General features: G+C 34.5%; 7 protein-coding genes and 1 long non-coding RNA gene across 11 annotated transcripts; 4 read left to right on the forward strand and 4 right to left on the reverse strand.

Moving 5' to 3' along the window:
- Window positions 1-4,624: 4,624 nt before the first annotated feature.
- On the reverse strand, window positions 4,625-12,085 carry LOC100377974 (uncharacterized protein CXorf58-like). The gene is made up of 9 exons (XM_002736505.4): window positions 11,604-12,085; window positions 10,110-10,209; window positions 9,531-9,625; window positions 9,124-9,235; window positions 8,732-8,863; window positions 8,304-8,379; window positions 7,968-8,121; window positions 6,929-7,079; window positions 4,625-6,568 (listed from the first exon to the last, which is right to left on the reverse strand). The coding sequence occupies exons 1-9, from the start codon at window positions 11,771-11,773 to the stop codon at window positions 6,386-6,388; spliced, it is 1,173 nt and encodes a 390-aa protein (XP_002736551.1). The 5' UTR covers window positions 11,774-12,085; the 3' UTR covers window positions 4,625-6,385.
- A 656-nt stretch (window positions 12,086-12,741) lies between these two features.
- LOC100373829 (intraflagellar transport protein 80 homolog) lies at window positions 12,742-22,931 on the forward strand. The gene is made up of 16 exons (XM_085500898.1): window positions 12,742-12,962; window positions 13,880-14,059; window positions 14,223-14,332; window positions 14,716-14,943; window positions 16,970-17,094; window positions 17,885-18,058; window positions 18,449-18,523; window positions 18,652-18,700; window positions 19,978-20,157; window positions 20,249-20,384; window positions 20,625-20,772; window positions 20,942-21,113; window positions 21,317-21,406; window positions 21,625-21,797; window positions 21,912-22,035; window positions 22,215-22,931. The coding sequence occupies exons 1-16, from the start codon at window positions 12,812-12,814 to the stop codon at window positions 22,299-22,301; spliced, it is 2,202 nt and encodes a 733-aa protein (XP_085357024.1). The 5' UTR covers window positions 12,742-12,811; the 3' UTR covers window positions 22,302-22,931.
- Window positions 22,932-25,755: 2,824 nt separating this feature from the next.
- LOC146750845 (uncharacterized) lies at window positions 25,756-71,169 on the reverse strand. The gene is made up of 15 exons (XM_085497583.1): window positions 71,141-71,169; window positions 69,803-70,020; window positions 62,559-62,630; window positions 59,818-59,891; window positions 58,956-59,105; window positions 44,718-44,834; window positions 44,109-44,198; window positions 41,900-41,961; window positions 27,142-27,241; window positions 26,744-26,803; window positions 26,454-26,611; window positions 26,334-26,346; window positions 26,213-26,225; window positions 26,092-26,104; window positions 25,756-25,948 (listed from the first exon to the last, which is right to left on the reverse strand). Exons 1-15 carry the CDS (start codon window positions 71,167-71,169, stop codon window positions 25,756-25,758), a joined length of 1,362 nt encoding a protein of 453 aa, XP_085353709.1.
- LOC144355183 (uncharacterized) lies at window positions 45,702-48,634 on the reverse strand. Its single transcript, XR_013421167.1, has 2 exons — window positions 48,563-48,634; window positions 45,702-45,949 (listed from the first exon to the last, which is right to left on the reverse strand). It is a non-coding gene; the product is annotated as an uncharacterized LOC144355183 (long non-coding RNA).
- A 1,484-nt stretch (window positions 71,170-72,653) lies between the features above and the next one.
- On the reverse strand, window positions 72,654-75,058 carry LOC146750846 (uncharacterized). The gene is made up of 3 exons (XM_085497585.1): window positions 74,923-75,058; window positions 73,650-73,781; window positions 72,654-72,753 (listed from the first exon to the last, which is right to left on the reverse strand). Exons 1-3 carry the CDS (start codon window positions 75,033-75,035, stop codon window positions 72,654-72,656), a joined length of 345 nt encoding a protein of 114 aa, XP_085353711.1. The 5' UTR covers window positions 75,036-75,058.
- Window positions 75,059-75,423: 365 nt separating this feature from the next.
- LOC100371923 (uncharacterized) lies at window positions 75,424-94,507 on the forward strand. Of its 4 annotated transcripts, XM_085500899.1 has the most exons (10): window positions 75,424-75,625; window positions 79,544-79,637; window positions 79,865-80,134; window positions 81,139-81,280; window positions 81,552-81,686; window positions 82,667-82,789; window positions 88,111-88,203; window positions 90,596-90,925; window positions 91,284-91,921; window positions 92,997-94,507. In XM_085500899.1, exons 1-10 carry the CDS (start codon window positions 75,465-75,467, stop codon window positions 93,054-93,056), a joined length of 2,046 nt encoding a protein of 681 aa, XP_085357025.1. In that variant the 5' UTR covers window positions 75,424-75,464; the 3' UTR covers window positions 93,057-94,507. The 4 variants fall into 4 exon arrangements, with proteins under 4 accessions (XP_085357025.1, XP_006817970.1, XP_085357026.1 ...); XM_006817907.3 differs by lacking the exon at window positions 88,111-88,203; XM_085500900.1 differs by lacking the exon at window positions 82,667-82,789.
- An 11,264-nt stretch (window positions 94,508-105,771) lies between these two features.
- LOC100371774 (acyl-coenzyme A diphosphatase NUDT19-like) lies at window positions 105,772-107,454 on the forward strand. Its single transcript, XM_006817913.3, has 2 exons — window positions 105,772-106,553; window positions 107,134-107,454. Exons 1-2 carry the CDS (start codon window positions 105,837-105,839, stop codon window positions 107,389-107,391), a joined length of 975 nt encoding a protein of 324 aa, XP_006817976.3. The 5' UTR covers window positions 105,772-105,836; the 3' UTR covers window positions 107,392-107,454.
- A 7,224-nt stretch (window positions 107,455-114,678) lies between these two features.
- Window positions 114,679-118,273, forward strand: LOC100371621 (acyl-coenzyme A diphosphatase NUDT19-like). The gene is made up of 3 exons (XM_002735861.1): window positions 114,679-115,389; window positions 117,591-117,798; window positions 118,065-118,273. Exons 1-3 carry the CDS (start codon window positions 114,679-114,681, stop codon window positions 118,271-118,273), a joined length of 1,128 nt encoding a protein of 375 aa, XP_002735907.1.
- The last annotated feature ends 4,620 nt before the right edge of the window (window positions 118,274-122,893 follow it).

Genomic DNA, 122,893 nt, shown 5'->3' on the forward strand with positions numbered 1-122,893 from the left:
ATTACAGCACCTAGGCGGTATGTGGTTACAGCTTAATGTTCGAGTAATCGCAAGAAATTGACATGACAATAGAAATTCATTAAAGACTGCCACTCCCATGCAATTAACAGCGAGTGAAATTCCTGGGATTGAAACATATATTTTGAAGTCACTGATGTAGGCAACGAATAACTGCAAGTTGACATAAAGACGAGGTAGTTTATTTAATCAGTGGTAAACTAGAGGCTGGAATTATAATTAATTTGTTTATTTCAATTTCTCCTGACGTCAAATAGAATACACTGGTGAAACACGGTAGTAACTGTGGGTGAAAGGATGTTTTGGGGTGTAGTTTACATTGTATATGGAGTGGTAGGGTCGGGTGTAATGTGTTCATTTCCAACTATTATGAAGTCACGTAGAATTTCACTTAATTTATTTTTGCTGACATGTTTTCAAGCATTACATGTGAATCTAATTTTCACTGCGCTGTGTCTCAATATAGTATGAGGGAAATGGCATATTCACTGGAATTTATTTCAGGGGAAAAATGTTTTCAGTGATAATGAAGTATTATGACAGATACCCTCCCCGTGGCTTTCATTGCGTATGGAAGTTATTTTCACGAGTGATGCGGTGTATCCTGCTGCCGTACTTTCACGAGCGAAGCCACGGGGAGGGTGTGGGGTTCTGTTATTATACACATGTCCCATATTTGATTATTTCATATTAAAAAAAGAACGTGCAACAAACCGGGATAGAAATTTAGATCGGGGAACCCAATTGCCCATTAATATGCTCCAAGACAGTGCTGCGACCTAGCAACGCTTGTCAGTGTAGAACGCGTGTCGCTGTACGTGTGAAAATAAAATAATCAGACGTCTAATTTAAGTCATTGTCCGAATAAATAACTCGTGGATGTTTAAGCGCGGTGGTCGTAGCACAACGCGTGTTCGAATTTCATGTAAATAAACAATGCATTTTACACGCGTTGTATACGTCGCTGTGAGTCCCATATCGAACAGGACGCGACACGACGACTGTCGCCCTTTAGTTGGGACCACGACAGAACCAGAACTTAAACTGGGCGACTACGATACACGGTTGATGTTGAAGTTAAAAGTTCCTCCACAGATCTGTGCATTGGCAAACATGCCGTGCAACTGCGGTACTCCACTGACGGAATGACTTTCGTTGAAATCGGTCGTCGCTGACTCGTGAGCTGCACACTAACTTTGTTTGTGATGTTGCTTGCTTGTCGTGGATAGACTGAGTCTTGGTTACCGGTTAAATTTTGCTAATTTGGCGTTGGTAATCTTTATTTGGAACTGAGTAACGCCGCAACGTCGCCAGCAGAAACCTCATGGTATATCGATGTTGATGGTTGCGGCTCCATATTAATCGGAGATTTTACTGCGGGTCCAGGCAGCGGGTGGATCTTCCGAGAGCCCTTCAAGATTTATAAAACTCAGATTCCAGCCTGAGGTGGTCAACAAACATTAAGTTCTCCCAGTCCTAGTATTCTATGTGATGTACATCTAACATGCCAAAAATGCTGGTGAACGATTTGAACCTGACAAAAATACTTGAAATAGATACCAGGAAGGGGAGGGGGGTAAAAGAAAAGTTATATAACATTTTATTATTCAATAATTTATTAAAATACACAAGTTTGTCCAACTCCCTGTGATACAACACCTCAGACATAGCTCATTGTACTCGGCTGGAGTGTGGGCAAAAAGTTACTATTTGAATTTTTGATATCTTTTTTCATTAATGAGAAAGTTGACCCCGAAGTTAGAGTAACTGTTCAGCAGGAATGGCTTTTTAACTCTTCTGTGATTTTTTTTTTGGCTTGGCTGATTTTGTCACGGTTCATACTTGACAGGCAGGTCGTACCATCACTAATTGGAAAAACAATCCTGACCCACCGCTACCATGGCAACAGCCAAAGTCTTGTAATAGCAGTGCCCAAATGATCATGCCTTTTATTTTGGCTACGTTGCGCACTGGTAAGAGATCACCGGCGCCGACATTGTTACCACTGTCAACGGAATCCCAACGCAGCTTTGAACTTTGAATAAAATGTAAATGCTGCTTCCAATCTAGAAAATACTATCGCAAAACGATTGGAAATTATACATTTAACGGCTGAATACGTCCTAACAATAAAATAAAGTGACTTCTAATGACTGCCATGTTATTTTGCAAACCTCGTATAAGGTGCCCGGTTTTAGTTATAAACAGACGTTAGCTTCACGTTCATGTCCCTTCCATGATAACAGCCGAAAACATATTGCTTGTTTTTTACCGGTTTTCATTGGCAACCGAAGTATTTTTATTTTGTAAACAAATTTTCGTCTGCTATTTTTATTCAGTTCAAATCGTTCAGCAACATTTTTGGCATATTAGGTGTACATCACATGGAATACTACGATTGAGAGAACTTGATGTATGTTGACTGATTTTTATCATAGTACGAAGTACCAGGAAGTTACTCAGTTCCAAATAAAGATTACCAACGTCAAATGAGCAACATTTGACTGGTAATCAAGATTCATGTAATCCATGGCTAACAAGCAACATCACAAGCGAAGTTGTAGCATGCAGTAAGTCATCCCGTCAGTGGAGTACCGCAGTAACACGGCATGTTTGCCATCAGCATTGTATTCAAACGAATCACGTGGTGTGCCGTTCTCGATCAAACCGGGATTCGATCAATAGGGGAGTCCCATTAAAAAAACCACATTGCAAATCATGCAAGTTCAACATTTTCAAACCAATATACTAAAACAGAAATGTTCAGAGATGTAAATGAAGGATAGATATTACTTTTCACTATACACATCTCTGTTGATACTATTCCTCACATATTCTACTCCCAATTACTCCTGCGTAAAATGGACTAGCCTCTTCATGTTGACATTCAGACTAAAATCACGTGACAGGCTGTTAAAATTGGCTGTTGCATACTCTTTCGCCGGTCTGGAAAATGTGTTTAATTAACTCACATTCAAGCAACAATGCAGATTTCCCAGTGGGAGTGAGACTATTCAAACTCTGCCACTAAAAAATAGGGGTGTTTTCAGCAAAAAACGAATAACCCTGGAATACACACAATATACTGAATTTCGGAACAAATCGTGCATTACTTACAGCAGCAGAATACCACAGAAATATCAGACGAAACATGAAAACACTATATATTGTATTTCAGCCTGAACCCTCTATATTGCAATTCAAGGAATTAACCCCATATGTGCATCCATTTCCCACCTTGGTATCACCCATCCCTGAAAACAAACTCTTAATACCACGCTGAAGCGTTTGGTAATAAAATATATATTCACTAATTTAATTTTTACAATTTTCCTCATACTATCAAATGATTTGTATTATGTTTGTTTTAAAATCATTGTACCATATATGGTAAACTTTTTTTTTTCTGAAACAACTCTTTTTATAATGTATACACTGAAGACAAACTTTAATAATAAATGAAATAATAGACAGTGGTGCAGGCCACGTCTTGTAAATGAGAACTGCTATTGTATATATTGGCGAGTATGCCAAAAATTCACTATCTACACAAACAAATTAACTACTCCATTCATGGCAGATCCTGCTGATCTTTGTAACCAAGCAACAGAGCAAAGGTCACATACTTTGTATTCTTATGAAATAGACGCCAAATCTCTCCTTAATTTTTAAAATCGAATATCTAATGTAATTAACATTATACGTTCAATAACACGAGACCATGCTCTTTTGAGCCACAGAAAATTAAATTACAACTTACAATTTAAATTGTCACAATAAAATTACTAAAATATTTATCGTTTTTTGTATTAGTTGCTATGGTGAAAGTATTTCATTTTATTAAATCTAGAAACTTTGCTCGTTAGTAAAGTTTTATACTGTCATTGAATTTTTACTTATATATATTTTCCTTCTATTTTCAAGGCATTTTCTTCCATTGTCATACGTACAGTACACAAACAATGTGAAATTGGTTCAAAATCTGTTTCTAGATATTAAAAATTCGGTATTCATTGATCTCCAATTGGCATGATCACTTTGAAGAAAGATTTAACCCAATCACAGAACTCAAAGACTAGTAAACTAATTGTTGTCAATGAAATTATGATTTAACAGTTTGTCACCATCCATAATTTTAAACCAATATAATTTTTTCCAAAATTTTATTAAGAATTGTAGCCAATGGCAAATTTGATTGGGATATTGGGTTATAAATTCCAAATTTAGAATGTCAAATGTCAGTAATTTGATATGAATGTTTTGATGTGTATTACATCATAATAAATGTAGTAAATACTTAGTGATTGCACTTTCAGGGTGTGACCAGAAACAAAGTTGACAAGATCGGAACGTTCCTTTTTTCTTTGAGATTTCACTTATCAGGAAAATTAAGGGACGGCTTAGTTTCTATTACTCTATCCTACCCATTCATTCTTTTAAATCTTGGTGATCCATTCCAGAAGAAATCAGTTGACCCCTCCACCCCACAACAAAAATACCTGGAGTAGAATGTTATTGAGTAATCACAGAAAGAGAGAACTCTTGTGTGCTGAGGATATTGGAGACATTAAGGTAGAAGCCTAGTCAAAATTTTTGACAAAATTGGTTATAAATAGCATGAAATTGTTCATTAGTTTATTATGTACAATCATAAAGCTAATGTCCCATGGTACAATGAAATAGCATTCTTTTGTGTGTTACAGTTAAGTTTTTTTGAGAAACGTGTCCTACTATTTCTTGAAAATTGCTATTTATAGAACTATTCCATAGAACACAATGTTAAAGAAAAATTGCATTTTTTGACACTTTTTAAAACCCAGATTTTTTAAATAAGTCAGAACAAAAAGTACTTCATCATTAACAATAATATGATTTTTTCAGCCTATGTCACCAGGCTAGATTTTGAGATATTGCAAAATATCTCTGCCATAGGAACCTGTGGTAAAAGTGTTATAATACATGTAGTGTCAAAATGGCGACTTCCCACTCAAATACAACCATCAATTTCTCGAAAAAAAGGTTGGTGACCCCAACTTTTTTAGGTCAATATCCTTATATTGCCTTGGAGTACAATTTATTGCAAAATGAATAAATTATGTTTTTTTAATATATAAGCAAGTTTTACTATTTTTTGAATTCAGATACACAATGTAATGTGTTATTATTAACACAATCACAGTGCAAGTCATAGAACTTTATTGTACAAAGCAACCTACTGATTTGAAGAAGTTCAGGACAAGCCAAAAATAAATACCGGTAACCAATATTAGACTAGGAAAATAAGATTATGACAGACCAACATCTCCCACCCAACCCCCATGACATGACGCCATTTTGTACCAACTGCTGAAGCCTCGTCCATTGAAGGAATAACAAAAACATAACATTGACAAAACAAGAATACTGTATAGTTTTCATAACCTCATATTAAGTTTAATTTTGATATATCAATTTTATTATAATATAATATAATAATCAAAATAAGCCACTGCAAATATACTTTAAATACAATTTTTTGTATAAAATACTGAGGTTGTTACCTGATATTCCTTGTTCATAGAGCTGGTTGGTACAAATGACATTGTGGCCACACAAGAATCATCGAGCTCTATGAACAAGTGATATAAGGAGATATACTTTTTATCACGTGACCAATTTGACATGACACATGGGTAATGTAGCTAATCTATGGCATGTTATTAACTTTTTGTTTAATGCAGTTACTATTTATTAAATAGAGATCCATTTTCAAATAAAATGTATCCTATTTCTTAGCAAACTTTAAAAAAAGTATTTATTTCCAAAAAATGTTAATACCATGCACAAAATCAGCCCTGTCATCTGGTCAGGAGAGAATCACACAGGATTACAGGTGCAGCAGTCAGGGAAGAAAATGTGCAATAAAAATGTTGGTTGACAAAATAACTAAATATGAAACAGTAATATTTATCAATGAAGCAACATGGTTATTCTGACATTCTGTATTTACAGTAAAACAGGAGAACTGTTTTTGTTCACTGATTTAGTTAGATCATGATATGTATAAACTGTACTACTCATTGAAAGTAACAACATATTTGATTATTCACATCAGAGAAAACTGCATTAAACCGTTCAAGAGAAAATATTGTGCATGTTCAAATCATAATAAGAGTCATAGAAAAAACATTGTGATTCACTACGTAATAACCATAAATTACAACAATTTCCAGTAGCTATTATGTATGCTCTAATGTAATCTGATTAAATGAGATCTCATTACAACAGTATATCTCATTAGTTCAACTGTATTTATAGATGAGTTCATGTTCTATTTACATAGGTTTAAGCAGTCAGTTCAAAATATTCATCCCTTAGGCATGAGGGATCAAAAAGGTGAAAACATTCCAAGGTCATCAACTGATAATCCCTGAGTCCATGTATATAGTTTATCTGCTTCCTTTTCCCAATCCTCTTCCTCTGCATCTTCCTGAATATCTTCTGTTTTTCCTGGCATGTTCGCTGGTACAGTTTTTTCTCTGCGAAAGGAATTCTCAATGTCACCATCTGCCTAAAAGAATAGAAAATGAATCTCTGTTTAACTACTACATTTGGAAAAATACTAAAATATTCACACACCACTGCAATAATAATATAAAATGGTGATCAATTTATGTGCATAATAATGGTCACTATTGCTTCAGAAAAGAAAATAACTACCCTTTATTTTATTTTCACTGTTATAAGAGGAAAAATAAGAAGAAAAATAATTTTGGTCAATTTGTTTTCCAAAATCGATGAGCACACAATTTGTTATTGTTCTTTTAAAATTGTGCTCTTATTTTGATTTTTTCATTTTCATTAAAAATTAACATTTTCTTGCCCTTAATGATTAAAAATAGAGCAATTGATTATAACAATAAATTAGTACCTGCTTATGATCTAGAGGCATGGTATATACTTGACGCATTTTATATGCACGTTCCTTTGCTTGTCTAGATCTCCTGGCTGAAAGTCCAGGAATACTTTGTCGACTCGCTAGTCCAGATTTTGGTGTGGGTGCTGGTGTAATTGGAATAGATCTGAAAAGTGAGACCAGAGTGGTTTTATGTATATGATAGTTATTATTTCTCAAGGGCCATTATACAATAATATAACATGAATTGCATAAAAGTTTCAAAAATAGTACAGCAATATACCTAATCAAAATTTAAGAAATGCCACAATCAACCTAAGATCCTTAAACAGGGTAATAATATATCCCAGTTTGATTCGATGGATAACAATTGTTAACTTTAAATCGAATCGTCATTTCAATTTTACAAACCGACACTGTGTTTCAGTGACGAATAGATTGTGAGACTGATTGCGTCTACAGTACATTGTATTAACTCCTGGAATTCACAAAATTATAGCCACCCACTATGCTTGACCGAGTATTTTAACAACAACAAAATATCAAAATTTCACTAATTCTACAATAAAGTCAAGCTGTGTAAATAAGTACAAGTTGGAAATACCCTTGATCTGAAAATGCTGTATTTGTGGGACATTGCTCATAATGGAAATCTGTGAAGCTCAAGTGGTTCTGATGTTCAGTGTTCTGATTGAGATTTTAATGTTTATGACATGACTGAAACACATTTTATGAATACATTTTGACAGCATATCAGTATTCTATGTAATGTTCCTCACTATAAAATAAAGAGCAATTTCTTTTCAACATGTGATGTTCATTTCGCCAAGTGTGAACATGTTTCAATGTTTCTGTCCCAGTTATTCTTTATGGTGAATACATAGTTTTGACAAGTTCAAAGTGTGTAGGGCAGATTGAACGTATGATTTTGAAGAGAGTTAGAAAAATGTCAGTATTTAAAAGTAATAAAAGTGTTAATAAAATCAAAATGACCATGACCATAACAATGCCCCTGTGTGACAGACACTATTACAATATATAAGAGGTATTTTACCTCAGCTGTGATATTGTTCTAATGTGCGCTAGCTGTATTTCCTGCGTGATAGGACGTGCCATAAGTAATGGCATTTCTTTTCGAAGTCTATCAGATGGACTACCACATCTCATGTAATCTACTATGTCATACAGTATTGTAGTTCTGGGTAGTGCTATAAAAGATGGAAGACAAAGTGGTTAGCTAACACAGAAATGCAAAAGAATTCACCTTTAGTAATGACATATGAGAATCTTATTAATTCAACATCTAATAATTATTTTATAACTGAATAAATGATTGAAGAAATGTCTCGAATAATGGAAGTAATTCACTATCACAATGCATATGACTTACCAGAGAGATCAAGCTTCCTCCAGTGGTTGTCTTTACCACCTAATGTTGCTGGTAGTTCATCTAAATTACTCAAATACTGGGAACGAAATATTGTTATGTAGTGAATGATATGCCATTACAATGTAAATACATGTATGGTGGAGATGATACCACGATTCAAACCAGGATATTTATCGAAGAGTTGCAGAGGTTCTGGATGTCATATAACCACATTTCAATTGCAACACATGAAAGATATTCTTGAGAACCAGAATACAAAGTAGATAAGTGTATGGGTGGGATAACTACACTCTGCCACTACCGTATATGATGAGTGGGAAACATTCTCAATTTGGTATTGAACACACAGAGATAAAATACAACAACTTGAAGTGTAATAAGGGGGTTAGAACTTTAGAGTTATATGATGAGTCATTATTACAACTAACCTGCATATAGTCTTTCATAGTTGTTACATCTATTTCATCTGTAATTTTACTTTTGTCATGTTGACAAGCATCAGTTATCATCTGATCATAAAAATTCCTATGTCCCATAAGTCGACATGCATCCTCAGCTGCCTGTCAAACAATTTAATAATCACCACTCATTAATAAAGCCATGTGCTTGGAAAGACAGGATGATGTGAACGGTCTAGAATTTTGTTGTTGATTGAAGGTGATTATGCATTTTGTGGGTTTGTGGGAGCAAACAATGTTTAGGTCAACGCTCAAGCTACAGATATTTACAAATTGCTATGAATGTGTCCATAAACTAGGATAATATTAATTATTAATACTAGTACTATAATGAACAGAAAAAATAAAAGTGGGGTTCTTACCTCAGATGCAGGTCTAATACATTTCTTTCCACTGATATATTTAACACCTTGTCCACCCGTATGCATGTAAATTTTAAACAATATAAATGGGGGAAATTCAGTACCACCAAACCTGTTAGAAATAACAAAACAACTCAGTTCCCCCTTTTCGTCACAAATTCACAAAATAGTCCTGTTTATAGTCTGCACTTTCTTTCAGAACATAGGGGTAACATTTTTTGAGTAAAAACTAAAAATTGACTCAATTTTTGTTTGTTGGCTTCAAAATTAGGGTTCATTTCTAGAAACATTTAAGAATAAATGAAAAAAAGTGCGGAAAAATTTGGACGAGAAAGTCTACTGGTGAAAGGACAGAAAATTGTAGTAAATGAATGGTACCAGAATACACATTACTATTGTACACTCACCTAAATCTAACCCTCACTTGAACACTAGAATCTCTTAGAAACTGTGCCTCCGAAGGACAGACCTTTCGTAAAATTTCATGTGATAGTGAATGTTCCTGTAAAATATATAATTTATGAGAGGCATGAATGAACTCTTCTGAAGTAAGTAACAGAATCATTTTCTGGGTGCTATTATTGGACAATTCACTTTTCTCATGCCACAGCAATTGTTGACCAGTTTAGGTTCTAACATATTCCATAAATGTGAGCGCGCCACTTGGAACACAAATAGTCAACAATGGTTGAGGTAAGATAAAAGGAAATTCTTCTGTTTCTTAGTTGAATATACTGAAATTGTAAATTACCAAAACCTGGAATATACTAGTATGTGTCAAGCATATAATACAATTTATAACAGCGATAGCAATGGTTCAAATTTAAATAATAGTTACTCTATTAGAAGTGTATCTATAATGGAAGTGCACTTAAACAAAAAATTGCATTTATTGTATTCTGGTTCATTTAATTATGATTTTAACCACAGACATGTCACAGACATATAAGCAACTAATAAAGCAAATATGGTAACTTTATACTTACAGCAGCACAAACAGCATGTTTCAGGAGACGAAACATTTGCCTGTCTCTATAAGAACACCATGCCCTCTCTAGGATACGAGTGGCAAGAATTCTACTGACACTGCAAAGGAAAAATTACAATAAGAATCACAATATGAAAGTCACATACCAATACTATATGTTTCCCTACTTATTGTGTGGAATAACAATAGAGTATTATACAAACTTGTATACTATGATGTTTCAATATTGAAGTTCTTATTTAATCATGGAATTGTCTATAATCCCTCAGGTGAATTTAGAGAGGCAAGCCTTTAGTTTTCTAGTTTCAAATGATAGGCTTCTAGGCATTTAAATAATGATAATAAGAATAATAATAATGACAAGGCTCAAATAAGTGCAGAGAAATTATTATTATCTTCTGTGGTTGTGGGTCTTTGTTTGCCCTAGCTAGCCCTAGTGTGATCTTAATCTTATTTCATATACATTGCATCAGTCTCTTCATAGACTATATATGAATACACTTATAAAAAACTTAAACAATTCATTCAGGCAGTAATAAAATTACAATGAACAAGCAAAAACAAACAAGCACAATGTTACAGTGACACCTCTCTAAGTCGCGGGTGTAGGGATCGAAGCGAAAACCGTGACTTATTGCGGGTCATCTCTTACCAAGAGCCTCATGAAATGAACCTTTGACTTGATTTCAGCTTTCTTGACATAGTGGATCAATGCAAGTTTTTTATGTACGGACAAAAAGGAGCGACCGAGAAGTACACAAAGTGATAAGGTCATGACTTAACACCCCGTTGACACCTTGAGGCCACGATCGTCCTTTGTATCTCAGTAATTAACAGACAGTAGATGTTAAGTTGTCTCCTCCAGCCCTTTAACGGCTATTTAAATACATGATGCAATGAAAAATTTGTTTTTTTACTTCGAAACTGTTTGCAAAATCCAATAGAATGTTTGGGAGCCATCCAACTACCCGCTAAAATCATGACTTACTGAGGCACGACTTAGTGAGGGGTCACTCATGACTGTATCAAAATCTTCAAAAAACTGTACACTGACAACATTTCATGTTTTTTATAACATAGTTACATCAGGGAGCTGTAAATCTCATTACAGCTCCCTGGTTACATGTAGTAACTGTTAAGTGCTGATAATAGTAATGCATTTATTGTAACACATTTACTGATATCGTTTAGCTATTTGAAGGCAGGAAACTGATCACTGAATCCTGTATACAGTGCTACTCTTTCTGTATTACGAAAATTACTAGATATGATCATGGAGGTAGAAACCTCCATGATATGATGTACCCCGGTATTGAACTTCATCTTCTATTATTGCAGAATTCGTTGGTGTCTGCCCATTCCTATTTTTGATAACACCCTGTTGAAAAGAAAATCCACCTTTGATTCAATAATAAAATATTATATCCTTCACAAACACCTCATCTTGTTCTTGATCAACCAAATTTCTACACTAGTATATTGTAATACTTACTCTCTATCACTAAGTACCCCCTGGCTTTCAGCAGGTTCAGCCGCACCAATTGGATTGGGTACACGGGGCAACTGCTGTAAAGAATGTTCACTGGGAACAGTCACGTTGATTGTAGATCTACTGCCTTGACTAGCATGATGTGACCCAGTTCGTTCCATGGCCATTGCCATTTTGATTACGTATTTCAGTTCATAAAAACATAGCACGTTCAAGTAAAGTGTCGGCGAGCACAGCAAGTTCCCAGCACTTTCAAAATTATAGACAACTTCACACAAACCCAAGTTGCTGTTAATCACCAGGTCTTGTATTTCATTACAGGGAGCACTGGTAGCTTTCAAAGCGAGAACTGACTACAGCTTAATCGATGTATAAACTAAACACAAAATAATATATCGATAGACAACGGAATCAAAACCAGCATTATCAACACCAATATTTCCTGCGATTGTTTTGATTTTGTCAGACAATCTTGTTTCAAAATGGCGACTGTTTTCCCACAATGCCTTGCTGGTGGCTAGGCTACGAATGGAGCGGCTAGGTTGCTTATGATATGTAATCTCGAAATTTCCCACTTCAACATATAGTCACTGAGAATGAAATCATTGAATAATAACACCCTTGCCAATTCGGGAAGTGTGTTAACTATCAGTTTAATGTTTTTCACATCATTATAGTCATGTACCATATTCTATTTCATGTGCAGGTCAAACTCCAGGTCACAGCTACGTATTTCTAAACTACTGCATAGGGAGTTCAACTACTAACGCGAGATGTTGACTTTCGTAACGAGACTCTACAAATTCCTTGAGTTTCGGCACGAAGAGTGTATCCTGTGTTATCCGTCAAACGTGTATTTGCTGTTTCGGAAGGGACACTACGTTTTCTGGGATAGGTAGACAAATCAGTCAAGGCAAGTTCCTTTCGCGACAAAATTGCGCGTCCACCCTGGCAACAAAATGCGTTTGAAGACTACGTTAGCAAAAGAACCAAAACATATCCTTTTTTGTGAATTACATTTTTATTTTGTATATTATTGACTACTATGTACTAGGATTATTATTAGAAACACATTTTAGTGTAAGCATTTTTCTGTAAACTATTTTTCCAAAGTACGTTTTCTTAACTTCTGAGTACATAAAGAATTGGTGAGCTGTGTGGCATGGACCAAAGCAGATGAATTGTATTCCTGTGGAGATGATCATCAAATAATGAAATGGAATCTCATGTCGGATGAAACCACTCAACTAGCAAAGTTGCCAGCAGAAGTATATGCCACAGATATACATTTTTTCCCTAAAGCCACTGGTTCAAAAGGAAAGCAAGTACAAGCAGATGTATTTGTACTAACGTCTACAGATGGTTAGTTCTAACCCTTGACTAAAACTTCTTATTTTTCTTCATTTTCTAACCAAGTGCTTACTTTTCTAACATGTCATTCACCAGTAATATATTTGTTATAAATCAAACTATTTTCTTGTGGATTTATTAATTGTGACTAAGATAAGAATTCACCAATCTGAATGAATTAAGATCCTTGTTAGGTTTCTTTTATATTGCTATAATCGACAAGTAGATTTCAAAAAATTAGTAATCCAAATATTGTCATTTGGACTTGAAGAAACTTTACTAGCAGTCACAGACAAATTACCGTTGTGTTTCTATTATTGGACCAATCAGGCACGTCAAAAGAGACTGTAACGACTTTATGGTGCCCATGGATTATTCTTTTTTAATCTGAAATAATCCTCAATAATAACAATAATAAGGTCCCAACAAAAAACATAACATAGTTTAATTCCTTGGCAAATGGATACACATGGCAATTCAGTAAAATGTGCTTTTAATAGAATTGTATATATTTAAGGGATGAGAACTGGATTTGCATATCAGTGATCAAATTTCCCGTCACTGCTTCTAATTGTAATGCTGATTTTTATTTTTGTCCCTTATCATTCTGTAAACATTGTATATGCACTACACATGTGATAGGCTTTTGAATTAACTGTTACGTAGTTAATTTTTTTCGGTTGTTAACTGTGAAAGCTGTTCGCTTTCGTAATTAATAACAACTTTGTCCTCCAAAAATATTCTAATTATAGTAAAATTAATAAAAAAATAAAATGTAGATAAATTGTGTTAGAAAAAATTACATGATGTATATATTTAAAATAAAACCTAACATAAATTTTATTTTAAGCAGATTAAGATTTCAATAAGTAATGTGGTGTGAATGAATCCAGTCAAATGCATTATGTATTCAAATGTGTGTATTGTAGGCAAATTTCATCTGATCTCAAGATCAGGCAGAGTTGAGAAATCAGTGGAAGCTCACAAGGGAGCAGTGTTGGCAGGAAGGTGGAGTTATGATGGAAATGCCATGGTAACAGCAGGTGAAGATGGCCAAGTAAAAATATGGTCTAGAGGTGGAATGTTGAGATCAACATTGACACAGTCAGGTATGATAGCTTTCTGTTTAATGAAATACCAAATAAGTGAATTCATGAGAGTGTATTTATTATACTTCACTTGCAATTAATACAAAATTGTTAAATAAAATGCCGTGTGTTGAATATGATATTTTCATCCACTCATATCTTTTGCATTGGATTGATCTTTTAGGTACTTCAGTGTACTCAGTGGCATGGGGTCCTGATTCTGACCAAGTTTTGTTTACAAATAGTAAACAACTTATCATTAAATCTTTGCTTGCAAATGCTAAACCCATGCAGGTGAGTAACACATTAGTTTGTAACCTTACATGTATCATTTAAGGAAACATGAATATCTTGAATGAACTAACACAATGCAGTGAATCCTGTTTTAGCTAAAGTTTTTGCTTTTTGACTGTCTGTAATTATGTTTATAATGTCTACCTTTGACAAACTTTGAGCTTATAATAAGTTGTGATTACTAATATCAAAGGTAAATAGAATGATTGCCACCATTGTGTTTCCAAATATTTGGGAAATATTTTATTAAAATCTGTGAGCAATATGTGAAATAATGTCTGTTGGGCTTTAATGAACCCTGTATACATACTAGCGGTATACATTTATTTGAATCTTGTTTATGTTCGTGTTGTAATGTAAAACATGTAATCTGTTGAACTCAGTGGAAGGCTCATGATGGTGTGATACTAAAAGTAGACTGGAACCCAGTGAATAACTTAATACTCTCTGGAGGTGAAGATTGTCGATATAAAGTATGGGACAGTTATGGTCGTCAGTTGTACTGCTCAGGATCACATGACTACCCTATCATGTCAGTTTCCTGGGCACCTGATGGTGAACTCTTTGCAGTAGGATCATTCAACACACTCAGACTGTGCGATAAATCTGGGGTGAGTATCTGTTATAAATTAGAGGTTATAAACAGCCAGCAAGGGTAGCGGATATAGCACTTTGATTTTCAATTTGATTTCTTCTCTGTAGATAAGTGCAATATTATATTACAATAAGATTATTTCCTGAGTTGGGGATTATAAAAGGGATATGGAAGCCTCAAAAGAGATCAGACCTTCCTGTTGAAAAATAGCATATTTGCCCTAATATAAGTGAGGTGATTATTGGCTAGATGTGGTATAGAAGACACACTGGGAATTTCTCACTAAATTTACATTTCAAGCAATTTTTATTATTACTTGTACCATGTTTTTCTGTTTTTTGATCTTCAGTTAGATTTTCACAAGTTTAAATTATCACTCTTCCATTCCTTAATATTTGAAGATAGTCTAATAACAAATCTCCCTTAATCACTCATGCGAGTCGTTTTTAGCTCCCAGGTCATTTTCAAAAGGCATTACCTGCAAAATCTGTTTTGTCTTCACAGATGTAAAACATTCATAAATCTAAATTACTTGTACTGTCAAGGTTTAGATAGTGTTTCTATGTTTAATCGTGCGATTTGTTATTTGTAACTCTTCCACGAACAGATTAGTACAAACCAAGACCTATTTCCTGTAATCTCGCCTGTATATCAGTCTTATTTTAAATACCCCAGACCATTCGTCCCGGTGTTATCGCTATCGCCACACGAGACTCCAGCTTGTCTCCTATACAATTTTCCTTCCGCCCACTTAATTTTAATATTCATATGACCTTTGCACTGACATCGATAGCCAATCGCATTCGACCGCGGACGTCACTCTAAATAAACAACTGAATAAATTAATATACCATATTTGGAAGATAGCGGGTAAATTCAACGTTGTTGGTGTGTTCCTTCGGTTCCGAAGTCGCACGAAACGAGTTCATGTTCCGTTATCTTTCGCAAGTAAAACAGGTCGATATGTATTAAACATGGCATTTGTTTTCTTGTTTTAACCCCCTTATTACGCAAGCTTCCGTCGAAGTGGTGTTTTTTTCGACGATTTGTGGCATGTTGCAAAACGAACGAAACATTGCGGCATTCTTAGCGGTGGATAAGGGATCGACTATGTCGTCACATTTATGTCTCGTTTGAAAGAGAATAAACAACCGCTCAGAAAAATATGTTGCTAATATTTAAGTGCGGTGCCTTGAAATCGCCTGCCCGACGTCCAAATTTCAAAAGGATGTTCGATTTGCAATGACGACCGTTCATATGTACTAGGCGACGTTACTAATTACTACTAGGGTCGGTGTTTGCATTAAGAATTATAGAACAAAAGATCAGCAAAGCGGTGCTTTTGTCGGCGATTTTGTCAAAGGGAATATTGATAAAATGTTGCAAAACAGAATCGCGAGTTGGGTGAAAAATTGCGCCGGCGGCATTCTCAGCGATGGCGACACCCGAGAAACACCGTGTCACGGTGCATTCGTGCATCAGTACACCGAAGAAATACATACATATTGTTGCGGACGACTATTGTAGACTGTGTTCGTGTAGTCTTCGAGTTTGTGGACAGTTAAAGTCGTGTGTGAATTTATTCAAGCCAGGAAAAGCAGGAGGGATAACTTATGGAAATCGTCTTTCCAATTTGATCCAGTGCGACGTTGTGAAAGGAGCGACTCTGTCGTCTCATCTATGTCTAGTTTGTAAGAGAAAGATTGATAGCGCAGAAAAATCCGCCAATAATGTAAAACAGTGGCGTGAAATTGTCAGTCATTCTAATATCTCCCAACCTGTGAACAAAAGGGTTAAGCGTGCTGCCTTGAAATCGCCTGCCAAAACTAAAATGGCGCGTGTCACGTGACTTTGTTTACTAAAGATAGCGTGGGCGTTTGATTGACACTCAACTCATTAGTATTCCACCAATCACAGCTACATCTACTTTCTGGATGTGCGCAGTCAAATTGTATAGGAGACAAGCTGGAGTCTCGTGTGGCGATAGCGATAACACCGGGACGAATGGTCTGGGGTATATTTTAAAATTTGTTTTTTTACAGTGGTCATATGCACTGGAAAAGCCCAGCACAGGTAGTTTGTTTAATTTAGCTTGGAGTAAAGATGGAACACAGGTTGCAGGGGCTTGTGGTAATGGTCATGTTATATTTGCAAATGTCATTGAAAGGTAAACATTCATTTTCTTTTCTTTACTTCTTGTGTGTAGAAGCAGCGTAGGACTTGGCTTTTTCACTGCCCGACTTTTTTGCCCAAATTTGTCTGCATTTTCTTTTTATATTCAATATTTCTGAAAATGAATCCATTTATTTCCACTGGCTGGGAACAAGTTGAACAGGGCCCTCTATGTTTGTGTTTTGTTCTTTCCCATAATATTATACAGGAAGTGGAAGAACATTAATTTTCATGTTATCAAAATACAATCATTATAATATATTTATTAAATAATATGTTAAATATATTAAAAAAATTATTATTTTCAAAAAGTTAAATCTGCTGAAATTTATATTAAAATTACATTGTAATCATTAATATTTAGATTTTTATTGAAATTTACAACATAGAGAATTTTGATCTCATTTACTGTACTGTTGATGTTTGCTGGTGTCGCCATAGTTAATTAGTCTAATTATGAAAATTTTGGTCATACATTTGGAACAGTTGTTTTAGTTGCATTCAGAAGTATGGCAGTGTCAACAGTAACTGAAACGACAGGAAAATGAGGCTAGTCATTATAGATTTTTTCTCCAAAAAGTAAAAATTGAATGGAAAAGAATTCTTTTTCAACATTCTTCAAAAATATCTGATTATTAAAAGCCAACATCATACATCAAGTCTTGTTTGAACATTACACTTGCTGTGCAAATAAATGTTTTTTTTTTCATAAAACGCAATTGCTTACAAGTACACACACGTACATGTATTTCTTCTTTCTACATGTTATATTACTTTCTTTTCAGGCGATTAGAATGGAAGAACTATGAGGTAGTAGTAGCATCGCGCAAAACAATCCATGTCAGAGAAGTTTTGAATGATGCTAAGGAAAAACTAGAGTTCCGAGATAGAATTATTAAAACCTCATTAGCATGGAATCATTTAGTAGTTGCAACGTCTTCACAGTGTTATGTTTACAGGTATGCTTGGATCACAACCTATCAATCAATACTGATGTTTTTAACACATCCTCTGCTAAATTCCAGTATGGATAGCCAAACTAAATGGAATGAAAAAACTGTGAATGCAGACGATGTGTTCTGATACTTGACGATATGATACTTGTCTATAGTTGCTAGAATAGTTAAAATATGCAAATCACATCTATGTGTATACCTAACCTCTCTTACGGTATCTGAGGTTTTAAAGAGCATTTGCAATATAAAGAAATTACTTTGGTAGAGAAATAAATTTAGTGAATTTAATATTGCATGGATATACAAGTTTTAAATTTAAGTTTTTATTTATCAGAAGTAACTTGACTGTCAGATAAGCCTGATTTATAAACCTTATACACTGTATTTCTGTAGCACCAAGAATTGGAATACTCCTATGATATTTGATTTAAAGGAAGGTACAGTTACTCTAATAGTACAAGCTGAAAAGTAAGTGTCTTATTTTTATGTGATACAAAACAAAATGAAAACAACAGTACACATATTCCCAGGTTAATACAATTGTGTAGCATGTTTTAATAGAGGGAAACATTCTGTTTTTCATTTATTACTTTTAGATATTTTGCTATTGTGGATAATGCTGGGGTTCACATTCATACATATGAGGTAAGTGATGTCCTAATAAAACTTGCAGATTTAGTAATAATAATGATTGCTTATTATTAGTCCCCGTTCGGATGCAGTCCGAAAACGGGGACTTATGTTTATGACCTCTGTGCGTGCGTGCGTGTGTGCGTCTGTCTTAAAAATGCCTGGACCAATCACAATCAAACTTCACACATACATCACACATGATATTATACATATGCACGTCAATTTGTTTCACGATCTGATTTAAGATGGCCGAATGGCGGCCATTTTTGTGCTAAAAATCATCAAAATCAAGCATTTCCCAGCTGTTTATAGATGGATTTTGTTCAAACCTTGTATATACGTTGGACATTATAGGACCTTGATGCACAACATGTTGTTTTACGATCTGATTTAAGGTGGCCGAATGGCGTCCATTTTTGTGCTGAAAAATCCTAAAAATCCAGCATTTCTCGGCTGTTTACAGATGGATTTTGTTCAAACTTTGTATTTACATTAGACATTATGGGCCCTTCATGCAAATAATTTTATTTTTCAGATAAGATTCAAAATGGCCGGCTGGAGGCCATTTTGTTTTAATGAATGTGGTTCTCGTGCCATATCTCTGACTTGTTTTGACTGATTATGTTCAAATTTTAAATATTCATTATACATCATGTCATAGATAAACAGATATATTGGTTCGACGATCATATTCAAAATGGCCGAATGGTGGTCATTTTTGTGCTAAAAAATCATCAAATATCAAGCATTTCTGGCATTTCTGGATGGATTTCAGTCAAACTTGGTACATACATTAGACATTACTGGTTCCTGATGCACGTCATTTTATTTGTCAGATTGGATTCAAAATGGCTGACTGGCGGCCATTTTGTTTTAATGATTGGGCTTCTAGAGCCATGTCTCTTAAATGCTTTGACTGATTATGTTCAAATTTTATATATTCGTTATAAATCATGTTATATATATACATGTATTCAAAATGGTTGATTTTGAATGCTGTTCCAGAGCAATATCTCTCAATATGGACAAGTACTTGTTTGACGATCAGATACAAATGTCAATCATTTTAATGTTAAAAAATCATATTTCTGACATGGTTATATTCCAGCTATATTACTATAAACAAAACTATATATCTTAAATTTGATAACTAACGGGGACTGTGCCATGCATGGCTTGTTATATATTATATATACCAGGGTAGTTTCAAATTTCGCAATGGGTCTGAACTCCATTTTCAGGACATAATTTTCATTCTTGATTGTACCTCCATTTCCCATTCTTTACAGGGTCGTCTTGTATCGTCTCCAAAGTTTACTGGCATGAGGACAGATATTTTGAATTATCATTCTTTGGCACTTAGCAATGACACCATCGCAATCCGAGATAAAGTAGATGAAAAATTGGTTCATGTCTTTGATGCATCTACTGGTAAAGCTTTAGGTGATGGCAAACCTATTGCACACAAAGTAAGATTTGTTTCTTTTCATTAACGTGTCAACATTGTTACATATTATCACCAAAAGCAATGATTTCAACTGTTTTAAATTGTTACTATAGTTTGATGTGATGGAGATTGGTTTGGATCAGTATGGACCAGCATCAGAACGAAGACTATCCATAGTGGATAAGAATAGAGACCTTCATCTAACGTCAGTGAGAACTGTTGGCAAAACACAACAGATTATAAAACTAGGTAAAGTCTAATACTTCTTATGTTATGTGGGCATTTTGTTGAGCCAAACAGAATAATTACAAGATTGCGAGAAGTGCTTTATTCCAACCTGAAGCATTAAACTAAACAAGTATCCTATTTTCACATAGTCACACTGTCATCATTGTAATATAATCATAATAATATTTATTGCATCTTTAGAAATATGGTATTTCTATTAGTACAGTAGCTATAAAAGTATAATGCAATTTGTTTTGATAGGTACCATGATAAGCAGTCTTAGTTGGAATGATACAACTAATATACTGTCAGCCCTTCAGGATGGTAAATTGAGTGTTTGGTACTACCCTAATGCTGTTTATGTTGATAAAGAATTGCTGTCTAAAACAATACTTGAAAAAGATACCAGGTATGACAAAGGAGTTATGTACCGTAGTTATAACAATTATCTTGAGTCTGCATGCTGAGTCAGGCAATGGAATATCTTGTGTGAATTACATTAAACAAATATATTACATATAAAAGTTTTCATGCGAGTGTGATATGACATGTTAAAATAAATGAATGTTTTATTACAGTGAATTTGGGAAGAATCCTAATTTGGTTAGTTTCCTTGGTAATCATTTAACTATACGTCGAGCTGATGGTTCTTTAGTCAGTACTGGAATTATTCCCTATCCTGCCATGTTACATGAATTGGTCTATGGCAATAGATGGGAAGACGCAGTAAGACTTTGTAGATTTGTCAAGGTATGTATTTGTGCTTCCTGTAGATTATGAGGCAGTGTGCATCTTTCAAAGATGTATTTTGTAGCTCTCGCTTATTTACTATTTGACTTTGTGCTTTGTGTATTTTTGTTTGTTTTTTGTGGTTCACACAATATTTCTATTTAGTTATAATGTTCATATATATCTGAAATATGCAATTTCATACACTATGTTTTGTTTTACAGGACCCAGCTATGTGGGGATGTCTAGCAGCTATGGCTGCTTATGCCAAGGAATTGAATACTGCTGAAATAGCATATGCAGCCATTGATGAGGTAAGTATTACTATGACTATTTTATTTATATCAAGCTGCATTATATTACATGAATGCAAGTTAAAGATGATTGTACTTCCACCCAATAGCCAGATTATCCACTACTCCTAATGACTTCACATTCTGGTACTTTTTACCTAGGGATTGAGAGAGAGTGCTATCATGAATATGAAATCATATTGCATATTTAATCAGGAATTATATAACCCTTTTTGTAGGCAGACAAAGTTGAGTTTATTATTCATATCAAAGAAATTCCATCTAAGGAGGCCCGTAGTGCTGAGATGGCCTTGTTTTGTGGTAACTCTCAAGATGCGGAAGGTATTCTATTACAAGGAGGACTTATATTCAGAGCAATTATGATGAATATAGAGCTCTATAATTGGGACAGGTATGTCTACATTTAACAACAAGTCTTTCCTGTGGAACACATAAATAATTTACAGCAATTCTTGACTATGTTGGTATTATCAGGATATACATGTCTGATTACTGTGTTTTACAGGGCATTGGAGTTAGCAGTGAAACACAAAACACATGTTGATACAGTGTTAGCATACAGACAGAAATTTTTGGATGACTTTGATAAGAAGGAAACCAACAAGAGATTCTTGCAATATGCTGAAGGGGTAAGTTTGTATTCATGAGTTTTGCATACAACATGCATTAACGTAACCTCAAGTATTGTTGGGCTAATACAAATAATCTATTTGGAAAATCTACTATAAATCTATTTTAATTTCATCTCATCTCGGAAGTAAGATCTCTTGATAGATTTAACACTCAGAAGTGTGTGGTTTATTTACAGGTGGAAGTTAACTGGGAAAAGATTGAAGCTAAGATAGAAAATGAATATCAGAAAGAACGAGATAAGCCTGACAAATACAGGAAGTAGAGTCGCAACACATAAAAAAATTGTGTTTAGATGTACATTATACTTATAATTTAAATGATAAATATGTTCATTACCAGGAATTGAAACTTGTACAAATGTCATGAAGTTGCAGTTTATCTGCTTTCCTAAATACTGCTGTATATACTGTTCTGGATAACTAGTTAAATTGAAATTTTTGGTTGCATATACAATAAACTGTGTTTCATAAAATAATGACCTACACACATGTACAAGCACTTTGAATTATTATGGACAGCAAATGTGTCAACATCATGCAATTATTTTGTATTTCGCAATTTGTACATAGTCTACATTGTTTTGCAGTTTAATTCAATACGAAAAATTATTTCCCAAACCTGTGCATTTCTACCACAATGGAATTAGATTCCTGGCATGCCTGCATAGATGAATTTGGTATGTAAGTAAAAGATTTTCCAGAGCTTTGACTGGTCTGAATGCAACCTATTTTTATGTAAATACACATCATGGACATTCATACATTTTAAAATGAGAACTATATACAAGGACTGTGTATTTTCACTACTTGGTTATTTTATCAATCGCAAAACAAGTTTTGCTCTATTGTTGCAAATTGCTTTAATGTGTAAATAAATTCACAATTTTTCTTAAGATGTAGACTCGTTTGTTAAATTGGTAGAGAACATGAAGGCTGATAGATCCCTGAAACCCTAACATGCTTACCAAATTTAGGGAGATATGTGAAATAGAAGTTGACCAGGTTGATAATAGGTTGTAGAGATACACAGTAATTACAAGAAACCAAAACGGACACTAAAAGTCCTTGTTTTCTAGTACTTTTACCTGTAACATTATGTGCAAGCCAACCTTAGAAGATTATACTACTTTCATAATCAACATGTGTTAAGTCTTGTCATTGAATAAGAATCGTGCATCTTCATGTGGCTTCATGTCTTATTCATTGTGTTTATCACCTGAAAATGATCTCAAATACACACTACTGGCAAAAAAATCAATTTCCTACTCAGCAAGTTAGCATAAATACCAAAATTGTGTAAGAAATTTGTCAGCAAATTAATTTAAAATAAGTAACTTAACTATAGGAAAGTCTTAATTTAATGTACAGGTAGTGAGTATGCTGATGTTTACATAAAACCATGTCTGAAGTGAAAGAGAAATTGCATGTGGCTAAATGTAATTTTTGTTAATAGTCATTGAAAATAAGTCCCTGTTGGTAATTTTTCAAAGTGCTCTCTCATCAGTCATTCAAAAGAAAAGGGTTGATTTTATGTCATGTCAGAAAAAAGCAATGACCTATTAAATGTGTCAAATGAGGCCTGCTACAAACTGAAGCCAGTTTATTTGTGCAATTTTTGTGAATGAAATAGGATTGTGGTCCTGGAACATGTTAATACAAAACGCCCACCAGTCGTCCATTTTGATTCTGATATGGCCAAAATAAATACACATAAATGCTTGTGTAGCGGGGATGTGCTTCCAATATTGTAGTGAATAGAGTTCCTTATTTGTACGTTTAGTTTTACATTAAATTCTGTGTATATTAATTACCTGATTTGCATAATAAGTACTTATCATGGTACATTGTGACGACCATGCGTTGTTTATCTCAAATATTAACTTTCAATATGCCTCCAATACTATCAGCTTTAGTAGATTAACTTTAAATCTCTTGATTGTCAAATGAACACATTTGCATATAATTGGTCTAGGCATGTGCAAGATGCATGTGGAGACTTGTACACAGTCGCACAAGTCTCCGTTTTCAGACTTTGTCTGAACAGGGACTAAAATAACATGATGCACCACCGGTTTATTGGTCTGTTAATCATCCAAAACTACATTCTTGTACAAATTTGTTTTATCATAATACTGGCCATCAGCTTGCTTGGGTGATTGGACATTAAGCTGGGAAGTAAATACTATGCTACCCAATATTATGGCAGTATTGAGGCAGACTAAAACAAAGAAAACACTGCATTTTTCTTTTTAAAAAAATAAGAGTGCAGCCACATTAATATCATTTTCCAATTAGATTGCAAAAATGGTGTGAATGCACTAAAGTCTGGATAACCCTGAAAAGAAAGTAGCGCCTTTTGGCAATTAATTGGTTTTGTAGTCGGACATCATGGATCATGTGATGATTGCCATGCCTCTCCAACCAATCATGAACCAGATCATACAAGAGAACCAAAACTGTATATAACTTTGGACAGAAATAGGAAACTATTGTCCACTCATTATTTTCCATCCTACATGCGACAGGTTTGTTGGACCATAGCAAAGAAAATGAGTTTGATCATGGGCCACACCACATCCATTTACTGTGTCATGTTATATGCAAATTGTCAGCTCATGAATATTAATAGGAACAAGACTCATTCTGTATTTCAACATTTTCCCCTTTTGTTATATGTACGTACGTGTTTCTGAAACTGTGCCAAAAATAGTTGGCTATCCTATATTGGCTTGTTAGTATACTTAAAAATTAGAAAGTTGTCTTCGTTCATTGTTTTTTTCCATTATACATGCATAAGGGATAATTCACTCTTCTGGTGTTTTGTCAATGCAACTGACACTGCTGAAGAATTCTTACCTGTAAATCGTTCAGCCCAAATGCCCTATTACTTTGTAACAGAATGAAATAATATAGCTAGAGCATGTTACTCAATGCAAGATTAACTTGTGCAGTAAAACATGGCAAATATGGTTTCAAATCAATTTATTTATAAAACTAACTACAAAATGTATAAAACAAATGTAAGTTTTTTTTTACTAAACTAAGTATGGCAAGTCAAATACAAATTTGAGCTTCTTCCCCTGCAAGATTAACACATTGTCATTCATGCATGGTTCTGATTGCCGTTGATATAACAGAATAAATGTTTTGTTGCTGCCAATGGTCAAAATATTGAGTCACATTTCAGTGATCCAGCATACAAGAGATGCACTTTTAACAAAGCAGATATAGTTATTCAGCTATACATTCTTTTTCCACAGAATACAAAATATGACAAAATTTACCAAGCATACCTATCAGCAATTAAATGTCCAGAAAACAAAGTCAATGACCTTAAATACTAAAGTGTTCTAGTCGAGTGTTCAAATGTTCTTGTACATCACAAATCGTAAATACTACCCCTTGATACGTTGTTTATTTAAGTTTAAGAGTTAATTTCAGGAAATACGCAATATAATGTATTATAGGCAATCACACGTCACCCGGCACAGTAACTGGTTGGCAAAGACCGGTCATTCTCATCCAAAAGAAAAATAATGGCATTGTCTGCTGTTATTGTTATGAAATATGCATGCATGTGTCTCTAGTAATAAAACAATTTACAAGCAATGTTGTGAATGATGATTACTTGGCGAAATTTGTTACAGACATTCGTATGCTGGGTGGCAAAATGTAAACATATGACGTACACCATATTGTAATGGCCTATAGTGTTGCTTAGTTATAATTATTTTCAGATTTCTCTTCTTGCTTTCTGTAATATGAAGTTTTCCGTATGATGATATATGTGAGAAGGACGAAAATAACAGCTACTGTACATGTAAGAGGTATTGTCACTATTCTTGCCAGTTCATACTCTTCTAATACTCCATGAACACGCACAACAAATGTTGTGCTAAGATGACAGAAACTGAAAGCAAGAATAAATGATTCGATGTTATTGAAATAAAGTAAAATGCTGAAAATACTGGTATGATGAATATCTCAGGTCATTAGTATTGCTCTTAAACTGACTTCATAGTGTGGACATAGTAGTCATTTTCATACACTTACCTGTAATCTGGATCTACAACAGTCAATGTGTAGACATAGTAGTCATTCTCATATTACTTACCTGTAATCTGGATCTACAACAGTCAATGTGTAGACATAGTAGTCATTTTCATACACTTACCTGTAATCTGGATCTACAACAGTCAATGTGTAGACATAGTAGTCATTTTCATACACTTACCTGTAATCTGGATCTACAACAGTCAATGTGTAGATATAGTAGTCATTCTCATATTACTTACCTGTAATCTGGATCTACAACAGTCAATGTGTAGACATAGTTGTTATTTTCATAAACTTACCTGTAATCTGGATCTACAACAGTCAATGTGTGGACATAGTAGTCATTTTCATACACTTACCTGTAATCTGGATCTACAACAGTCAATGTGTAGACATAGTAGTCATTTTCATACCACTTGAGTGAGTTTCCATTACTACTATTCAATATTTGATATTCAAGTGAAGACACAACATTGGATTTAGTCGGTTCCTCAAGGTGGTAGCATTTCTTGTAATTCTGTAATAAAATAGTTGATGGTACAAAATCAAAAACAAAGTCACAGTAGCTGCAAAATTTCAATTCCTTTTGTGTCAATGTCATTAATACTAGGCTCATGGTATACTATTTGATACACAGTAGATAGTTTACCTCTCTTGTCCATGAAGTTTTCATAAGAGACCAATTTTGTGGGACAGTCAAACAACCAGCCTGCAAATAAAGATTAAACATTTACAATGTATACAATATACCAGTGCCCCTGTAAACCATAATTATATTTCACATTTTTTTGGCTATTTTGATTGTGAACACATGTTTATACATGTAAGATACCAGGATACGTTGGGCTAGGCATGCACAATTCAGATCACTATGTGCTGTGGAGATTTTTCCTTTGATTGGAGAGTTACTATGCAATGTAAATAAATGCAGTCTAGTCAAACATACTCTGTGTTTCTATGAAAAAAACACTTATCTTTCAAAGGAATCATTTATATTTGTTTGTTCATGCAGTGTTAATTTTTTAAAAACAGCTACTTTTTACTTACAGTAACAGCATTTAATTTGTAGTCAAAGTTAGTCTTGCCATATACTTCAGACACAACAAAATCAACTTGAACTTCTTCTGCAAATTCATTGTCATGATATCTGTAAAAATTTGTTAAATTATGACTCTTCCATACAAGAAATACTGCCATGTAATATTTAAAATATTTCTATCATATATTCTGACAGTGACTAAATTTTGAAAATTTGACCAAGACTAATCCAAAAAATAGTAAATTACAATCATAGCATGCCATAGCATCACATGTATATATACTGACCTCATCTCTGACCTACACATGTCCACTTTACTACTAACCTACACATACTGCCCACCTTATCACTGACCTACACATAATGTCCACCTTATCTCTGACCTACACATAATGTCCACCTCATCTCTGATCTACACATGTCCACCTCATCTCTGACCTACACATAATGCAAACCTCATCTCTGACCTACACATAATGCCCACCTCATCTCTGATCTACACATAATGCCCACCTCATCTCTGACCTACACATAATGCCCACCTTATCTCTGACCTACACATAATGCCCACCTTATCTCTGACCTACACATAATGCCCACCTTATCACTGACCCACACATAATGCCCACCTCATCACTGACCTACACATAATGCCCACCTCATCACTGACCTACACATAATGCCCACCTCATCACTGACCTACACATAATGTCCACCTTATTTTATCTCTGACCTACACATAATGTCTACCTTATCTCTGACCTACACATAATGCCCACCTCATCTCTGATCTACACAAAATGCCCACCTTATCTCTGATCTACACATAATGTCCACCTCATCTCTGACCTACACATAATGCCCACCTTATCTCTGACCTACACATAATGCCCACCTTATCACTGACCTACACATAATGCAAACCTCATCTCTGACCTACACATAATGCAAACCTCATCTCTGACCTACACATAATGCCCACCTCATCACTGACCTACACATAATGCCCACCTTATCACTGACCTACACATAATGCCCACCTTATCACTGACCTACATATAATGTCCACCTTATTTTATTTCTGACCTACACATAATGTCCACCTTCTCTCTGACTTACACATAATGCCCACCTCATCTCTGACCTACACATAATGTCCACCTTCTCTCTGACCTACACATAATGCCCACCTCATCTCTGATCTACACATAATGTCCACCTTATCTCTGACCTACACATAATGTCCACCTTATCTCTGACCTACACATAATGCCCACCTCATCTCTGATCTACACATAATGCCCACCTCATCTCTGACCTACACATAATGCCCACTTTATCACTGACCTACACATAATGCCCACCTTATAAACTGACTTACATGTACACATAATGTCCACCTTATCTCTGACCTACACATAATGCCCACCTCATCTCTGATCTACACATAATGCCCACCTCATCTCTGACCTACACATAATGCCCACTTTATCACTGACCTACACATAATGCCCACCTTATCTCTGACCTACACATAATGCCCACTTTATCACTGACCTACACATAATGCCCACCTTATCACTGACCTACACATAATGCAAACCTCATCTCTGACCTACACATAATGCCCACCTCATCTCTGATCTACACATAATGCCCACCTTATCTCTGATCTACACATAATGCCCACCTTATCACTGACCTACATATAATGCAAACCTCATCTCTGACCTACACATAATGTCCACCTCATCTCTAACCTACACATAATGCCCACCTCATCTCTAACCTACACATAATGCCCACTTTATCACTGACCTACACATAATGCCCACCTTATCACTGACCTACATATAATGCAAACCTCATCTCTGATCTACACATAATGCCCACCTCATCTCTGATCTACACATAATGCCCACCTTATCTCTGATCTACACATAATGTCCACCTTATCTCTGACCTACACATAATGTCCACCTTATCTCTGACCTACACATAATGCCCACCTTATCACTGACCTACATATAATGCAAACCTCATCTCTGACCTACACATAATGTCCACCTTATCTCTGACCTACACATAATGCCCACCTCATCTCTGATCTACACATAATGCCCACCTCATCTCTGACCTACACATAATGCCCGCCTTATCTCTGACCTACCGGTGCTTATCTACCTGAGAAAACAGTTCACTTCACCTACACATACAGCTTACTCTGACCACATCATACTGCATATCCCATCTCTGACCTACTAATCTACATGAAAACAGTTCACTTCACCTACACATACAGCTTACTCTGACCACATCATACTGCATATCCCATCTCTGACCTACTAATCTACCTGAAAACAGTTCACTTCACCTACACATACTTCGCATCAAAACTATGACCTAAGTATATTTGACTGTATACTTATATTAAATCAAAGATACTCACAGATCTACTGTAGGTAATAATGTGTCTGTATAATAGACTGACACTGGACATCCCCATGCACTGTAATCATATAGCACTACCGTTGTGTTACTGCAATGAATAAATAATTACAACAATTATGTATCCCATTCAGCTGTACATTCAGAGTTTCTAAACAAATAACCAGCTGTATTGATTACTTAAGAGACCACTTGTTGAGAAACAGTTCAATGTATCCAACATAAAAAGCTGCAAGTCACTTGACTACATTAAAATTTACTGAACTCTTGCTGGAATGATAAAATGAAATAAATTACTGTGTAATATTTTCCCCGTACAAAGATCATGTTTTATTGACAAATAGTAGCGTAGCAAATTATGCTACAGGCCTATGTCGTTATTCATTGGTTGTTTACAATATTCATTTCAATGATTGACATAGTTTTAGTTTAAGTGTTTTACTTCCTTGAGTTTAGTAATACCGAGATTTGTTTGCCATTTAATGTCAGTCAAAACCATCAGAGGGAACCATAAACCGTTGTTTTTTTATTTTATTTAAGCATCGTCTGTTGGGCCACATAATTGTACACACCAATACAAGTAGATTGTATCACAGAACTCTATTATTTTATCAACATCTTCTGGGTTTTTGCAACAGCACACCAACCCTTGTATGCACACTGGGCTGCAATAATATCTTTGTATCTAGCTTGCAATTCAAGGCATGCCTGAGAAATTTAGATTTATTTTTCAAAGAAATTGTCACCAGTCTCTTAAATTTTATCGACAAAAATAATTTTAACTATTATGTCTCAACCCTTATGCTGCCAGCCATATGTACTTTTACATTGACCTAATTGACCAGATAAAGGTTGAACCATATCTGTTAGAAGTTTATCTGAGAGACGGGAAGAATAATCATTGTTGTTTTATAAAGACATATCTAGGAAATAAAAATTCACAACAGCAGTGAAAGAGCAATGGCATTAGAGGTTAAGATCATCAGCTAGCAGATGTTCAGCAAAAATATATAGCAAATTTGTTTTTTGCTTACACAAACTGAAATGAGATATGTAAATTAGCTACTTAGTATGCTCAGACAGAGATCAAAAACTAATCTGCACATTACCCTGAGGTAACTATGTACTAAATTTGATCAAAATTCACTCATAAGTTTTTGAAATATTGCTTACACAGACAGACAACCAGACAGACAGACAGACAGCCAGCCAGCCAGCCAGACAGACAGACAGACAGACAGACAGACAGACAGACACACCATACTTCCTACCTCCCTTATATGCTATGTACACACAGGAGATAAAAATTATGTGCATCACTAACTCATCATGAGTGATTCAACTTGTTGGATTTGTTGGTGACTGAATCAAACATTTTTTGCTCTTATTTAATAGGTTGAATGCTCACTAACAATACTTTATAGACTGTCTTACCTAGTATGGAATACCACATTCTCATTGTTATTGCACACTTCAGGTTTGCTACAAATAATAAAATAACTTTATACAAATTTTCAGTCACAGTGATCATAAATAAATGTAATACTAAACATATACCTAAAAAACCATTGATTAATGTCCTATATTCATTCAGATATTCCATGCAAGTTTTATTTCAGTACTATTTTAATTTCAAACTATATATACCTGTAATTGTGCTATATGATTCTAAACTACTGGTATATATACATGTTTTATCTATATTCTATAATTCTGTTGAAATATAATTCCATTCCATGCCATATATAAATAAAGTATATATCTGTTAAATTAAATTTCCAATCCATATACACCAATAGATTTTATCTATATATACTTATATTATGTTAGCTATATATCCCTATAGTGGCAATATAATTTTTAAACTATGTATGATTTACAAAGATTCTTAACTGCAGGTCTTGACCTGTATTCATTTCTAAGAGTGAGACACTTACTTCCTGACCCTAATGCTTCTATTTGGAGGACAACCTACAACTATGTCTGCAACCTATGAAATAAATAATGTACTCTATACTGAATAATAGCTGCCATTTCTTAAATTAATAATTACAATTATAACAACCACCCCATACTGATAAGACCTTTCAACTGACTTGGTGTATACCAGTATACTCACTCTATATATTCTTACACAAAAGAATTAGACAAACTATTTGAATATTCCCAAATTTGGCACTTTTACATTTCACAACAATAAATTCTGACCAAAAATGTGGTACTCGGTAGTTATGTGGCTATTGCAAAGCAGCAGCTAGTTATGTGGCTATTGCAAAGCAGCAGCTAGTTATGTAGATATTGTACGGCAGCAGGTAGTTAATTAAGTGGCTTCTGTATGACAGCAGGTAGTTATGTAGATATTGTACGGCAGCAGGTATTTATGTGGCTTTTGTAAGGCAGCAGGAACGTAGTTATGTAGATATTGTAAGGCAGCAGGTAGTTATGTAGATATTGTTAGGCAGCAGGTAGTTATATGGCTTTTGTAAGGCAGCAGGTAGTTATGTGGCTTTTGTAAGGCAGCAGGTAGTTATGTAGTTATGTAGATATTGTAAGGCAGCAGGTAGTTATGTGGCTTTTGTAAAGCAGGCAGCAGGTAGTTTTGTGGCTATTGTAATGCACTAGGCAGTTATGTAGATATTGTAATGCACTAGGTAGTTATATAGATATTGTAATGCACTAGATAGTTATGTAGATATTGTAATGCACTAAACTCATAGTTGCTGTTGACATAGGAAGTAAAGTAAGCAAATAACACCGAATAAACGGCAATAAATGAGATCTGAAGGCCTTTGCCGCATTCTAACCACGCTGTGTGGCGCGGATCGCGTGGACGGGTTTCATGTTCTCTGCACGTAATAAGCTCGGTTATTAAGCATCCTTTTATTGGGGATGCCCGGTGGCCGAAGGGAAGACGTGTAGTGGCATGAAGCTAGGCGATTAGGTGCCGTACGCGAGCGCCGGTTCGAGTCACGCACGCAGTACGTGTTTACTATAATTAGACAGTCTTTACCTTGCCGTTTATTCGGTGTTATTTGCTTACTTTGTAATGCACTAAATAGTTATGTAGATATTGTAAGGCACTAGATAGTTATGTAGATATTGTAAGGCACTAGATAGTTATGTAGATATTGTAAGGCACTTGATAGTTATGTAGATATTGTAAGGCACTAGATAGTTATGTAGATATTGTAAGGCATTAGATAGTTATGTAGATATTGTAAGGCACTAGAGCGTGTTTATTTTGACTAGCGTAAGCTCCGTTTGGACAAAGAGCTGTTATCACTGTAAACAATGTTAAATTATTCTTCTTATGCTAAGTTCATCTTTGAAAACAACTATTTTTTTATTTTAAAAAAAATCATGCCATTTTCCCATCAAAATCCAAGCCAAAAGAGCGTACTCCAACATCATCAAATCTCTTCCGCGTTGCGTTCAATAACATTAACATATTTAAATGAGCTATGATGATTTGAACGCGTTAGCATCATCCAGCATTTTGATTGGTTAATTAGCGATTTGACCTATTAGCTCAACTCATGCAAGAGAAGCGATCGGAATCATTTGCTTACGATGAAACTAAGTTGAATTTTATTTGAATTTCATAAAAATTAACGAATTTATTTTGTTGTGCGTTATTATAATCACTACTGACTAATAATCAACGTTTGTGAAACGTAGCATGTCTGGATTGAGCATCTGTGATCGCTTGCCGGCATCGCTTAATGCAGTTGTGTTCATTTTTATTAGAAACGTCGTTTAAAATATACTTTTGTTACCAATAAAATAAAAACAAATGTATTTGAAAAATGACACTGGGCGACACTTTAATGACATTTCAGGTGGTCTACTTTTTAATTCAGCAAGAATTATTAATTATTGTTAATTCTGCAATAGTTTCTTTCGTCTTGGGTGGCCCAACTGACGGCGTAGAAAGTCTGTGTAGTTGGATACAATGAAAATGTCCCCCCAAAATATTTGATAATTATTTAGTCCCTGACTGCCCAACCTTATTCTCTGTCTATCGCTTCTTTGACTTAGCCTAGTTTTGACAGTCATTTAAACCCCAAATAAGCACCCATCAGCCGTGAAATCCCCAGGGCGATTTTTCGGATGGGCGAATTTATGGCAGAATCCGGTATTATATAAAGTAAGTATTATTATGGACATCTCGCGCATATTGCCAATGTTTTATACTGTTTGCAGATTGCATATGAAAGTGGTTGTTGATGCCACGCCTATTATTCGACGTCGTTGACAATGTGATAACAATGCCACTCGCACTGTGCACATTTTAGCACTAGATCTAGTGCCATTTTAGCGCTAGATCTAGTGCCGTTTTAGCACTAGATCTAGTACTTTTTCGGATTAGTGCTACTAGCACTAACCACTCGCACTACGCTCATTTCGACACATTTACATACATGAAGGCACTTGATAGTTATGTAGATATTGTAAGGCACTAGATAGTTATGTAGATATTGTAAGGCACTAGATAGTTATGTAGATATTGTAAGGCACTAGATAGTTATGTAGATATTGTAATGCACTAGATAGTTATGTAGATATTGTAAGGCACTTGATAGTTATGTAGATATTGTAAGGCACTAGATAGTTATGTAGATATTGTAATGCACTAAATAGTTATGTAGATATTGTAATGCACTGGATAGTTATGTAGATATTGTAATGCACTAGATAGTTATGTAGATATTGTAATGCACTAGATAGTTATGTAGATATTGTAAGGCACTAGATAGTTATGTAGATATTGTAAGGCACTAGATAGTTATGTAAATATTGTAAGGCACTAGATAGTTATGTAGATATTGTAAGGCACTAGATAGTTATGTAGATATTGTAATGCACTAGATAGTTATGTAGATATTGTAAGGCACTAGATAGTTATGTAAATATTGTAAGGCACTAGATAGTTATGTAGATATTGTAAGGCACTAGATAGTTATGTAGATATTGTAATGCACTAGATAGTTATGTAGATATTGTAAGGCACTAGATAGTTATGTAGATATTGTAAGGCACTAGATAGTTATGTAGATATTGTAAGGCACTAGATAGTTATGTAGATATTGTAATGCACTAGATAGTTATGTAGATATTGTAATGCACTAGATAGTTATGTAGATATTGTAATGCACTAGATAGTTATGTAGATATTGTAAGGCACTAGATAGTTATGTAGATATTGTAAGGCACTAGATAGTTATGTAGATATTGTAATGCACTAGATAGTTATGTAGATATTGTAATGCACTAGATAGTTATGTAGATATTGTAATGCACTAGATAGTTATGTAGATATTGTAATGCACTAGATAGTTATGTAGATATTGTAAGGCACTAGATAGTTATGTAGATATTGTAAGGCACTAGATAGTTATGTAGATATTGTAAGGCACTAGATAGTTATGTAGATATTGTAAGGCACTAGATAGTTATGTAGATATTGTAAGGCACTAGATAGTTATGTAGATATTGTAAGGCACTAGATAGTTATGTAGATATTGTAAGGCACTAGATAGTTATGTAGATATTGTAAGGCACTAGATAGTTATGTAGATATTGTAAGGCACTAGATAGTTATGTAGATATTGTAAGGCACTAGATAGTTATGTAGATATTGTAAGGCACTAGATAGTTATGTAGATATTGTAAGGCACTAGATAGTTATGTAGATATTGTAATGCACTAGATAGTTATGTAGATATTGTAAGGCACTAGATAGTTATGTAGATATTGTAAGGCACTAGATAGTTATGTAGATATTGTAAGGCACTAGATAGTTATGTAGATATTGTAATGCACTAGATAGTTATGTAGATATTGTAATGCACTAGATAGTTATGTAGATATTGTAAGGCACTAGATAGTTATGTAGATATTGTAAGGCACTAGATAGTTATGTAGATATTGTAAGGCACTAGATAGTTATGTAGATATTGTAAGGTACTAGATAGTTATGTAGATATTGTAAGGCACTAGATAGTTATGTAGATATTGTAAGGCACTAGATAGTTATGTAGATATTGTAATGCACTAGATAGTTATGTAGATATTGTAAGGCACTAGATAGTTATGTAGATATTGTAAGGCACTAGATAGTTATGTAGATATTGTAAGGCACCAGGTATGTAATGGCAATCTTGAGCTTCAACCTGAGCTTGCTCAGAGTCAACCTGAGCTCCACCCTGAGCTTCAACTTGAGCTCCACCCTGAGCTTCAACTTGAGCTTCAACCTGAGCTTCCTCAGAGTCAACCTGAGCTCCACCCAACTTGAACCCTGGAAATTGTTTACAACAGAAGCTCTAAATTCAAATCAGTTGTGTTGGAGTCACAGTTGTTTCACACACATGAAACATTTTTCCTTTTTTTATTCTAATCTTTATTTCTGCAGTTACAGTTTTATTTTATTCTGAAAAGGAAAAAATGACTAATTATTTAAATAATAATAATGTTTATTTAATATTATTTTTCTATCAGTCTACAACAATGAAGTAATAAATGGAAGTTGAGTTGGTTAATAATAAGATAAAAGTAATAGTAAACAAAAGTACCTGAAAGTAATTGTTGTAGAGATGACAATCCATGAAGAAATGTAATTTATTTTCAGTTTTATTATGTAATTCATCTTCAGTTTTATTAGCTCCGCTGTCCACTTTGTCGAGCGGAGCTTATCATACGAGTGATTGTCTGTCGTCGTCCGTGTCAATATTTTACAATGCTTTGATACTTGGTGTACATTGTATATGTACCTTGGGTAGACCTCTCTCAGATTTGTTCATTTCAAAACTCAGATTCGAATTTCAGTTAGATCTGAAAATATGTGCGATGCACTAGAATGACATTACGAAAACATGCGATCTTCGGGTAAAGACGTGTCAATTAACTACCAGCAAGATTAGCCATGGCTCACACCTCTCTTACATTCCCCCCAATTCACACATACAATAGGTGTTGCTAGTCTGTTCTATAGTAGTCTGAGGTGTAACATAGGCAGAACAAAACACTTTCATCGTTAACACATAAACAATACACATAAACACTAGGTACAATTCCTTGAGTAAAACTGCAGAACAGAAAAGATTGTTCCGTCGCCCGCTTGTTTTTTTTTCTGCCTATCAAAAACGTCAACTGGAAACAAATTAAAAGTACTGATAAAAACATTGTTTAAATATGTGATATCATAATTTGAAGCTTGGCAGCAGGTAGAGCACTTCCTGTTGTCCAGCCATTTTAACCCTCGTAACAAAAATTAGCATACTTATAAGCACAGGGATATATGTACATATATTGGTATTTGAAGGGGGATTCGAGTAAATTTGATTATCTAACCCGAATTAAAAAACAAAAATTTGCAAAGTTTGATGAGTAAAAACCAGGCTTGACTATGCCCTGGTTTGTTTGATCATGGATGTACTATGGTTTGATTACAAGCTACATTAAGACCAAACCAAGGATGTCCATCTTTCATTTTGTCGGTTCATTCTTGGTCTCTCCAAATTCACACCAAAAATGGCTGTTTATGGTGAGCTAGGAAGGTACCCAATTGACTGTTTTATCAAGAAACAACGACTTAAGTATATATAGATTCAACCGAGTAACAAACTCTGATAACATATTATTAAGAGAAGCCTACTTACCCGGTAGTAAATAAGAATGTAAAAAGTAAATGGTTTACAAGTGTAGAAACCCTCATGCAAGATATTGATGTTATTACCATTGTAAACTCAAGATAAATAAGAAAAAATTTAGACTTTATTCATAAAAAAATCATTTGGATTTTTTACATGCATAATGATAATAGAAAACAAACCTTGGCTAAAACAAACTAAGAACATACAGACTTTTTAAACAAGATTTAAAAATTGAAAATTACTTAATGAATATGCAGAACCATGGTCTTAGGAGGTTAATTGCAAAATTCAGGACAAGCAACCATGACCTTAAAATTGAGAAAGGCAAACATAATAATGTGCCACTGGATAAAAGAACATGTGATTTGTGCAGCCAAAATATAATTGAGGATGAGTAGCATTTTGTAATGAAATGTACAGCCCACCATACTCTAGCACCAGCCTTAGCTGTCTTCCTAAAAAACAGCTATGGAACAAAACAGCAACAACTATCAGTGTATTAGGTTACATTTTGTGTTCATTCTATATTCTGTATTCACCATTGGTTGCAAATTGTCTTTATTGTTTATTCATATTTGTTTTTGATTTTTTTTATATTTTTAGAATAGGTTTTTCTTTTTCTTTTTAGATTATAGTTTTTAAATTTCTTTCTGTAAGACCCTTTTATCCTTTCCTAAGGATTTTATGCGTCTAATGAATATTGTTATTATTATTATAAACAAAGCTAGGTCTAACACCTCTCCACCCCAAAACAGACTTTTGATGTGTTCTTTATAAATGTATTGTATTTGACGTGTACTTTTGATGTGTACTTATTTTACGCTTGTCTCAACGAGATTTTTTGTTTTTACTTTTTTATTATTATGATTTTTTTCTTTATTGTAATTTTATCTATATTTCAACAGAGATTCGATAACAACAAAGTTATTATTATTATTTGTTTTATTCTATATACCACAGCCTTTCTATATAGGATGGAGCTCAATACTGTGAATAGACACAAGCTGCTAATTATTCTGTGTTGTTGCACTTTAATTTGTTATACTGGTACCCTAAGATTCGATGAGTAAATGACAGATAAAGCCGATTATTAGTGATTTGTTACCTTAGATTGTTCAAACATAAACAACCCTGGTCGAAAAGACCATGGAGCTAAAAAAAAGCTCCATGAATAGAAAAAAGATAAAATATATTAGAGACAAAAAATCTTAAAGCACAACAAAACTACAAATACACTGTATCATAGTAATATTTTGACAGAAAGGTGAGATTTATTTTCAACATAATGTTTCAAGAAATTATTTCGCTCTTATTGTGCCATCAGAAAGTCTTGGGCGATGACAGAATTGGAAACATAATATTTAACTTCAACACAGCTGATGTGACCTTGGACGCTCAGGTTGGAGCTCTGTGTAGGCGCCCAAACTTTGTTTGAGCTTCCGTTGTAAACAATATGCCAAGCTCAAGTTAAAGCTCAGTGTGGCGCAGCGCTCAGGTTTTCATGGAAGGTAGTAAGGGGTTCTTTTATGGTTATTGTAATGATCTTCCACTATTAATACTGGGGTAAAATTATTTCCCGTTTTGGCTTCTATGCCCAGGTCGTAATGCTCAGTTTTGTTGCCATATTTGCTGATTTCAATAAAAAAAACTACCATCAATGGGAGACTTCATTTTACAAACCGTGCAATCATTTTCGATGACAAGTTTAAACTATATTTAGAGATATGTGCGTTTTTGCTAGCGAGTGCATTTCTTTCGCTTGCTTTAACGGGTGACTTAAACCAAGCTGATTCGATCTCAGATGCTCAAGTTGGAGCACAGTGTCGTTTTGAGTTTCTGCTGTAAATCCAAGCAACAATACCCAACTATAATCCAACCAATCAATGTCAAAAAGCAATATTACAAATCATCTCTTTTGTCATAAAGTCTGGTAGAAAGATGACCATTGTTGTCAAATTCGAGGTAAATGTCAAGGTATGAGGCCGAGGAAGCTGATTCTGTAGTTTCTTTAATGTCTAGTTCTGTGGGATATATCAATGGGAGCGAATCACAAAAGTTAGGATTGTTGATGGAAAGGACATCATCAATATATCTAAATGTAAAATTAAAAGATTTAGCTTCTTTTAATTGTTTGTTTCTGAAGAAACTCGGTCTCATACAAGAATAAAACCAAGTCGGTCAGCAAGGGAGCACAGTTAAATATATGTCCTCCAAACTTAACAAATATATTATCTATCAAAAATTCAAGCATGAGGACAATGTCTTCTTCACTGTAAAAAGTGGTGGCATTAGTTTCATTCTTGACGAAATAAGTGGAATTGTAGTTTAGAACAATATATTTATATCGGCTAGAACCATTCTTATGAAAAAATGATTGATGAACAATATCTAAAATTGAATGTTTTAATAGACTTTATTTCAGATATAGATCTAGATCAGAGTTTTTCCAAAAATTCTTTAGAATTGTGCAATATCCACATGTGATTTAAACCAAATTAAATCTACCAAATTAATATGCAGTATTAATTTGTATAGATTTTCACCCAAACTAGATATACTATCCTAAACGTATTGGACAAAAAAGATATTTTATTCAAATGATAAATTAAGATAAATTTGCATGAAAAACTAATCAGTATACTAAATAATTTCCCAAGCTCAAGTTGGGTGGAGCTCAGGTTGACTCTGAGGAAGCTCAGGGTGGAGCTCAAGTTGAAGCTCAGGGTGGAGCTCAAGTTGAAGCTCAGGGTGGAGCTCAGGTTGACTCTGAGCAAGCTCAGGTTGAAGCTCAAAATTGCCATTACATACCTCAAGGCACTAGATAGTTATGTAGATATTGTAATGCACTAGATAGTTATGTAGATATTGTAAGGCACTAGATAGTTATGTAGATATTGTAATGCACTAGATAGTTATGTAGATATTGTAAGGCACTAGATAGTTATGTAGATATTGTAAGGCACTAGATAGTTATGTAGATATTGTAATGCACTAGATAGTTATGTAGATATTGTAATGCACTAGATAGTTATGTAGATATTGTAAGGCACTAGATAGTTATGTAGATATTGTAAGGCACTAGATAGTTATGTAGATATTGTAAGGCACTAGATAGTTATGTAGATATTGTAAGGCACTAGATAGTTATGTAGATATTGTAAGGCACTAGATAGTTATGTAGATATTGTAAGGCACTAGATAGTTATGTAGATATTGTAATGCACTAGATAGTTATGTAGATATTGTAAGGCACTAGATAGTTATGTAGATATTGTAAGGCACTAGATAGTTATGTAGATATTGTAAGGCACTAGATAGTTATGTAGATATTGTAATGCACTAGATAGTTATGTAGATATTGTAAGGCACTAGATAGTTATGTAGATATTGTAAGGCACTAGATAATTATGTAGATATTGTAAGGCACTAGATAGTTATGTAGATATTGTAAGGCACTAGATAGTTATGTAGATTTTGTAAGGCAGCAGGTAGTTATGTGGCTTTTGTAAGGCAGCAGGTACACATGTAGATATTGTAAGGCAGCAGGTAGTTATGTAGATATTGTAAGGCAGTAAGTATTGTATATAACAGTAGGTAGTTATAAAGCTATAAAATACACTTACCTTTTGGGGTGTTGGGGAACAACTTAGACTGGAGAAAACAGGATTTGCTCGAATGCTAAAACAAGAAATGAAAGACATTTTAAATATACCCGGTAAGTATTAGAGCATTTTCATTGTTGATACACAAACTAGATTGAAACAGTCAGGACTTGTGTTACATATGTTGATAATTATTGTAAAGTTTTATTCAAAGAAAATTCTAATTTATTTCAAATATTAAATGTGCATACTGTTCATGTAATTATTGGTGTCATTGGTATTTCCACTATCTGAATGCAATGAGCATCCACTGTTGAACCCAGTGTAAGCAGTCTGGTACAGTGAATGTATTTTACTTCTGCTAAGCTATAGTCACCTTTTATATATTTTTTTAGTGATTTGTTTCACCCAATATTTTAACAATCAGTTCAATGTTTAGATGCAGTTCAAATAAGTGCATTGAGTTGATCAGATTATGAACCAGATACATCCCTTCATGTATGACGCATGTTCAAATTCTGTCCCGTCATGTCAGAAACGTGACCTATTGAACAGAAATTCTTAAAACTTAATGGCCGCTATTCAGCCATTTTCAATCAAAATCACAGCACAAAGTGACCACATCAACATTCCCTAACATTCTTTATTTGAATCAATATTTAGAAAATTTCATCTATTCTGGAACTGGTTTTTAATAGTAGAAATGCTCATTTTTGGATCACTTTGGATCTAAAATGGCCGCCAGTCAGCCATTATTTGTAACACAAAATTAAGTGCTGAGCACACAAGATTATGTCTTTGTGCCAAATTTGAAAGAAATCAGTTAAAATGACAGAGTCTATACCTCAAACATTGTCACTATTTTTGTGCCTGCCTCACTTGTAATTATGAACACATATGAATAGAATAAGATGCAAGATTAACCAATCAGTGGCCAGAATTTCAAGTTTATTGAGGAAATATGGAAAAATGTCTGAATAACTTACACATTTTACAAATGAAAAAAAAACTTTGTCATAGAGTTATTTAATTGTTATTTAGGCAATGAACAGTTAATAGCATACCTTACTAAATTAGTATGAAATGAATGAGTTGCCACATCTATCACACTAGATAGTTTCATTGTCTGAAAAAAAATAATAACATTATTACTCCACTGTTGTACAAATATCAGAGTATGGGCAACAAATGTCATAGCAATACTAGTTATAGGTATGGATGTAACAAACAAAGTTTTAGGTACAGTTGGTTGTTAACCAATCAGATGCCTGGGTGGTTCAGGAATAGTGAATGCAACACAACATGAAAGTGATTTATAAGTGTTGCGTTGCAACCTTTCAGTATTGATTTCAGTGAAAAATGGCATAATTTTGTTGAAAGAAACAAATTGGGATTTTCTGGAGATAAACTGATAATTGTCAAAAAGAGTTTATCCACAGTCCCTCTATCCCCGGTCTGGAAACGCTTGGCAGTCTATTGTCCCAGGGCTGGTTGTGGGTGAATAAACCGTTCACACCTCGGACAATTAGCCACGAAGCTGAGCGAATACTAACTTACATTTGTAAGCACTGCAATCACAAACTGCAAACAGGACAGTACATATTACCGTGATTTATCAAAATACGAACATTTGAAAAAAATGCTAAATACATCACCAAAAGGTAAATATACATATCTATGCATATTGAAAAAAATATTATGGGTGAATGCAGTTTTCTTACTATAAAAGGGGCCAACCTGTTGACAACGCGTCGAGCAAGTTCAGTAAATCAAAAACAAAATGGCACCCGTAAATAACTTCTCATCAGGGCAAAAAATGTCTGTCTACTCAATTTCTGGCAGTGCTGAAGAATTGATACTACAAGATGTTATTCTTAGAGACATGTTGTCACCAGCATTGTAAACTACATTCCAAATATATGTTTGGAAACAAAAATAATGACACGAAAAATCGAATGTCAATGAATCGACAAGAGGCCATCTTTATTTTTAACGAAAAAAGTGATGCCTAAATATAATGTGTATACTGTATATAATATTTTAACAAGCACAATGAACCGACCCACCAACTACAACTAGGGTAGTTTTAAGCTATCTGTCGGCTGAGATAGCTCCGCTGTTAGCAATGCACATTTCAATTAAAGAACTGAAGATATCATTAAATAGAAAATGAACAGTATGTATAGTATCAAAGCAATCAAACTTGCTGTTTTCAACAATAATTCAAAAATATCACTTTTTACCAAAAAAAAAGACAAAAATAATCATTAAAATTAAAGAATTGAAGATATCATCACGAAATGAACGAATCTGATAGAGGTCCACATGTAGTACCTATATATGTAATATCAAAGCAATTGCACTTTTGGTTTTCAACAAGAAGTCGAAAATATAACTTTTTACCAAAAATGACAAAAATATTCACAAAAATTAGAGAATTAAAGATATCATGACGAAATGAACAAATCTGAGAGGGGTCCACATGTAGTACCTATATATGCTATATCAAAGCAATAGGACTTGTAGTTTTTAACAAGAAGTCGAAAATACCACTTTTTACCAAAAATGGCAAAAATATTCACCATAAAATTAGAGAATTGATGATATCATCATGAAATTAACAAATCCAAGAGAGATCTATCAAAGGTACATACACACCAAGTATCAAAGCATTCAGACTTGTAGTTTTCAAGAAGAAGTCGAAAAAGTGAAACGTTGATCCCTGACAGAGTACCTCAAATCTAAGTGCGATATTCACGAATAATAATGTCTGTATGCCACTTGCTGGCTAAAGAATTGTGTTGAGCTTCAAAATCCATATAAAGTATAAAAATAAATGGGTTTTTTTCGGTTGTAAAATCTAGAATATGATGGGAACAATGAATCGATCGTTTCAATAGAATGCTCTGTATCAAGAGACTATGCTTTGCAGAACGCCATACCCAGCGCAGTCCGAGCACAGCAGGTAATTCACACCTTAGACAATAGCTGTTTTCAGACCGGGGATAGAGAGACTGTGGTTTATCCATTCATGCTTGTAAATAAATTAACAGCGTTTTTTTGCAACCAAAAGATTGCCCGTCTGACGAAACATCCCCCATTGGCAATGGTTTGGATGGGTGATGTATCAGACATATTTAATTTAGCATATTGGTATTTATTCAGTCGATAGATTGAAACATTAGAATGTAGACTTCAAAGACATCGCCAAATGCAGAAAAGGTCAATTTTGCGATAGAAAACTACTTACTAGTAAAATAGTCAATTACTTACTAGAATCTTAGTGTATGTTCCTGGTGCTATTATCTCATCAGAATAGACATTATGTTGTAATCTCAATAAATCCGGTCTTGTCATAGTAACCTGTAAGACAACACAAAATAATACTATAACACTAAAAGAGGACTCACTTAATATCCATCGTTAAAAATTAAAAACATATCATTTTGTGATATTACAAAGTGCAGGACTTATGTAATGCAGCACAGTACATACACATTCACTATATAAAAAAGTCTTTCACTATATAAATAAGCATGACATTCATTTAACCTTTTCATCACCAGTTCCCACTTTTCATCCCAAATTCACAAAATAGTCTTCCACTTATAGTCTGCACTATCATACAGAAGATTGCAACAAAAATAGCAAAATTTTTTGAGTAAAAACTGAAACTTGACTCAAGTTTTGTTTGTTGGCTCCAAAATAAAGTTCATTTTCAGAAATATTGAAAAAATTAAGAAAACAAATTCAGGCAAGGAAGTTTTGTGGTGAAAAGATTAAAACGTTTAAGAGTTTGTGTTATCAAATTAATTGTTAGTAACAAGCATATGATTAAACAAAAGTACATTCAGTATTAATGTAATTGTTATTAAGACCTACCAGTATTTGATTGTGCTGCCATGGCTGTGTTATTAAGTGTATACTGAAGTTTAGAGTTGTTTGTGCATCAAAATAATAGATTTGATCACTGTGCAATGTGCTCTCCAACGACTGCAGCTACAGGTAAACAAAACATGACATGTCATGTCATGGCCCCCGCTCAGAAAAAAATTTAAAAACTTGTATTTAGGGGGATGGGGTAAAAATTTATTCATTTGGCTTTTCTGAGACAATTTATAACTTGTTAAACATATAATGCGATGTGCACTTGTAAACAATGATTACCTGTCCCTGAACCAACTTTGAACAAAACTGGATGACACATATCTGAGAAAAAGCTGGTAACAGCTAGAAAAAGCTTGTTTTTTTTAGATTTTTGAGGGAAAAAATGGCCTCCAAGTCGTAAAAAATTATCCAATCAAACAGGTCATGAATGACACTGCCTTCACTTGTTGTCATTTGAAAGTTGCAACATATAATTTGTCCAGTTTTTGGCATGAACCTAAATTGGCAAACATGATTTCTATGGCATTTTCAAGTTTATAGCACTCTCCATTCTGGTCTCAACAAGAACACCAGAGAGCAACAAACAAGTACAACAGGTAAATGACATGCCAGTATGCAAATCAGATCTGCAAATATGTTGAAGAGTCAGTGTTGTGTCTGTTTGGATAAACTTCCTTGTACAACTGTATTCCTAATACAAGAACACTGTCAATCACAGAACTGTTCCAGCGAAAAACTTCTGATATTTTAGTCAGTAACAGGGCAAAGATCCCGTTTGTCATACAAGTACTAGCACCAGATGAGGAACTAAGAAACTGCGATGATCCTTGGTGTACATTACCTGTGTCAACAACTTTACTTCCCATGTACTTCATGTACAGATCTACATGTAGTTTGTGGCCCTGAATTAGTTTCAATATCTCTAAATAAAGACAAGAGTACTTCTCATATGACAATGATACAAATAAAGTGCAAGAATTCAGAAAAATATTATCAAGTTTTTATTAACATACATTAATATTAACAAATCGTGTGAAATTGAACTTTTATGTACAGAGAACCACATATTTATGCTTTGATTGACAGCACTTCTCAAAGAAAAAAAAAAGACGACCTGCAAAACTTTATACAATTGTCAGACATGCAGCGAATAGTATGCTTTTGTAATACATGTATATGCAGTTTCAGTGGCTTTGCTTTCTGAGAAAAAAATTCTGGCTCTGCACCTGAAAATAACAAAAAACATTTTATAGTCAAAAGTAAGCAGAGGTTGTAGCATATGTGCTCCCATTAGTCGTTAAAGTTAATTAAAAAAGATATTTGTGTACCGTCTTTTCAGTACGAAAACATATTACTTAATATATTTATATCAGCCAGAAAGAAATTGCAGTTTACACTGAGCAATTAGGAATATACATGGACAACAATTGATGCATGTCTAGCAATATACTGTTTGAAAGGCTGCAAGATGTACCTAATGAAATAGCAAACCAATCACTACTCAAGTCGGACTGGCTGGGAAACTGCACGATACATACAAAAATGTATGCAAATGATATATGAGCAGCTCCACCAAATATAAAAATATTCTTTTCATAGTTAGGACTCTAATGTGAATGTGATTTTCCACTCCTTAGTAATAGTAGTTAGAGTATTGTATTGTACTGTATCGTACAAGTTTATTGTGATTTTATATGTATTTGTAATATTATTTAGCTTTATTTAGCATTCTGTTTAGTTGGTTAACTTTACTGTATCTTAATGTAGTTTATTTTATTTTTATACGACCATAGAACAACTCACTGTAGTTTGTTTTAATGTTGAATAAAAATTAAAATCAGTCACTGTATAGTGGTGACGTATTGCGCGAAACTGTTGCAAAGACAATACTTTTCTCGATTTGCGTGCTGTCGTGAGTCGATAAAAAATGCATGGAATGGTCGGCAGTATTGATAAAGTTCGTCTAGTGTGACATTCGTGGCTGGCGAAAAGCAAGATGCGGTATAATCCTTTAAAAAGGCGTCAAGGGGGAGTGAAAGGCCCTAATTTGGTTCTACAATAGGCGTCATGAAATGTTGGAAAATTAGTCAATCAAAAAAACTGTTCACATGACAACAAATGATCACGGTACGGTAGCTTACTTGTTTTCAAAGTGTTGTAATTGTTGATTAGTACTCAGTAGTGATTATATTGACGTACAAAAAATAAATTCGTTGAATTGTTATGAAATGCAAGTAAAATTCAACTTAGTTTTATCGTAAGCAAATGTTTTCGATTACATGTTAACTGTAACAACTACACAAGAACCAAGAAGAACGATCGAACCTTCTAAATTATTGACGTTGTGATAGCGCCCTCTTGTGGCGATATCTCCGGATCCTGACTTTCAAAGCGAAAGTATACGTAGTTTTCGTTGTGCATATTCGATGCAAGTTTTCCAAAGTTATTTTAGTCTGACCCCGGAATAGAGGTATGCATAAGTGAACATTCATGTTTTTACATCATTCGATGCCAATTTGGGCTTTGACTTCATATTTCCATTTATTCTGAGTCAGTTCATGCACTTTGAAGTAGCGGTCGCAACATTCTATATTAGAACACGAGATGTCATTTATATTGTTGGACATCAAATACTTGTAATAATTCTATTTTTTAAACTCCATGTAACACAATTTGTTAAGAAGTATGTGATATATATTTATCGTCGCATTTGCCTAATGCAGTGAGTTTTGAAACTTGAGTTTTTTACAAGCGAGATCTTACTTTTGACATGTATGTATACCGAGGCGCCGTTATGTGATTATATAACAGAAACGTTTGTAACTGCATGAACTGAAATTTGAGTGTTTATATTTCGCAATATTTTATTGAATTTTTAGTGAGTTTATTTTGTGTTGTAATTCTGATTTATTACAGTCTTACATGAATTAATGAATGAAACGATTATTGGCAATCTACCCCTGAACGATGTTGCTAATATATACAATTCGCCACATTAACGTTCAATACGATACGATACGATATCCGCCATGTTATCCTTCGCACGACCAGATAGGTCAAGTCGCTAATCAACCAATCAAAATGATGGATGGTGCCCATGTACTCATTTGAGCATTTAAATATGACAGTTCAGCGACCTCATGGTGAAAGCAACATGGAAGACCAGATTTACCAATGTTTTAGTGCGATCTTTTGGCTTCGTTTTTCATGGGGAAAAGGGCATGATTTTTTTTTAATCGGCCCGATTTAGAAAAATAAATAAACGTACCGTCTCAAATCAGAATGTACCGGGTGGAATTTTTCTGGGAAAAAAATAAACGTACCAGTACGTTTATTTGGGACATTTAGCGTTGTGGGCAAGCTCTCCTTAGTAGCGACATATTTTTAACTTCGCCTATGGCGTGATCAGTGGATTACGTAAATAAACTAACACTTTCAATGAGTACATGCCTACCCAACTAAACTTGTTTATGGCTGTTTATGAACAGCAAAGATGCATCTCATAGAACAATAGCTGTGGAAATCATAAACAAATGTAAATGTTGCGGAAATCAAGCATGGCGATAATGATTTTGAGTGAGGCAAAGTCTGGTAAGCGTCTCAGAGCAGCATTGCGCCGACACCAACACGACGTTTGAATCCCGGTGAGAGCACTGCAAACCTCTTAAATCACGAGGTAAACTTTCAATTTACACAATACATAATCAGTTCCTACAACAATAATAGAAAGGCAGTTTTTCTGGCGAAGCTCCCGCTAGGTTAGCAAGAGTTTCTCACGATCCCGAGACACAAACGATAATACAAAGTGTATAAATACCATAACAAGCACAGTTTCTTACCTTTGAAATTGATGAGACACAATTTTGTCCATATAAGCATTGCGCAAATAAAGATACAATTCTGGGATACAATATTCTTACACAAAAACGACTGTGATTTCCACCAAGACGAGAAATGAGTTTGTGTCATCAAAACTCGGATTAAACTCGGGTAATTTCGGGAAAAGTCGGATTTTCCAGCAGTTTTGAAAGAAAAATGGTAAAAATTAAAGAAAAACACAGTGAAACTTTGAAGAATCGAAAAAATAACTTGATGTGCATAATAGCACTATCAATTCCTATCTCTGTACCAACTCTGAACTGAATTGGATCACACATGTGTGAGAAAAAGCTGGTAACGTGAAAATGTGCACACACGGATGCACAGACACGACCCAAATTAACAAACAAATAAATAAAGGAGAAGAGTGGGCAAACATAATGCTCCTAGATGAAAGAAATCCACAAATGTAGGAGAATGCAATTTACAGTTTTTTTATAACAGTTTTCATTCTCTAGGTATTCAACTTTTTAGTTCCTATTGGACGTAGTCCGAAACTGAGACTTACATGTATGTCCTGGGTTCCGTCCGTGCATCCGTCGTCATTTCCCAGAGATGCCTGAACAGATTTTCTTCAAAGCTGGTACAAAAACAAGTCATAATGGGAGACATGTGCACATTTATTTTATTTTTTTTGGTTGACCTTTGACTGACTGACTGACGGCCATTTTTGTCAACATTTGGAGATGTCAACTGTTTTTCGGACTTGCCTTGGCCAATTTCATTCAAACTCATTAGTCATGGTGGGTTACTGATGCATGTCAGTTTTTTGTGATTCGATTAAAAATTGCGGACTGTTGGCCATTTTGTCTATGGATTTGGGTTGAATTTAGTACAAAGGCAAGATATCGCTTTGTTTTATTTTGTTGACCTTCAACTGACAGCCATTAATTGTCCCAAAAATCAACATTTGGACATGCCTTGACCAATTTCATTTAAACTTAGTCTTTATACCTGTTTCATGCACATTTGTAGTTAATATGCTAAATACATTTATCCCAATATTTAAACATGATCTGACTATGCTTCTCATTGTTCGACAAAGTCACTACAAACATGATGGAACTGTCATTGACAATGACTTGTTATCAGAATTATGTAGTCCACCATTGTAAAATAGAAATCTTTATTTTGGTCGCTGAAAATAGAATGACACTTTTTTGTTCCCTTTTTGCGAGAAAAACACAAATATATTTTCAGTTTTGTTACCACAGGTATATGTATCCTACCATGTTCTAAACTTTCAACCAAGTCCTACTTCTGAAGTTATTGATAAAATTGCATTTTCCTACATTTGTAGAGCTCTTTTATTTTGGAGCATTCTATGTACTTTTTCTTTAATATATTTTGTATCACTACAAACTACAAACTTTCATAAAGCAATGGAAGACACAAATACTTTCTATTAGAAACATGCATCTACAAAAGCATCAATATACATTGGTAATCATGATTTACAGGAAACTATCGTCATAACTGTACATATGGTTTAGCTGTTCTATTGACTTTCAGGGCGACACATTTCAGTCAATTTCATGAAACCATTAAAGAGAATGTTGTACCAAATTTAGGCATACTTGTATGTACATTAATTATTTGGATTGGTACGAGTGTTGCAAACAACTCATAGATTTGTTGTTATCAAAATGAAAAATCATCAACTCAATGTGAGTGTTCACTCAATGAACACATTGCGTAGTTATGACAATCACATTTACAACATTGCACATTACACGAAATATCACCTATCCCTGGATGCTAGTGTCCATATAATAACCACCAATTTTCTTTAGTCATGATAAATTTAAATATGGTTGCCAAGGAATAAAACATTTTATTTAATTTTCTTTGTGACTGGTGGCACAAAAAAGAAAAGAATCTGTGATGTAAAATTACTACAGATCAAGTGAAGGATAACAACCAATAAGCAAATTCATTCTACAGCCTTATAACCAGGCAAGAGAGTTTTGTATCCATTTGCATTGGCACCAAAGGTGACATGTATGCCATTTAAAAATCATTTGAACAAAGCATGGTTTAGTAATCATCACAGAGCATGGCATGTTCAAAAATCAATTTCAAAAATGAGAAGCAGTAAGAGAGATGTATACAGCAGTTATTTTTCTGTCAAGCATGACAAGATCATTTTAAAACTTTGATTGGATCGATTTGTAATGGAGGAAATCATTACAATGTGTAAACTTGGATACAGATTTATATGGTCATTCTCACAGCATGGTTGAATGCTATGTGACTGCATTGCTTTCTCTTATTGACTTTCATTGGTGTCAAGTCTATGTTCAATATGTGTTTAAGAATAGAAATACTCAAAACAGCGTCCGGATTACTTTCGGAAATTCCGTCGCGTTTTGGAAAGTTTTAATTTTCAAAACTTTTGAATATTTATTTGTGCTTTTAGGTTAGTGAGGAGGTTATAATAATTTTTCATTTCACTTTAACTCTGTTTTTTACACCCCTCAGACCCCTTTAAAAAGTCACTTCTGGCCATTATAATGGCCACTATTATCTTAATGGCCAGAATATTAACCAGAATTTTTTAAGTGGCCAAAATATTTACCAGTTTTTTTAAAATGGTGGTTTTAATGACCCATGTTTTTTATACTGGTCAGAATAATTACAATTGCTTTTTAAATGATGGAGTCGATGACATTTTCTTTTTGATGGGCAGTATAATGGTCATTTTATTTTTCATTACATACATAACATGACCAGTATTTTTGTTCATGTCACTAATATAATGGCCCAGAAAAAAACCTCTACCTCATGCGAGTCAATATACGTGCGGGAATTTATTTTTTCAAGTTTTACTGGCGCTTGCAAGTACACTTAAATGAAATTTCGCGAATAATGCCTCGATCCCCAGTGAAATTTTATAGTAACGCTGATGCCAGTGACTGCTGGTGGACTACATAACCTGCGGAGTATTTAGATGGTGTTGAATCATAGGACGATTGCTGTACTGCAACTGGCACATCAAGGTATGAATTTGTAATTATTTTACAATGACTTCAATACAATATTAGATACTTTTGTTGCTGTTTATGTAGCAGGATAGTCTTTTGGGGCTTTAGTTTTTGTTTTTCAAAAATTATATAAATTAAAAAACATTGTGGCATTTGCTTTATGTACTATCATACCTATTTTTTGGAAAAAAATAAATGTGCAATTTTTTGTTCAGTCATGGCTCACTGTGTAAGTACTGTTTCATTATCATTCATAATTGTCAAACAACAAGCTCAAGTACCTAGGTGTTAATGAGGATTAGCTCCTATGTTTGTTAATACAAGACAAGTATAAACAAAGGTTATTTCCAACTCCTGAAATCTGCAAAAAACATCAACGTAAATTTGTTTCCATTCATGGCAATGTTTTCAAATTATTTAATATTATTTAACTGACTGCAAAATGTTTTTTTTTTTTTAATTTTCAAAGATTATGTATATTGTTTTGTTTTTTCTCTTCAGACAATACCAGCAATAGTGTACTGTACATTGAGAAATCTAATTTAGTAACCATGTATGAACTATATATATTATGCCCATAACGTCAAATACCATACAGAATCCCTTTTTCCTGTAAACTAGTATAAGATGATATATGCCCACAGTGTGCAACAGTTCATTTTCTTTGCGCACAAAAAAAACTCCCATACTCAAAATAACTTTTAATTTAGCGTGGATTTAAACTAAATCTAATATTTTTTGCCCATCTTTGAGCCTAATTTGATTTGAATGAGTTGTAGAGATCAATATAAAAGGGAAGTGAACCTAAATGTATGCGCCTAAGGAAGGAATAAACAGAAGACACTTATTAGTAGTATTCACGCAGAGCTCTTCAGCAAAGGCTAAGAGGTCCAATACCTTAGCCTGTACTAGAAAAAAATTGCATGAACACAGGCTAAGAAATACTAAGTACAGAGTAAATCTGGTCAGTCCAGAGCCTTAGCACAGGGAAAACAAAACATGCATGAGCGCTTAGCTCGGCTAAAAAAACCATTGTATTCAATGTTCATTTAGGAGATTTATACTATATTCATAACTTTTTTTTCGGTGTGCCATTTCCTGCATGACAATCAACGTTAACACTTATAGAGAAATTTACTCAAGAAAAAAATGAACTGATGATGAGACTCTGTGCTACTTCCTGTTATTCTGCAATTTGCACTTTCTGAATTTGCTTTGGTATTGTTTTATAGCTGTAGAACTAACCTTCCTAGTTACTCTAACTGAGCAATCATAATTAAAATTCCTGCAGATTTTGCCTATTCTTAAAGGGGCACCTTCCAGTTAAGATTAATTTTACAACAAATTTACTTTCTGGATTAAAATAAAAATGGATAACAAAAGATAGATTAACATTGTAAACAACATAAACAATAGTGTCCCATGATTCTTTGGTGCAATCCATGGGATTGAGCGGTTCCCCTTTAATAAGTTTGGGTGTTCCTTACCCCATGCTAACCATCGTTTCCTTCTGTGCATGAACTCAAACATACAAGATTAGCTTAAATCTTAGCCCATACATTGTGTAGCATGAACACTACTATTGAAGATCCAGGGGGCAAATGGGTGAAAATTAAACAAATTATAATGAAGGTGTAATATGCAGTCAGTAAAAGTCCTGGGCGTTTCTGGGTCCATCAAATTGATCATGGGTACTCTGGCTCAACTTGGACAAAAAAATATTTAGTCTATATAACGGGAACAGGAGCATGCTACCATGGGTATCCCTTTCAAGTAAGCTTAGTTATAATCCTCTACCAAATTAACACCTTAAAGAAACTGATAATAAATCTATGTCAACACCACTGTTACATCCTCTCCTGTTTCATAAGCCAAACATGGCTGCCAGGGTGTAGCTACACAAAATGATACAATTTTGTGGTTGGAATATAATCAGAAAAATTAAATTTGATCAAAATAGCCAAGTCTATTCTATTGATGCGAGTGAAATTAAAAATTAAGTTTTTATTCCACTATGAAATCAGGAAAGGGAAACAAAAATGGTAAGTTTCTCTGCAAGGAAACAAAACTGCCTAAAAGTAAACAATGACCTGTGAAAATTTGTGTCATTATAACAAGTGGATTTTTCATCATATTTATAACAGATATATAGCATAGTGCACTCATTATACACTGACCAATGGGAATACTAGTAAAAACTGTTTTAGATGTATAAATCTTCTAGGGAGATTATAACCCACATTGCACATAGGATACTGGATTTTCTTTTGTCTCAGACAGAAGTTGCATGTCCCTGTTTTCTAAGGTCTATGCTTAAATCATAACCATCTGAATACCATTATATCATTTTTCAAATTAAACTGTTTTTATATTTTTAATATCATTTTCTTGATTTTGAAAAAAAATATAGAAACAATATTACACTTACCATAATTACTCTATTAGCAGCACATGCGCTTAGGTAAATTACAGGGATCTTCAATGGTCGAAATAAGTAATATTTTCATGATTTAGTATCCACAAGTGTAATTTTAGAGCAAATATGGTATTGTATTGGATCATAATTATAATACAATTATTTATTTTGTGAAAGTACAGGGGATCGATGAAGTTGTACATTCATGGTGGCATTCCCATTGTGGAGGGACTCTATAATTTTGTATGTACACAACTTCCTATTTTTGAGAGACAAAATCATGCAGCTGCATTGTTACATAACATTCTTTTGTCTCTTGTCTTGTAGGAAGTTAAATCCCCCTATTGTTCTCAGAAATTAGGTTCCCAAGTACAGCAATGTACTGTCCTAGTCTCTCAAAAGACAAACTGTGTGTATATATGGCACAACCCCTTAATATATTCGATTAGGAAACAATTTGATTTTATATTATTCTGTTGTCTAGATGCATTTTTCGATATTTATATTTTTTCAATCAGAATGTACCGGGTATCATTTTTTGGAAGTATATCTGAGTTGCATAGGGGAGAAATTAACATATCACAAGATGTCATTTTATCGACATTGCTATTTGTGAGGACAGAAATATGCCAGCATACACAGACACCACAAACATCTGTTTCCAAAATTGGTTACAAAGTGTATTAATTAAAAACTGGTCATTTTAAGCTAATAGCAAACTGAATTATTTTTTGCAGATAATGACAATTTATAAAAAGGAAAAAACTATATATATGGGACATAAGAAGTTGAAGAACCAGGATTTATGGACGTTAAGGGAAGAAAAAAGTTTAACCAGTATTGATGGATGCAATGATTTAGCATTTACATGTTTATCAGTTTTACGCTTGCACACAGATTTTGAAAGTTCCAAGTGTGTAGAGTCACTGTACATTGCTTTCCATAATATTGAAAAAATCCTTTAGAGATCAATAATCGGAAAAAATTTGACATTCCTACATCTTGGAGAAAAAATATTTTACACTAGAAAAAGAATAGCGCAAAAACTAAGAGGAGAAAAAACATTTTGCACAGCCCCCTCCTTAAGCTAATCGCCTCTCAATAAAACTTGATAAATATCTGGAGGAGTATGACATTGCAAATCTAAAATACTATTATCCACTAAAACAGTCTCTATGGCTGTGCACTACATCAAAAACAAAACATGGCATGGCATACTTTTAGTATTGCTTACATATACTTGTTTTGTTTAATGTTTTCATTAATTATTCAATTTCTGTACTTCATGTGTTTGTACACTGAGCTGAATAATTAAGATGATGTTTTGAAGCAATGTTTTAACCCCCTCCCTCCCCCATATGACTTTTTTACTTTGCAAAGCTGTACCTCCCAGATCTTTAGTTGTTTATGCATAGACGGTCTTTGGTTATAAATTATTTACTTTCCAGTCATTTTTTGAAGCGTAAGCCTTTGTCATACTTTCGGCTGTGGTGACTTCCTGTCACTATGCTTTTGTTTCCCTTTGGTTAGCTAAACCACCGTCCCTCAAATCGTGTTGAGGGACGGTGGCTAAACATAAACGCTTGTTAAAAATCACACTTGGAAGTAAGAGGTTCTAATGGAATAGCAAGCAATCTAATCTATTCCTGAAATTATTAAATTATATATAGTGTTATCTGGAAATGTAAAAATAAACTTCTAGAAATGTGTTATTCAGTTCAAAAAATAAACTGGCTGCATGCAGAATCTCAGAGAAACAATTGCATGTACATGCAGGAATAGACGGATGTTGCAGCAGCAGAAGTTTGGGCCTGGACATTCCAGTCGCATTTTTAAAATGATTTTAAATAATGTATGTATTCTTAACAAACGTTACACGAGAGGGGGCAGAGCATGAAATAATATTTTAGTTTTGAAAACTATACAAAGATGTGTGTTTCAGTTCAGTAATTCAATACCTTTGATGAGCCATTATTAATAGCACACTAAGGGTTAGATTTGAATAGATTCCTAGTGAGATTGGTGCATTCTTAATTAAAAAAAAACTTAAAAAGTTTTACTGCTACTAAATTATACATATGTTTGGTATAATTTATTGTAAAACATTAATGTTGTTGTGAAAATAGTTTTATACAAAACAGTGAAAATTTGCCAAAATCCTTGTATGTGTTGCCAATGATATGCTAGTTTCCATTGTTATTTAAATGTACTCATCAGGGAGGTACCGGTAATCCATTACAAAACATCGCTGATCCACAGTAGTCTGGTTTCAGGCTACACCAAGTCACAGTCCTTAGAGGGACTTTGACCAAGTGCAGGCTAAGATTTAAGCCAATCCCAAATGTTTGCATATCAGCTATACGCAATTGTGTTCACTCACAGGAGGGCCCAACAGTTATATAGCACAGGCCACAGTGTTGAGGGTCTGTGCACTGGCTAAGAACACCCAAACTTGTTTCCCAAGGGAGGCAGCAATTATGAACAAACAAATAAACAGCAATGGTACAGTGCCATAACTACGCTGTTAACCAAAATAAACCAACCACCATATATTTTTCTCCTTTAATATTTGTTTTTTCATTCCTTTTCCATGTTTTATTGATTTATAATGCTTATTTTTTTTATTAATATCACCAGTTTTTTCAATTGTTTTTTTTAAACCATTGTGGTGCTTTCGATACGAGTTTGCTGATAGTTGATAGAATGGAATTTTTGTGACGTTGATTGGTACACTCAGAAGCAAAACATCACATGTGCAAATTTACATTACACCCCAAAACGGCATGCGCACGCATGCGAAACAGCATATCTTTGACTTCTGGAGAAGTCGTCTACGAGTATCCCACCAGTCATTACTCTGTACACGCTTCCACACTGATTGGGTCGCTGTAGTAGAGCATACAACAACTCCAATTTGGTTCGCTGTCTACGACATGCACTAATATTACTGTTTCTGTGCATCCAAATAAATCGATCCGTCTTTGCTCGCTTTTTAGTGCACGTCGCTTCATAAATTTGAACGAAACATGTCAGCAGCAGAAATTTTGCGTTCGTAAACAGCTGCTTAACAAAATCACCGACTGATGGCACCCCTTAGCCCGTGCTAAGGACTGGCCCTCCCAATGCATGGTCTAGTCAAAATGCAAACATCAGCTTAAATCTTAGCCAGTACTTCATGTAGCATGAACATTACTATTGTCCAGCATTATAATACCGTGAGCAAACAAACATGCCATTCACTGCTAAGTCAGCTAGCTACACACATGGAGCGCTATGCTAGACCCCCCCCCCCCCATATAACTTACTGAACCACCCAACACCGTTTTGTACACATGCAGTAGTCGTGGAATATTTTCACAGATATTTTTCATATCGCATTAAACCATTCATAATAGCAGAATATAAAAATGAAGCAGAGCATCATGGGTATTTTTTAGTTGATTGTGTCTAAGCCACTTTAAAAACACCTTCCATCGACCCGGTCTTCCACATAAACTTCTACAGTTTATAACACACATTATGAAAAGTTACTGATTAAGTATTTCAATGTAAAATGTTGTAGTTTGGGTGTATTTGAAGACTGAACTTTAGTTTTTTGTCATTATAAAAATGGGAATTTTGTTTATGTTTGAGCTTAACCCCACTCATAAAGACAGGCTCTTTTTTCGGATTAATAACTCGCTGTTTATGTGACTTTTTGGAGTAACTCCCTGTGACTTTTTGGAGTAACCAGCTGTTTATGTGACTTTTTTTGGTGGAAAGTCAGTTGCTGAGTATTTTGGGGGTTGCACACTGTTCGAATGTTCAGTAGTGAATGTCTTGCTTGTTTGTTCAAGGTATTATAATGATAGACATTGCCTTTATAAGAACAGGAAGTAGTACAGAGTTTCATTCAGTCAGTCCATTTATATCTCAAGAATAATGTCACAGAATGTGCTTGTAATGATTGTCAAGTTTAGTATAGTTATGAATAAGAATAGTTATGAATATAATAGTCAAATTTTCGAATGGACATCAAGTACAATGGTATTTTGGGTGATTAGCCTGAGCTCATGTTTGCACAAACTTCGTTAGCGCCCGTGATAAAAGTCTATACTGTATTTTGAAAACAGGTCATCTTATATGTGTAATAACCTATTGCATTACACTATACAATGTATATTATTAAGTCAACAGTATCAAGTGCATGATCTGTTGTGATTTCAAAAACAAATTAACCCAAAACTTCATATTATTTCAAGATATATAATTCCATATTTCAAATTTTTCAAAATCTTGTATTTTACGTTTACCTACAATTTTACTGGCTTAAAATTGAAGCAAACTGAAGCGAGGGAGGAAAAAGAGGAGAGCTGTCAATTCCAATGTGCCATTACTGGGTATATCTGTGACATGAAAAAAAAAATGACCATTTTATTCATGTAATGAAAAATAAAATGATCATTATAATACCCATTAAAAAAATAGATTGTCACCCACTCCATCATTAAATAAAAAAAAACTATTATTCTGACCAGTGTAAAAATAGTGCTCATTATAACTACCAGTTGGAAATTACTGGTCAATATTTTGACCATTAAAAAAGTTCTGGTTGATATTCTGACCATTAAAAAAATAGTGACCATTACAATGGCCAGAAGTGACTTTTTAAAGGGGTCTGAGGGGTGAAAAAAACTGAGTTAAAGTGAAATGAAAAATTATTATAACCTCCTCACTAACCTAAAAGTATGAATTAATATTCAAAAGTTGTGAAAATTAAAACTTTCCGAAGAGCGACGGAATTTCCGAAAGTAATCCGGACGCTGTTTCAAGTAAAACTTTCAACTTAAACTACAAAACAGTATGGCAACTGAACACACAACTGAATTGTAATTAGCAATTGATCATTCAAGCAAGATCATTTATTCATGTGGTAAATGGGTAGTTAATGTCGGTAACGTATTGCATACTTACTGGACAATTATACTGTAAAATACTTGCTGTGTAGAAAATATCTCTAATATATGGCAATCTGGTTATTTCATCTAAGTCAATGATAATGATGTCACTATTGTCAGTTAACATCAATGATGTGTTTCTATTTACTGCAATACCATCAGCAATCTATAATGTAATTGTTAAACAATGTGTTCATTATACAACAAATCTTAATGCAGATTGAACGATGAGTGTCAGTTGATCTCTGGGTAAATCTTATTGTACACAAACAATATGCAAGTGCGTCATAATAGACCATTTTCCGTTCACTGCGAGAATCCCGCGTTATGCGTGAAATCGAACGTAAAAACAGGACAAACAAAGGTCATAGCGTCGTAGTGGCGTCAAACATCGCGTGGGATTCGACAAACGCGAAAGTATTTCGGGGACATTTCCATGCTTAATAATGTGCTGTCCACATTTGATGATAGGCAATTTCGATTAAGTAAGGGTATTCGGAAGCAATATTCCTCTGTCGAAGATCGGCCGGTCAATGTAAGCTACGAAATAAAGAAATTCTAGTTCAAAATCAAATCGTTCGATTTTTGCGGCAGACGTTCGAAGCGCGTCTTTCATGCATCTCGCGAGATCTCGCAATTGTACGGAAAATCACCTATTCAAAGTAAAATGTTTATTTGCTCTATTAGAAGCGTATCTCTAATAGAATAACACATAAACCCAAAAATTACATTTTTGACATGATATATTTTAAGCATACATTCCAATATTTCTTGATTAACAAGTTCACCATTTTTGCCATGCCAATCTTCCTATTCATAACCCTTTTAACAAAACAGTAAATTATCTCCATTGACAAAGGTACAAGTGTTGAACATACCTTAACTGCTTGCCGTTGTCTTCCAAACACCAAATTTCCATCAACCGTCAACACAGCATATTCACCAGTATTTCCTATTCACATTAATGGATTGAGAAAATAAGTTGATATATTTATGAAATCAAATACACTGAAAGTTACACCAATGTACAGCACTGTCATACATGACATGTTACGACATGACACAGTCGATCCCTTCTATTTTTAATGTGCATGTGTACACATGGTGTACAAATTTTATACTTACCGAGGTATGTACAACATCTGAATAAAATGCATATATGAATGCCTACTATATACAACAAATACTAGTCCAGTTTTTTAATCAAGCCTTGTCATTGTCAATACATGTGACATGAGGTATAACCTGACTTGAAAAACAAAATGATGTGGATCATAGTCACTTGATGTTCAATGTATATATCAAGTTAGAATTAAATCTATCCATCACAACCAAAACCAGAATGTAATATGCATGAATCTTTTGGCAATATATTTTAGCATGGAGTTACATTGCAGGACCATCAGTCACTCTTTTGCGAAGTCATTGTGACCCTTATTTTTTAGCATGCGAGTGAAACTCTCACTGTATTGAGTTACAAAAATTTTTCTCGCGTGAAAATAAGGTGATTTACATCTGATTTTAGATGGTTAGTAATCTTATATTCAGCAGACAATAATGATTAAGTTATTCAAAACGGACTAATATATGCATACTGTGAAACCATTTATTTTCACTGTTTTAATTTCACTATTTTGATCATATTCACTGTTTTAATTTCACTATTTTGATCATATTCACTGTTTTAATTTCACTATTTTGATCATATTCACTGTTTTAATTTCACTATTTTGATCATATTCACTGTTTTAATTTCACTATTTTGATCATATTCACTGTTTTAATTTCACTATTTTGATCATATTCACTGTTTTAATTTCACTATTTTGATCATATTCACTGTTTTAATGTCACAAAGTTTTATAGTTATTTTACATGTTCACACAGATTTAATTTAGCAAATTTTACTTAGCAGCGAAAATAAAACCCAGTGAATAATTAATGCATTTACATTATCTATTATAAATTCAGGGTGTCTTGCATCTAGTATTTTACCATACCAAACATGTTTTAACAAGTCATTGTCAATGACACGTCCCCGTTCCGTTCATATTTGAGTGACATATACATTCAAAGCAGATCATGACCGAAATGCACCTGCATATGTACAACACATTGTGCTAAATCTGAACAAAATCCATCCATGCATGACTGAGATCCGGTTCTGGAATTGTGAAAATACGTGATTTTGATGCATTTTCGGCCTTAAAATGGCCATCATTCCGCTATTGTTAAGCGGATCATGAAACAAATGCACATATCTATTTGTGACATGATGTACCATGTGTGTGTGAAGTTTGAACTTGATCAATCCAGACATGTCTTGGATACGGATCCAGAACTGAATTCTTTAACAAAATGGCCGCCAGTCGGCCATTTCGAACTTGATCCGAAAAAAAAAAAGACGTGCATCAAGGTCCTATTATGTTTAATGTATGTACCAAATTTGAACAAAATCCATCCATGCATAACTGAGATACGGGTCCGGAATGGTGAAAATGTGCGATTTCAATGCATTTTCGGCCTTAAAGCGGCCCCCATTTGGCTATCGTTAATGAGATCATGAAACAAATGCACATACATATTTGTGACATGATGTACCTTGTGTGTGTGAAGTTTGAACTTGATCAATCCAGACATGTCTCGGACACGGATCCAGAACTGATTCTTTAAAACAAAATGGCCGCCAGTCGGCCATTTCGAACTTGATCCGAAAAAAAAAATGACGTGCATCAAGGTCCTATTATGTTTAATGTATGTACCAAATTTGAATGAAATCCGTCCATGCATAACTGAGATCCGGGTCCGGAATGGTGAAAATGTGCGATTTCAATGCATTTTCGGCCTTAAAGCGGCCGCCATTTGGCTATCGTTAATGAGATCATGAAACAAATGCACATACATATTTGTGACATGATGTACCTTGTGTGTGTGAAGTTTGAACTCGATCAATCCAAACATGTCTCAGATACGGATCCAGAACTGAATTCTTTAAAACAAAATGGCCGCCAGTCGGCCATTTCGAACCCGATCCAAAAAAAAAAAGACGTGCATCAAGGTCCTATTATGTTTAATGTATGTACCAAATTTGAACGAAATCCGTCCATGCATAACTGAGATCCGGGTCCGGAATGGTGAAAATGTGCGATTTTGATGCATTTTCGGCCTTAAAATGGCCGCTATTCGGCTATCGTTAATCAGATCATGAAAAAAATGCATGTGCATATGTCCCATATAATGTGTGATGTATGAGTGAAGTTTGAACTTAATCGGTCCATGCATGTCCGAGATACAGGTGATCACGGACGCACGGACGGACGGACGCACGGACAGACGGACGGACGGACGCACACAGGGCAAAACATAAATCCCCGTTTTCGGACTGCGTCCGAACGGGGACTAATAACTTATTTTGTGGTGATATCTAAAAAATTATTTACACACAAAAACTGAAATTTTTTGTCACACATTCGCCCTCAGCTTGTACAAAACAAATCCACAACTCGAGCGAGAAATCTCATTCACACCTGTGGAAAGTATTGATGTCTGGTATGCACAGATGAATCAACAGACAGATATAGCACATACGCGACAAGTGCAAACAGACAGAACTACTCACCAACAGTGACTTTATAAATCTGAAGAGTATCATTATCCATTCCATTTACAGTTACAGGTAAAACAGTCTGACCTGCAATATATTAGAGATTAGAGAACCAATGATTCTCACAGGAGAATTTAATGATATATACTATTAAACATATTTAAATTTATTAGCTGGATAAAATTCAGTGTACAGATATTATTCAGAGATTATATTTATTTATTTATTTTACTCACTTAAATCCATTGGAATGGATGATAATGGACACAATGCACAAAAAACAAACGAAAAGTGACATGACAAAGTAAAAAAAAACATACACAGAGGAAAAACACAACAAACAATTAAATATGATAGTCGCAGGAAATCTAAGAATTTTGAAGGTCATTAGGTGACATCCGTGTCTAGGTGTTACTGTCTAGATTCAAGACAGATTCGCAAATATTGGTCTAAAGAAATTGACAGGGATTTATTGCTCAAGATAAATCTGAATTTTTCGTCACGGTTTATTTCAATGAAATTTGTGGATATTTTCCCTGCTTTCGTATTAAATAGAATATCTCTGTGTTGGGCATAGACAAGGCAAGACACACATAACATTGTTCATTTTTAATCTGATTTGTGTTACAGAGAAGATGTACCCTTTCATATGCTGGCAACGGAGCATGTTTCAATTCAGTGAATGGTTACTTAGATGATACATACTAATTAATTCCCATATAAACAAGTCATTGTCAATGACACGTCCCCATTCCGTTACGTTCATATTTGAGTGACATATACATTCAAAGCAGATCATGACCGAAATGCACCTGCATATGTACAACACATTGTACTAAATCTAAACAAAATCCATCCATGCATGACTGAGATCTGGTTCCGGAATTGTGAAAATACCTGATTTTGATGCATTTTCGGCCTTAAAATGGCCATCATTCAGCTATTGTTAAGTGGATCATGAAACAAATGCACATATCTATTTGTGACATGATGTACCATGTGTGTGTGAAGTTTGAACTTGATCAATCCAGACATGTCTTGGATACGGATCCAGAACTGAATTCTTTAACAAAATGGCCGCCAGTCGGCCATTTCAAACTTGATCCGAAAAATAAAGACGAGCATCAAGGTTCTATTATGTTTAATGTATGTACCAAATTTGAACAAAATCTGTCCATGCATAACTGAGATCCGGGTTCGGAATGGTGAAAATGTGCGATTTCAATGCATTTTCGGCCTTAAAGTGGCCGCCATTTGGCTATCGTTAATGAGATCATGAAACAAATGCACATACATATTTGTGACATGATGTACCTTGTGTGTGTGAAGTTTGAACTTGATCAATCCAAGCATGTTTCAGATACGGATCCAGAACTGAATTCTCTAAAACAAAATGGCCGCCAGTCGGCCATTTCAAACCCGATCCAAAAAAAAAAATGACGTGCATCAAGGTCTTATTATGTTTAATGTATGTACCAAATTTGAACAAAATCCGTCCATGCATAACTGAGATCCGGGTCCGGAATGGTGAAAATGTGCGACTTTGATGCATGCAGATGCCTTAAAATAATGACAAGCAACAGGTTTTGGTAGCAGAGACCTCTCTGGGAAAAACAATGCATCTAACCCCAAGTCCTTGAAATAAATGTCATGTGCATAACATGCAGTAAGCAGTTTCAACCCTATGTGCACTCAGTGCACAAATCTACAATATTTATTACAAAATTCTCCCCCTTACAATGGCCATGAGCAGAGACAACAGCACGCAACTATTACAACCTTGTCCATTGAGAATCTAGATTAAATGGATGGATAACAACTAACTGTACAATCTTTTCTTTGCATGGCAAAAACGAGTATAAAAGTTATGAAAAAATACAATAACACATTTAAAAACTTTGCCTGGGAAATACTGGCTAAAATTAGATGTGAGCAATTCTGAGCACAAATGAAGTTATCATAATTATATAAAAAAATAAATTAATATTCATGTTCCTCAAATAATACTACACTTACTGTATTAACCTCAATGTCTCTTATAGAATAATATAACATGAATTGTATAAAAGTTCTTAAAAAATAATAGCACAGCAGAATATCTAAGTAGAATTTGGCAAGAAAAGTACTAGCCACGTGTTCCTCAATTAATACTACATTTATTCTTAATCTCAATGTCACTTATAAAATAATATAACATGAATTTTGTAAAATTTTCTGAAAAATAGTGCAGAAATATATAAGCAAATTAAAATACTAGCCAGATTTGATAAAGGCTGGGAAACTACACTGTAACAACAAAGTTCAATTTGTGGGACTAGCATGTCTGATTTTCAAAATTTTAAGTGAAATTTAAATAATATCTTGAAAAATATACATAGAACACGTACCAAAATCGAACTTGGCCAAAATCTCAAACTGATTAATATAAAATTCATGTTTGAAAGAACATTTAAAAATTTAACTGCAAACACTGATCAGGGTGATTCTCAGTGGCTATGGTACATGTGTATAACAATTATAATCAATGAAATCATGACCATATATGATAACTTAATATTTCAGTCATATTTCTTGCAATTACAGTACTAGTTTTATGTCATTACCGGTATATGAATCAGTATTTAAGATATTACATTTATGCATATTATTGAGGTCACAAAGCCATATATATATATATATATATATATATATATATATTGTTGCAATGTTAATAATTTTGGACAGAATCTGTAGTACCGGGGTATACATACAAAAATTGATTAACTGCAGTTAGGATTCTTATCAACGTATTTATGAAAAACAGTAGATACGTTTTTGATAACATTCATAAGTTACCAATATGGTGATAAAAGGCTGAATAGACATAAATTTCATATATTGCTGTGGGTGAAACTGAATGAATGAATAAAGTAAAGATGTAGTAAAAGTTTTTTTTGGCACATGTTAATCAAAATGAACTTTTTATAATTTACAGACTCAATAGGTTATTTAATTATTCTATGAAAATTTCAGAGCTCTATCATAAATGTAACTGTTTCGTCAACATTTTTCTGTAATTTTTTTATTATTTCTGGAAATGAACCCTAATTTAGGAGCCAACAGACAAAATATAAATCAATTTTCAGTGTTTACTCAAAAATTACAGTGCAGACTATTTAGAGAATTTGTGACGAAAAAGGAAATGGTAGTGAAAAGGTTAAAACAGTGGTCAAAAAATAACAACCCACCTTGTTGCGATGATTAAATTTGCATATATTAAATAATTAATAAATCACACAGTCAAGTATGAAATAATTTTAGAACATCTTTAGATGCTTACCAATCATCTACAATTTACTGGACGTCAAAACATTGGTTATAGACTGTTTAATTTAAATAATCAATGCAGCAAGCAAGCATCTATTGATATGCAAATTACCGGTAATGTACATCTTCTCACATTCTGACATCAGAATGATCAATCAAATGAGTAGTAGTCAGCAGGTACTCATCAGATTTTTTTCACCTTTTCAGAGATTGAAGACGTGGTATATATGTACAATACCTGATAAGTGAATTTTTGTTAAATTTGTGCATTTTAAAGATTTCACTATCTGAATGTTAGAACTTATTCAGGGTGAAAATGCATTAAAAGACATTTAAAAGAAAAAAACATGTTGTACAAAATCGCTGTGACTGTTATGTTTTATTCACAATTTTTCAAGAAATACAATTGTGGTTATTCCTTTTAATTTCTTCACAGTACTCATTTTAATCTTCAATAAAGCCTTTAAAGGATTTATTTACTCAGTCACATGAAGGTTGCATCTAACATAACAGATTTGTAATAAGTGTAATTCATGAGCTTTCATAAAATATATAGTTTGATTTGGCTTAAAATAATTATTCTTTTGAAATAATTACTATGAATTTTACTTCCTGAAAACCTATACTACATTTTGTAATTACAACTCAGCAATTATTGCACTACCTAATGGAAGCTTGTAAATACAATAGAATATTAAGAAATCTAAAAAATGATTAGTATTCCCACTTACATCAAATAAGGTAAATGCAAATTAACACAAACAGACAAATTGCTGAATTTTTTTAATTATGATGTTGAAAAATGTCCATACATTGTTGTGTAGCTCTTCATGTGTTTGTCTTCTGTAATGGTATTTTAGTCATTTCTGATAAATTTAAAGTTATTTTTTGAGAAATTTAATAAACACAGAACTTCTCCCACAGACATGTGACTATGGCACATTTCTTTGACATACGACTTTAGTTCACGCTGCTGCTCACACAATCTATATAAAAAAAGTTACATGGTCCCTAACTAATTTTCATACAAAAAATGTTTCAAACTACATGAAAATGGTAATCAAAGAAAGCATATTAAAAATTAATTCAAAATTTAAGATTAGCCTTTCAACAAGAAGCTTGTTGACTAAGCTTTGCTCTTCTATTTGAAATGCACAACATGAATACAATGTGATCCACAGTACTAAAGTTTATAATACTCACAGAAAAAAAAATTCATCTGTGGTTTGCAATCTAATTTATTCCATTGCTCCTCTACCACATGTTCAATTTAAATCTGATTTTTTGAGATATCAGAAATTGCCAATAAAATTCAGATAATCAATATGCATGGTTTTTAACATTCAACTAATCATGTCTGGAGATTACCCCAGAGCATCTATGAACCAAATTTCAATGAAATGTGATGAGTATACATAGTATCCACATTAGGTAAAAGATATGCTTGAATTTCAATCCAAAACTAATCAGGTCTTTAGCATTGTCCACAGGCACTTACAAAGTCTTATTGAGATGCAATAATTGGATTTCAACCCAAAACAAATCATGTCTATGCATTGTCTTGGGGCATCTATACCAAGTTCCACTTACAATGTGATAATTAATTCTTAAAAAAATTGTGGAAAATCTGCGCAAATTGGGTAATAATTATTGATGTATTTAAAACCCAAAACTAACTACCGGCAGGTTGTAGGATTGTCTCAGAGCATTAATCCACCAAAAGTCATTTATAAGATGACTGCTACTTGAAACATTGATCATCAATTGCAGATTTCAACGTTAAAATTAATCAGGTCTGTGCAATGTCACATATCATCTATGCATAAGGTTTCATTCAGATGTGATGATTTTGACCAAATATTATGCATGAAGTTTAAACTAATCAGGTCTGCGTGTACAACCAGCTTCATTGAAAACCAACCATTGGTTCTTGAGATACTCGTGGAACACACATACAGACCATTTTGTTTGGTTATATACGGTGAAAAAATATCATATGTACCGTAATTATCTGAAAGATAGATAATGTTTCAGATAATAGGTCATATTTTGAAAGATCACCAGAATCAAAACAAACTTTTTTCTCAACAACTGTTTTCACGTCCACAGTTGACGTCAACACAGACTGTATTTTTCATGCTGTCGTTCGATCTACACTTGGTACCGCTAAGTTTTGAGCATCTGACAAATTTTTTTTTAAATCCCTAATGATCTCTACTAGAGGTCAGAACACATCGTACTAGCCCCGATTTCACTAAAACTTCCATCATTTGAAATGTGCTTTCAAGCAATGCATATATATAGGAATATTTCCCCTCACTCAATGCAAAATGAGTTGAATATTGCTCTATAAGCTTGACTGACCTCAGTGTCATATAGTTGAAAGTTCATAGCTACCACATACATTTATATGTATAGATGCCATGGCCCCTGATGTTACTTTGTGTGAATTCAGGTCTTTGATTGGATAGCTGCTTGACATTGTATCAGGAAAAGCTCAGCAGGTCGACAGAGCTCTCAGTAATGTAATTTTGGATTTCTGATTGCTTACTGTATTTATTTGTTTTTGTGGGACCACAAATATTGCCCAGGTGCTGGAACATCTCCCATCTTTTGCAGTTGGTGATGTTACAGATAAATAAGGTAGTAACAAGATGGGTACTACCGGTAATAATACTTGAACATGGATTCTTATGGAAGGAGTTCACAAAACACCTATTTTTGCATGGTTTCAGATGATATTTAAAAATCAAAAACATTTGCAAAATTTGCATATAAATGAATAATTATGATCTCATTTGCATAAACTAATTTAACACATTTAACACATAAATTGTACCTGTAATTAATTTTAAATTTAAATGTTTTATGTTAACCCATTTATCAAAAAATCTGTTATGTGTAGTCTCAGATTGGCAAGCCTAGATGAGAATCAAGCATTGTAGATATCTTTACCAAGCTACACAAAACATTGTCAAATTTTGATAAAAAATCAACTAACACATGTTTTTGACAGTTGTTAAGTTCTGTTTAGAAGGTCTTGAAATTTAAATAACATGGCATGCAATTTCTTTGTGATGTTTTCCATTATCAAAAATATTTCTGTCTTTTAACAACTGGGCAATGTCTATCAAAATGTGTTATTCTATTTCTTTTAAGGTTGTATTGTCGCCAAAGTTTAGTTGAAAGACATTTCAATTTTGAATAATTTGGCCAAAAATCGAACCCGAAAGTTTCAGCATTAGGGAGTGATACTGATCAAAACCTGATACACTGCACCATTAAACCATTAGGACATTTATTGTCTGCACAACTGTCATGCATTGTCATTCATATTCTGCTTCGGGAGCGTGCTAAATAAAATTAACCTAGGAAGTACACAATGTACGATGTTCGCTCTGATGTTGCGGTGAAATGATCAAAATAGTCGTTATATATATATTCATAAGTTCCATGGAGGAAACAACCCAAGAGTGTGGTGTGCATTTCATCTCATCTCATCTAATCTTAATGGAAATAGCTTTATCCCAAATATTGATTTTGTAATATCCATCTTTGATCTTCAAACAGAGAAACACCCCTCTGATTCAGTTGACTGATGACACCCTAAGACGCTGAAAAACTCAATTACAATTGATGATAGGCTATCAGCAAGGCAAATAATTCACTGTAGCTGTATTTATAACGGTACACATATGACTTAAGATGTCAAAGTTTCAAACACAATTTTGTCGACAAAATTTAAATGACACTAATGGATTTATTTATTTATTAAACCATTTATTAAGAAATAATGTAATTTGAGGCAATATATCTCACAAGATACAATGGACCCTAATAAACTAATTGCTGATTAGTATGCACAACCTTGCATTTAACAAATTGCAAGTCTACCATATTTCTCAGAATTAACATAATACTGAACTCAGTTATTGAGATATAGTTGTTCCTACCTGCAGTTGGACTAAAAAAGAGCATTCTTGAATCCCATATCAGCATATCACCTGAAGGTATATCAAATACTTTGTAGTGTACATCTCCACTGACAGAGAATAAAAATGTGTAAACTGTCTCTGCTGCATTGGCTACATCAATATGCAAAAACTGGACGTGATCATCATCAATTTGGATTAATCCAACCACTAAGGAATACGCTGGTATGACAGCCAAACTGAAAATATCAATCTTCACAAAACATAAAAAATGTTATTAGTTTATTATGTCACTGTACAAAGAATGTCAAACACATCAAAAGTGCAGAATTTTTAAAATATTGGATTATGTAAAAAAGATACCATTTGTAATGTTGGCAAGCTGTTTCACATAGCTGCAGTAACTGAAGTACAATTGAATAATAGCAATAAGGCACGGGAGTGAAACAATTGTTTCTGGTCTATTTTTCTAAATCAATGCACGCATGTTTTGTTTTTTTAAATCACCTAAAAATTATTTTGAATTTTCATGAATATATTATCTTTCTTTATTCTAAATATCTGCAAAACCATAAACAGGGATGTGAAGTGCATACATGTAGTTTTAACCGATGTGTGCTCAATGAACAGAACCATTATGAATATTTTTTTCTGGGTCTACTCAAAAAATAATTTTCCCTAATCCTAATCCTGATCCTGATCAGAATATGAAGTATTATATGAATTTTATCTGAACAGTTTGTTTAAAATACTGTCAAAGCAGTTTCACTGGGTTTTTATTTTGCCATTTTTATTGATATGCAAATATCTGCTAAAGTGAATTAATGTGAGCATAAAATATTACAATAGAATTAAGCGTTTTTGACTAACAAATCAACGAATTTAAAACCCAGTGAGTGTCACTTGAAATTAAATATCTAAATTAACTGCTATATTAAGAAGTATACATCAACTAATGAATTACATAGATATTATATGTAATAATTGGCCTATACACGCACAGACATTAAATCAACATATAAATTATATAAATAATGACTACTCAGTTTAATAAATGGTTGAGTCAGTGAATCCGGGATATAATCAAAAAAATCTGCATATGATTGCTATAATACCGATAAACATACTTAACACTAGACTTTGCAGACACAAATTACAGCAAGTTATTCAAGTCATTACTTCAAATAATGAAAGATACAAATCTTTATTAACTATTTATGAGAGTTTTATGATCAGATCAATTCAACCACATGGCAGGTAATGGTCACAATCGACCTTAAACTTTGTTATTTCCATGGTTTCAATTCTACCATTGCTGCACAGATAATTGAATCACTACAAAAACATAATTTTTCTTACAACATTTCAGCAATCTCTAAAAATGACATTATTTATTCACGTCCTAATCAACCATTACGTGTGAAAATACATGGGGCTGAAAGGTTCATGATTAATGTAAAGATTACAAATTTATAATCAAACATGTAGCAAAGCTAAAACTATATAAAAAATTATGCATGTTACTTTTTTGAAGGCTTTTTGTTAGAAGTTACATTTTCACCAAAAATTTAAAATAAAAGCACTAGTACGGTAAGTCTATTTTAATGACAATTAAAAAAAAACTATAAAAATTATAAAATATATTACCTGTATTTGTGGTATCACATATGTGTATATATCATCTGGAGTTGTCACATCTAGTACTATCTCATTATCATTCGTACTAGCTGTGAGAATGACATTATACAAACCCTGTAATGAATGACATATATAATAACACTGGCCTTGTTATATGTAGTGACATTAAAATGTGTACATAAAAATGCAAGAATGATTTTATCAAATTTAACCGGGTACCTTCATATCTGCGCATTATGACACACAAAAATATTAATTATAATAGAAAGCGGAAGTTGCTCAATCATAGACCTCAGTAATTATTTAATATAAACACATTTAGCGCAATGGATAACTACATAGGTTATGAAAGGTTGTAGAGTATAGCATGATAGAGCATGTGTAGATGATTGCAAGATTGCACATTAGGTAGCTAAAATATGGAATGTCATGAACCAATCATGAGGAGTTAACTTACAGAACAATGAGATGCCACATACACTGTAATGATATCTGTCACAGAGAGATGATGGTAGACTTGTTCATGTATATAATATTGATAAAGTCTATCATCAATTAACAGTAGCAGCGATGAAGAATCAAGAAAAGCAGCAGATGAGACAGTGGTACCCTGTAACATAGCAAGGTCATCAATTAGCATCATTTAATGATAGTGGTTAATTACGATGATTGGTACAATTATATTGTGTTTTCAGAATTCAACTTCATGTTGACTATAGAAGCATATGTACCTACTACTAATAGAGGTATGTAAATGTACGAAAAAACAGCCATTGCGAGCGTCACCGAAAAACTGATGATTGAAAGTTTGCAATGCCACAAAAACAGTCAACTGAGAGTTCACAGTAACATATAAAACAAAAGGCTGATTTATATTGTTGAGCATTGCTGAGGTGGGAAATAAAAAACAGTTTTGAAATGTCGTGTGAACCATCAAAGGTATGCCGACAGTCAACCAATGGTAGATGTGGATTCACGATTTGACACAGTATAATAAAAGTCAAAAGTCTCGCAAGGATAACAAGATGTTTGTTTCATCTGGAAGGGACGGTATTATATGCAAAGGAACATCATACAATGGAAATCTTGCTTATCCCTGATTTTTAGGGTCTATGGAATTACCAAAAACACCCTGGTAGGGAGAACCTTATCTCTCCCAATTGGTGGCGCCGCTGAATTGCAGTGCTCCCTCTTGCAGTTTTTTTCTAAAAAAAAACCTGCTGCCCATGGCAAACTAAATGGATTTCAAATCCAGAGTACTTACCAAAAATAAAGGTATGGTGAGTGCTGCAGTCTGCTCTTGAAATCCATCGAATGTCAAATAAATATAATGACTGAGAAGAAAAGAATGCACAACATCAATTTAAATAATGTCAGAATTGATTAACAAGTGTCACTAAAATGGTTGCTATTTGGCTATTCTATACGCTATTCTTGAAGCAGACCACAAAATGATGTACATAAATGAGGTTCGAAAGTGATTTATCAGGACTTGTTACTCCACAAGGGCATTACAAATAGAATCTGCATAAACAAGTTGCATGCATCAAGGTCCCATAATGTCCAATGCATGTACTAAGTTTGAATATAATCCATCTATATACACAGCTGAGATCTAGGTCCAGAGTAACAGAAATGCTTGATTTTGATGAGTTTTTAGCACTAAAGTCTTGATTGCGATCACAAACAAAGAATCACAGAATGTACAAGTTCTTGCCAATATTCTTATAATAAACACAAGATCCATCTATGATCTAATGTGTGATGCATGTGTGAAGTTTACAGTTGATTGGTTTAGGCATATGTATCAGATATAGCTTCATGGAACTGCATTCATTTAAACGATATGACCGCCAGTCAGCCATTTTGGATTTGATGGTGATAAAATGCATGTGCGTTTGTCTGATATGATGTCTGATGTATGTGTGAAGTTTGAACTTGATTGGTTCAGGTTATATATGGATCAGGAACTGCATTCTTTGAAACAAAATGGCCACCAGTCAGCCATTCTGAACCCAATCCGAAAAAAATAAAATGGTATACATAAAATTCACTGGATTAAATCCATGTGAACATGTAAAAGAACAATAAAATTGCTGAAAACATGACTAAAATGATTATACAGTATTGCTTGCGCACTTCTCACAAATCAAAAATATTGTCTTTTTTCTATTCACCCAATTTCCAAAACACTTTTACATATAGTGTATTATAAACTGAATAGACTTACTTCATGTAAATAGCCATTTTTTCATTACAGTGATTTCTGAGCAAAGTTGTTTCATTTCCATTATATACCAAATAATCCATCTGCTGTGCTGGAGGAGTCATCAACCAATTACTCTCTTTCAATTTAACATGTCTATAAGATACAAAATATTTTCAAAATGGCAAGTGATGATAGCATTAACAAATTAATATTTTTTAGAAACAAATATAATAGTGGACACCGTTGTCTAACATGCATTATAAATTTCGCATTATTCATTAAAATCTGTCCAATATCAGCTTGCAGGATAAAAGAAATGGCCGATTCTGATGAATTTTTAGCACTGAAATGCAGTTTGGCCATTTTGAATCAGATCACAAAATGAAGGCATATCCAAACACGTATAGTTGTGTGTGAAGTTTGAGCATGTTCAAAACACAAGTGCAAACAACAGTCTGAAGGAGAGTATAAAATGCACATCTAAATCATGCATTTTTATTAATAAATAATATCTTTATATTGTTAGAGTATTGATGGCAGGAAGGCAGGAATTTGTTTTATATAAAATACTAATAATTGATTATAAATTTCAAACCGCAATTGAAAACAACTTTATCAACAACAAACCTCAGCGAGTGAAAATTGTTTTAGTGAATCACTGTGATTTTAAATGTTTTAAACTAATTTGACAGAATCTATCTTTTGTGCTCAGAGCAATAATTTGTATCAGCCAATCAAAACACCACCAAGACCCACAGGTAATAGGCGTTACTGGATGGTTTCCACAACCAATGAAAATCAATCTTTCAGATGAATGTTTTATAAATATTCATAATTATCCATAAAACAAATTCACACCTTTATGAAACCTGATGTACAGCTGGAGATATAAATTTTTATAAATCAAAATGAAATCAAAATAGTAGAATTCAAATTGACCAAACAAGATTCTGTAAAGCGACATCATCACAAGTTCTAATTAACATTAATAAGTTAGTTGAACATCATCCAATAAGAACACCCTTCATTTTGAATAAGGTTGCAGTTGCTATGTCACTTATGAAGGATAGCACACTCAATATAGGTGTAGACAATGTATAGATCTCACGGTAATATTATATATATATATATATATATATTAATTTACTACATTTAAATGATTTATGCACAGTGGAGGGACAGACTAGACTAGACCGGTAATTTGTTTAATATTGAGGGTCCACTCCATCCACAAGGCATGACAGTACGTGTATAACAATTAATACATATTAATATTTATAGACTCTACACATACCCTTCATTGGCTGAACTTGCACAACAAATAGTTCGAGCACTTGAAGGGAAACCCAATATATGAATGAATATGCTCAGTGACGTCAGTTGACTTATGACTAAGAATGAAGACATTTTAGCGATAAAAGAAGCAGAGAAACGGCATATAACTAGATTTGTGTAAACATGTCGCGTTTTTCCATGGAAGTTGCTGGTTACCATAAAATGCAAAACATGCACATAACTAATACAAACGGCAAGATACTAAACTATTACTTGCACGTCGTCGACTACAGTATTCGAAAATCAAATATGGCGGGTATCTCGACCTTTGTCGGAGGATAATTATTGATATATCATGATTTATTACATAATATTTTGTTTTGTATCTTCGTTATGTTGATTATTTTAATATGAATATATCTAAACATTATTTTGAAATTTAATTTGAATTTTTATTGCAAATAATGGCGTTTTCTGGTATCAAATGTTCACTTTTGTTCGAGGCCAATTCCGGAAACGTCCGACAGAATAGCGAGAGTTGTCGAGAGGTACAATCCAAAAATGGCGTCGAAGAGGAAGCAAGATGATAAGCATCTGAAGATGTTGCGAGAGATGGTGGCCAGAGAACATAATAAGAAATGTTTCGATTGCCACCAAAGGGGTCCTACATATGTCAACATGACGATAGGTTCATTTGTGTGTACATCGTGCAGCGGAATCCTGTAAGTTCAAGCTATTTTAACAAGGCATGACACGAGTCAGTCTCGTCGTGTTATATTTTGAGGGAGGGTCTTTGGACTGGACATCAAATTTACCGTGTAGCCAATGAAATGTTATATAATCTACTACACCGACCGTAGAGTATACGGGCCCATATACCAATCACCTGGTTGCGATCATTTTACCGTGGCGTGTTCGATACTAATCTGGTTTAGACCGCTACCATTACCGCCTCCCCGTGCCACCATGACCTCATCTTTACAAATTAGTGTTCAGTGTGACTCATTATGCAATCGCTATGTTACGTTATGTTATTATTGGAAGGTACATATCAGTGATTCTTATTTTTGATTGGAATTACAATAGTAATATATATGTTTTGATGCAAGGTAAACACACCATTGATGTGCTATGAGTTACACGATAAACGTTTGAGTGATAATGGTGTTGTATAACAAGTCATGAATGTTGTATAGAATATCTACTAAATATTGATTATTGAGTTCAAGAATTATTTCGTAACAAATTTACAGAATTTTAGGTATATTTTTCAATACTAACTTCAAGGTATAGACTTTGAATGCTTTTAAATTTCATTGGCCACCACTAAATCCAATGTGCAACACCCTGCATGCTATTTCATTTGCAGTGTTGTCTCCTACAGTGTATATCATACAAATGTACATGTACAATAGAAGAATCTGTGACATAGATTTTGTTTAGTTCGTTGAATATTATCTTTAATTCGTCCACTGAGTTGTTAAATTGGAAACGATAAGTTATTTGAAGTCATCCGTATTAATCTTTTTATAAAATATGTAACACATTGTGTATGCAATTAAGGAAATAATTAGATTGCTATACAAGCCGATATTTGTTTTCATTGTAAATAATAATTGGCTGTAAATTTATTGGAAACTCATGTCAGTTATATATTGTGCTTGAATCACTTGTTTCTGTACCTTCAATTGTATGTATGAAATTCTTCTCAAGTAAATTATTTTGTACATCAGGTTTTTAGCTAGCCACCTGTCTCACTGTTATTTTAGACATGATTGTCTTTTCAGATCGAACGAGGAAAATATGTCGTCACTGGAAAAGGTATTTTTGATAACTCAGGGATTTTTTTAAACAAGGGAACAGGGGTGCAGTGCCCTCATGCCATGGCCATGCACACCCTTACCCTGGGGAGCAGATTCTCTGGCAACCATAAAATTCTGATTGACAAGGGATCACATGTGGCCACAGTCTTCAACTGTGACCTGTCTGATAGTAATTTTGGCCCCAAGGAAGCCATATAATGCTCCATTTTAACTTAGAATTATCAAAAACTCCATGAATGTCGTCTGCTTCAGATGCATGCATATGCTGCCCATTGCGATGCCATTTGGCATTACACAGTAGTGTTATGCAAGTCTATGAGAGAAACCATAACTCTTCTGTGTCAATAAAAATCCTAATATCTGAAAATAACAAATTTAATGACTAAAATACCATCACAAAGACTAAAGACTGATACAAGAGCTATGCACCCTTACCTACATCAACAATTTACATATTTACATATGCACAGAATAATTGACAATATCCTAATATACTTGGTAGATACATGTATATTAGGCAAACCTATTCTTTAGTAGATTTAGTATCTATGTTGGCATTTTATTATCGCAAAATAGATGTCACAAAAATACTAGAATGTCAACAAAATGTTACTGGTGTAGATACCTTCTCACTGTTGTCAATTCAGCCAAATACATCCAATTCCATGAACCTTAAATAATCTACAACACATAGAATTTTATTACTCACATAGAGGATGATCCGGAAAAACTTCTGTCGTCTTAACTTGCCTTGGTACTGAAATGTTTTACTACCGATATACAAGATTCTGTATGTGCCATATTTGCTTTGGTAACAAAGATACATAAACCTGGGTGTTTATAAATAAACATTCTAAAGTTAGTGTTAATTATAACACCATTTAATGTTACTACAAATAGGGAATATACCATATAATAGTGATTGTCCATCTGTGATCTAGATATTATTCGGTATCATATTGCCACGCAGCAGGTTATTCTTTTATTGATGAGTGGCCGACCACTGATGATTATTGTATTACGTCAGCTATTGCCACATGCTGCTTTGTAGTCTACAAACCATACATTGTCATGTGAACAAAAAACTGTTTTTTAAACTGGTCATTAATTGAAAAATTTCATATAACATTCAAACCTTACATAGCGAATATAAACAACTTGTTCTCTATAGTTCTTATATGGGGGGATTAATTAATTAATTAAAAATATGACTAATTTCTATTTTTATAGGGAAATTTATCATCACATATTTGAAGTTTGGGATTAAATAAGTGTGTTTGTTTTGACCAAGTTGAAAATTTCTGTCCTCAGTATGTAATCATCTTCCATTATTTTGGTTTTTATGCGCAGATTGGTTTGACTAAACTGGTGGCAAAAGAGGCGATCACTGATCGCATTAGACAGGTACCCTCTGTATACAGGTCACTTTCCATGTGAATTGAATTTGGACTGTCTAAAGTTTGTAACTATGGACAGGTGGTCTTTATAAAAAAAGTTGGTTACTAAGGCTGGTTTGAATTTATAACCTAAAATAGTTCCACATGCTTTGTACTTTTCAACAGCTTTTGCCACCGATTTTTTTTTTGCTCGGACCATATGAAAACCTTCCAAATACCATAGTTGCTTAGTAGCACATATTCTTAAATTAGAAACATGTAATATTTTAATGATTCCATATGCAACAAATGCAAATTTTGTTTTATAAACGCTTATTGTCACTCTTCTAATAGAACAAAATATCTTTACAGTGTTCAGATAGACACACGGACTCAAACTAAAACTCTGCCCCAACGAAACGTTCATCATTCAAAAATTTCAATTTGGATACGGTTCTTTTGTTCTTGGAGCCGAAACTATGACCCAAGAATACACCCAGTTTTATCCTAGGACTGTTATACATGACCTGTGTTTACAAGAAAGATGTCTGGTGGAAATGTAGTTTGAACAATATTAATAGTAGCCATACTTTGTATCATTATAAACCATACTTTGTTACGTTATTTTGTGTGTCTATGCAACACTTTGAATAGGCTTATGGTAAAACCATGGCTCTGCACTTTCATGTGTATTTTTCCCTAATCTGAAAAAAACAACAAAATAATTTGAAAAGTAGTTTGGAAATGAACTAAATAGCCTAAGTTTCCAGTTAAAATAGTATTTTCCACCTTATACATCTTATACTTTTGTGTGTTGAAGGTAAGACTAAAGTGGGCATGTTTATGAAATAAAAAGAACTTTCTTCAGAAGAAATACGTTGTGTATGTATTTAAAAAAGTCAAGAAACAAAAAATTGTTTCACCGATAATATTTCTTCATTTCAACTCCGTAGTTGAACATCCTTGATTAGGACTAGAATAAGCCCGTCTGAACACAAAAATGTATCTGTAAATTATAAAATAAAAGTTTGTTTGCTCCATATTTAGTTTAGGAAGTAAGCATTCACATTATAATGGGAACATTAGGTACTTCCTTGTTTGTTTTATCTATTCAAGAACACAAGATTTCCTACACATAGCTAATTGATTTCAAGGTCTCTATCCAAAATGACAGAAGATTTCCTGACATGAGCGTGTAGTACACATTAGACACTCATTTGCTTTAGTATTTTGGAAATATTTGTCTCAATTCATGGACTTAAAATTAGATCTTCATTGCGTTGCACACTATGATACTATGTACCAGTGATATTTGTGAGTTTGACAGACCAGTGTTTGATAAAATAACGTAGTTGGAGAATAGAAAAATCAATCTAAAAATTACCCATCGTGCATGTCATGATCATTGGATGTGTTTAACTATGTTTTTATTTATTTTTAGGCGTGGTTTAAATCCTCCAAATCGAGTGAAATCCATTTCCATGGCCAGCTACACACCACAAGAAATAGAGTTCCTTGAACAGAAAGGAAATGAGGTAGGTCAATTTCAAAATCATAGGATTGAAGACTTGCCTTTTGAAAATGCCTTGGAGCTTATAATGGTGTTTCTCAACACAGGAATCTGAGCTAAGCTAGAATTGCTCTAATGCTTGAAAGTCCCATATATTATAATACATTTGCTTTGTTTTTCATAGGATTTTGTTGAAAGCTACAAACAAATATTGCAGTTGTTAATAATTGTTAAATGATAATTGTTTTATAGTATTGTCGTCGAGTGTGGTTAGGTTTATATGATGCCCGCTCACAAGCAGAGCCTGAATCAAAAGATGAACACAAAGTACGAGACTTCATGCAACAAAAATATGAAAAGAAGAGATGGTATGTGAGTCCAGCTGAAGCTGAACGGTTGGCCAGTGTCAAACAACAGACACCACCGCTGCAAACAAAAGCTGGAACTGCAACGGGCGTCAAGCCACTAAAAAATTTATTAGGAAAAGATGCACCACCATTAGTAGTACAAAACAGTTTTCAGGTGAGTGTGTAATTGTAAATTAGTTGGTCCGAAATGGGAGACTATTAATTTGGGCTCCGTCTGTCCATCTGTTCATCCCTCCATCTGTCTTTTCTCAGACATGCTTTAACTGGACACATTCAAATTTAACACACAGACTATGTATGTTAACTTACATATACACATCAATTTTCACATCATTTTGGTCCTCAAGATTTCTAAAATTTTGATACTTCAAGCAACAATGGTCGACTGGTGGCCATTTTGTTTTTGTTCATGTCTATGCCAAGAAAGTTTGCACATAACTTCATGTACTATACTCGTAGGTAATACTATAGGTTGTGTTATTTTTTGTGACCGGATCAGATTTTGTCAAATTTACAGTCATTTTGTCTAAAATCAGGAATTATTTCTCGCAGATGAACAGGGCTTTGTATCAGGATTATACTGGGCTGCTGATGCACATCATTTTAACAACTGTTTCTTAGAGATGGCTTGCATGATTTTATTCAGTACAATGATTCTACATACTTGATTTTTGTTACACTTTACGTCTTTTGGTGATTCAACCTAATATATTCAGCCCAATACAGTACATTGCCAGCAACAACTGATCGCATCACAGCACTGTTTAGCCAAATGTACAGTCACACTTCTGGATTACTGCTAATGATGAAATTTGGCATTAAATTATAAAACTGTCACTGTGCATTGTCAATGCTTGTTTAATGATGTTTTACATTTACTTTACTTTACTGTTGAGCTAAGTTTAATTTACCACTCTTAACGTCAAGTGTTACCATGGAAACTCCCTGAAAACAACTTTATCAACTGATGCTATACTTCATGTATTTTTGTACAAGTTTTGTTCATAGCAAAGTTCTGCCCCTCATCCTCTGTATACACCTTTATCATAATGCAATTGACAAATGAAACGCATGCATCAAATAAATGATTATGCTTTCCTACATTTTCAGTTATTTTTACATGCATATCTATAATATAAGAGTTGTGTTTTTTATCAGGCTTCCCCTGTGCAGTTACCTCCACAAACACAACAACCAGTTCAGAAAAAGACACCATCAATGGACCTGTTAGGAGATCTTGGAGGTGATCCTTTCAGTGCAGCACCGCCACAACAACAGCAACAGCAGCCACCGCCTACAGGTATGGAGTCTGCATACTCTTTATTTATTTGATATTACTTGCCTACTTGCTTGGTGTTAACATGATTTGCTCGGATGAACCGCCACCACTTTTTGATAGTAATATGGTTTTGGAAATAATTTTGGTGTTAACTGGCATCTTGGTGTAAGCCTAAAGCTCACCACAACTTGCTGTGGTTAAAGAGAGAAAAATGATGGGTTAATAAAATGGTGTTCCATGGTGCAATCCCAGGGATTGACTGCTCCCTCTTTAATGCATGTTATTCCCACAGGGAGTCAAGGAGGAGGTGGATTTGCAGATTTTGGTTCAGCATTTGGTCAGACATCCAATGCATCATCCTTTGGACAGCAGGCTCCAGCCCCAGCATTTAGTCAGCCAACAACAACACCAGGCTTTAATCAATCAGGTGAGTTTTTATGATATAGCAGTATTGTGGCATCTCATTAGACACAAGGATTGCACTGTTAGACCACCAAGTCCTATTTCAACTAAGTTTCAAACAAATTTTCCCTATTAATCCTGATTACATGTGGCTATTTCTCAACTTTCTTTCATCTGTTTATTCTTTGTTTTGATTTATATAATTTTCTTCATTTAAGTGTCTCCTCAATGTAAGTATTTTGTTCTCACTAAAATATCTTATTTAATCAATCTAAAAATTAAACTATTCTTTAGTGTGTTTTCTGGACACTGTTTAGACATTAACATTCCCCTAATTCCAATTAGCCACCTTAATAGTAATAGTAGTTCTTGTAATGGGTATTATATATTACTTAAAATAACTGAATAGACAAGAGAACCTGCAATGGCCCTTGCATGATGCATGGCAGATTATACCGTTTTGGTAACTAACCAATTTATCAAATTCTGCTTTTTCTTAAATCAGCAGAGCATGTTGCGTCTCAAGAAATATATCCACATAAAATAACAATTGCATGGTGGGGTTGTAATGAGTAAAAGACCCTACCTTACCTCACCTTACTTCAGTTTACATGTTTTTTTAGTTGAAATATCTTTTAAAATTACAAATGTTGTTCAGAAGACATTAAGATTATAACAAATCCCAAAATATACTGTTACAGTAGTCCAGTACACTGGGTTATTCAAAAAAACAGGTTGCTCATGAATTCACTGTAGAATAGATGTATCTCAAATTTTATAGAGCAAAACTAGGAAATGGGAAATAAATTACATTGAAAACAACTTATTATTTCAAGTTAGAGTGTGATACTTCTAGCCACTTAACTAAAGATATTTCAACAGAGGTACATGTTAGAGCTAATAAATAGACAAGGTAGAATGAAGCTTATGTTTCTGTTTCTGTGTAACATTCTGGTGGTGGGGGTGGGTTCTCATTTCTCATGTAATCATGATTTCTCATTCAAGCCACCGCCAACCCTTTTGGTGAAGTAACAGGACCACAAATGGTCTTACTGACAAGCCACACTGTTACCACCTCATCGGCCAATCAACCCATCCCTGCTGTGTCCCCACCACCATCTGGAAGCAGTAAGTTTCACCTTCATTCTGTCCTATGTGTGCTGTTTCACTCCCTCACACATGGGTGTTTTTAGAAACTAATTATTACTGTATGTGTGAATGGCTATTTGTTCAACACTGTCACTACATGCAGACTGACACTGACAGACAAATTTCATTAGTATGTATGTGACTGGTGCATGGAAATTTTCAGGATCTATTATGAACATTGGTTTGGCTTTCAACCATCTGTCCATTGTCATTTTTTTAGCTGCACATGTGTTGCAACCACGATATATCATTTAAAGTATTCATACAAAAATTGATTTCAGTTTTCATTTCATTTTTGGTTCAATAAGGACAAAGATTTTTCTGGTGGTGGGAACATCAAGTATGAGACCCAATCTACTGTGACAACAACTATGTCCAGTAATGTAAGATTAATACATTGCTGTAGTGGTTTACAATTTGCATATGAATACAACCGTAGTGGTATACAATTTGCATATGAATACAACCGTAGTGTTATACAATCTGCATATGAATACAACTGTAGCAGTTAACAATCTGCATACATGAATACAACTAGCGGTTTTAAATTTATAACCTGGGACACATATGCAATAATCAATGAATGATATTTACATCTCAAATGTGAATAATCATAAATTTTAAATGATCAATCATTATTTATTTCAGTGAAATAGAGGGGGGCTGTGAGACAATTAAGAGCATATTTCACATTGCAATTTACACTGTCGCATAAAATTCACAATGTTATAACATAGGGTTCCAACATATGCATTTGATTATAAAAATGTATTCAAAGTGGAACAATTCTTGACTCCCGTGTGCGAAGCACAAAAAGGGAGTCTTTGCAATTAGTGTGTCTGTATGTGTGTGTGTGTGTGTGTGTGTATGTGTGTGTGTACTTGGATTTCTATATGTTGCGAGGACAAAAATACAGATATATAGCAACTTCCAAGGACATACACACCTTCCGAGGACCTTTTTCATAGTCCTCGAAAAAGATAATTTATATTAATAGTTAATTTGATTATTATTACGTTTTGCGTAGCTTAGGTTTAGTATCGGGGGAAGGTATGGTTCAGGTTATATTAATATAATTGTTCCATACCTTACCCCGATACTAAACCTAAGCTTCGCAAACATTTCTATGTTCAGTCACGGGATATTCAACTCTTGTTTAATTAAACATAATTAAAATGCAATTCTCCATTGTATTGCATTGTAATTGAGTTTAATTAAACTCCAATTAAAACGCAACCCTATATAGAAACGCGTTTTAATCAAGTTCATATCGCAACTATATTAAAAGTTAATCCAATGAAGTCCTCGGAACATATACCAATACAAGTATGTGTGTGTGTGTGTGTCCGCCTGTTGCACTGATATCTCAAGAACCATGCGTCAGTTTTTGATGAAACTTTGATTAGGTTTTGGTAAAAATCCATGCATATTAATTACCTAATTTGCATGATAATTAGCTGATTTTTAGCTGTTCCATGACTGTTCCACTGATATCTAAAGAACCACTCATTGGATTTTGATGAAACTTGGCACACAGATGCTGAAAACTAATGCGCAGATTCGATTAGTTTTGGATAAAAATCTGTCCAATATTAATTACCTAATTTGCATAATGATTAATCAATTTTTGGCTTTTCCACTGATATCTCAGGTACTAATCATCACATTTCAATGAAACTTGGTACATAGATGTCATAGGACACTGCACATACCTGATAGTTTTTAGGGTAATATGAGTACATATTAATAAACTAATTTGCATAATTAATTAATTTTCAGCTTTTTATATTTCAAGTAGTAATCGTCACATTTCAATGAAATTTGGTACATAGATGTCATAGGACACTGCGCAGACCTGATAGTTTTTAGGGTAATATCAGTATATATTAATTAGCTAGTTTGCATAATTAATTAATTTTCAGCTTTTGATATTTGAAGTAGTAATCATCACATTTCAATGACACTTGGTACATAGATGTCATAGGACACTGCACAGACCTGATAGTTTTTAGAGTAATAAGAGTACATATTAAGGTAGAGATGCACTTTATTTGTGAATTTCAATCAAAAATAGTTTTTTTCGTTTTTTATATAGATTTTTATCTAAAGAACATTCTGTGAAAATTTGACCAATGAATTCTTATTGGAACACCGTTAAAATTGCTGTTTATTTTCTGGTTAAAAATAAAAAAACACTCACACGTGGCAATGTTTATGTCCAATTGCCTAATTTGCATGAGTAACCAAATAACAAGACCTTGATTGACAATATGCAAATCGAGATTGTACGGGTCATAGTTCATTCAATTCACGCGCATGTGCAATTATTCTCAAATCAGTTCTCGCTCGCTAGCAAACCAAACATTATATTTCCTCAGCGGTTTTTCTTAAATTTTATCATTACATTATGCGTGGTGTGAAAAGAAAGAGAGGTAGAAAGAAGATTCAGATGATTTCTATGTCGGAAGATGCAAAAGCTACACTGAAGGCATCAGCCCACCGAACGAAAAACAAATCGATGTGAGCGTCCAAACATGACTTTCCCTGAAGGCATGAATCCGAGTTTCTGATTGACTGAGAGATTTTATTTTTAAATAATTGTTCTCAAAAAATAAACTGAGCATGTGAAGAATAATTTAACATTGTTTACAGTGATAACTGCTCATAGTCGAAACGAAGCTTACCCATTTACGCTTGTCACGATAAACATCATACTCTTGAATAGGCGTCAATGACTACGGTAAAACTTAGACTCTATTTTAGGCATTAGGAATGATTGAAATGACGCCAAAATACACCTTAAAAGTCCCATTTTATTTTTTTTCTAAATCCCATCCCGAATTTACGGCAGAATCTGGTCCCTCAAATAAGGGACACGTGAGCTTTGATTCTAACCGGATATATTGCACTGGGTCGGGGAGATACAAACTTTTGTGTATCTTTTGTCCAATGGGTACCTGTACTTCGATCATTCGCAAGTTTTGCTCGGTGGTGCGAGACAGCTTTGTTTGCAACCGGACGAACTCCGTTTAATTCAATAAAGCAAACAACTGACAATGCTAAAATAAATTGCAAAGGTACGCTAAAATTAATTGAAAACAACCAAATAATTTCAATGAAAAATAAATCACAGAGAGAGGTAACTTGATACATTACGGTAACAACTCTTTTGACGCGCTGACCGCTTCTCCGCGTCTGATGTTTTGCTTTCCTTGTCATAATACTTACTGATTGATGATTTTGTTTTGATTTTTGAGTTTTTTAGCCTGCAACATCCCTGAATAAGGCGTTGCCAAAATCGGAAAAATAAAAAAATGCCTCCTTAAAAAACGAACATAATTCAAATATTTCTTTTAACAAATATGTTGCAGTGGGAAAAATGGGATTGGAAACAATGAACAAAACTTCTGTGCCTCGCGTTTCGATTCTAGGATTACGTAATTATTCATTATTGTGCGTTCGCTTCCTGGAGTTGGTTCTCAATACTACATACAAATCATCAAGGATAAATAATTTAATATCCCACTTTGTACTCTTCACGGTAAACCATAGGCTCTGAAATACTCGTAGATTTTTTATTGAAAATACATCGAAGAGAAGCCATGATGTTTTGATCGTGATAAAAGGTCACCTTCCTAGGACCGCCCCCTGTTTAATAATTCATGAGATGACGTCATATTTACTGGGCATTGCCACCTGTTTTTACCGACCCCATCAAAACACTGGTATGAATGACGTGTTTCTGATTTATATATTCAAGAGCAGTTGTTCTGGTCCAACGATTTTACATAAAATGTCTATGTCTATACGTCAACTTTCAATTTCAATAGTCTAGAAAGTATGACAAAGTATGACAAAGCAGTAAATCCCGGTTTAACGCGCAAATATGCAAATTAGCCTTTTTCTCGTCTTCTATTTTTGGTGAATTCTTGGGTTTTAAATTAAAATAGCTGATAGACGTTTTGGCCATTTGCCTCGAAATTTTCACACATTATTGACAAGGTGTTCCCCCTTCAAAATGCGTCCGGACAGTTTATTACGGCGAGTGGAACAAAAATAACAAGTCCGCAATTAACATGGATATATAGATTATGCAAAAATAGAAAAGAGTGAACTTTGAGGTCATGCTGTGCGACTTTGAAAGTCGTTAGAGAGATGAGTGGACGCATTTGAATTAGTAGTATACTAAGGTATCCAGGGATGTAATTTTACCCACAAATGGACTTGAAGTTTTTAAGCTAATTTTTTTTAAACCACTTTTGTCCAAAAAAGCATATTTTTGACCCAAAATCAAAAACGCATTCTGGATATTTAAAATAAAGACAAGTTTTACAAAGTTTGTATAATAAGCTTTCAGAAAATATATAACATGTTGGATATATAATACCATCTTCATTGTATAATTACTCAATTAAAAAGCAAGCCAAATAAACTGCATCTCTACCTTAATTACCTAATTAGCATAATTAATTAATTTTCAGCTTTTGATATTTCGAGTAGTAATCATCACATTTCAATGAAATTTGGTACATAGATGTCATAGGACACTGCACAGACCTGATAGTTTTTAGGGTAATATCAGTATATATTAATTAGCTAATTTGCATAATTAATTAATTTTCAGCTTTTGATATATCAAGTAGTAATCATTACATTTCAATGAGACTTGCTACATAGATCTTCTAGGATTATGCAGAGACCTGATTAGTTTTAATTGGATATTAATTACCTAATTTGCATAATGTTCCACTGATATATAAAGAACCACAAATTGAATTTTAATGAAACTTTTAAAGAGAACTATGCAGAAACCAAATTAGTTTTTGGTAAATATTTATGCTTATTGATCACCTAATTAATATAATTAATTAACACTGATATCTCAATTACTGATCATCACATTTGAATAAAATTTGGTGCATAAATGCTCTAGGACAATAGACAGGCCTGATTAATTTTGGGTTAAAATTTGTTCATATTCTCTAATTAGCATAATAATTCATAATTTTTTTGTTCTGTTTCTGTTCATATTAATTACCTGATTTACATAATTAGTTTTCAGCTTTTCCATCAATATCTCATGTACAAGTAATTTTGAATTAATTTTTAATGTGTCTTCAATACTCTCAGCACACGGGAGTTCTTTCTAAGCTTTCTTTGATTATTATTGTGTTATGATGTAAGTACCTGGATTTTCAATAAACAGGGCCTCAGAACATGCATGTTATTAGGTTTTGATTCAGATATGTTGGGTATCATGTTAGAACTAAAGTTAGTTCCAAATTATGTTTCACAACCAGCTGTTGCTGACCCATTTGGTGGGAGAACAGTCCCAACATCAGTGGCCCAACCCACAGTACCAGCTGTGGCCCCACCACCAGCTCCAGCTAGTAGTAAGTGATTATGTATTCATGTACGTTCAAGTGATTTTTGTGGTGGCGGCATTTGCATGTGTATTGCTCTTTTTTTTTTTTAAATATGTTTACCTTTAAGCTATTTTTTTTTGAAATTCTATAGTATTTCTATACCATAGTGCATGGATAAACAGTTACTGTACAGTTCATAAATTCATTGTCAATATTGAGGTTACCTTCATCCAACAAAAATAATTATGGTTCAATGCATGCATGGTTTGACACTGAACAATATTAATGAGCATCAATAATACAGACCAGAAGCATGATGGGTATAAATAATACAGACCTGATGCATGATGGGTATAAACAATACACCCAGATGCATGATTGGTATAAATAATACACAGATGCATGATGGGTATAAATAATACACAGATGCATGATGGGTATAAATAATACACACCAGATGCATAATGGCTATAAATAATACACATCAGATGCATGATGGATATATATACATTTTAATGCAGACCAGATGCATGTTTTTCATAATATAATACCATATATAATACCATATAAACCTGCCGCTATATTGAGAATCATGGATCATCCGATCCAAAGCAAAATCTTTGCCCACACATGGTCTACTGTCATGTGTATGGGGGGTGGGGGATGTGAGATAGATAAAAAAAAAATAATGGATTTGTTGACTTATAGCATGTAGTTGTAATTTTTTTTTTCTTCTATTGTGCAAAGTATAGCAAAGGAGCTAATGGTGTGGTGCTGTGTGTCTCTCAAATAATTTTTCACCTTTATATCTCAAAAAACTTTCACTAATCAAGATGACACTGGATGATGATCTATCTTTTCCATGCATATTTTATTCATCTAGTCAGCAAATCAGTGTTCTCCCTAGAAAAATAGCATGCTGTGAAATACTTTAGTTTACCTGGAATTCATTTTCGCTGAAAAGACTTTTTGGCTGTTAAACACCTGTATTGTATTGATTGTTATGCTGTATTGCTTCTATTGTTTATCCAAAATTAAACAGTTGGGAATCCTTACTCTATATAATTTGTTACCATGGCAATTAGTTTAATTGCAATTCTGTGAAGCATTCTTGTTTTTCCTCTGGAACCATTCATCAAATCCTGATTTATCTCAATGATAAGATGAGACTATTAGCTCAATTATGTAATCAGCATTGGTATTTAGTAGACAAAAGTGGGCATGGATATTTAACTACGGGGGGTACTTCAAGAGACAGAGGCTATGTAATGCAATTACTTGATTTTATTTTTTAAAAAGGCCTGAAATGTTTGCTTCATTTGACTGTCTGAATTTTCATCGCTAACTCTGTTGCAAATATACCGCGGTGAGCATATGTGCCAACATTTTGCATATGAATAGAATGGAATTCCAGATTAACCAATTATTGGACTGAATTGAAATAGGTCACTCTTCTTGTTCAATATGCCCCCACAAACGTCTAGGCAAGGCATTCTGTCGTAGTCTTGTATCATCTGACATACCACCAGTAAGAACACCACAATACTTAATGTGTAATCTACCATCATACTCACAACACCAACTTCATTGCCTACATCTGCAATTTACATGAAATTGTTTCTTTTCACACTTAATCAACCAGTTTCTTTTGGATGCCTGTATTTTTATACAGAAGATTGTGCGTTAGTATACAATTTAATGTATCCACACATATTGAAAGTACAAATATCAGGTGGTAAAATAGTTGTCTTGATGTTACCAGTAAAGAGATCTGTGATGTAGCAATATCCGGTACATGCGATTGAAGCTACAAGTTTGCATGGAGCTGTATATTGGCAAATTGTTCGCAAACAAAACTGAACTGGCGATTGCAAGTTTGCATGCAGCACTGAACTTCATTTGTACCTTGGAGGGGCCTCTATTAGATTTGAATATTTCATGATATTTTAAATCCTGTAACTTTAGCAAATATTTGTTGTCATATTTGTTAAAAAATACTATTTGACTTATTCAAAACTGCTAGTTTGATTGATTAACTTGGCTGGACTTCTATTTGATTAATTCATTTTGTGATATTAGGGGTACACTCTTATACTCAATCACAGATGTATCCTATAACCAGAGTTGATGTATCCAAGACTACTATTTAACTTATCCATATCAGTGGTAAGATCTGAACACGAGTTGAGACACTTAAACAAGCATGTAAACAAAGCAGTTGTTTTGACTTGATCATGACTGCTCTGCTTAAACAGAGAAGCTATTTTGACCATCATGTTGCTGATTTTTCATCAACTGACGTACGAGGATGTACTTTTGATTATTATTGGTACATACATCTTAAATAACTGTTTTATTAGTCTATAAATATACACTCGGTCATTTGATGATGCTTGATTGATCTTTTTTTCTCCCCCAGGTCTTCTTCAACCAAACCAACCTGGCCAACCGCATCCTAGTTCTTCTATCTCTAATCAAAATGACTTTGGTAACTTTAGTTCAGCACCCATCTTTACAACAACTCCTGCTCAATTGGCCCAAGAGAAAAGTGCGGCTGATCGGTATGCAGCTCTCTCACAGTTGGATACGTTATTTCACGACACAGGCAGTAATATAGATTGGAAAGGAGGTGTGTCAGTGTTTAGTGCCCCCCAATCCTCGGTAACACAGTCCAGTAGTTTAACTGCCTTGAGTTCATCACCATCATCGTCAACAGGCTTTGGTATGTCAACTAGTAGTACATTTGGAGGTAGGTACTTAATTCTTTTCAGATTGTAGTAAGAATATTGTTTTTGCAACTCCTAGTAAAAATATTTTTAAATAATAATACAAACAGAATTGCCCACTATAGTAGTCTATATGAGATCATTATATTTATGGGGAAAACTAATGTAATATTTATTGAATCCATTTACATATTTGAATGTATTTTGCATAATAACAAGGCCTCATTAGAAGATTTTATACCCTTCCAAACATGTAATCAATGACATGTTTGTAAATGAGACACAAATGAAAATTTGCCATTTTATGACAGTAAAACATGTCAATTTATGTCACATGTAGAATTAACGTAATCCATTACATTGTTTATTTTTGTAATATAGGATCAACAAATCCTTTCAGCCAAGGAGGTAGCACAGCAACAGGGTATGGTGGACAAGCTGCATATGGACAATATGTTACAGCTGGATTTGGACAGCAACAGCAGGCCCCGGCAGGTTTTGGACAGCAACAGCAGGCCCCTGCAGGTTTTGGACAGCAACAGCAGGCCCCGGCAGGTTTTGGACAGCAACAGCAGGCCCCGGCAGGTTTTGGACAAACTAGTACTGCCGGCTTTGGCCAACAAAGCACAACTGGCTTTGGACTAAGTATTGCTGCTAATCCATTTATGACGCAGGCCCCTTCTAGTGTATATAGCCAAGCACAAGCAAATGGATCATTTGGAGCATCTGCCAACATGGCATATGCATCTCAACAAACAGGGGGATTTGGACAGATGGGCGGTGTCCCTGGCGGCATGGCTGCACAGCCTGCTGGTTTTGGTACAATGGGAGGTTTTACCCCGCAGCAAGATCTCAGCTTTGGCGGTGCCGCTATGACGGCAATGGCTGGGAACCAGTTCAAGATGGCTCAACAACAGCAGCAGCAGCAGCAACAACAGCCACAACAATTTGGTGGATGGAATCAGCAACAAATGCAACAACAACAGCAACAAATGAATATGGCAGCTAATCCATTCATGGTGCGTTACGTTCTATTCAAAATATATGCATATTTTGTAGCATATCTGATTTTACTGTACTGTCTTATAGCCTGTAACTGTATGCTCGGTAGTATTCTCTTTATCATGTGTGTGATACTGCACATAGCACCATCAATAATTTATCCAATATATCATCGCAGTTCTGTGAAATCATGCAAAATATATCTATTCTGTGATAACCTTCAACATAATAGCAGATTATCACAAAACATGCCTGTTGTGTCGTTTCAGAACATCGTCTTGGCACAGAACTGTGTAATATGACACCTTACTAGCTGATTGTGGCTAAAATATAATGACGTGTTTATAAGCGGAACTCTTTTTACAACAGTTATTTTTTAATCAAATGTTTCAGTGAAATATTAATATTATACATAATTAAATCTTCAGAACAACAAAAACTAATAAAATTTGAAATTTCCTATGTAAAAAAAAAAACAATTCAAGTTTTGGTCAAACACCTGCCACTCCTTGTGAGATATGTGTCAGATTGGTGTCGAGGAGTACACCAACCTGGAGTGTCAGTGACAAAAAGCCATTTATTAAATCTTGATTAAATGTTAGTCGTTTTACACATTATTTCTTGAATTATATTGATTTGATTATTTCTGATAGTTTCGTATGTCAGCTAAAATGTGTATGTGATATACATGTAAAGCTGCATATATATATATTAGATGTCACTTTCAATTCTCCCAACATCTTCGTGCACAGAAATTTGTTCCACCAATGTCTCATGGTGAATTTCTGAAATAAACACAGTTTTTAATTGACCCCAAAACTAGTAATTATGTTGCCAACGCATTCCTGAAACTTAAAATATAGTGATTGTTTCAAAAAATGACTATTTCTGGATTGCAAGAAAGTAAGCTAACAATATTAGATTCATTAAACCCATGTTGGAAGAAATAATTACTATCGATAATCTCATATTATAAATTTGATATTGTACAGTCACAAATTTGATATCCTCAATGTATACATACCAATGTGTACGGAGCTCAAATCGGTGGACATTCACCTGTAACAATGATGTTTTTTTTTTTTTTTGCAGAGTGCTGGTCAATTCCCGAATGCTGCTCGACCTGCAAACACAAGCAATCCCTTCCTGTGACATTAGTGATGTGTCACATTTATGTTACTAGACTTTCTAAGACAAAACAGGACTATGTCTTTCACCTGAGCCATACTGCAAATGCCTCTTAATGACAGTGATGTTGTGTATATTGCTTCTATCTGTCTGTGCAGTAAGTTACATGTATATGAATGCAGCTGTCAAATAGCATGTCGATTTTATTTGCTGCCAGTCTACAAAAAAATAATCCCTGAATAATTTGAAAAAAAAATATTAGTATAAAGCTGACTTTGAATGGATATGTCCCTAGCAGAAACTTGGTTCAATTAATCTCTGTGGCAAGGGGATTGTACTTAATTATTAAAGTCGCTTTCTAGGTTTCCCTTTTCTTGCTAAATTGTTCACATGAATCATCAAATCAACCTTAGCAATTTTTAAAAACAATGATAACTTACATTTTCTGAAGAAAAAAAGAACAAAAATTGTCTTCATAACTAATGGGTGAATAGGGTTGCCACACAGAAAAGGGGGATAGACTTTTATTATTATATACAATTATTTATTATTTAATGCCAGCATGCATACTTTGTTTTATCACATTTCAAATATTCTACCCCTTGTTTGTTTCTATCTTCCAATGATCTGGTGTCCATAGAAATGATCAAAATGGGATTCAGTGTGTCATTTTGAGTCATGTATATCAGATGTACTGATTTACAATATTTATTCCATTTGAGCCATCACAAAATATGATAAAATATTCTGAAAGCCACAGTACATGCAACCTCCATGTTTTTTCATGCATTCAAGTATTGATTAACCCTTTGATCGCCTAAGCAACAGTTGGCACCATGCACAAAATACCTAGTACCATTTATAGTCTGCACTTTTCCATATGAAATGTTGCGAAAATTACCAAATTTTTTATCAAAACCTAAAAACAATGTCACATTTTTAACTGTTTAATCCAAAATTAAAATTTAATTCAGTGACAATTACTAAAAATTTAAACAAATTTACATAAATTTAAGCAGGAAAAAAATGTGGCGGTGAAAGGGTTAATGTTTTACTAATAGCTTTCCAACAAACTTTTTTAGAAATTTGTAAAAGTTACAGCTGATGCTAAATTGTGACTGTAACATTTACTTGTACATGTAAGACGTTCCCATAATTGATTAGACATTTTCAAAGGACGATTCTGATTTTGGTTTCTATCTGTAAATACCTTGTACGTACCTATATCTTTTGAGGAAATTAAGATCTTGAATTTGGGTGATGTCGTCTTGACTATTCTTGTATTTTGTGTAGATGTTTTTTTTTATGAACAACATACATTTAGCATATTGTAATCTCTTTTCATAATGATTGAAGTCAGTCACGAAAACCCAGTGTTTCGCAATACATGCATCTGTATTTAGTAATTTAATTTGGCATGAAACTCATTGTACCTTGTAAATAGTTATTCTTATAAAGTATTTTAGGTGACCAGATTTTGTTGTTTCTTTCTCATGACCATTTTCAGTTTTGTGGTGCACATGAGTTTTTGTTTAGCTAATCACTGCAGTTTGTAGGTTCATGTGGCGTGTGTTCACCAAATCCTGCATACCCATATTTGCATGATTCCAAATTTGTCCTGGTGTGTGATACACGGGTAGTTGGAATCAAACATGTCATGCCGAGTCTTGATGACGTAGTACATACATATTTGAAATTGAACATTGATTTGCCAAGTCATGTTGATGTAATGGTGTGATAAATGGATATTTGGACTATTTCACTGATTGTAACACAACCAGCTATGAACAAGAATCAACAAAATGGTGGATTTGATGATGTACTCAGACCAACATACATGTATCTTGTAACTCTAAAATTCACAATTCAGTTCTGTAACAAACGTATGTATCTGTACAGAATCTGTTTTGTGGATGTCTTACTTTGTTTCCTGGGAAGGATGTAATAAACATAACCTTGCTGTCACACTATACTAAGTAATTATCAATACTGGCAATGCATCGACACAGGATCAACAACACTGACTATCAGAGAAATTATTGTGTTTCCAAGAGTACATCTAAATGTGAGCAGATGTGTTCAGGCAGTCAGTCTTGCTAAAAATATTATTAATAAGATAACAATCTTACACCTTGAAAACTTAATCCTCGCTATATACGGTACTGCTTTGACAGATCCAAACTTACATATTATACAGTTCACTTTTTTTTGAAAATAAAAAACAAATTTTTATACAAATCTTCAGACTCTAAGGGCGATGGTTGTCGTGCCACGCCACTCATGGGGGAGAGATGTGACTCGTATGAACAAAGATTGCGACTTCGTTGTGCAGACCAAGGAGCACAAACTGAGACGTTACCAAGATTTAACTATGGAATTTTGTTGGTGATTGGAACGTACAGTAATGAGTGCACGTCATGCCAAGGTTGTGCCAACCTGTACTCGTGATTGCCGTTAGCAGAGCGCATTGGATTGTAGGAAAATCAATGTTTATCAACACAAATGTCGCACATGTGTGCGGCACAGCGCGACGACTAGCGTCCTTTAAGGGGATTTGTACGAACACAATGAACTTCTTTTGGATCTGCAGTCCATGATAGAAACAGTAGTTCAGTTTTAAAATTTGCGAGGACATCCTCTACATGTTACCACATTGCTGATTGACACTGTTTTGTGATTGGTTATCCTTTGTACTACATAGGTCTACATAGAAATTTAGCTATAAATACATGTGGTCAACAGGGCAATTGAATTGTCGGCATATTGGGCCAAATAAGAATTTTGGGGTACACTGCATATTGTTTTGACCATGATATACATGCAGAGGTAAGGTATCAGTTATTTCTTCAATTCTTCATTGTTTGGTATTTATTTCCTCATAAATCAGAAAGAGGCTGTGTCTACAAGATGAGAGCATTGCAATCATTGGTTTGTCAAAACTTGACAGTTTTTGAATCCTTTGTAATGGGTCCAGAATAGGCATTTCCAGTAATTTTATTCAAAACTTTTTGTGATTGTGTAATTTCTTGATAAAACACTGATAGAGTGATTTTATACTCCAACAGATATTCTGAACCCAAGTTTGAAAATATGAATAGTGTATTAAAAACACATTTGTTGGTATTCAGTATTTGTGTGTTCAAACTTGTATTTAAGTAGTGTTTATACTTGTTTAGCTATCAGTAAAAGTATGACTATGAGGACACTAACATTAGTTACATTCGATGGCTGTTTGGGGTCCAGGTTCACCTAAACATCCTATGTCCGCAAGGTGTTTATTAAAACAGAGACCCCTAACAGCTCCATCCCAGGCTGTGTGTCGGCACACTCAGTGTACATGTATATGTGTTACGTAATTCCTTTTGTATAGAAGGGCTAATGACCTGTAGAAATTGCACCCAATTTATGTACATATAACATGTTTCTTTCAATCACATTTAGTACAGTTGACCATGCATTCACACAGCTTGTCAATCTGAAAATTGTTGGTTTGAATCCAGGGTTTTGCTTACTAAATGTAACATTGTTAATGAAGGGAATAGTTTAGTGGAATATCCAAACAATAGTGACGAGCCAAAAACTAGTATTGCAAACAATGTACAAATAACATAGCCAAATGATATCCTTATCATAAAAGCCTCTAACAACACAATGTAAATTACAAGTTATACAACAATCAGTCAAGCAGTTGTCAAAAAATCCGCAAGACAATTCCACTACTTTTATTTCACCAGAAATGAAATGTCCACGAATCTCAAGGCATGTCAATGAGAAAAATAAATATACAGGAACTAGAAAGGTAGTTCTTGTTGAACTAATCTAGTTCCTGACCCTTGAACCATACTTATAATTATAGAAAGCATTGTGAACAGTGAGACATACACTGTTTAATTATGTACAGAAACAAATACTATACTATAAATTACTGAAATCATATGTTGTGGCAAACAGGAAGTGATGTTGGGTGTTTATGGATCTTGTGGTTAGCATGAAGTGATGTTGGGTGTTTATGGACCTTGTGGTTAGCATGAAGTGATGTTGGGTGTTAATGGATCTTGTGGTTAGCATGAAGTGATGTTGGGTGTTTATGGACCTTGTGGTAAGCATGAAGTGATGTTGGGTGTTTATGGACCTTGTGGTTAGCATGAAGTGATGTTGGGTGTTTATGGACCTTGTGGTAAACATGAAGTGATGTTGGGTGTTTATGGACCTTGTGGTAAACATGAAGTGATGTTGGGTGTTGATGGACCTTGTGGTAAACATGAAGTGATGTTGGGTGTTTATGGACCTTGTGGTAAGCATGAAGTGATGTTGGGTGTTTATGGACCTTGTGGTAAACATGAAGTGATGTTGGGTGTTTATGGACCTTGTGGTTAGCATGAAGTGATGTTGGGTGTTTATGGACCTTGTGGTTAGCATGAAGTGATGTTGGGTGTTTATGGACCTTGTGGTTAGCATGAAGTGATGTTGGGTGTTTATGGACCTTGTGGTTAGCATGAAGTGATGTTGGGTGTTTATGGACCTTGTGGTAAGCATGAAGTGATGTTGGGTGTTAATGGATCTTGTGGTTAGCATGAAGTGATGTTGGGTGTTTATGGACCTTGTGGTAAGCATGAAGTGATGTTGGGTGTTTATGGACCTTGTGGTTAGCATGAAGTGATGTTGGGTGTTTATGGACCTTGTGGTAAACATGAAGTGATGTTGGGTGTTTATGGACCTTGTGGTAAACATGAAGTGATGTTGGGTGTTGATGGACCTTGTGGTAAACATGAAGTGATGTTGGGTGTTTATGGACCTTGTGGTAAGCATGAAGTGATGTTGGGTGTTTATGGACCTTGTGGTTAGCATGAAGTGATGTTGGGTGTTTATGGACCTTGTGGTTAGCATGAAGTGATGTTGGGTGTTTATGGACCTTGTGGTTAGCATGAAGTGATGTTGGGTGTTTATGGACCTTGTGGTTAGCATGAAGTGATGTTGGGTGTTTATGGACCTTGTGGTTAGCATGAAGTGATGTTGGGTGTTTATGGACCTTGTGGTAAGCATGAAGTGATGTTGGGTGTTAATGGATCTTGTGGTTAGCATGAAGTGATGTTGGGTGTTTATGGACCTTGTGCTAAGCATGAAGTGATGTTGGGTGTTTATGGACCTTGTGGTTAGCATGAAGTGATGTTGGGTGTTTATGGACCTTGTGGTTAGCATGAAGTGATGTTGGGTGTTTATGGACCTTGTGGTTAGCATGAAGTGATGTTGGGTGTTTATGGACCTTGTGGTTAGCATGAAGTGATGTTGGGTGTTTATGGACCTTGTGGTTAGCATGAAGTGATGTTGGGTGTTTATGGACCTTGTAAGCATGAAGTGATGTTGGGTGTTAATGGATCTTGTGGTTAGCATGAAGTGATGTTGGGTGTTTATGGACCTTGTGCTAAGCATGAAGTGATGTTGGGTGTTTATGGACCTTGTGTTAAGCATGAAGTGATGTTGGGTGTTTATGGACCTTGTAAGCATGAAGTGATGTTGGGTGTTTATGGACCTTGTGGTTAGCATGAAGTGATGTTGGGTGTTTATGGACCTTGTGGTAAACATGAAGTGATGTTGGGTGTTTATGGACCTTGTGGTAAACATGAAGTGATGTTGGGTGTTGATGGACCTTGTGGTAAACATGAAGTGATGTTGGGTGTTTATGGACCTTGTGGTTAGCATGAAGTGATGTTGGGTGTTTATGGACCTTGTGGTTAGCATGAAGTGATGTTGGGTGTTTATGGACCTTGTGGTTAGCATGAAGTGATGTTGGGTGTTTATGGACCTTGTGGTTAGCATGAAGTGATGTTGGGTGTTTATGGACCTTGTGGTAAGCATGAAGTGATGTTGGGTGTTAATGGATCTTGTGGTTAGCATGAAGTGATGTTGGGTGTTTATGGACCTTGTGCTAAGCATGAAGTGATGTTGGGTGTTTATGGACCTTGTGTTAAGCATGAAGTGATGTTGGGTGTTTATGGACCTTGTAAGCATGAAGTGATGTTGGGTGTTTATGGACCTTGTGGTAAGCATCAATGATGTTGGGTGTTTATGGACCTTGTGGTAAGCATGAAGTGATGTTGGGTGTTTATGGACCTTGTGGTAAGCATGAAGTGATGTTGGGTGTTTATGGACCTTGTGCTAAGCATGAAGTGATGTTGGGTGTTTATGGACCTTGTGTTAAGCATGAAGTGATGTTGGGTGTTTATGGACCTTGTGGTAAGCATGAAGTGATGTTGGGTGTTTATGGACCTTGTGGTAAGCATGAATGATGTTGGGTGTTTATGGACCTTGTGGTAAGCATGAAGTGATGTTGGGTGTTTATGGACCTTGTGGTAAGCATGTAGTGATGTTGGGTGTTTATGGACCTTGTGGTAAGCATGAAGTGATGTTGGGTGTTTATAGACCTTGTGGTAAGCATGTAGTGATGTTGGGTGTTTATGGACCTTGTGTTAAGCATGAAGTGATGTTGGGTGTTTATGGACCTTGTGGTTAGCATGAAGTGATGTTGGGTGTTTATGGACCTTGTGGTTAGCATGAAGTGATTTTGGGTGTTTATGGACCTTGTGGTTAGCATGAAGTGATGTTGGGTGTTTATGGACCTTGTGGTTAGCATGAAGTGATGTTGGGTGTTTATGGACCTTGTGCTAAGCATGAAGTGATGTTGGGTGTTTATGGACCTTGTGGTTAGCATGAAGTGATGAAGTGATGTTGGGTGTTTATGGACCATGTGGTTAGCATGAAGTGATGAAGTGATGTTGGGTGTTTATGGACCGTGTGGTAAGCATGAAGTGATGTTGAGTGTTCATGGTCTTTGCACCTTGTTCATTTTATAGTAAATATGTCTTTTGTTCGAAACTCCTGTATCAAATAATAGTGAATTTGTAATACATTGCCCAAACTTGAGTAACAAAATAAAGACATCCGTATTAGGGAGTCTTACAACAATTGTTATATCTGGTGAACGTGAGGCAATGTGAAGGCAGTGCAAGATTATTCGACTATCAGCTTCTTCTTGTGTTGAGTGCAACTCTTCTACCTCTGCTACTTCAGTAGTCAGTCCATCTGTACTGGACAAAGATGTGCACATCTTCTCACACACAAACCAATTTGATCATGTATGATTTTGATACACCTCTGCGGGTTCTCGCATCTTTTAGGAACATAGGAAAATGTGTGTAGGTTACAAAATCCACACGTTGTACCTTTGGAAGCTGTGAGAACAATCTTTCGATAAGTCTCCAAACGTGCTTGGTAGACCTGTTTGGGATTGCATTTCCATCAATGACATAATCTGTAATACTTTGACTTGACCGTTCTGCTAAGGCTACATTCTCCTCAGGGTAGGGCATCAGTTTTGACTTGTCTGTCTTTGCAGGTGACCCATCAGATGTGGCAAGAGACCATGGTACAGGCCCTAGTGGCTGAAAAGAGGTTCTGTTCTACATCAGTCGGTGCTGGTGCACCCGGGGAAAGATAGTAAAGAACATTTTTATTGTCAACTTCAAAGAGGTTGATGAAATTGTCAATTGCATCAATGACCTTACTAACAGCTTCTTCACTGTGAAGTATTGCTGATGTTCTGACATCCTTGTGTGATGTGCTCTCAGGGCTATCCACCTCAGCTCTTTCAATTGTGGCCTGAACATACGCTGCTCTGGTATGCCTTGTCATCTATAATAAGCTGAATAATTCCGACTGAAACCTAAAATTTTTCCATGTAATTTAGAGTGCCGATTAATGGTCTGTTCTATTGTAATGTCTACTGCATTTCTGGAGGATGGAACATCTGACCTATTCACGCTAAATCCATTCTGCCTTAGAAGTTCTTCATCACCAGAATGTGACTTGTCCAAATTAAGGAGTATAATCAGACAAACTGTAGCATATCGGGCATAATTTACATGATTATAGCTAAAATACGTCGGAATGAGCTCATGGAGACAATTACAATGAAGATCAAAGTTGTTCTCCTTTGTTGCTTTGATAAATCGTAGGATGAGCCATACATTATCCATATAAGTGATCCAGTATTGAGCTGTTTTTCCAAGCTCTTCTCTGCAAATTTTAGCCTTGAATGTTTCATACTGTGAAATCATCATCAGACAGGTGTCACTAGCCATAACTTCTGACAGTGATGGCCTTCCTATTCTTAGTGTTCCTTTCCTGTACGAGTATAATCCTTACGACAAGCGGGTGATAGTATGCAATTTGGTCAACATCTTGCACCTTGACCAACACAAGTTGGTCTTGCTTTTTCATTGCAGCATCTTTAATTGACATATTTGCATTCGTTAAAAACTATACCAGCTTTTGCAGGAAACAATACACATGTGTTGTTCTTCAACTCTTTGAAGTACTTGGCTCACTTTCATCTTCATCAGGAAAAGATTGTCGTTTCAATATCTTGGATACATTAATACAATTGCTGTAGCACCACTTATGTGTTCCATGCAAGTTCTTGTTGAAATTAGTTGGTACCACATGTATCTGAAATAGTGATTTTTGGTGAACTGGTTGTCAGAGAAATACAAATAGTATTACTGACAGTAATGGAAACCAACAAATATATGGATACATGTTTGTCTATACTGTCGTACCACATATGTCGGCGCTTCATCCTGTATCACGGTCGCATCCCGAAAGGTCATTGTTACATGTACCATGGATACAGGTCACCCCTGGATCGCACTTGTCTGTAAATAGGTAAAAGAATCGTTAAAATGAAGTAGTTCAACTTACCAATGTATTCAGACATGCACTGCCTGGAATATGATCAGTTTATTATAATTCGTATTGTAAAACTAGTGTCAGTCTATTGAAGCATACGAGTACTTACTACAGCTATCTCCAGTCCACCCGCTCATTACCAGTAGAATTACAATGACTATTGAAACATGTACCAAAGCCACGTGCATCTGTGAGAAAAATTTAAATCACAAACATGTTAGCTTTTGAGTTTCAAAACAACCTACTTTCTAAGAACTCTGATTGACACCTATTACAATAAAAAGAATGTATTTACATAGCTTAGAATTCTTTTCTTACCAAATTCATCTCCCATCCAGCCGGTCCATTGTGCAGTCTGCAGAACATGACCTGTGTATGCATGCGTCAATCGAATCACATTCATCTATGATGTATAATGACAGAATGTATTTATTACACTGTGAAATATAACACGTGAAGTTTACTTGTATTCTTGTATTGCTATTTTGGCTGTGGCTAACTCACTGCTCGTGATGCCAGCCCATCCTGTATCGCATTCACAGCTGTTGATTTCATGGTTACCATACATACACACGTCATCATTGTTACATACACCTGAAATAAACATATATGATATCTTTACGTACCTATATATACAAACAAGTTTACATACACGACACGTTTTTATAACACTAAACATCACATAACACATGTACACAAAACAGACTCTCGGGGATCCTGGACAACAATGTCAAATCTGCTGTTTTAAGATTTATATAAATCTAATTTAGCTGATTACGTGTTCTGTATACAAATATTCGTCACTATGTGAATTATATATTTATATCCACTAGAAGTACTGTCTATAAGACGACACTGTCTAATAATGGTGTCGTTTTCTCCACAAGCACACCTTCTAAGATGGTCTAAGAAATAAAGAATGACATTTGAAACTTACTACAGGTGTCACCTGTCCATCCAACATCACAGTCGCATCCATCGTTAGTTGCATTGCATGCACCGTAAAGACAAGTTCCGTCACCACAGACATCTGATAAATAAACTCAACTGACACTTACACACAATAAGGGCAAATAGTGTTGCATTCTACGTTACAAATACACCATTGGCTATAAAAACCCAACGTTACGTCATATTCCATTGAGCTAGCCATATGCGATGAATATTTCTAAAATTACATTTTTGTCCAACGAGGAATTAAATTAATACTTGACAGCAAAACACACTATAATTGTAAGGATGAGCTAAATATGTCATTTAGATATAGTCATGAATACATTCACTTCATGGAATTAATTACAGGGAAATTACAAAAGATATATTCTGTATTGGTATAAATGTTTCTGTCCAAAGGTCAATGAAATGTACGTTATCGCACACCAAAACGGTCTTCTCAGATGTTATGCTCTGCACATTATTTGAATATATATCAGAGGAAATGAACAAGGCCTTAGAAGCAGAAATAACACATGAAGATGAACAGAAAGTTATAAATATAGCTAAATCAGGATAAGCTGGTCCAGATTGTATTCCTAATGAATTTCACAAACACGACGGTCAAACTTTGGCTCTGTCACTAACTTTACTTTTCAATTTCTTTCTGAAACTCAATAAAATCCCACAGGAGTGGCAGCAAGGAGTGATAAAACCTGTTCATAAAAAGAATGACCACAAAGACCTAAATAATTATAGAGGAATAACTTTAAACGCATGCATATCAAAATTATATACTACAATATTTGAATTGAAACTTCATACAACAACATACTTGGAGAAATCCAAGGTGGGATTAGACATGATACAAGATGTGACGACAATTTTTTTTTTCAAAAGGAATTTCTGCTCTATCAAACAATAAATCAGCATATGTTGCCTTTCCGGATTGCTCAAAAGCTTTCGATAGAGTGTTGCGTGATGGTCTAAAGGTGACTCTGTGGGATGCAGGTGTCATGAATTTGTTTTTGCTATCTGTTGACCGACGTAATTAGTTGATTATTAGCTGAATTGCTGTGTTATGTCTGTCATCGTTTAGGCCTATTTGAAGTTTTGGACGGAACTTGGCTCAGTGATTTGGAACTAATTACCAGATAACCGCCGCTTTTTAGACTACTCATTCTGACAGTTTACATCCGTAGTTATTAATGTAGTGAACGATTAATCAAAAGATATGACGTATTCAGTACTTAGTGTGATTGGCTTTCTGATTGAAGGTTACGCCCTAGAGTCTTTTTACTGTTTTGTAATTGGTTAGAGTTTTGAAAATGAATAAAGAGAGTTTGAGTTGGTCTTGGGGAGCACAGCACGATAGACGCAGTAGAGAGAGTGCAGTCCTGGGCAGTCGAGAGTCCAGTCCAGGGGCGAGCCTTGAGGCAGTCCAGTCTTGGGCGAGTCTTGGTTCAGCCTTGTGAGAGTTTTGGGGATTTTTCCCCAGGGCGCTGTGTCCGGTAGAGTGCTCGATTGACCGACTAAGACGAGAGCTGAAACGTATTTCGTTGTGTGTGTCTTATTTGACTGTAAAGTTAAAGTGACTTTCCCGATCCCGTACCTCAAGGGGACGAGATATAGAGACGAGACGAGATTCCCCCCTGACAAGTGTGGAGAACCCAGTAGAAAGATTTTACCCCTGACACAGGGATAAGAGTGGATTTGTTGAAGATAATTGATTACAAATGTATGAAAATGTATGTAATTTGGTGACATTTAATGAAATTTAAACAGACTATTTTGAAACGACTGAAGGAGTTAAGCGAGATGTATCCTGCGTACATTACGTTTCTCATTATATATTACAAAAATGTTAATGAATTCAAAATTAGGAGTTATGATAGGTAAACAAATAATACCAGGACTACTGATGTAGTATCGATTGCCAACAAGCCCAGTGACATGCAAAGCATGCTAAATTGAGCAGAAATAATGTACTTTGGCAGAAGACAAAACAAAAAGAATACAAACTTGTCATTGGGTAAATTAAAATTGATATAAACTAACTCGTACAATTACTTGGGTGTGACTATTACAAGATCCTTAAACGGCGGTAGTCCTCGCGTGATATATATTATTAGTATGACGAGGACTTATCATGCGCATATTTCCATAAAATGAGCTCTATGCGCATTACATTACATAAATTTAAGTCTATCAATAAAATTCACAAGAACTATAGAAAAGAAAAACAAATGCAAAATAGTACAATTTACTACTGTGATATGTTTTTAGTGTTCTTAAATGATGAATGTGAGACTGAATGGCGGATTGAAAAGGGTATGCAATTCCAAGTGTTTGGACCTGAAAATTGGAAAGCGCGTTCACCGTATGATTTAGACTTGGTGCGTGGTTTTGTTAATATACGATCGTCTAGTGGGATGGTATTTATGTTGAAGATCTGACAGGTATCGTGGGCCAATGTTACTTATTGATAAAGTAGCACAAACTAGTCTAGTTTGTTCCAGTATAAATGCTAATTTGTATTGCCTATGTTGGCGAATAAATAAATAATATTTTTTTTAAAAAACATAATTTTTGTTTTTTCTGTGTTCACAGCGAGTTTCCATTTCTGTGTGTATTTTTTTGATTTAGAAAGAATAACAGTATCATCTGCATACATTAGATAGATGATTGGTGTGTTATTTAAATTAGGTTGATCACATGATTCATGGTCTAGGGTAATATTTATGTCATTAATAAATTGTCGCCCCCGTTTTCCAGATTGGTCATGGCGGCAGTCAAGAAACCGTGGCGGGAAGCTGCTACTGTGATAATTGCTGCTCGAAGTTCAGATGTATCAAACTATCAACGTATTTCAAGCAGTGATTCTCATTCTGATCAGGATTGCAAATATGACATACAAATAATAATATGATTTACAAACGAACACCGTATTATTGGATGGCAGTACAACAAAATAGACAACAATAGTACATAATGAAAAGGGACAAACAACACGCTACAATACTTAAGCAAAATAGCAAAAATTGAACTTTGATCTTTGGACTCCGAGCAAAAAGCAGCATACATACTGGCGCAGCGCTGATTGTCGCCCTGTTTTACAGATTGGTCATGGCGGCAGTCAAGAAACCGTGGCGGGAAGCTGCCACTGTGATTATTGCTGCTCGAAGTTCAGATGTATCAAACTATCAACGTATTTCAAGCAATGATTTTCATTCTGACCAGGATGGCTTTAAAATTCTTATGATGAAAAGACACTCGAAGAGCAGTTCTTTTCCTGATGCATATGTATTTCCCGGTGGTACAATAGATAAGAGCGATTTCGGCGATGAATGGATGGAATTATACGACAATGCGGGATTGACACCATCTCTGAAACCTCTGCTAGATATCGGTGGCAAGAGACCAGAGATAATGTCAACCATTAGAAGTAGCCGAGTTCCTAATGAGATTGCCTTCAGAATATGTGCAATGCGAGAGGCGTTTGAAGAATCCGGTCTGCTTATTGTAAAACCACTATCTCCAGGAATCTGCAACTGTGGAAACAGGCTCACCGAATGGTCCGAAATTAAGCAGTTTGTAGAAAATATTGGCCGTATCAAACTATTAAAATGGCGGCATCGAATTCACAACAATGCCTCAGAGTTTATTGACCTTTGCAAACAGCTGACATGTGTCCCAAACGTGTGGGCGTTGTGTGAATGGAATGTGTGGCTGACACCTGCAACTATATCAACAAGATTTGACACGGTGTTCTTTCTGTGTTGCCTTGATGAAATCCCTGGGGTAAAGCTGCTTCCCGATGACAAGGAGATAGTCAAGTTCACAGTAAGTAAACAGTATATGTAAAGAAAAAGACAAAAAAATCAAAATAAGAGAATAAACTGACAAAATAAATAAAATGGAAAAATGAGGCGAGAATATGTATACATATAGTCAGTTTGTCATCCAATCAAAGATCGATTCTAGCACCATTATGGTTCTTAAAATGCACTACGATCAGGAATTTTGAAATGTCTGGTACCAAATCTCGCACATATTAAACTCATTGAAGGTCCGAAATGTTGACCGTGGCGTGTGTCCCATATCGGACAGGGCACGGTGGGACGACCATCGCTCTTTAATATTAATTAAAAACGTAATCTAAATTACAGGGGCAAACAAATTAGAGAAAAAAAATTACATTATCATGAAAAAAAATCCAGTTCAATAGTAATATGATGGAAAACAATATATTGTACAGTAGTACCCCTCCTCCAAATTACTAGGGCCAACCACAAACATTTGATGTCGCCATCCTACCACTGTCACACTTGATATATCAGTTGAGACATTGTTGGGATCAGTGTCTCGATGTACACATTATTTGTGTTATCATACAACATATAATTTTGTCTTATTAACGTAGTGGCTTACTCCACGGAATACAGTGAAGCTTTCGTCAAGTAAGAAAATTACTTTGGCTGGACCGCAGAAGTATGAATTACTCCGTCTTCTGAACTTTCAAACCTTCCACGAATTGCTTCAATTTAACAATGGAAGGTGGAATAAAGGGATGGAACGATGTTTTCCAATTCCAGTCAAGGCATTAGATGGCATGTTTTTTGTGTTTCCAGGTAATTATATATATATCAGTGTTGTTTATACAATCAAGGATTCCATATAAATATATTGCGATGAATGTATTGCGATATAAATATATTGCTCTTGTATGCCTTATAATGAGATATCGATCGTGTTATGCTAAAAAAACCATTGCTTGTTTTCTGCTGGGAGTTATAATTGTGTCTATTTTTGGGATATTATTTTGATATGCTGAGAGATATTGTGTTATGCTTTGAGATTGTGGTTAGAAAACTATACACATGTTTAAATAAAATATGATCATAGATTATGTCTCAGGGACTAATATTTCCAGACATCATTCATAGACAGTTAACATATTTAACTAATAATAATAATATAATAATAATAATAAATATCTTTTACATATTTACCGCAATTGTTTATGTGTTTATGTGTTTATATTTATTGTTTGTTTGGCTGTATTTACCAACACATCTTATCAGTGTTTACTTGTGCAGTGTTCTCCACAAGGGGTTTTAGGCGGGCGGCCCGCCCATCAAGTTTTACGGCCGCCCAGTAACTCTCAACACCCGCCCACCAACGTACATCCAGCTGAAATTATTTGTAAAAAGCTTGCATTGTTCTTCCCAAGCCTAAACAAAAAAAGTAGTTGCCCAACCCTTTATTTTGCTATTGTTTCAACTGTCCAAACATAAACAATGTCCATTGGAAGTCTGCAAGCAGCTATCAAGTGTATTCATGGCAATGTGTCAATCGCTTGAATTCATTGTCGCCCGACATTGTTGCCACTTATTGCTCACGATACGCAACTACAGTGGTTTCAATTTACAGCTGTATTTTTAATAATCGTCTTCCGATCATGAAAGAAAGAAGTAAATACGAACGAAATGTATATGCACAGAAAATAAACAAATATATTAGCAGATTGCATGTAAACTCGAACAAAAATTTAAATTCTAGCCGTATTTACAAAGTTCGCTCGATTTTCATTGTGAAAACAGCATGGAGAAGGCAAACTGATGACCTTTTGGCCTACCCCATTCAACGACCGTCTGCTACCCACCGCTGTTGGCGCTGTAACGATTTAGTATCTAAGTTGCATAGGGGAACAGCGCATTCTGGGTGTTCGTGTACTGAATTCGGAAAGCGGTAATAAACATCAAACATGGCTGCTGGATTAGTTTACCGCGAGTATTTGTAATTGAATACTATTTTAGTTATCTTTTCCACGTACTTTTTTCAATTTATCTATTTTTTATGTCTAATCTTTCGAGAACATATCAGATTCTTTTATTTTGCCGATTGCTAGCATTTTTTTCTTCAATTCCAAAACAATGTGTAAAAACGCAACGTATCGTGGCCGTACATGCGTAAATGCATCTTACCGTCCGTCGGCACGGGTGAGTACTGATGCCACAAATAAAAATGTTATGGATTTTGTTTTGACAAATTGTCCGTTTTGGCTTCGTGGGCAAATCATCTCGTATATTTTCTACACTATAACTCAATTATGTTTTGTACTTGCTCTTGGTTACTCGAATTGCATTTCATGAACGCAGAATAATTTGCGAACGCATAAATCACCGATTTCAAACATTTTGCATTTCGTAAATATTGATAGTGACCAATTTGTTTGTTATTCAAAAAATTGTAACATTTTCAATTAAATTAAATTAAAAAGAGAATAGTAAATAACTTAGTGTGTATTGCAGTTCATGTCCTAAATGCGAGAATGCTGTATGTAAATGATATGCAAATTAATATGCAAATTTATGCTAATTAGACCGCCCACCAGCTAATTTGGATTGTGGAGAACACTGCTTGTGTGTTATGTCATAGGTGACAGTTTATATCCCACGGCACTAGACCCAACAAGCTTTTCTATAGTGGAAGTGGATGAAACTATGGAGGAAAACCTACACAAATGCCATAAGGTTAACCGTACAACCCCACTGTTAGAACAAATGCACTGTAATATAAAACTACCATATGGACATCTTAGGCCTATTGATCTGAAAGAACTGGTCGATGTCAAAGGCAAACTATGATGGTTCTAACACATGGAACAAACTACAACGAGTTTATGACATATATCAAAAAATATCGATGAGAATTGACAATGACAACTGTATCGTGTCCAGTCGGCAAAATAATAGCGGCAATTATGAAATTATATTATGGTTTAACAAAAAAAAGTATCAATAATCAACACAAAATGAATATTTATATTTATTTATTAACACAACACTGACTTAGAAGACTACAGCAGTAAGGTCACTAAAAGTACAGAACAGAGAAAAATAAAATAAAAGTGCAACTAATTCAAAATACGCACAACAATTATGAAAATGTTATCAAGTCCACTAAAAAAATAACTAGGAATTATAAAAAGAAATAACATGGCATCACCATTAAAAAATCTATAGTGCAATTGTGTGGATGACTAATAACTACACAATAGTGACAATTAAGTTAAATTGAATCAAAATACACACTTAAAACAGAAATCACATAAAACATAAAGAAAAAAATATAGTGTTATAATACAAGGCATTAGATGTCATGTTTGTTGTGTTTGCAGGTAATTTATATATATATATCGGTGTTACACATGTGGTTTGTTTCAATATTATTATTCAAACAATTTCTAGTGTTCAATATTTGCAAGATATTTCCCGCAAATAACAATATTTAATACATAAATGGTTTCTTTTGCTAATTACAAATAATTAAAAATACGTAATCAGCGAAACAAGGATCTTTCACGTACAATATTTACAACTGTCGGTCGAAACTTGACCTGTATATTCACTTTTCAGTAGTGTATACAAGTATAACGACATAACACTTTTGCCGAAAATAAAAATATTTAACAGTAAATGGTTCATTTCGCTGATTACAGATAATCAGAAAACAAAGGTCTTACACATACAATATTTACAACTGTCGGTCGAAGCTTGACCAGTAAATTCACCTTTCAGTCGTATCGTAACTAGATAAAACATTTGCCGAAAATATCGGGACTTTAATTAGTAAAAGTTTCGTTTTGCTAATTGCGGATAATCAGAAATCTGTAATCACTGAAACAAGGGTCCTCCACGTATATTATTTACAACTGTCGGTCGAAACTTGACCAGTACATTCCCATTTCAGTAGTGTATACAACTGCATTAAACAATTGTCAACAAAGAAAGGAGATGATTTTTAAATTAACAATAATATTGTGACCAACGTCAACGCTCCGAGGCGTACCAAAAGGCGTATTAATTTGCATATGACCATCAGTCTGGCGGGCTTTCTGGTTCAACCAAGGTCAAAAGATGCGGTTGTCTTTATGGACCCTCCTTCCGGTGTCATCACCTTTATTTTTGACAATTGTTCCATGCCGTTGTATACACTGGACTACTAAAAACAACAATTTACATAATAACACACATGTAGAAAATGTGTTTCCCTGATTACAGATTTCCGATTTTCTGTAATTAGCGAATCGAATGATTTACTGAATAAAATATTGTTATTTTCGGCAAATGTTTTATGTCCTTATATACACGACTGAAAGGTAAATATACAGGTCAAGTTTCGTCCGACAGTTTGTACGTGTACGTGTAAGACCCTTGTTTCGCTGATTACAGATTTCCGATTATCATATACTAGTAGTTACTGTTCAGATCGAAATACTAAAACGTGTGTGTTACTTTGATATGTTAGTGTGTGTGTGACATACACAACAATTATAAATATTCGTAACCAGCAATGATAGCTTTAATTGCCCATTGTATACTTTATATTGGACATTTCAAAATAAAAATCACTTAAACTTTCAATTGCAAATTGTTTTTTTCTATCTGGCAAATAAATTTAGCAGTTTATAAATATACAGTATATAATACCCTATGTATAGGGTCCAAAAGAAACTATGAAAAGTATGCCCCGGCATATAGTTATGAACTGCTCATTGCGCAAATCGTTTATACACAATTTGATATATATTTGTCAATTTGAAGTGAGCAATATTACACATGTATCATTAAAACAGATCCACTATCTAATATGATAGTCATACAAAACAACCGTTTGTCCTTGTGGTTTGGTGTGGTTGTTTGTCTAGTAAACTTGTTTTGCCATTTTTCGCTGATATGACTGGAACATCAGGGCGAGTTCGACATGCCCGCAGCACCTGGTCTGACTCCATCGTTTTTGTCAGTATATTTTTCTTGACTACTGATTGTTGAACAAAATTAATTGGTACTTCTATAATTACTAAAGTCGTCAGGTCTACGAGACAAAAATTCACTAAAATGAGAGTGTGGACTCGGTTAGCATCGATATATTGCTATCAACTATTGATATCAACTCAGAATGCAAATATGTGGATTATTTAGTCAATAAAACATACGTATAGCCATTTAAACTAACATTCTAGCATATGTATTTAACCAGATATGTGTACATTTACCATTCAGTAACCATATTGGACGCCATCTTGAATTGAAGGTGACCGCAATGATTTTTTTTGAGCACACCAAAAAAAATATTGTTTCTCATAAGACATAGAAGCAAAATAATATAATGAACATAGTTTGTAGGACGGGTACAATGTGACCTAAGATCCAGGCAAGCTATGGGAATCAGACCTTCACTTATGAGCGGATATGTGAATACTCGTTGTATGACGATTGATGCCATAATTTTGAATTGTTTAACGTTCAATACGTAATGATGTGGAATTACCCGTATGATTCTGGAGATCTCGAATAATTTAACAATAACATGAGGAACATCAACTGTTTTGAAGATTGGAAATGTGGTTGATTTGCCTCCACTGAGTATCAAACTAATTTTATTTTTATGAGGGACAGGAAGGCGACTTTAATACACTTTTATTATAAATGAGGAATGGGTTAAGGAGAATTGTAGGTCAACATTTGTCCTTTGCTTGTTGTTGGGTGATCACACAGTCAATTTAGAGAGAAATGTTCCTTCTGGAAACCAACCAAGAGTTGAGTATGTCGTATTTGTATTTATTAACTAATAACTCATATGTTGCGAGTATGTCGTATTTGTATTTATTAACTAATAACTCATATGTTGCGAGTATGTCGTATTTGTATTTATTAACTAATAACTCATGTGTTGCGAGTATGTCGTATTTGTATTTATTAACTAATAACTCTACGTTGCGAGTATGGCGTATTTGTATTTATTTATTAACTAATAACTCTACGTTGCGAGTATGTCGTATTTGTATTTATTAACTAATAACTCTACGTTGCGAGTATGTCGTATTTGTGTTTATTAACTAATAACTCATATGTTGCGAGTATGGCGTATTTGTATTTATTAACTAATAACTCATATGTTGCGAGTATGGCGTATTTGTATTTATTAACTAATAACTCATATGTTGCGAGTATGGCGTATTTGTATTTATTAACCAATAACTCTACGTTGCGAGTATGTCGTATTTGTGTTTATTAACTAATAACTCATATGTTGCGAGTATGGCGTATTTGTATTTATTAACTAATAACTCATATGTTGCGAGTATGGCGTATTTGTATTTATTAACTAATAACTCATATGTTGCGAGTATGTCGTATTTGTATTTATTAACTAATAAATCATATGTTGCGAGTATGTCGTATTTGTATTTATTAACTAATAACTCATATGTTGCGAGTATGGCGTATTTGTATTTATTAACTAATAACTCATATGTTGCGAGTATGTCGTATTTGTATTTATTAACTAATAACTCATGTGTTGCGAGTATGTCGTATTTGTATTTATTAACTAATAACTCATATGTTGCGAGTATGGCGTATTTGTATTTATTAACTAATAACTCATATGTTGCGAGTATGTCGTATTTGTATTTATTAACTAATAACTCATATGTTGCGAGTATGGCGTATTTGTATTTATTAACTAATAACTCATATGTTGCGAGTATGGCGTATTTGTATTTATTAACTAATAACTCATGTGTTGCGAGTATGTCGTATTTGTATTTATTAACTAATAACTCATATGTTGCGAGTATGGCGTATTTGTATTTATTAACTAATAACTCATATGTTGCGAGTATGTCGTATTTGTATTTATTAACTAATAACTCATATGTTGCGAGTATGTCGTATTTGTATTTATTAACTAATAACTCATATGTTGCGAGTATGTCGTATTTGTATTTATTTATTAACTAATAACTCTACGTTGCGAGTATGGCGTATTTGTATTTATTAACTAATAACTCTACGTTGCGAGTATGGCGTATTTGTATTTATTAACTAATAACTCTACGTTGCGAGTATATCGTATTTGTGTTTATTAACTAATAATTCTACGTTGCGAGTATGTCGTATTTGTATTTATTTATTTATTTATTTATTTATTTATTTATTTATTTATTTATTTATTTATTTATTTATTTATTTATTAATAATTCTACGTTGTGAGTGCGGCGTATTTGTATTTATTAACTAATAACTCATATGTTGCGTGTATGGCGTATTTGTATTTATTAACTAATAAATCATATGTTGCGAGTATGTCGTATTTGTATTTATTTATTAACTAATAACTGTACGTTGCGTGTATGGCGTATTTGTATTTATTAACTTATAACTCCACGTTGCGTTTACAGCGTATTTGGCGTACGCTCACGCGTCGACTGCAGGCATTGCGTGCGTTACTCGCTCTAGTTTCACTGTACTTGGAGGTGAATATTTGCATATAAATTACATAGTTTATTTCCACGTTTGAATATATCTGAGAACTGTGATATTATTTGATTTCAAATCGCATTTTATTTATCTGAACAATCGTGCGTTACTCACTCAAGTTTTCATTTATCATATATGGAAATGAATATTAGCATATAAATATAATCTATGATTTCGCATTTTGTGTAACACTACGATAAAGACCGTTTTCGACACTATGAAATTCTTTTCTTTTTGGGAGAAAAATGATTTTGACAAGATAATTCAAAATTCATAATTTACCTTTTATTTGTCTTGAATTGTGACTGACAGAAGCTGAACGAAATTACAAACTATGTAATGTGTTCAACAACTCATGTATAAACAATAACTTTAAATTAATATGATTTTGCATACAAACGAAAGAATTACACGATGTCGAAAACGGAAAATCTTTATCGTGATGCTACTTGCTACTTGCATTTCAATTACTTTTGAACATTCCACCATTCGCTACTTCTCAATGAGTACATAATGAAAATGAACGACAAACAACACGCTACAATACTTTAGTAACATGGCAAAAGTTGAACTTTGATCTTTGGACTCCGAGCAAAAAAGCAGCAGCGCAGATTGTCGCCCGGTTTTACAGATTGGTCATGGCGGCAGTCAAGAAACCGTGGCGGGAAGCTGCCACTGTGATTATTGCTGCTCGAAGTTCAGATGTATCAAACTATCAACGTGTTTCAAGCAGTGATTTTCATTCTGATCAGGATGGCTTTAAAATTCTTATGTTGAAAAGACACTCGAAGAGCAGTTCTTTTCCTGATGCATATGTATTTCCTGGTGGTACAATAGATAAGAGCGATTTCAGCGATGAATGGATGGAATTGTACGACAATGCGGGATTGACACCATCTCTGAAACCTCTGCTAGATATCGGTGGCAAGAGACCAGATATAATGTCAACCATTAGAAGTAGCCGAGTTCCTAATGAGATTGCCTTCAGAATATGTGCAATACGAGAGGCGTTCGAAGAATCCGGTCTGCTTATTGTAAAACCATCGGGAATCAGCAAAAATGAACACGGCCTTGCAAAATGGTCCAAAATTACGCAGTGTGTGAAAAAGATTGGTCGTAGAAAACTTTTACAATGCCGGCAACGAGTTCACGACAATGGCGCAGAGTTTTTTGACCTTTGCAAAGAACTGGCATGTGTCCCAAACGTGTGGGCGCTGTGTGAATGGAATATATGGCTGACACCTGTAGGTTTACCGAAAAGATATGACACAATCTTCTATATTTGTTGCCTTGACGACGTCCCTGTACCACAACTTCTTCCCGATGACCAAGAGATTGTTAAATCTACGGTAAGTCCCAATATTTGAAAAATATATTTAAATATGTCAGTAGTATACCATTTTAATATTTAATTTAATTTAACGCACATTAATAGTAGTTACCTAAAGACTGGCATTGTACAGCATTGTGGAGAACATGTAAATGAAAAAGGATTTGCTAGTATCATTCTATCATTGAAGCGAAAATAGCTGTGATTTTGGACATTTTTTGTTTAAATATGTAGATGACAAAATCTTACCGGAACATTGTTTTAGACACAATTGCTTGGACAATGTGGCATTACACAAGGCTAATGCCATAAAAAGCGATGTAAAAACTAAGGGTCGCTATTTCGTTGAAATCAGTTATATGCAGATGGGAACCCAAAAATGTGACCAACGACGTACACTATCTTTGGAAATGGTCTCGACAAATTATCGGTGAGAGACCATCGGAGAAAGGCCTAGCTTCTCAAAATGGGAAACAATATGACAATTCGGTAGGTTGTCTTCTTTTACATAATTTCTGTCGGGGCACAGGTCAACATGTGTGTTTTTTTGTTAGTTAGTTAGTTAGTTAGTTCATGGAAGGTACTAACGAAAGGAGCCACGACGCCAATCAAGTGGCCACTTAAGCCTCTTAACTGGCTTATTTCCTTTTTGTTTCAACCCAAAGGTAATAAGGCCATTGTCTAGCTCATCTTTGATGTCCATGATAGTTTGCGATTGTTTACACAAGTAACGAGTTAGCGGAGTATGATACAACCCCGCCATTTTTTTAATGTGACTATAAAATATATGCGCATTATGAAACTACGGTTATCACACATGCGCACTGGGTTTGTTTAGGTGTAAAAGGTCAAAATACGTATTTCACAACCGGAAATTCAACTGATGAACGTTTGACTTCACAAATTTCCCATGTTTTAAATATTAGCAACTGTAACTAGAACAAGATTTCGAGTGCATACAACAACAATTCCTAAGGACTCCTAAGAAATATTATCACAGAGAAAGTGTCTAGGCATGCTCTTCTATCGATACTATCTTTTCTGTTGGTGTTCGCTGATGTCCGGTGGTCAAAAATTTCGACAGTTTCGGGCGCCAAACCCACGCACTGACAATGGTACCATTGAACACCGTCCCAAGCAATCATTGATTAACTCTCTTTACCATTACAAATAGAAAATTCACGATATTTCATCAGAGTTTCTTCAATCAATGTTATATCTGACAATTTTCCATTAAGTTCGCCATTTTCAATATTGTACATGCGAGGTACGACTATCGCTTCCGAACATGCTCCGAATATTACCGAATGCTCGAGATTAGCATAACCCATTGTACGAAGGTGTTAAAAGCTAACAAGAACAATGTTTGTGAACAAACATTGACAAACGATCATGGGGTAAAGCTAAAACAATAGCGTCGTGGCTCCTTCCGTTAGTACCTTCCATGGTTAGTTAGTTAAATGCATAAGAAAATGTATCAATACATTTCTACATTTAGATAGATTTATTTATCTAGTGTTATCTTTATAAACAGTTTATATTATTCTAGTTTATTCAAATTACCCTATTATTTCGTTTACATGTTTTCTTATATCAAGAGTTACCCCCTATGAGCAATGGAATCGACCTCAAATATGCTAATTATTATGCAAGTGTTACCCATGATTCCTACTCTCGATGGATATGGCGGTCATCAATGGAGCCCACATTTGAATTTAGTTCATAGTTTTTCAAGTTTCCAAGGTTCGCTTGACAAAACCGGATGACTTCTTCTTGAGAGCCGGACGTAACCCTACGACTATCTATTTTCACTTAGATGGGATTTAACGTCGGTATATAGTGTATATGATATGCTTTCACTGTCCACATCTTTGCGAAGGCTGAGGGTTACGATGATATACCGATGAAATTGAACAAATATAAAAGAAATAGGGATATGGTCAATGATCACAATATTATCAATAGTCATATTAATCGGATGTCTGGGATTGCGGTTGTGTATGTATTGGGATATCATTAATGAGCCGTGGTGAACTAAATGGTTCATTTTATTTTATTTCCTCAAATCGAAGTTCTATTAATTTTCATTACTATTACTATTATTATTATTATTATTATTATTACTATTATTATTATTATTATTATTATTATTATTATTATTATTATTATTATTATTATTATTATTATTATTATTATTATTATATTTAATGTCTTATCTAGTGGCTTACACCAAAAGAGACAGTTAACCTATGGCTAAGTAAAACAATTAGACTAATCCCACCACAGATGTACGAAATGCTTCGACTTGTCAACTTTCGTAAATTCACTGGACTTCATCAATTCACCAAACAAAGAGAAAGGAAAGGGATTGAAAGATATTTTCCTGTTATGATCATAGCATCAGATGGCGTAATTGAAGTATATCCAGGTAAAATAACCTAACTGTGATCGTTGAACTGAACATCTAAAAAAAAACGACTAAACACAATTGTTCTGATTACAATTACGAATCAGATGGCGTTTGATATCATAAGTCATCCACTACAAAAGAAATCAATACCTGTTTTTAATTCATAAATACTATTCCAAACCCATGGTTCAAAAGATTTCCTTTTTTATGTTTAATAGATTTTGTTTGACAGATGTTATTTCATCAATTAATACACCTTTAATTGTTTACACGTATATTAATAGGTGACAGTTTATATCCCATGGTTCCAGACCCAACGAGACATTCTATAGTGGAAGTGGATGGAACTATGGAAGAAAACTTGCATAAGTGCCGCAATGTTAACAGAATCCATCCACTGGAATCTGGGCCATATTGTAATATAGAACCGACATATGGACATATCAGACCTGTAGATTGGAGAACATTAATTGATGTCAAAGGAAAACTGTGATGACTGAATAATTATAGATTACTGTACTGGAGATATTTGTTGTATGATAATACCAGCATTGGATTATTCTTAGGTGTATTCATCGAGACAAATATCTGTATTTACTGATTACCTGAGTAGGTTAACAAATTATGTGCCAGTTAATATATAAACAAATAAGTGGTAGCATTCTACTGTCCTGGATTGAATTATCCGGCAATTAAGATGGTGACTCAATTTTCTCAATATTTTGCTTGTGACAAGGGACGAAAAAGTTGTATATTACAAGTAATATTGATATGAAATATAACATTCTGAAGAAATGGCATATACTGGAGTGAGTTTCCAGGGTGATACTAGTTTGTCATTATACACAATGGTAGGTTATCTCCCATAATATATTCAGTGTTCTCCACAAGGGGTTTTAGGCGGGCGGCCCGCCCATCAAGTTTTACGGCCGCCCAGTAACTCTCAACACCCGCCCACCAACGTACATCCAGCTGAAATTATTTGTAAAAAGCTTGCATTGTTCTTCCCAAGCCTAAACAAAAAAAGTAGTTGCCCAACCCTTTATTTTGCTATTGTTTCAACTGTCCAAACATAAACAATGTCCATTGGAAGTCTGCAAGCAGCTATCAAGTGTATTCATGGCAATGTGTCAATCGCTTGAATTCATTGTCGCCCGACATTGTTGCCACTTATTGCTCACGATACGCAACTACAGTGGTTTCAATTTACAGCTGTATTTTTAATAATCGTCTTCCGATCATGAAAGAAAGAAGTAAATACGAACGAAATGTATATGCACAGAAAATAAACAAATATATTAGCAGATTGCATGTAAACTCGAACAAAAATTTAAATTCTAGCCGTATTTACAAAGTTCGCTCGATTTTCATTGTGAAAACAGCATGGAGAAGGCAAACTGATGACCTTTTGGCCTACCCCATTCAACGACCGTCTGCTACCCACCGCTGTTGGCGCTGTAACGATTTAGTATCTAAGTTGCATAGGGGAACAGCGCATTCTGGGTGTTCGTGTACTGAATTCGGAAAGCGGTAATAAACATCAAACATGGCTGCTGGATTAGTTTACCGCGAGTATTTGTAATTGAATACTATTTTAGTTATCTTTTCCACGTACTTTTTTCAATTTATCTATTTTTTATGTCTAATCTTTCGAGAACATATCAGATTCTTTTATTTTGCCGATTGCTAGCATTTTTTTCTTCAATTCCAAAACAATGTGTAAAAACGCAACGTATCGTGGCCGTACATGCGTAAATGCATCTTACCGTCCGTCCTTACTCTTTATGTGGTTATTTTTCTTTTACTAATATCTGATTTGTAACCCTTTTCATCCCCTCCGAGGGATGTTGTGTGTTAATAAATAAATAAATTGCACGTCGGCACGGGTGAGTACTGATGCCACAAATAAAAATGTTATGGATTTTGTTTTGACAAATTGTCCGTTTTGGCTTCGTGGGCAAATCATCTCGTATATTTTCTACACTATAACTCAATTATGTTTTGTACTTGCTCTTGGTTACTCGAATTGCATTTCATGAACGCAGAATAATTTGCGAACGCATAAATCACCGATTTCAAACATTTTGCATTTCGTAAATATTGATAGTGACCAATTTGTTTGTTATTCAAAAAATTGTAACATTTTCAATTAAATTAAATTAAAAAGAGAATAGTAAATAACTTAGTGTGTATTGCAGTTCATGTCCTAAATGCGAGAATGCTGTATGTAAATGATATGCAAATTAATATGCAAATTTATGCTAATTAGACCGCCCACCAGCTAATTTGGATTGTGGAGAACACTGATATTGCATATATGTGCAGTAACATGCTCAGTAGTGCAACATTAGAATTCGATCTTAATATCATTAAATAATATTATCGCAATATTTTATTTTGTGTTGTTTGACATGATGTGTTATCGTGGAATTCGGGCAGCATTGGATTCCCGATGGGATTATAAGGCCATATTTACCAATAATGTAATTTAAACCAATTAATAAGACAATGTTTACTTCATTGTTTCACAATATTATTATAAACAAATTGAAAGAAATGCACGTTGTTAATGTATTTTGCGTTTTCTTCTTTTGAATGAAAGCAGGCATTGTTGAGAACACCTGAAAATAAAACCAAAATGGCTATCCACGATAAGTGAAATACCAACATTTAATAAAATTGGCCAATGTATATCTGAACAGCGTTTTTATGCATCTTGTGATTTGATCTTTTTGAACGAAATGGACGTCAGTTGTTCAAAGGATGATGAAACAAAACCATTGACGTGATTATGGATACCAATGCGTCATTTTTTTGTGCAAAACTTCGTCGGTTATATGGAAACTAGGTAGCAAAAAAACAAAATGGCCACTAAAATGACCAGATATGCCTTGGAAACAGTTGAATGATGAATTTTGTGGGTTTATTTGACAAAAAATGACACCAGTTGGTCAGTGAAACAGAATACTACAAAATCGGTTCAAGCATGTTCAAACAATTATGTCGGGCACACATACACATTAATGCCAGTATAAAAATAGCCAAAAATGTGAACATACTATCAACCATCTAAATAAGCAAAAGTCTGATATGTCGAACACAACAATAAAAGATTAAAACAGCATGTACATCAGGGTGTGGTCGATGATCAATGGTGTGAGAATGCCAATGCGTTACCCAGAGCCTCAAGTAATACATTCTCACAGTGTATGAAGCCTCTGGGTTTTTTGAATTCTGTTATGAATTTTTTAAGAATTCCAGCCCAGGACCCATCTATATAATTTGGAACAGTTAGCAGGAATGTGGTACTTATAACCTTTGCATGGCATTTGTGATTGCCTGTCCATTAGGTCCTTGTTTACACCTGACAGTGCTATAATGTTATGACCAAACACAATGCTAAAGCCCATTTCTGGGTAGGTTTAACTTCTTACCGGGTATATAAATTGGGGTGAGTTGTTTGTCACCTAAAGATTATGCTTGTAAGTCTCTACATCTCTTACAGCCAAGCCTAAGGCAAGTAAAATCAATCACCGGGAAATGCCGCGTTTGCTGTGGTTTGAGAGATGCAAGCTTCTCAGAAGCACCAGTGATAGAAACCAATGTGTGAGCCAAGATTGAACGAACTTGAGTTGATTGATTGCACTAGATGATGGCGGCGCAACAATAGCTCGATAATCAGGTACCACACATGGTTGATGAAAAATCAACAATCAGGGCAGGTATATGGCAACTCGTACTCTCAGAAAATAGGTGACATCAGAGTCCACAGACACTTGTGAACTAATTGGCCCTCGGACAGACATAAAGCAGGCCCCTTTCATGAAATTAGCATTTCTTTCAATTCTCCTTGCCGACTAGCAGCAGCCTAATGGTTCTAATGATATTAACTCAATGATCCACTTTCAATTAGGCACACAAACCACATGATGACACACAGGAGATGACAGCAATTGCAACATTAATAATGTCATTTAAAGTAAAGCTAGATCACCACAGGGGATAAATTGCTAGCAACCGATGCATTTCTTAAAAGGAGACATCACTGTCGGAGATACTTACCATTTATGAAGACAATGTGGAACCAACATATTTTCAAATAACTTGTAATGTTATTCACCAGCGCAGCACAATTCGAAAAACAATACATAGAAGTCTGTTTAGTAACAGGCAAACTTGATAAACAAAAATGTAAAAAAAAATAAAATATAAAATAAAGTCAACTGAAGCCAGTCCCTGTCGATAGAGGGTGCTAGACATACAACATAACACACTGGATATAACTGTAAATATTACGGATAATTTAAATTAGAAGGGCTGTAAAGCAAATGTAAGCAAATGAAATAAGTAAATGGACCTCTGACATTTACAATACAGAAAACTAAGCTACGCTAAGGAACGCCAGAAAAAAGGTGTGTATGTGTGTGTGTGTGAGAGAGAGAGAGAGTTTGTCACCCTCTGAGCCACAATGATTGGACCCAGCCTGGATAACCAATGTTGTTAGCATAAGTGTTTAGGAGATAATAAGAAATAAATGTCTTGCATGGCCTCCATTTCCTGATACTAGCACATGGTCCACACAGCATCATCACAAAAAGCATGTAAATTAGTTAGAAGTCGTACATCACGCATCTTGTCTGTAACACCCATTGCGTGGCATCTGCCTATGCAAAGTTGACCATCATAAAATGCATTAAGAAAGTGTGATGCAACTTGTGGTTTCCTCAATGCTCGCTTCAGGTCATGCCAAAGTTAACACACTGGTTACAGGGTCTGCTGTCTCCCTTGTTGTACATGGAGCAAGATTCAACATTGGGGTGCATATATGAAAGGCCTGTTCATCAGGTCTTGGTTCTTAGTGGTTAAGGGGGTGGTTAGTCTATAATGCGACTGAGTCATCCTAAAAGACCACTAAATCATCAGCGAAGGAACAAGCTTGTACTCACTGCATTTACTGTCTGAAGCCATGGTAACCAGAAATAGTGTCCTTCTTACAAATAGTGCAACATATTGTGGCTGGTAGGGCGCCTGCTTATTAAAGAGACTTGAACACTAAAACAAAGACCAACATGGTGTAGCTAGCCTCGGTGAGACAGCTCCTTCTTTGCTCCAG

This window comes from Saccoglossus kowalevskii, chromosome 1, assembly GCF_978046115.1.
Source record: "Saccoglossus kowalevskii chromosome 1, keSacKowa6.1, whole genome shotgun sequence".
Lineage (NCBI taxonomy): Eukaryota > Metazoa > Hemichordata > Enteropneusta > Harrimaniidae > Saccoglossus > Saccoglossus kowalevskii.

Excerpts from the sequence above, each read along its gene's own strand:
- LOC100371774 (XM_006817913.3), top strand. The coding sequence starts at position 105,837 with ATGGCGGCAGTCAAGAAACCGTGGCGGGAAGCTGCCACTGTGATTATT. Across the intron at positions 106,554-107,133 it reads AGGAGATAGTCAAGTTCACA|TGGCTTACTCCACGGAATAC; the intron begins GTAAGTAAACAG and ends TTATTAACGTAG.
- LOC100371923 (XM_085500899.1), top strand. The coding sequence starts at position 75,465 with ATGGCGTCGAAGAGGAAGCAAGATGATAAGCATCTGAAGATGTTGCGA. Across the intron at positions 75,626-79,543 it reads ACATCGTGCAGCGGAATCCT|GCGTGGTTTAAATCCTCCAA; the intron begins GTAAGTTCAAGC and ends ATTTATTTTTAG. Across the intron at positions 80,135-81,138 it reads TAGTACAAAACAGTTTTCAG|GCTTCCCCTGTGCAGTTACC; the intron begins GTGAGTGTGTAA and ends GTTTTTTATCAG.
- LOC100371621 (XM_002735861.1), top strand. The coding sequence starts at position 114,679 with ATGGCGGCAGTCAAGAAACCGTGGCGGGAAGCTGCCACTGTGATTATT. Across the intron at positions 115,390-117,590 it reads AAGAGATTGTTAAATCTACG|TGGCTTACACCAAAAGAGAC; the intron begins GTAAGTCCCAAT and ends TGTCTTATCTAG. Across the intron at positions 117,799-118,064 it reads CGTAATTGAAGTATATCCAG|GTGACAGTTTATATCCCATG; the intron begins GTAAAATAACCT and ends GTATATTAATAG.
- LOC100373829 (XM_085500898.1), top strand. The coding sequence starts at position 12,812 with ATGAAATGGAATCTCATGTCGGATGAAACCACTCAACTAGCAAAGTTG. Across the intron at positions 20,773-20,941 it reads ATACTTGAAAAAGATACCAG|TGAATTTGGGAAGAATCCTA; the intron begins GTATGACAAAGG and ends GTTTTATTACAG. Across the intron at positions 21,407-21,624 it reads CATATGCAGCCATTGATGAG|GCAGACAAAGTTGAGTTTAT; the intron begins GTAAGTATTACT and ends CCCTTTTTGTAG.
- LOC100377974 (XM_002736505.4), bottom strand. The coding sequence starts at position 11,773 with ATGGCAATGGCCATGGAACGAACTGGGTCACATCATGCTAGTCAAGGC. Across the intron at positions 8,122-8,303 it reads GAGGAAGCTTGATCTCTCTG|CACTACCCAGAACTACAATA; the intron begins GTAAGTCATATG and ends CATCTTTTATAG. Across the intron at positions 6,569-6,928 it reads TGCCTCTAGATCATAAGCAG|GCAGATGGTGACATTGAGAA; the intron begins GTACTAATTTAT and ends CTATTCTTTTAG.
- LOC146750846 (XM_085497585.1), bottom strand. The coding sequence starts at position 75,035 with ATGTCTTCATTCTTAGTCATAAGTCAACTGACGTCACTGAGCATATTC. Across the intron at positions 73,782-74,922 it reads GCAAGTTCAGCCAATGAAGG|ACATGTTAAATTGAAAGAGA; the intron begins GTATGTGTAGAG and ends TGTATCTTATAG. Across the intron at positions 72,754-73,649 it reads AAAATGGCTATTTACATGAA|TCATTATATTTATTTGACAT; the intron begins GTAAGTCTATTC and ends TTTTCTTCTCAG.
- LOC146750845 (XM_085497583.1), bottom strand. The coding sequence starts at position 71,169 with ATGTCATTTTTAGAGATTGCTGAAATGTT. Across the intron at positions 44,835-58,955 it reads TTTTACAGTATAATTGTCCA|CTGCAGTCGTTGGAGAGCAC; the intron begins GTAAGTATGCAA and ends GTTTACCTGTAG. Across the intron at positions 26,612-26,743 it reads AAACTTCATGGACAAGAGAG|AATTACAAGAAATGCTACCA; the intron begins GTAAACTATCTA and ends ATTTTATTACAG.